The sequence below is a fragment of the Triticum urartu genome, chromosome 4A (genome assembly GCF_056163025.1).
Source record: "Triticum urartu cultivar PI428250 chromosome 4A, HENAU_Tu73, whole genome shotgun sequence".
Taxonomy (NCBI): Eukaryota; Viridiplantae; Streptophyta; class Magnoliopsida; order Poales; family Poaceae; genus Triticum; species Triticum urartu.
In genome coordinates this window covers 331,612,319-331,756,497 of record NC_141876.1, presented here as the reverse complement: position 1 = coordinate 331,756,497, position 144,179 = coordinate 331,612,319, and positions in this window count along the sequence as shown.

Here is a 144,179-nt window from a genome sequence, read left to right as displayed (position 1 = left end):
ATGGGGTTCCTAAGGTCGGGGAAGGCTCTGATTACCAACTTGTCACGCCCTCGATGCGACTATAGCTCCCACGTGTCGAGGCACGACTTAGAGACATAATCGCATTGAAGGCATATGTCGCAAGTAAGGTAATCTTTACAACAACCAATGTAATATAATAATAAAGGGGAGATAACATAGTTGGCTTACACTCGCCACGTCAAGATACATAAATAACATTACATCACCCAAACACTCATGGCCCGACTACGGCGCCAAAATAAAAGATAACCCAACATGCGACACGGTCCCAATCACCCCAAACTGGGCACCACTACTGATCATCAGGAAAGGAAACATAATAACGTTGAGAGTCCTTGTAGAACTCCCACTTGAGCTCGAGTGCGTCACCTGGGGTGGAATCGTCAGGTCCTGCATCTGCTGTAATAGTAATCTGTGAGCCACAGGGACTCAGCAATCTCGCACCCTCGCGATCAAGACTATATAAGCTTATAGGTAAGTCAAGGTAAATATAAGTGGAGCTGCAGCAAGCGACTAGCATATATGGTGGCTATACTGTTCGCAAAAGAGAGCAAGAAGAGGAGGCAAAGCGCGGGCGAGAAACTAGAGAGCAACCTGCGCAAGCATTACTCCAACACCGTGTCCACTTCCTGGACTCCGCCGAGAAGAGGCCATCACGGTAACTCACACGGCTGATTCATTTTAATTAAGTTAAGGTTCAAGTTATCTACAACCGGACATTAACAAATTCCCATCTGCCCATAACCGCGGGCACGGCTTTCGAAAGTTCAAATCCCTGCAGGGGAGTCCCAACTTAGCCCATGACAAGCTCTCATGGTCAACGAAGGAATAGACCTCCTCCCGAGACGTTCCGATCAGACTCGGTACCTCGGTTCTTCAAGACACTTCGACAGGTTAAAACAAGACCAGCAACACCGCCCGAATGTGCCGACAAATCCCGATAGGAGATGCACATATCTCGTTCTCAGGGCACACTCAGATGAGACATCCTACGAGTAAAACCAACCCTCAAGTTTCCCTGAGGTGGCCCCACAGTCTACTCGGTTCGGACCAACACTCAGAGGAGCACTGGCCCAGGGGGGGGGGTTTAAATAAGATGACCCTGGGGCTCCGGAAACCCAAGGGAAAAAGAGGCTAGGTGGAAAATGGTAAAACCAAGGTTGGGCATTGCTGGAAAAGCTTTAATCAAGGCGAACTATCAAGGGGTTCCCATTATAACCCAACCGCGTAAGGAACGCAAATCCGGGAACATAACACCGATATGACGGAAACTAGGGCGGCAAGAGTGGAACAAAACACTAGGCGAGAGGCCGAGCCTTCCACCCTTTACCAAGTATATAGATGCATTAAGATAACAAGATAATATAATGATATCCCAACAAGTAAATAAATGTTCCAACAAGGAACGGCCTCCAATCTCCACCTGCAACTAGCAACGCTATAAGAGGGGCTGAGTAAAGCAGTAACATAGCCAATCAATGGTTTTCTAGGACATGGTGGGTTAGAGGTTTGACATGGCAATTTGGGAGGCTTGAAAGAAAATGGTAGGCATCGTAGCATTGGCATAGAAAAAGAGCGAGCAATCTAGCATAGCAAAGATAGTAGTGATTTCGAGGGTATGATCATCTTGCCTGCAAAGTTGTCAGAGTTGACTAGATCCTCGAAAGCAAACTCAACGGGCTCCTCGTTAGCGAACTCGTCTCCCGGCTCTACCAAACAAGACAAACAAGCAACAAGGACACAATCAACCACGTGCAAAGCTCAAACAACATGATGCAACGATGATAGGCTATGCGGGATGCGATGCGGGTTGCATATGCGATATGTGACAATGAATGCCTGAACCTGGCCTCAACTTGGAAATCCAAGTGTGCCACTAGAAAGATGAGATGAAATCGCTTGAAAACGATATAAAGAATGTCAGAATCAGAGTTACGGTTTGGAAATGGCAAGCGATTCAAATATGACACCGGTCTGCGATTTACAGCAAGTAGTCATCTAAATGCAATGAGATGAACATGCTAGAGCACCCAAACATGGCATAAAAATACATGGCAGGGATGCATTCATAATGCTTAACAAAAGTCCCTTAGTGACCTTGAGCCAAAAGTGATCAGAGAATACAATTACAAGCATGTGAACATGGCAAAAAGATAATCACATCACAGACTTGGTGAAAACTGGAGCATGCTGAAAACAGATATCAAGTAGGCATGTTTACGAGCTCGATGCACTCACTACGGAACAAGACACGAAAAGCTAAGCATACATCTATCAAGAATACACAAAATTCAAGCTAGACATGGCAAGAACAATAGCATATCATGCACGGGTCAACTACAACATCCTCGGCAAAATTGCAAACAAGTTGACAATCTGCCCAGATTCACAAAGTAGAAAAAGTAGAGCTCGATTGACTCAAGCTAGGGTGCTCCATAATTGCAAACAAAGACATGGATGGATAGAGCACTACAATATTAACAAAACTTCCTTAGTTATCATCCTCAAAAGAGGCACGGATCTCTCGAAAACAACAAGAACATATGGCCATATGAAATAAACAGCCCAAGGACTTAGTGGAATTGCTAAGTCCCTGAAATCAGCACTACCAAGTGCCTCACTTTGCAAGCTTGCACTAGTCACCACACACATCACAAAAATACATGGGTTGCACCACTTGAAAGATGGAAAAACCCTTAACAAAACATATATAGAGCTCATGGGCATATCATGCACACAATAATCATGGCAAAAATGACAAATATGCAAATGGAGTAGCAGATCTGACAATTATCTCAAGTGGCCCTCTTCTAACAGCATTCGGGCATCAAGATGAACTCAAATGCAAATGATGCAATGGAATGAAATGATGTACTCTCTGAGACGAACAATTTGATATGTTATATGCCAAAAACGGAGCTACGGATGCGGAGATATCGCCTGATGAACAGGAGCACATGGATCTGAAAATTTAGGGACTTAGAAGAAAAAATGACCTAGGGTTTACTGTTCACCGGATCTGGATCCAGATCGGTGCATGGATTCCGAGGCACGCCGGAGCACTGTTCACCGGCGCCGGAGAAGAAGAGGACGGCGGCCAGCGTGATGGTGGCCGGAGCTCACTAAGGTGGCGCGGAAGAGGATGGTGGCGGCGTCGGCGGCCGGATGCAGCGGCGAAGGTGGGCGGTGAAGGTGGCGAGGCGGCCGGCAGCGATGGCGCAAGAAGCGACGCGGCGGAGGGGCAGCGTCGGGCGGGCGCGGGCGGCGCTGGAGGCGGGGAGGAGGCGCAGGGCGCGGCAGAGAGTACATCATTTCATTCCATTGCATCATTTTCATTTGAGCTCATCTTGATGCCCGAAATGCTGTTAGAAGAGGGCTACTTGAGATAATTGTCAGATCTGCTACTCCATTTGCATATTTATCATTTTTGCCATGATTATTGTATGCATGATATGCCCATGAGCTCTACATATGTTTTGTTAAGGGTTTTGCCATATTTCCAGAGGTGCAACCCATGTATTGTTGTGATGTGTGTGGTGACTAGTGCAAGCTTGCAAAGTGAGGTACTTGGTAGTGCTGATTTCAGGGACTTAGCAATTCCACCAAGTCCTTGGGCTGTTTATTTCATATGGCCATATGTTCTTGTTGTTTCCGAGAGATCCGTGCCTCTTTTGAGGATGATCAGTAAGGAAGTTTTGTTAATCTTGTAGTGCTCTATCCATCCATGTATTTGTTTGCAATTATGGAGCACCCTAGCTTGAGTCAATCGAGCTCTACTTTTGCTACTTTGTGAATCTGGGCAAATTGTCAACTTGTTTGCAATTTTGCCGAGGATGTTGTAGTTGACCCGTGCATGCTATGCTATTGTTCTTGCCATGTATAGCTTGCATTTTGTGCGTTCTTGATAGATGTATGCTTATATTTTCGTGTCTTGCTCCGTAGTGAGTGCATCGATCTCGTAAACATGCCTACTTGATATCTGTTTTCAGCATGCTCCAGTTTTCACACAGTCTGTGATCTGATTATGTTTTTGCCATGTTCACATGCTTGCAATTGTATTTTCTGATCCCTTTTGGCTCAAGGTCACTAAGGGACTTTTGTTAAGCTCTTTGAGTAGCTCCATGCCATGCTTTACTTTGCCATGTTCAGGTCCTTTAGCATGTAGTTTTGTTGCTCCGAAGAGAGCTACCTGATCTGAAATTCCAGACAAGTGTTAATTTCACTAAGTCTGAAATCTGTTTGCCATATGCATTTTTGCCATGCTTGTTTGAACCTGTTAATGGATGAATTGGCGGTAGCTCAGTGCTAGACTTTTGTTAAGCATCATGAATGCATCTCTGCCATGTATTTTTATGCCATGTTTGGGTGCTGTAGCATGTTCATCTCATTGCATTTAGATGACTACTTGCTGTAAATCGCAGACCGGTGTCATATTTGAATCGCTTGCCATTTCCAAACCGTAACTCCGATTCCGACGTTCTTTATATCGTTTTCAAGCGATTTCATATCATATTTCCAGTGGCACACTTGGATTTCCAAGTTGAGGCCAGGTTCACGCATTCCTTGTCACATGTCGCATATGCATCCCGCATCACATCCCGCATAGCATATCATCGTTGCATCATGTTGTTTGAGCTTTGCACGTGGTTGATTGTGTCCTTGCTGCTTGTTTGTCTTGTTTGTTAGAGCCGGGAGACGAGTTCGCTAACGAGGAGCCCGTTGAGTTTGCTTTCGAGGATCCAGTCAACTCTGACAACTGTGCAGGCAAGATGATCATACCCTCGAAATCACTACTATCTTTGCTATGCTAGATTGCTCGCTCTTTTTCTATGCCAATGCTATGATGCCTACCATTTGCTTTCAAGCCTCCCAAATTGCCATGTCAAACCTCTAACCCACCATGTCCTAGCAAACCGTTGATTGGCTATGTTACCGCTTTGCTCAGCCCCTCTTATAGCGTTGCTAGTTGCAGGTGAAGATTGGAGGCCGTTCCTTGTTGGAACATTTATTTACTTGTTGGGATATAATTATATTATCTTGTTATCTTAATGCATCTATATACTTGGTAGAGGGTGGAAGGCTCGGCCTCTCGCCTAGTGTTTTGTTCCACTCTTGCCGCCCTAGTTTCCGTCATATCGGTGTTATGTTCCCGGATTTTGCGTTCCTTACGCGGTTGGGTTATAATGGGAACCCCTTGATAGTTCGCCTTGATTAAAGCTTTTCCAGCAATGCCCAACCTTGATTTTACCATTTGCCACCTAGCTTCTTTTTCCCTTGGGTTTCCGGAGCCCGAGGGTCATCTTATTTAAACCCCCCCCCCCCCCGGGGCCAGTGCTCCTCTGAGTGTTGGTCCGAATCGAGTAGACTGCAGGGCCACCTCAGGGCAACTTGAGGGTTGGTTTTACTCGTAGGATGTCTCATCTGAGTGTGCCCTGAGAACGAGATATGTGTAGCTCCTTTTGGGATTTGTTGGCACATTCGGGCGGTGTTGCTGGTCTTGTTTTAACCTGTCGAAGTGTCTTGAAGAACCGAGGTACCGAGTCTGATCGGAACATCTCGGGAGGAGGTCTATTCCTTCGTTGACCGTGAGAGCTTGTCATGGGCTAAGTTGGGACTCCCTTCAGGGATTTGAACTTTCGAAAGCCGTGCCCGCGGTTATGGGTAGATGGGAATTTGTTAATGTTCGGTTGTAGATAACTTCAACCTTAACTTAATTAAAATGAATCAGCCGTGTGAGTTACCATGATGGCCTCTTCTCGGCGGAGTCCGGGAAGTGGACACGGTGTTGGAGTAATGCTTGCGCAGGTTGCTCTCTAGTTTCTCGCTCGCGCTTTGCCTCCTCTTCTCGCTCTCTTTTGCGAACAGTATAGCCACCATATATGCTAGTCGCTTGCTGCAGCTCCACTTATATTTACCTTGCCTTACCTATAAGCTTATATAGTCTTGATCGCGAGGGTGCGAGATTGCTGAGTCCCTGTGGCTCACAGATTACTATTACACCGGATGCAGGACCTGACGATTCCGCCCCAGGTGACGCACTCGAGCTCAAGTGGGAGTTCGACGAGGACTCTCAATGTTATTATGTTTCCTTTCCTGATGATCAGTAGTGGTGCCCAGTTGGGGGTGATTGGGACCGTGTCGCATGTTGGGTTATCTTTTATTTTGGCGCCGTAGTCGGGCCATGAGTGTTTGGGTGATGTAATGTTATTTATGTATCTTGATTGATGTGGCGAGTGTAAGCCAACTATGTTATCTCCCCTTTATTATTATATTACATTGGTTGTTGTAAAGATTACCTTACTTGCGACATATGCCTTCAATGCGATTATGTCTCTAAGTCGTGCCTCGACACGTGGGAGCTATAGTCGCATCGAGGGCGTGACAAGTTGGTAATCAGAGCCTTCCCCGACCTTAGGAGCCCCATTGCTTGATCGTTTTTAGCAGCCAAGTTGTGTCTAGAAAAATGTTTTGAGTCATTTAGGAATTATATATCGGAGAGTTTAGGAATTCTTTTTACTTCCCAGTCTCCTCATCGCTCTTGTAAGGCATCCTGATGTAGAGTTTTGACTCTTCTCTTCTCAAATTTCACTAAAAAAAATTTAGGATCACGCGGGTATCTTGGAATCGTTCCGATGGTTTTATGATGAGAACATTGTCTGGTGCCTCCTGTCAGGGGTTTTGTGGAAGTGTCCCGGGGAGTTGAGCTCTGAGGTGTTGTCGTCATAATTTTATCGTTGCAATTCTGGAATACCTGAGTTTAGTACGCCGACATCGAAAATCTCTTTTATGCAGTTCGTTGGTGAGATAACCTCGATGCCACCCAGTACTGGGGTGGGAGTTCGGGAGTATCGCCATAACTTGTATAACGGATGCTTTTCGAAGGTTGAGGTAGATGGTTTCCGAAGTTTTTTCTTGGTTATGTGTTGAAGGATGGATATAGCTAGATGTAGGATTTGCTAGAATTGGGTGAGATATTATGCTTCCCCTGTATCCCCAACACCTGATTGCATAACCGGAAAGGTTCAGGAGTTTCATAGGTGGGAATTCTAGTAGCTCTAGTTCCTCTTCCACGGATATTGGTTTGAGATTGGGATTTCTTACCGATTATTCGTTCTTGATCCGTACCGTGTTGATTTATTTCTCTACCTGAATTCTACGTGGCTTCTCAATTTATGGATATGTGACCATTTCAAGAGGAATGCATTCGTTCATTTTGTTCAGATGTGAAGACTATATGTTGCAATTTTCATTCCGTTGGATTCAGCTTCAATATTTATCTATCAATGTGCTAATGGTGGTCAACCTCTTCAGGATGGCCCTCCAACGTGCACGACTCCGAATCCTGATCCGCCACCACCTCCACCTCCTCCGGAGGCATGGCAAGCTGTGATGGCCGCAACCAATGCAAACACACAGTTGATCATGCAAATTCTCCAAGAGCGCAACCAAGGGAACCAAGGCAACAATCAGAATCACTCTGCTACACTCAACCAGTTCCTTGCTAGCGGGCCAAAGACTTTCAGCAATTGTGTTGAGGCAACCGATGCTGACGATTGGCTTGTGGATCTGTGCAAGCATTTCGAGTGCAGTAACGTCAGGCCTGAGGACTTTTTCAAGTTCGCTTCCTTCCAACTCAAAGATCAAGCTGCAGAATGGTTCCAGCAGTACAAGGATTCCAGAGGTGGACGTGTTATCACTTGGGATGAATTCCGTCAAGATTTCAGAGCTCACCATATCCCTCAGAGCATGGTTGAAAGCAAGCATGATGAATTCCGCAACCTGAAGTAAGGCTCTTTGTCTGTCTATGACTACAACAAGTTGTTTCAGAAGCTCGCCCGCTTTGCCAAGCAGGACATCCCTGATGAGAAGAGCATGATATACCAGTTTCGGGGTGGTCTCAGAGAAGAAACTAGCTAGCTCTTGTTCTCTTTGAGCCCTTGAGGTACGGTGAGTTCTACAACATGGCATTGAAGCAAGAGGCTGCTCAGTTGAGGTGTGATGCTTCCAAGAAGCGAGTCAGAGATGTTAGTCCTTCTTCCTCTACTCAAGTGGCCAAGCAGAAGAAGTATTGGCTTCCTCCTCCTCCGTTTCGTCAGCCGTATCAGCAGAAGAGCAAAGGTGGCAGTGGATCTTCCCACCCACCCAACCCTGGCTTTCAGAACAAGACTTCGTCTCGAGCTCCAAGATCGAGTGCTCCGTACCACCGTCCTCTTTCAGAGGTCACGTGCAACAAGTGCCAATAGAAGGGTCACTATGCCAACAAGTGCTTCAACCAGAGGCGTCTTCCTCCTCCTCCTCCTGTCAGATCGGCAAGTACAGCTGTGGTCAAGCATAACCCCAAGCACGCCAAGGTCAACTTGATGAATGCAGCTCAGGCAGAGGAGTCGTCAGGTGTCATTATGGGTAACCTTCCTGTTAACGATGTTCCTGCAAAAGTACCTTTTGATACTGGTGCATCGCATTGTTTTATCTCGAGGCCATTTGTTTCTAAGCATGAGTTGCCTTTACAAGATTTGCCTAGACAGTTATCTGTGGTCCCGGGTAAATTCATGAATGCAAGCGCTATCGCCCCGGATGTTACTATCACGTTGGGCGACTACAAGTTTCTCTCTTCTCCGGTGGTTCTTGGTAACTCGGATATTGATCTTATTCTCGGGATGGATTGGCTTTCTAAGCACAAGGCTCAGCTTGATTGTGCAGCCAGGCAGATTCAATTGACTCATTCGTCTGAGGATGTAATTGTCTTTGCCGCTCGGGATAATACCATCCATCTGTTTTCTCTCAATGAGAAGGGTGAACTGGATGCCATCTCGCAAATTCCAGTCGTTTGCGAATATCAAGACGTCTTTCCAGAAGAGCTTCCAGGAATGCCTCCGCACCGGCCAGTTGAATTCGTCATTGATCTTGAGCCTGGCATGGAACCGGTGTGCAAACGTCCTTACAAGCTCGGACCTGAAGAGTTGAAGGAGCTGAAGAAGCGACTCTATATTCAAGAGAAAATGGGTCTCATCCGGCCTAGTTCTTCTCCGTGGGGTTGTGGTGTTCTTTTTGTGAAGAAGAAGGATGGAACGGACCGACTTTGTGTTGATTACCGTCCATTGAACAAGAAGTCCATCAAGAACAAATACCCACTTCCCAACATCAATGAGCTGTTTGAAAAACTCAAAGGTGCCCAAGTATTCTCCAAGCTTGATCTCCGTATGGGTTAGCATCAGATTCGAATCCGTGAGCAAGATATTCCCAAGACGGCCTTCAGGACAAGCTTTGGTTCATATGAATACACTGTCATGTCTTTTGGCCTCGTCAACGCTCCTCCGACTTTCTCTTGCATGATGAACTTCATCTTCAACGCCTACACCAATGACTTCGTTTTGGTCTATCTCGACGACATTCTGGTTTTCTCGAAGAACAAGGAAGATCATGCCAAGCACTTGCGTTTGGTTCTTGATAAACTTAGGGAACATCAGTTCTACGCCAAGTTCTCAAAGTGCGAATTTTGGCTCGATGAGGTTCTTTATCTTGGTCATATCATCTCTGCCAAAGGCATTGCCGTGAATCCTGAGAAGGTGTCTGCAATTGTGAAGTGGGAACCTCCTCAGAAAGTGAAGCAACTCCGTAGCTTCCTCGGTCTCACAAGCTATTGCCGAAGATTCGTTGAAAACTTTTCTAAGATCGCGAAGCCTCTCTCTAATCTTCTCCAGAAGCACGTCAAGTACGTTTGGTCTCCGGAGTGTGACATTGCTTTCAACACTTTGAAAGAGAAATTGATCACTGCTCCAGTTCTGACTCCGCCTGATGAATCCAAACCGTATGAGGTCTTTTGTGATGCCTCTCTCCAAGGTCTTGGCACAGTGTTGATGCAAGAGAAGAAAGTTGTTTCTTATACCTCTCGCCAATTGAAGCCCAATGAGAAGAACTACCCCACTCATGATCTCGAGTTGGCAGCAGTTGTGCATGCTCTTTTGACTTGGAGACATCTTCTTTTGGGAAGAAAAGTGGACATTTTCACTGATCACAAGAGTCTCAAGTACATCTTCACTCAGCCTAATCTCAACCTCAGGCAAACTCGATGGGTCGAAATGATTCAAGAGTATAATCCGAGTATCGAGTATACTCCAGGCAAGGCCAATGTGATTGCTGACGCATTGAGCAGGAAGGCTTATTGCAACACTCTGATTCTCAAGCCTTATCAACCCGAGCTTTGTGAAGCTTTCCGCAAACTTAATCTGCAAGCTGTTCCTCAAGGTTTCCTCGCCAACCTTCAAGTCTCTCCTACCTTGGAAGACCAGATTCGCCAAGCTCAGCTTCTTGATGCTATGGTGAAAAAGGTGAAGATTGGGATTGCCAAGAGTCAACCCAAGTACAAGTGCTACCGCCTTGATGACAAGGATACTCTCTTCTTCGAGGATCGTATTGTTGTACCCAAAGGTGACCTCCGTAAAGTGATCATGAACGAGGCTCACAATTCTCTCCTCTCCATCCACCCTGGGAGCATGAAGATGTATCAGGACCTCAAGCAGGCTTATTGGTGGACTCGAATGAAGCGCGAGGTTGCTCAATTCGTGAATGAATGTGATGTTTGCAGAAGAGTGAAGGCAGAATACCAAACGCCAGCTGGTCTCCTCCAACCTCTTGCCATTCCAGAATGGAAGTTTGACCACATTGAAATGGACTTCATGACTGGGTTTCCAAAGTCCAAGCGTGGCAATGATGCTATATTCGTTGTCATCAACAAACTCACCAAAGTGGCTCACTTTCTACCTATCAAAGAGTCAATCACTGCAGCTCAATTGCCGGAACTCTATACCTCTCGGATTGTCTCTCTGCATGGTATTCCTCAAGTGATCTCTTCAGACCGTGGCAGCATCTTTACCTCCAAGTTTTGGGATTCTTTTCAGAAGGCCATGGGCACCAACATCCGCGTCAGCACAGCTTTCCATCCTCAAACTAGCGGTCAAGTCGAGCGTGTCAACCAGATTCTTGAAGATATGCTCAGGGCTTGTGTGATCTCCTTCGGCATGAACTGGGAGGATTGTCTTCCATATGCTGAATTCTCCTACAACAACAATTTTCAAGCAAGTTCTGGCAAGGCCCCTTTGGAAATTCTGTATGGCAGGAAGTGTTGTACCCCTCTCAACTGGTCTGAAACCGGTGAACGTCAGCTTCTCGGTAATGACTTAATCACAGAGGCAGAGGAAATGTGCAAAGTCATTCGTGATAACCTCAAAGCAGCCCAATCCCGCCAGAAGAGCTACTATGATAGTAAGCACCATGATTTGGCTTTCGAGATCGGAGATCATGTTTACCTCCGTGTCTCTCCTATGAAAGGTACTCGTCGCTTCGGTATCAAAGGGAAGCTTGCCCCCAGATACGTGGGACCTTTCAAGATTGTCCGCAAGAGAGGCGATCTCGCCTATCAACTCGAGCTTCCTTCAAACTTTGCAAATGTTCATGATGTGTTCCATGTCTCTCAGCTCCGAAAGTGCTTCAAGACTCTTGACCGTACCGTCAACTTCGAGGACATTGAGCTCCAAGAAGATCTCTCTTATCATGAGCACCCAGTTGCTATTCTTGAAGAGACTGAACGCAAGACTCGCAACAAGTCAATCAAATTTCTCAAAGTCAAGTGGTCACACCATTCCGACCGTGAAGCTACCTGGGAACGCGAGGATCACCTCCGTTCTGAGTACCCGGCGTTCTTTCAGTCCTAGATCTCGGGACAAGATCCTTTCGTAGTGGTGGAGTGTATTTTTCCCAATTTGTACTCCAACTCTTGCCGTTTCCGGCGTTAAGTTATTTTATTTTCTCGGGTTCGGGTTTTTGTCTCCGTGTGTTGTTGTCGTTGTCATGCATCTCATATCATGTCTTCATGTGCATTGCATTTGCATACGTGTTCATCTCATGCATTCGAGCATTTTCCCCGTTGTCCGTTTTGCATTCCAGCGCTTCGTTCTCCTCCGGTGGTCATTTCTAGCTTTCTTTCGTGTGTGGGGATTAAACATTTCCGGATTGGACCTAGACTTCCCAAGCGGCCTTGGTTTACTACCGGTAGACCGCCTGTCAAGTTTCGTATCATTTGGACTTCGTTTGATACTCCAACGGTTAACCGAGGGACGAAAAGGCCTCTTGTGTGTTGCAGCCCAACACCCCTCCACTTTGGCCCAAAACCCACCTAAACCTGCTCCATCATCTAGAGCGTTCGATCACGATCGCATGGCCGAGAACCGCACCTCATTTGGACTCTCCTAGCTCCTCCTATGCCTATTTAAAGACCCCCTCCGTTTTCTTCTTCCTCTTCTCCCCGTCCAACCCTAAAAAAAAAGAGATCTCCGCCGCCGCCGGACAACGTCCGCGCCGAGCCGTACGTGTCCGGATCCGCCGCCTGCCACATGGCATCGCCTGTCCCCGCCGCCGCCGCGGCCCGGGAGCCCGAGGCCGGCCCCCGCGGCCCGCCTCTCCGCCGCGCCCTGCGCCTCCTCCCCGCCTCCAGCGCCGCTCGCGCCCGCCCGGCGCCGCCACTCCGCCCGGCGCTGCCCCTCCGCCGCGCCGCTTCCTGCACCATCGCTGTCGGCCACCTCGCCTCCTTCGCTGCCGCATCCGGCCGCTGACGGCGCCACCATCCTCTTCTGCGCCGCCTTAGTGAGCTCCGGCCACCACCACGCCGGCCGCCGTCATCTTCTTCTCCAGCAATGATGAACAGTGCTCTGGCGTGCCTCGGAATCCGTGCGCCGATCTGGATCCAGATCCGGTGAACAGTAAACCCTAGGTCGTTTTTTCTTCTAAGTCCCTAAATATTCAGATCCATGTGCTCCTATTCATCAGGCTATATCTCCGCATCCGTAGCTCCGTTTTTGGCATATAGCATATCAAATTGTTCGCCTCAGAGAGTACATCATTTCAGTCCATTGAATCATTTTCATTTGAGCTCATCTTGATGCCCGAAATGCTGTTAGAAGAGGGCCACTTGAGATAATTGTCAGATCTACTACTCCATTTGCATATTTGTCATTTTTGCCATGATTATTGTGTGCATGATATGCCCATGAGCTCTACATATGTTTTGTTAAGGGTTTTTCCATATTTCCAGATGTGCAACCCATGTATTTTTGTTATGTGTGTGGTGACTAGTGCAAGCTTGCAAAGTGAGGCACTTGGTAGTGCTGATTTCAGGGACTTAGCAATTCCACTAAGTCCTTGGGCTGTTTATTTCATATGGCCATATGTTCTTGTTGTTTTCGAGAGATCAGTGCCTCTTTTGGGGATGATCAGTAAGGAAGTTTTGTTAATATTGTAGTGCTCTATCCATCCATGTCTTTGTTTGCAATTATGGAGCAACCTAGCTTGAGTCAATCGAGCTCTACTTTTGCTACTTTGTGAATCTGGGCGGATTCTCAACTTGTTTGCAATTTTGCCGAGGATGTTGTAGTTGACCCGTGCATGCTATGCTATTGTTCTTGCCATGTATAGCTTGCATTTTGTGTGTTCTTGATAGATGTATGCTTAGATTTTCGTGTCTTGCTCTGTAGTGAGTGCATCGAGCTCGTAAACATGCCTACTTGATATCTGTTTTCAGCATGCTCCAGTTTTCACAAAGTCTGTGATCTGATTATGTTTTTGCCATGTTCACATGGTTGCAATTGTATTTTCTGATCCCTTTTGGCTCAAGGTCACTAAGGGACTTTTGTTAAGATCTTTGAGTAGCTCCATGCCATGCTTTACTTTGCCATGTTCAGGTCCTGTAGCATGTAGTTTTGTTGCTCCGAAGAGAGCTACCTGATCTGAAATTCCAGACAAGTGTTAATTTCACTAAGTCTGAAATCTGTTTGCCATATGCATTTTTGCCATGCTTGCTTGAACCTGTTAATGGATGAATTGGCCGTAGATCAGTGCTAGACTTTTGTTAAGCATCATGAATGCATCCCTGCCATGTATTTTGTTGTCATGTTTGGGTGCTGTAGCATGTTCATCTCAATGAATTTAGATGGCTACTTGCTGTAAATCACAGACCGGTGTCATATTTGTTTTGCTTGCCATTTCCAAACCGTAACTCCGATTCCGATGTTCTTTATATCGTTTTCAAGCGATTTCATCTCATCTTTCCAGTGGCACACTTGGATTTCCAAGTTGAGGCCAGGTTCACGCATTCCGTGTCACATCTCGCATATGCATCCCGCATCGCATCCCGCATAGCATATCATCGTTGCATCATGTTGTTTGAGCTTTGCACGTGGTTGATTGTGTCCTTGTTGCTTGTTTGTCTTGTTTGGGTAGAGCCGAGAGACGAGTTCGCTAATGAGGAGCCCGTTGAGTTTGCTTTCGAGGATCCAGTCAACTCTGACAACTGTGCAGGCAAAATGATCATACCCTCGAAATCACTACTATCTTTGCTTTGCTAGATGCTCGCTCTCTTGCTATGCCAATGCTACGATGCCTACCACTTGCTTTCAAGCCGCCCTAGTTTCCGTCATATCGGTGTTATGTTCCCGGATTTTGCGTTCCTAACGCGGTTGGGTTATAATGGGAACCCCTTCATAGTTCGCCTTGATTAAAGCTTTTCCAGCAATGCCCAACCTTGGTTTTACCATTTGGCACCTAGCCTCTTTTTCCCTTGGGTTTCCGGAGCCCGAGGGTCATCTTATTTAACCCCCCCCCCCCCGGGCCAGTTCTCCTCTGAGTGTTGGTCCGAACTGAGTAGACTGCGGGGCCACCTCAGGGCAACTTGAGGGTTGGTTTTACTCGTAGGATGTCTCATCTGAGTGTGCCCTGAGAAAGAGATATGTGCACATTCGGGCGGTGTTGCTGGTCTTGTTTTAACCTGTCGAAGTGTCTTGAAGAATCGAGATACCGAGTCTGATCGGAACGTCTTGGGAGGAGGTCTATTCCTTTGTTGACCATGAGAGCTTGTCCTGGGCTAAGTTGGGACTCCCCTGCAGGGATTTGAACTTTCGAAAGCCGTGCTCGCGGTTATGGGCAGATGGGAATTTGTTAATGTCCGGTTGTAGATAACTTGAACCTTAACTTAATTAAAATGAATCAACCGTGTGAGTTACCGTGATGGCCTCTTCTCGGCGGAGTCCGGGAAGTGGACACGTTGTTGGAGTAATGCTTGCGCAGGTTGCTCTCTAGTTTCTTGCTCGTGCTTTGCCTCCTCTTCTCGCTCTCTTTTGCGAACAGTATAGCCACCATATATGCTAGTCACTTTCTGTAGCTCCACTTATATTTACCTTGCCTTACCTATAAGCTTATATAGTCTTGATCGCAAGGGTGCGAGATTGCTGAGTCCCTGTGGCTCACAGATTACTATTACACCAGATGCAGGACCTGACGATTCCGCCCCAGGTGACGCACTCGAGCTCAAGTGGGAGTTCGACGAGGACTCTCAATGTCATTATGTTTCCTTTCCTGATGATCAGTAGTGGTGCCCAGTTGGGGGTGATCGGGACCGTGTCGCATGTTGGGTTATCTTTTATTTTGGCACCGTAGTCGGGCCATGAGTGTTTGGGTGATGTGATGTTATTTATGTATCTTGATTGATGTGGCGAGTGTAAGCCAACTATGTTATCTCCCCTTTATTATTATATTACATGGGGTTTTGTAAAGATTACCTTACTTGCGACATATGCCTTCAATGCGATTATGTCTCTAAGTCGTGCCTCGACACGTGGGAGCTATAGTCGCATCGAGGGCGTGACACAGATCCTCCACATCCTCCAACTGAATAGTGGAACGGATCCAGTCGCCCTGGATCCAGCCGGGCGACAGACCAGACCTCGAGGAGGATCCCCCCCTGACTCGTCTTCTTGCCCTTTGGCTTCCCCGCCGCCATCGCCATCGTCGTCGCCTTCTTGGCGCACTCCAGAGCCACCATCCTGTCCTTCCCCATCGCCGTGGACTGCTCATGAGTGGTGCGGTGGTGTCGAGAGTGGCGGAACACAATGTGTGGAAACAAAGGAAGGAGAAGGAGAATGGGGAACATTGTGCAAACGCACCGCCCACAGAGTCTTTTATTTGCCCGTTTCTAAGTGACTGACATGCGGGCCCAAGAAATCCTGTCAAATCCCGCAACAGCCATGTGCGCGGGAATCGAGGTGCCCTTGCCTAATCCGTCCTGATTACTGCGACACACTCTGCCCCGTGCGCTTCCCAAAATTTCAAATCCTGTGAGATCCGGAGACGGTAGCACAGTCAATCACGCTAAAGATTTCATTCCACTTCAAAACTCGAGGCACCCCCGAATGAGTTCACTCGACAAATTCTGAATGGATCAAGGCGACTGAAAAATAAGTCTGAAGTTTCAAAGTGGTTGGCTTCCCAAGCAAAATGCTCCTGAATCATTAAAATTGGGTCGGAACTATCTCCAACCTTTTCTTCCTTCAGACCTCAATCCATTCGGGGGCTAATGACGATGGCATGTAACTAGGGTAGGGTAATAGGCCTGACCTAGACACCCTCCCCAAGGATACTACTCAAAGATCAATAGCAGTCAAAGCATAGTAATTCTCAGCAACTGGAATCTCCTCAGAGTGCAATTCACTCGATCAATAACTCCACTCGGATAACCCAATTCCATTCGACCAATATATCACCATTCGACAATACAAGAAACCACTCGGAAGGAAGAAGACCTAAAGTCACCCAGGATGGCAACGGTCAGGCATTCACTATGTAGTGTTAATGATGATTTATATGTCTTTATTGCTGGCATTACCAGTAACGCCCCATCTTTATGTACATTGAACTCTGTATAACTGAGGGCGATAGGGGTCCGGTGCACTCTATATAAGCCACCCCCTCCTCAGGTATAACGGTTCACACCCTCTGTAACTTCATGCATAATCCAGTCGACCGCCTCAGGGCACCGAGATGTAGGGCTATTACTTCCTCTGCGAAGGGCCTGAACTCGTAAATCTTGCGTACACAAGCTCATCGTAGCTAGGATCTTGCCTCCTCTTACGTACCCCCTAATCTACTGTCAGACTTAAAACCACGACAGTAGCCATGTAGCTCACCATTTGGAATATACTATAGAGCAATGATGAACAATAGCTATCACTACATGCATATTTGGCTGGTGGAGGCTCTAAGTTTAGCATTTGCATAAAGCTAATTTTTCCCTACAACAAAGGAATCAATTTTATTTACTACCAAGTTTATGCCATTATTGAGAAGGTTCCTCCAACTCAATCCATGAATTACCTAGTAATAATAATAACCTAACAAATTCATTAAGTAAAGTGATGAGATCAACCAATAATTCAAGTACTAGATACTCAAAATGTCCATAACCGGGGACACGACAAATCATGATTTGTTTGTACACTCTGTAGAGGTTTGCGCACTTTTCCCCACAAGACTCGACCGCATCCATGATCGGAATATCGAGACATAGCCTTTCTAAAGAGGTCCCCTTAACCGATAGATTGGCCGGTACACCTACAATTCCCCTACATCTGCTAGCCCATCATGGAAAGGTTTCCCACAACTTACTTAACTATGCCAGAGCCCATAATGGCTTGTGGCTGCACACAGAAGTTTCTAGGCATGAATAATCTTATGATCCCTTCGTGCCTGGGTGGCATTCCATAGGATGATCACACGGGTACCCCAGGATCTCCTAGGACAACACTGGATTCCCCAAGTGCCCACAACCAATCCACCCAGATGTGTATTAAAGTAGCCACCTTAAGTTTCCCATAGTTATTATCTCTCACAACATGCATGATTCTCACATACAAATACCCCATCTACGAACATGGCTAAGCAATATGAGCATAACGTATATTCCCGGGGTGATCAAAGGTATTAGGTTCCTACCTCATCAACTACATAACAATATCCACACGTTCCCAAACGTACTCATGCAATATTTGAGGGTGTAACTAATGCATAAAAACTGGGTAATAAAGGGTATGATCAAAGTGTAACTTGCCTTGTTGATGATCAGTAAACCCTAGAGATTCGTAGTAACAATCTTCGCACTCTGGAAAATCTATCGTAGACAAACAATAGCATACATAAGCACTCAATCATAAAATTCAAAGAGAAGATCTCGGAAAACTTCAAAAATAGACAAATAACTCTTGCAAACAGAAAACAATTTTCAACAGTCCTAAAATTATGTGGATTAGTTCTTAACAGAAAGTTTAGATTGAGAGCTTGAATTTGCAGAAAGAATCAACTAAATCGGAGTTACAAAACTCGAGTTATGAACAAAAGAAGTTCAAATTCAAATCTGTTTGAAACCAAAATTTAAACTTCCAAAAAAAATTAAGTTGGTTATCTTGACAAAGGGGATCATAATGAAGAAATTGGTGTTGGTTTAGTTAGATTTGGATAAGCGAGCAAAAAGTTGTGATCGTTTGAAAACCAAGGGCTAATCTGCGAAGAAAATATCCATGGATGGGTCCCTAGGGGAAAATAAAACAAAAAAAAGAAAAACCTATCAGATGAACGTCCGCTATGGGAGGCTAACGAACGAAATCATTCGCTACAGAAGCTTAACGAACGAACATTCGCTAAATAACTAACCGGTCGGGTTTTTTTATAGAAAAACCAAAAAGAAAACCGTAAACCTAAAAAAAATAAACCAGATCGGGCGGTTTACCGGTTCAGGCAGCGCACGACGGACGGCAGCTCTAGCATCGAGGCGGACGGCGACGGCGGCTTCGGGCGATTGGGTTTGGCACCAGCGGCTCCGGCATCGACGAGGCAAGGTGCGGGGTGGCGGCGAGATGCGAGGCGACGCTGGTGCGGCCTGGGAGGAGAATAGGGGGTCCGGGGCCGACATTATAAAGGGGGGGTCGAGGTGTCTTGGCGGAGGGGCAAGGCGGCGAGGCGGAGGCCGAGTCGGCTACGGCGGTCGCGGCGTTGTGCGCCGGCCGGACTCCGACGGGGAGTCGGTCAGGGCAGCGGCTCCTCCGGCTCGGCTGAACGCGGCCCAGTTCGGTCAGCCCAACCTAAATCTTTTTTTAAACAATTTTTCCAGATAGACGAAAAAATACGAAAAACATAATAAAAATATTTCAAAAAAATCTAGAAAAATTCACATAATTCCCTCCTAATAATTTGACTAATGTGAACATTTTTTTGGACCTAATGCCTAAACTAAAAACAAACGTTTTAGTACTAATAACAGATAAATAAACATGTAAATAAAATCAAAATAAAATATATTTTTATTCAAAATTTAATTTCCAATATTTTTTGTTGTTTTTTAAGATGTCATATTATCTTCTCTCATTATTTTATTTATTTAAAATTATTGGAAAAAATATTTGGAATAAATCACTTTGATCCAATTTGCCAATTTTGAAATTCAAAAATGGATTTTTGAGAAAACCTCCAACTCTCTCAATTGGTCCTTGAGTTGCTTAAGGTTTCTAGGATCAAAATTTCAAATAAAACAAATTCCAAAATGCACAAATGATGAATGCATATGAATGATCTAAATAACATCCAAATTAAAAAATTGGGTTGTTACAGAGAGCATTTCTTCAAAAATACTAAAGCACACCGTGCTCAAAAAGATATAAGTGAAGCACTAGAGCAAATCCACAGCTCATAAAATTTTAAGTGAAGTATAGAGAGCAATTCTAACAAGTCATGACATAATTTTGGCTCTCAAATCGGTGTGTCCAGCAAGGAATCAAGAGTTAAAACACAAAACAAAACAAACAAAGACTAATATCATACAGGACGCTCCAAGCAAAACACATAGTATGTGACGAGTAGAAATATAGCTTCGAGTAAAATACCGATGGTCATTAGAAGAAAGAGGGGATGCCACTCGAGGCTTCCCCAAGCTTAGTTGCTTCTCTTTGGATAATAGCAGGGGATGCCATGGGCATCCCCAAGCTTAGACTCTTCTTACTCCTTATTCCTTCATCCATCGTAAGATAACCCAATACTTAAAAACATCAATCACACAAAACTCAACAAAACCTTCGTGAGATCCGTTAGTATAAGAAAACAAATCACTACTATAAGTGCTATAGATAACCAATTCATATTTTATTATTTCATTATATCTACTGTATTCCAACTTTTATATGGCAAAAACACATCAATGGAAACCATAGAATCATCAAAACAAGCACACAACGCAAAGAAATCAGAATCTATCAAAAACAGAACAATCTCTAGCAATCTGGATATTTTGAATACTTCTGTAACTCCAAAAATTATGAAAAATGAGGAAAACCTGAGAAATTTGTATGTTAATCTTCTCCAAAGAGAAATGTTATTTTATCGCTCTTTGCTTAAAAACAAGAATTGTTTTCAGGAGCACAAAAGTTTCTGTTTTTCAGCAAGATCAAGCAACTATCACCCAAGAAGATCCTAAAAGCTTTACTTGGCGCAAACACTAATTAAAACACAAAAAAAACAATCATAAAAGTAGCATAATTTTTCTAACACTCAAGAATAGAAATCAAAAATAAAAAATAAATTTTATTCATTGGGTTGCCTCCTAACAAGCGCTATTGTTTCACGCCCTTAGCTAGGCATAAAGCAAAGATCTAAGTTTTGTCATCTTTGGTTCTAGATCCATAAGATGCCCTCATGATTGATTCATATGGTGACCTAATTCTTATTCTAGGGAAGTGTTACATACCTTTCCTTAGTGGAAATTGAAACTTAATATTGCCTTCTTTCATATCAATCACGGCACCGATTGTGCGTAAAAATGGTCTACCAAGAATAATTGGACAAGACGGATTGCAATAAATATCAAGAACAATAAAATATATGGACACTACTTCCTATTTGCAAGAATAAGAACATCATTAATTATTCCCATAGGCTTTTTAATAGTAGAATCCGCCAAGTGCAAATTTAAAGAACATTCTTCAATATAGGTAAGACCAAGCACATCACATAAAGATTTTGGAATTGTAGAAACACTAGCACCTAAGTCACATAAAGCAAAACACTCATAATTTTTAATCTTGACTTCGACAGTAGGTTCCCATTCATCATGCAATTTTCTAGGAATTGAAAATTCTAATTCCAACTTTTCTTCTAAAGCTTTCATCATAGCATCAAAAATATGTTCAGTAAAAGCTTTATTTTGTTCATAAGCATGGGGTGAATTTATCATGGATTTCAACAAAGAAATACAATCAATGAAAGAGCAACTATCATAATTAAAGTCCTTGCAATCCAAAAGAGTGGAAACATCACTAGTTAAAGTTTTGACCTCTTCAAACCCACTTTTATCAATTTTCAAAACAAGATTTTCACCCTTCGAATTATCTGGACGCCTTCTAACTAAAATTGACTCTTCTCCAGTCCCTTTTTCATCAATCTTAACTTTAGTAAACAAGGAATCAATAGAAGAAACACCAATTGTTTTAAGATCTTCATCACTTTTACGAAAGTAATCACTAGAAAACGATTCTTCTAAAAATCTCTTTTAGCTCTAAGAATAGCGATTCTTTTCTTACTTTCATCCATAGAAACATAGAGAGCTTTAATTGATTCCTCAACCTTAGGCACACAAAATTTCATCTTGAGATTTTCCACATCATAAGAAATTATATCAACACTTCTAGACAAATCATCAATCTTATTCAACTTTTCTTCTATGGTAGTTTTGAAAACTTTTTGTGTGTTGATAAATTCTTTAATATTATTCTCAAGATCAAAGGTGTTCCTATTATTATAAGAAGGATTTCCATAGGAATTACCATAATTATTAGAGGAATTACTAGGAAAAAGGCCTAGGATTAAAATTACCTCTATAAGCATTGTTATTGAAATTATTTCACGAGATAAAATTCACATCAGATCTACGGCATCAATATTTTGCTCAGCCAAAGTAGAAAAAGGCATATCATTGAAATCAATAGGAGCACTTTCACTAGCAACCAATTTCATAAAAGCATCAAATTTTTCACTCAAATAAGAAAATTCTTCAACCGAATTAACCTTTTTACTAGTAGGAGCTCGTTCGATATGCCATTGTGAATAATTTGCCATAATATTATCAAGCAATTTGGTAGCTTCACCAAAAGTAATTTCGAGAAAAGTACCACCTGCGGCAGATCTAAAAGATTACGAGACACAAAATTCAACCCTGCATAAAATTTTGTATGATCATCCAAAGATTTAACCCATGAGTTGGGCAATTCCTTAGCATCATTTTCATCCTTTCCCAAGATTGTGCAACATGCTCATGTTCAAGTTGCTTGAAATTCCTGATCTGGGTTCTAAGGGAGATAATTTTTGCGGCTAGAAAATACTCAGTGATAAATGCATCTTTGCACTTATTCCAAGAATCGATACTATTACGAGGCAAAGAAAAGAACCAATTTTTGCAGAATCATCCAAAAAAATGGAAATAATTTCATCTTCACAATATCATTGTACACATCTTTTTTCCTTTGCATATCGCACAATTCCATGAAGGTATTAAGATGGGACGCGACATCCTCATTAGGAATACCGGAAAATTGATCTTTCATAACAAGATTCAGCAAAGCAGTATTAATATCACAAGATTACGCACTAGTGAACGGTGTCGGTGTCAAAACCGGCAGATCTTGGGTAGGGGGTCCCGAACTATGCGTCTAAGGATTGAAGGTAACAGGAGACAGGGGACACGGTGTTTACCCAGGTTCGGGCCCTCTTGATGGAGGTAATACCCTACGTCCTGCTTGATTGACTTTCATGAGTATATGGGTTACAAGAGTTGATCTACCAGGAGATCATAATGGCTAAATCCTAGATGTCTAGCCTATACGATTATGATTGTGATTGCCTTTATGGACTAAACCCTCTGGTTTATATAGACACCGGAGGGGGCTAGGGTTGTACAGAGTCGGTTCATAGAGAAAGGAATCTTCATATCCGCATGCTCAGCTTGCCTTCCACGGCAAGGAGAGTCCCATCCGGACACGAGGGAAGGCCTTCTATCTTGTATCTTCATGGCACATCTATCCGGCCCACGTCATCTAGCCCGGACACCCGAGGACCCCATAATCCAGGACTCCCTCAGTAGCCCCTGAACTAGTCTTCAATGACGATGTGTCCGGCGCGCAGATTGTCTTCGGCATTGCAAGGCAGGTTCCTCCTCCGAACACTTCAAAGCGGTTGATCGTCAGTACTATATCCGGCTCTGTACAATAGTCATACCTCTGATTACAATGGCAGAATGCAGATAAGTTCTGTCTTCTGAAGATTTCAATGGTGAGACGTTACATCCGGCCAATTTATTATTTCAAACCATTTTTCGGCCTCCCGTTTCGTGTTTCGGGACGCAACCACCAACGACACGTCTTGTCAAAGCAAAGATCGTGCCCCCTTATTACGGGATTCTCACCAATACGGGTTTGGGAAACCCAACCGTGTCGTTTCGCATGACCCCTTGGAAATAGGCGAGATTTAAGGCTTGTGGGGGACGCATGATATTCATTACCTTTATAAGGGGATAAGATTCCCCCATTTTACCCCATGCCTTCCCCTTCCTCGGTCCATCCGCCCTCAAGCTCCAGTGCCCAAGCTTCAATCCTCTCCATTCCCAGAAAGTACTCCAGCCATGTCCGAATCCGGAGCACAAGGCAAGTGGATGGCTTCCTCTGTCACGGAGAAAAACATCAAGGAACTCTGGGAAGCGGGTGTCGATGTCAATACCGGCAAATCTCGGGTAGGGGTGCCGAACTGTGCGTCAGAGGTTGATGGTAATAGGAGACAGGGGACACAATGTTTACCTAGGTTCAGGCCCTCTCTATGGTGGTAATACCCTACTTCCTGCTTGATTGATCTTGATGAATATGAGTATTACAAGAGTTGATTTACCACAAGATCGTAATGGCTAAAACCCTAGAAGTCTAGCCTATGTGATTATGATTGTCTCGACAGACTAAACCGTCCGGCTTATATAGGCACCGGAGGGGACTAGGGTTGTACAAGCTTGCAACCCACGCTAAGGAGAGTCCCATCCGGACACGGGTGATAGTCTTCAGTCTTGTGTCTTCATAGCCCATCAGTCTGGTCCATGTCCAAAAGGCCGAACCCAGAGGACCCCTTAGTCCAGGATTCGCTTAGTAGCCCCTGAACCAGGATTTAATGACGAGGTGTCCGGTGCGCAGATTGTCTTTGGCATTGCAAGGCGGGTTCCTCCTCCGAATATTCCAACACAGTCTTCGAACATAGAGATCATGTATGGATCTGCAAAACAAGTACCACACACCACCGTAGAGAGTATAATATTTCACGAGTCCAATCCGCTGACAACTTTTTGCAATGTGACACTACATCACCCCCGGTCATTATTTCGAACTGTTTTTCGGCCTGCTAGTCCATATTTCGAGACGTAGCTTTATTGGCACGTCTTGTCAAGGCAGAGATCGTGTCCCCTTATTGCGGGATTCTCATGAATACGGGTATGGGTAATCCAACCGTGCCGCCCGCACGGCCCCTGGGGAATAGGAGAGTTTCATGGCGAGTGGGGAGGCGTTTGATATTCACTGCCTTTATAAGGAGATAAGTATTCATCTCTTCCACCCACACCTTCTCTCTTTCCGCCTATCTACTCTCGAGCTCCGGCGCCCAAGTTCTCATCTTTCCTACCCTAAGAAAGCACTCCAACCATGTTCGGAGTGCAGGGCAAGTGGATGGACTCCACCGTCAAGGAGAAGGATATCATCCAACTTCGGGAGGTCGGATATTTGGCCCCACTCCGGAGCCCCACGAGAGGGTCGTGTTCATCCCTCACTTCGTCCGCGGGCTGGGATTTCCTCTCCACCCATTCGTCTGCGGACTCATGTTCTACTATGGGCTGGATTTCCATGATCTAGCCCCCAATTCTTTCCTCACCATCTCGACGTTTATCGTCGTGTGCGAGGCCTTCCTCCGCATCCCGCCCCCACTTTGGACTGTGGCTGAAGACCTTCAATGTGAAGCCGAAGGTGGTGGGCAGCGAACACGCAGAATGCGGAGGCGCCATGGTGAGCAAAATGTCCAATGTCCCGTGGCCCAAAGGCACCTTCGTGGAGACCGTCAAGGGGTGGCAGAAGCTATGGTTCTACGTCACTGAGCCCTGCGACGCTGCCTGGGCTGCGGCTCCCGAATTCAAATCTGAGGCCCCAATGTGGCTTACCTCCTGGAAGGAGAAGGGCCTGGATTGGTCTTTGTCAGACGAGTTGACAGCGCTTCAGACACGCATCTGGAGGATGATGGACAAAAACGTCAAGCTCGTCCATATTTCCATTCATTGTTATAAATCTGCGTGGTCTGGGCATCTTGAGTTTGAGATAGGCGTAGTGTGGGACTGCATTGAAGCGAGCGAACACGATTCGTCCGAGCAAGGCATGGTAGCCACTACAGAAGGGGACGATATCGAAGATCAAGTCTTTGCTGCGGAAGTTGTTCGACGAACCAAAGACAACTTCCAATGTGATTGAGCCCGTGTAGTGGGCCTCTACACCGGCTATCACTCCTTTAAAGGTAGTTTGAGTGGGCATGATTGTTGGCGGATCTATACCCATCTTGCAGACTGTGTCCTGATAGAGCAGGTTAAGGCTGCTGCCGCCATCCATGAGGACTCGCGTAAGGTGGAATCCATTGATGAATGGATCAAGGACTATTGCGGCCGAACCTCCATGACGGATACTGGTAGGATGGTCCCTGCAATCGAAGGTGATCGTACAGGCCAACCATGGTTTGAATTTTGGGGTGACTGGCTCTATCGCATACAAGTCCCTTAGCGCACGCCTGCGCTTCCTCTTGGGGATATGGGTGACGTATATCATGTTCACCGTTTTGACTTCAGGGGGAAATTTCTTCTGACCCCCCATTTGCGGTGCGGGAGGTTCCTCTTTGCATCCTCACTGGGCGACCCTTTCTCCTTATGTTCGTCATTTAACTTGCCGTCCTGTTTGAAGACCCAATAGCTTTTGTTGGTGTGGTTGGCAGGCTTATCAGGAGTGCCGTGGATCTGGTAGGGTCGACCAAGTATTCAGTCCAGGCTTGATAAACCGTCTTTGTTTCGTTTGAATGGCTTCTTCCGCTGACCGGATTTGGAGCCACTGAATCCGGCATTGGTTGCCATATTCTCTGTATCATCATGGTTGCTCTGACGCTTATGTTTGTTGCATCGAGGCCTTCCGTTGCCATTTCGGGCTTCGGATGTGCTGGGGTCGCTCGTACTGTTACCGCTACGGGCTAGCCATCTATTCTCGCCCGCGCAGAAGCGGGTCATTAGTGTTGTAAGGGCTGCCATGGACTTCGGCTTTTCTTGGCCGAGGTGTCGGGCGAGCCATTCATCACGGATGTTGTGTTTGAAGGCCGCTAGGGCTTCAGCGTCCAGACAGTCAGCAATCTGGTTCTTCTTAATTAGGAACCTGGTCCAGAATTTCCTGGCCAACTCTATGGGTTGTTGGACTATATGACTGAGGTCATCGGCATCCGGAGGCCGGACATAAGTGCCTTGGAAGTTGTCTCTAAAGGTGTTTTCCAAGTCTTCCCACTTTCCAACAGATTTTTCTAGGAGGCTATTCAACCAGTGCCTAGCTGGCCCCTTAAGTTTTAGGGGAAGGTATTTGATGGCGTGTAGATCATCACCGCGATCCTTGTGAATGTGGAGAAGAAAATCTTCAATCCATACTGCGGGATTTGTTGTGCCGTCATATGATTTGATGTTCACGGGTTTAAACCCTTCAGGGAATTTGTGCTCCATTACCTCATCGGTCAAGCATAGGGGGTGTGCGGCACCTTGGTATCGGGCCATGTCACAACGCAGTTTGGATGGAGTCCGTATGCGGTTTTCAACCCGGGGTTGGTTGTGTTTATCACACCTGGCTTGATAGCCCGCCTCTCGCGCTGGAGCATGCCCCCGCGATCCGTAGATTGACCTGGTCTGACCTTCCCTATTTTCCAGGTCCTGTCATAGGTCGTATGTGTATCCCCGAGCTGTCGTTTCTCTGCTTTTACGGTGAGGTGGTGCGGGCTGGTGTTCGGCTTGAGTTGCCGCTCTGTCCCGGCCACGTGGTGATCTATCGGGTCCGTCAGCCGCATTACGCATGGGTAGTATGGGCTCCAATGCCTCATCATCGAATTGGGGTAGCAGCTTATGCTTTGGGTAACTCTTTGCTGGGCGTTCAAGGCCGTATTCTTCGGCTGCCAGGACGTTAGTCCATCTGTCGTTGAGCAGATCTTGGTCGGCTTGAAGCTTCTGCTGTTTCTTTTTTAGGCTTCTAGCCGTGGCTATTAGCTGTCGCTTGAAGCACTCTTGTTTGAGGGGTTCCTCTTGCACAATAAAATCTTCATTGTCGAAGCTGACATCGTCCTCGCAGAGTGGCAGATAGTTGTTGTCCTCTGAGTCATTGTTCCCTGTTTGTTCGTCACGGTCAACTTGCCCATCCTCCCGATCATCCTGTTCGGATGTTGGTTCGATGGGGTCTTCTTGGTCTTCGGTGTACTTCGGAGTATCATTGTCTTTGGTGCCAGTATTGCTGTTCTTACCGCGGTGCGATTTAGAGTGGCGCCACTGACATTGACATTTTGGCGGTATCTCAGGAGGTTCATCCTCGACTGGGTTTTTCTCGTCATCATCGTCGCCATTTTTAGGTCTATCCACCATGTATATGTCATATGAGGAGGTGGTTGTCCAACGTCCGGTGATCGGTTGGTTTTGCGCCTTCTCCTCTCCGGCATCGTCGTCCATATCGTCGATGTCTTCGGAGGCATAATCAAGCATGTCGGTTAGGTCCTCGAAAGTGGCTATGAAGTGGGTGGTGGGTGGGAAGTAAAATTCCTTGTTTCCAGCCCCTAGTCTGGGCTGGGCGTGATTCAGGAGCGGTTCCTCTGTGATGACGAGGGATCGCATTAAGTCCACTGCCTCGTTTAAGAGTGGGGTTTGGACGGGGTCGGAAGTTTCTGGGCCGAGCTCGCATCATACGGGCCTCCAGGGTTCGGAATTAGTGTTCGGAGAAGTGTCCGACCTTGCAATGATTGTCGGAGACGCTATTCTCTCGGTGTTGAGCTCTAAGCCCGCAGAGAGTCCGGCGAGCTCTAGACTCCCGTCTTTGGACCTGATGACGCGCTCCGGATTTAAGGCCAGAGCGGTGGTTGAGGCCGCCAAACCTTGGAAGATTAAGTCTCCTCGGATATCAGCGACATAGTTCAGATTTCCAAAACTGATCTGGTGACCAGGGGCGTAGCTGTCGATCTGCTCCAGATGGTCAACCAAGTTGGCCCACAGTGCGAAGCCGTCGAATACAAAGATCTTGCCGGGGCGAAATATCTCCTTTGCGGCAGTGTTGTTGTAGATGATTGATGGAGCCATCAAGCCTTTCGATGACGACACAGTGGAACTCTCAATGAAAGCACCAACGTAGGTGTCAAAACCGGCAGATCTCGGGTAGGGGGTCCTGAATTGTGCGTCTAAGGATCGAAGGTAACAGGAGACAGGGGACACGATTTTTGGTTGATTGATTGACTTTGATGAGTATAGGGGTTACAAGAGACAAGGAACCCTACGTCCTGCTTGATTGACTTTGATGAGTATAGGGGTTACAAGAGTTGATCTATAACGAGATCGTAATGGCTAAACCCTAGATGTCTAGCCTATATGATTATGATTGTGATTGCCTCTACGGACTAAACCCTTCGGTTTATATACACATCGGACGGGGCCAGGGTTGTACAAAGTCAGTTTACAGAGAAAGGAATCTCCATATCTGCATGCTAAGCTTGCCTTCCACGCTAAGGAGAGTCCCATCCGGACACGAGGGAAGGCCTTCTATCTTGTATGTTCACGGCCCATCTGTCCAGCCCACGTCACGTAGCTCGGACACCCGAGGACCCCATAATCCAGGACTCCCTCGGCGGGAGCAATTGGGGTGTCAATAAAATCATTGTTGTTGGTATTTGAGAAATCACACAACTTGGTGTTCTCTTGAGCCATGATGAGTACGCAACAAGATTACACTCAAACACAGATCCGACAAGAAAACGACGAACGAAAAAGAGGGCAAATAAAAAGGCAAATTTTTGTGAAGTGGGAGAGAGGAAAACAAGAGGAAAATGGCAAATAATGTAAATTGCAAGGAGATGAGATTTGTGATTAGGAACCTGGGAGATGTAGATGATTCTCCCCGGCAATGGCACCAGAAATTTCTTTTGATGCGGCTTGAAGCTACGTCGGTATTTCCCCAAAGAGGAAGGGATGACGTAGCATAGCGACGGTAGGTATTTCCGTCAGTGATGAAATCAAGGTTATCGAACCATTAGGAGAACCAAGCAACACTACGTAAACAACACCTGCGCACAAATAATAAATACTCGCAACCCGACGTGTGAAAGGGATTGTTAGTCCCTTTGGTGTAACGGTGCCACAAATTGGAAAATGGACGTGAGATAGTAGTAAATATTGATAGATTGAACGCCAAATAAAATAAATTGCAGCAAGGTATTTTTGTATTTTTCGTTTAATAAATCTGAAAATAAATGCAAAGGAAAATAGATCACAAAGGAAAATAATATCAGAAAGAGACCCGGGGGGGCGTAGGTTTCACTAGTGGCTTCTCTCGAGAAAAATAGCAAATGGTGGGTAAACAAATTACTGTTGGGCAATTGATAGAACTTCAAATCATCATGATGATATCCACTGAATGATCATTATATAGGCATCACGTCCAAGATTAGTAGACCGACTTTTGCGTGCATCTACTACTATTACTCCACACATCGACCGCTATCCAGCATGCATCTAGTGTATTAAGTTCATGGAGAATCAGAGTAATGCAATAAGAACGATGAGATGATGTAGACAAGATATATTTATGTAGAAATAGACCCCATCGTTTTATCCTTAGTAGCAACGAAACATACGTGTCGATTCCCCTTCTATCACTAGGGTCAAGCACCGTAAGATCAAACCCACTACAAAGCACATCTTCCCATTGCAAGATAAATGGATCAAGTTGGCCAAACAAAACCCAAATATAGGAGAATAAATACGAGGCTATAAGCAATCATGCATATAAGAGATCAAAGAAATTCAAATAACTTTCATGGATAAAAAGATAGATCTGATCATAAACACAAAGTTCATCCGAGCCCAACAAACACACTGCAAAAAGAGTTACATCATATGGATCTCCAAGAGACCATTGTATTCAGAATCAAACGAGAGAGAGGAAGCCATCTAGCTACTAACTATGGACCTGAAGGTCTACAAAGAACTACTCATGCATCATTAGAGAGGCAGCAATGGAAGTGGTGAACCCCTTCGTGATGGTGTCTAGATTGGATCTAGTGGTTCTGGACTCTGCGGCGGCTGGAATTGATTTTCGTCGACTCCCCTAGGGTTTGTGGAATATTGGGGTATTTATAGAGTAAAGAGGAGGTTCGGGGGGCACCTGAGGTGGGCACAACCCACCAGGGTGCGCCTGGGCCTCCAAGCGCGCCCTGGTGAGTTGTGCTCCCCTCGGAGCAGCCCCCAGGTGCTTCTTTGGCCCATTGGATGTCTTCTTGTCCAAAAAAGTCCAGAAAAAGTTTCGCTGCATTTGGGCTCCATTTGGTATTGATTTCCTGCGATATAAAAAACATGCAAAAAGCAGCAAATGGCACTTGGCACTATGTCAATAGGTTAGTACCAAAAAATGATTTAAAATGACTATAAAATGATTATAAAAATCCAAGAATGATAGTATAACAGCATGGAACAATAAAAAATTATAGATATGTTGGAGACATATCATAAACCAAGCACAAAGTCCATACTAATATCTTCCGATGGGTGATACGGAATAGGAGGTGGTATATATAGACCATGGGATTGAGCTTTAGACTTAGCTTTGCGACATGTAGAGCATCGGTTGGTGAAACGTGAGACGTCGCGGAACATCTTGGGCCAAAAGTAGTTCTTTGAGAGCATAGAAAATGTCTTGTCACGTCCAAAATGTCCCATAAGTCCTCCTCCATGAGCTTCTTGTAAAAGCAACAAATGAAGAGAAGACTCGGGAATGCAAAGTTTGTTAGCTCTCATAAGATAAGAATCTGTGATGTAATATCATTCCCAAGATGTTTGCGTCAAACATTTGGCATAAGGAATAACAAAAGTATGATCATGCGCATACAAGTCTTTTATGTGCTCAAAGCCAATAACATTCAGTTCAAGTTGGGTAACAAGCATGCATCTACGGGAAAGCGCATCCGCCACAACATTCTCTTTGCCTTTGATATACTTGATGACATAAGGGAAGAATCAATGAATTCACTGCACTTAGCATGATGCTTGTCCAACTTAGTTTGACCCTTAAGATACTTAAGTGTTTCATGATCCGTGTGAAGAATGAACTCATGAGGGCGAAGATAATGCTCCCAAACATGCAAGACTCTCACTAAAGCATATAACTCTTTGTCATAGATAGGGTATTTAAGTTGCACTCTGGAAAGTTTTTCACAAAATAAGCTATGCGGCGCTTCTCTTACATCAACACACCCCCAATGCCGTACCCGCTAGCATTGCAATGTATCTCAACGGTTTATCAAAGTTAGCTAATGCAAGCAAAGTAGCATGTGTAAGCAAATTCTTAAGTTCATTGAATGCGTTATCTTGCGATGGTCCCCCAAAAAATGGTGTGTTTTTCTTACTCAAGACATGCAAAAGTAAAGCGATGGTGCTAAAATCCTTCAGAAAACGACGACAAAATCCGGCTAAGCCAAGAAAACTACGCACTTGTTGCAAGTTTGTTGGTTGGGGCCAAGTTTGAATAGCTTCAATCTTTGTACATGAACACCCTTAGAAGACACAACGAAACCCAAGAAAATGAGCTTATCAACACCAAAAAGGCATTTTTCCATATTATCATAAAGGCACTCTTTTGCAAGAGTTTGCAAAACGGTTCTAAGATGGGTGACCTTATCTTTGAGAGATTTTCTAAATACAAGAATATCGTCAAAACAGACTGCAACAAATATGCCAATGTATGGGCGAAGAACAAAATGCATCACATGCATAAAGGTGCCGGGTGCTTCGGATAAACCCATTGGCATGACCAACCATTCATACAAGCCAAACTTAGTTTTAAAAGAGGTTTTCCATTCATCACCTTCTTGGATGCGTATTTGATAGTAGCCACTTTTAAGATCAATTCTAGAGAAAATTGTGGCTTCGCTATGCTCATCTAGCATGTCGTCTAAGTGAGGAATGGGGTAGCGATATCTAACTATGATATCATTGATAGGATGACAATTGGAACACTAGTAGAAAACAGGGCTTTGGTCCAGGCCGGGTCAGCCCATTAGTCCCGGTTCAGTCCAGAACCGGGACCAATGGGGGCATTGGTCCCGGTTCATGAGCCCAGGGGGCCGGCCGGGCCATGTGGGCCATTGGTCCTGGTTCATCTAGACCTTTTGGTCCCGGTTGGTGGGATGAACCGGGACCAATGGGCCTTGCTCCTGGCCAACCACCATTGGTCCTGGTTGGTGGCTTGAACCGGGACCAAAGGCTCCCCTTTAGTCCCGGTTCATGCCACCAACCGGGACCAATGAAATGCCTATATATACCCCCTCGCATAAGAGCAGAGCACACTGCTCTATTTTTTTCTGGCCAAGGGGGAGAGGGCTTGGTGGTGCTCTAGCTCACCTCCTATGCACACAAGGTGTTCGATGGAATGCCCGAGCCACACTACTTAAGCTTTCTCCTCTCCAAGCTCGACCTCCAAGCTCCATTTTCCACAATATTTGTCTAGGTTTAGCGGTCCGTCACACCCCGTCCCCGTCTTCACCGCCGTCGATCACCCGCGTCGAGCTCATCGTCGGCACCACCGTGGTGAGCCTCTTGTTCTTATCTTCTTTCTGGAAGGAAAAATATTCTTACTTGTATGTTTACATAGATACTTGTATTATTTTCTTACTTTTATTATTGCATCTTATATAGTGCGATGGTTTTGGTATCCGCCCCCGTAGGCCCTTGTCCTGTCTATGATTCGGATGTGATATATATATATATTATCTTTATAACTATTGGTTCATTTATTGTTTATGAAAATTATGCCGACCAACGTGACATAGATTTTATTTATGTAGGATGTATGTGAATCGAAAATGCCAACCGACCCTATTGTAGAGAGGTTAAATTTAGTTGAAGAAGAATACAATTTGTTGAAGGAAAAAATAAAAATAAATTGAGGAGGAGAAGATGATATTGGAGTTGCATGTTGCGGATGTCGTCGATGATCACAAGATCAAGATGGATGCAATGCGCTTGAAGATTAGAAAGATTAGAAAATATGCCATTCATACCGAGGCTTGGTATCATTATGCCGTTGGATCAATTGTTACCTTGGTTGCGATTATGATCGCATTTATTTTCGCATTGAAATGTTTTACATAGTTTCAATGTATGGTTTAATTAATTAGATGCTCTAGAGAGCTATATGTTGTTAGATGAGAACTATGTATGCACTTTGGTTTTAATGTGATGATGAACTTCTATTAATTTGGACACTTAATTATATATAATGCACGCAGATGAACCAGCAATGGATGTACGGTGACAGACACACCTGCGAGTACATTAAGGGCGTGCATGAGTTTCTCGATGCGGCTGAGGCAAACAAGCAGAATGGTTTTATGTGTTGTCCATGCACTGAATGTGGGAATACGAGGTCTTACTCTAACCGGAAAATCCTTCACTCCCACCTGCTTTACAAGGGTTTCATGCCACACTTAATGTTTGGACGAGGCACGGAGAAATAGGGGTTATGATGGAAGATGGCGAAGAAGAAGAGTACGATGACAACTATGTGCCCCCTGAATACGGTGATGCTGCAACGGGGAGAGCTGGTGAAGATCAAGAGGAACCAGATGATGTGCCCAATGATGCTGCAACGGGTGAAGCTGCTGAAGATCAAGAGGAACCAGACGATGTGCCCGATGATGATGATCTCCGCCGGGTCATTGTCGATGCAAGGACGCAATGCGGAAGTCAAAAGGAGAAGCTGAAGTTCGATCGCATGTTAGAGGCTCACAAAAAAGGGTTGTACCCCAATTGCGAAGATGGCAACACAAAGCTCGGTACTGTACTGGAATTGTTGCAGTGGAAGGCAGAGAATGCTGTGGCTGACCAAGGATTTGAGAAGCTACGGAAAATATTGAAGAAGAAGCTTCCAAAGGATAACGAATTGCCCGATAGTACATACACAGCAAAGAAGGTTGTATGCCCTCTAGGATTGGAGGTGGAGAAGATACATGCATGCCCTAATGACTGCATCCTCTACCGCGGTGCATACAAGGATCTGAACGCATGCCCGGTATGCGGTGCATTGCGGTATAAGATCAAACGAGATGACCCTGGTGATGTTGATGGCGAGCCCCCCAGGAAGAGGGTTCCTGCGAAGGTGATGTGGTATGCTCCTATAATACCATGGTTGAAACATCCGTTCAGAAACGAAGAGCATGCCAAGTTGATGCGATGGCACAGTGAGAACCGAAAGAAAGATGGGAAGTTGAGAGCACCCGCTGACGGGTCGCAGTGGAGAAAAATCGAGAGAAAGTACAGGGATGAGTTTGCAAAGGACCCAAGGAATGTATGGTTTGCTTTAAGCGCGGATGGCATTAATCCTTTCGGGGAGCAGAGAAGCAATCACAGCACCTGGCCCATGACTCTATGTATGTATAACCTTCCTCCTTGGATGTGCATGAAACGGAAGTTCATTATGATGCCAGTTCTCATCCAAGGCCCTAAGCAACCCGGCAACGACATTGATGTGTACCTAAGGCCATTAGTTGAAGAACTTTTACAGCTGTGGAATGGAAATGGTGTACGTACATGGGATGAGCACAGACAGGAGGAATTTAACCTTAAGGCGTTGCTGTTCGTGACCATCAACGATTGGCCCGCTCTCAGTAACCTTTCAGGACAGACAAACAAAGGATACCACGCATGCACGCACTGTTTAGATGACACTGAAAGTATATACCTGGACAAATGCAGGAAGAATGTGTACCTGGGCCATCATCGATTTCTTCCGACCAACCATCAATGTCGAAAGAAAGGCAAGCATTTCAAAGGTGAGGCAGATCACCGAAAGAAGCCCGCCATGCGTACCGGTGATCACGTACTTGCTATGGTTAATGATTTACACGTAATCTTTGGAAAGGGTCACGGTGGACTAGCTGTTCTGAATGACGCTGAGGGACACGCACCCATGTGGAAGAAGAAATCTATATTTTGGGACCTACCCTACTGGAAAGACCTAGAGGTCCGCTCTTCAATCGACGTGATGCACCTGACGAAGAACCTTTGCGTGAACCTGCTAGGCTTCTTGGGCGTGTATGGGAAGACAAAAGATACACCTGAGGCACGGGAGGACCTGCAACGTTTGCACGAAAAAGTCGGCATGCCTCCGAAGCAGTATAAAGGTCCTGCCAGCTACGCTCGTACGAAAGAAGAGAAAGAAATTTTCTTTGAATGCCTGCTCAGTATGAAGGTCACGACTGGCTTCTCGTCGAATATAAAGGGAATAATAAATATGCCAGAGAAAAAGTTTCAGAACCTAAAGTCTCATGATTGCCACGTGATTATGATGCAACTGCTTCCGGTTGCATTGAGGGGGCTTCTACCGGAAAACGTCCAATTAGCCATTGTGAAGCTATGTGCATTCCTCAATGCAATCTCTCAGAAGGTGATCGATCCAGAAATCGTACCAAGGCTAAGGACTGATGTGGCGCAATGTCTTGTCAGTTTCGAGCTAGTGTTCCCACCATCCTTCTTCAATATCATGACGCATGTCCTAGTTCATCTAGTTGACGAGATTGTCATCCTGGGGCCCGTATTTCTACACAATATGTTCCCCTTTGAGAAGTTCATGGGAGTCCTAAAGAAATATGTCCGTAACCGCGCTAGGCCAGAAGGAAGCATCTCCATGGGCCATCAAACAGAGGATGTTATCGGGTTTTGTGTTGACTTCATTCCTGGCCTTAAGAAGATAGGTCTCCCTAAATCGCGGTATGAGGGGAGACTGACTGGAAAAGGCACTCTTGGAAGTTACTCGATAATATGCAGGGACGGATATTCTTGGTCTCAAGCACACTACACAGTTCTACAGAACTCTACCTTGGTGACCCCGTATGTCAATGAACACAAGAACAGTCTGCGCTCCAAACACCCGGAGCAGTGCGACGACTGGATTACAGGTGAACACATTAGGATTTTCAGCAGTTGGTTGGAAACACGTCTCAGAGGTGACAACACTGTTTGTGATGAGTTGTACTTGTTGTCCAGGGGACCATCTTTGACTGTATTGACTTACAAAGGATACGAGATAAATGGGAATACATTTTACACGATCGCCCAAGATCAAAAGAGCACCAACCAAAACAACGGTGTCCGCTTTGATGCAGCAACCGAGAGCGAAAAGGACACATATTATGGTTACATAGTGGACATATGGGAACTTGACTACGGACCTGATTTTAAGGTCCCTTTGTTTAAGTGCAAATGGGTCAATCTGTCAGGCGGCGGGGTACAGGTAGACCCATAGTACGGAATAACAACAGTGGATCTGAAAAATCTTGGGTACACTAACGAACCGTTCGTCCTAGCCAATGATGTGGCACAGGTTATCTATGTGAAGGACATGTCTACCAAACCGAGAAAAAGGAAAGATAAGGAAGCGAATACATCATACGATGAGCCAAAGCGCCACATAGTTCTTTCAGGAAAAAGGGACATCCTGGGAGTGGACGGCAAGACAGACATGTCTGAAGATTATGAAAAGTTTCATGAAATTCCTCCCTTCAATGTCAAGGCTGACCCAAGCATCCTGATAAACGATGAAGATTATCCATGGTTACGGCGCAATAAGCAAATGACACAAGCAAAGAAAAAGTGAAGACTTTCTCCCGCAACTATTATGATGATACCATGCCAACTTTGTAACAGATGATCATTCGTCCGAAACCCTGATACTTCGAAAGAGATTGTCCGTTTTGTACACGAAGTGCATCCAGTTTTTGTCATAACCATCTCAACTTTGTTGCACATGCTATGTGGGTGAAATGATGATACCATGCCAACTTTCAACCTTTTCGGAGTTCATTTGAAATGCTTTTCAATTTCAGGATCTTATAGCTCAAAAAAATCAGTAAATGCATGAAAAATAACAAATGAAGTCAGAAAAGGTTGAAAATTTATGATGTGGCTTTGAATGGCGCATTTTGAACACAGAAAAAATATGGAGTTCAAATAAGTTCAAGAAAATGAAATCCCTTTTGTAACAGATGATCTTTCGTCCGAAACCCTGATACTTCGAAAGAGAATGTCCGTTTTGTACACGAAGTGCATCCAGTTTTTGCCGTAACCATCTCAACTTTGTTGCACATGCTATGTGGGTGAAATTATGATACCATGCCAACTTTCAACCTTTTTGGAGTTCATTTGAAATGCTTTTCAATTTCAGGGTCTTATAGCTCAAAAAAAATCAGTAAATGCATGAAAAAATACAAATGAAGTCAGAAAGGCTTTAAAATTGATGATGTGGCTTTGAATGGTGCATTTTGAACACAGAAAAAATATGGAGTTCAAATAAGTTCAAGAAAATGAAATCCCTTTGTAACAGATGATCTTTCGTCCGAAACCCTGATACTTCGAAAGAGATTGTCCGTTTTGTACACGAAGTGCATCCAGTTTTTGCCATAACCATATCAACTTTGTTGCACATGCTATGTGGTTGAAATGATGATACCATGCCAACTTTCAACCTTTTCGGAGTTCATTTGAAATGCTTTTCAATTTCAAGGTCTTATAGCTCAAAAAAATCAGTAAATGCATGAAAAATAACAAATGAAGTCAGAAAGGGTTGAAAATTGATGATGTTGCTTTGAATGGTGCATTTTGAACACAGAAAAAATATGGAGTTCAAATAAGTTCAAGAAAATGAAATCCCTTTGTAACAGATGATCTTTCGTCCGAAACCCTGATACTTCGAAAAAGATTGTCCGTTTTGTACATGAAGTGCATCCAGTTTTGCCGTAACCATCTCAACTTTTTCGCACATGCTATGTGGGTGAAATGATGATACCATGCCAACTTTCAACCTTTTCGGAGTTCATTTTAAATGCTTTTCAATTTCAGGGTCTTATAGCTCAAAAAAATCAGTAAATGCATGAAAAATAAAAAATGAAGTCAGAAAGGGTTGAAAATTGATGATGTGTCTTTGAATGGTGCATTTTGAACACAGAAAAAATATGGAGTTCAAATAAGTTCAAAAAAATGAAATCCCTTTGTAACAGGTGATCTTTCTTCCGAAACCCTGATACTTCGAAAGAGATTGTCCGTTTTGTACACGAAGCGCATCCAGTTTTTGCCGTAACCATCTCAACTTTGTTGCACATGCTATGTGGGTGAAATGATGATACCATGCCAACTTTCAACCTTTTCGGAGTTCATTTGAAATGCTTTTCAATTTCAGGGTCTTATAGCTCAAAAAGCAAAAGGAATCAACTAAAAAGTTTTTATAAACCTCTAGTATTTTTGATACTAAACTTATATAAAATTTATGCAACTTAAATTCAGAAAGTATTTTTTGTTCAACACATTAATAGCAAAAAGAATTTAATATCAAAAAATAACAAAATTTGTTTTTGATTAGAACAGATATTAAAAATAACCTAAAATTACAAAATAGAGTATAATGATAAAACACTGTAATATTAAGTAGCAGAAAAAAGAATCACTCAAAAATCTAACTTCATAGTAAAGTTATTCATAAAGTGGTGATTCACATACATTTTAAAACTCTAAGTATTTAGTACAAATAAAAAAATAAAAAGCAAAAAATAAAACAAAAGAAGAAAACAAAAAAAAATTCAAATTTTAAAACTAATGGCACTAACACAAAGTTTATAATTTTTGTGACCTAAAAGCAAAAAGAAATCACTAAAAAACTATAAGTATTTAGTACAAATAAAAAAAGCAAAAAAGAAAACAAAAAAATCAAATTTTAAAACTAATGGCACTAACAGAAAGTTTATAATTTTTATGACCTAAAGGTAAAAAGAAATCACTAAAAAACTGTAAGTATTTAGTACAAATAAAAGAATAAAAAGCAAAAAAGAAAACAAAAGAAGAAAACAAAAAAATGCCACCTACTAGGCCTCCACGGCCTGAATACGACTAGAAACCCTTACATGGGCCAGGATTCAGGCCCGCAGAAGGCCCAAGAGGCCCAACAGGCATAGCAATGCACAGATTAGGCCCGTAAGCCTGCAATAGAGAGGATCTCGAGAGGGATGTGGCAGCGAGGCTTATAAATCACTCCGAGCCCCTCTCAACTAGCGAGGTGGGACTAAACTTACGATCGCACCACGCTAGCACAGGGCGTTTGGTCCCGGTTGGTAGCACCAACCGGGACTAAAGGGTGCATTGGTCACGGTTCGTGGCACAAACCGTGACCAATGCCCCCCTTTAGTCCCAGTTGGTGCCACCAACCGGGACCAAACGCCTCTGCTTCCCGCCCTTTGGGCTGCCGAAAAGTGGCCTTTGGTCCCGGTTTGTAGCACCAACCGGGAACATAGGTGCGCATTCGTCCCGGTTCGTGCGGCTAACCGGGACCATAGGTCCTCCTATATAAGCCCACACTTGCGAAAATTTCGCCAACTACTCCATTCCCCATCGCCGACGCCGCCAGGCTACTCGTCCTCCTTGCCGCCGTCGCCGCGCCCTGCCCCATCCCCGCGTGCTTGACGTCGCCGCGCCCTGCCCCGTCGCCGTCGCCGCGCCCTGTCGCTGTCGCCGTCGCCGCACCCTGCCCCGTCACCGTCGCCGGCCGCCCTGCCCCGAGCCCGCTGCCGTCCGCCCTGCCCCGAGCCCCGCCTCCTCGTCCCCATCGCCGTGTGCCACCCCGAGCCCGCCGCCGTCCCCGTCGCCGTGTGCCACCCTGAGCCCGTCGTCCCCGTCACCGCGTGCCGCGTGCCCCGCGCATGCCGTCCCCGTCGCCGGCATCCCCGAGGCCGCCGTCCTCCTTCCCGTCGCTGGCCTCCTCTCCCCGTCGCTGCCCGCCCCTAGTGAGCTCCCCCCTTTCCCATCCCCGTTGCCGACAACGCCAGCCATTGCCGCCGCTGCTCTCTGTTTATATGCAAAAGTTACATTTTTATAAAATCATCTATACATGTTCATATATGCAAAAGTTCTATATGAATGTGGCTATATGTATGTTCATGGAAAATAATTTTGCTCGATGATCTTTTTGTTCACGATGTTCATATAATTGTTTTCATGTATGTATGAATGTCGATATGAAATGTACCTATGATGTTTTTTTATTCATAGATGAATATGTATGTGGCTATGTATGTGTATGTGGCTATGTGAATATGCAAAGAAGAGGAGATGAAGAAAATGATATATTTTCTTATTCGTGGGTGTGTCGAGAGGGTCGTCGATAACTTTAGTGCATTTTATGTTATTTTCATTTTAGGTCATTTTAGGTCGTGGGTGTGTCGAGAGGGCGGCCGAGGGGTCGAGGGTCGTCGAACATGAGAGGGGGTGTGATAGATGATGATGAGGGGGGAGGGGGATGTCGGACATTCATGACAGAGGCGGGGAAGAAGGGGAAGAAGAGGGAGAAGAAGAGGAGAGGAAGTCTTCTCCTCTATTCTTTCTCCTCCTCTATTCTTTCTTCTCTTCTTGTTTCTTCTTCTTCCTATATGTATTAGTTTTTTTTATTTAGGTTGTTAATTAGTAGATATTAATTTTTTTCATATATGTATGGATGCATGTGATATGTATGTATGTATGTATCGGGTATGTCGTTGTCGATATACCCCCTACCCGATAACTTCGACATGAGGGGGTCTAGGGTCGCCGAGGGGTCGAGGGTCGTCGAACATGAGAGGAAGAAGAGGATAAAAAAAGAAGAGGAAGAAAAAAAAGGAGACTTCTCCTCTTTTTTTCTTCTTCTTCCTCTTTTTTTATTGGGAACGAGGGTCGTCGAGGGTCGCCGAGCGGTAGAGGAAACCCTAAATAGCAAGTATCGTCGGTGTGAGATACATGTGGCCGTCGGTGTCGGACACTACATCCATGTTTTTTCTTCTTCCTATTTATTTTATCGGGAACGAGGGTCGTCGAGGGTCAGGGTCGCCGAGCGGTAGAGGAAACCCTAAATAGCAAGTATCGTCGGTGTGAGATACATGTGGCTGTCGGTGTCGGACAATACATCCACGTCCCACGAGTGATGCGGGCTTCGGCGCCCACGTCACTTGTGGGACGTGGATGTAGTGTCCGACACCGACGGCCACATGTATCTCACACCCACGATACTTGCTATTTAGGATCATTTCTTCTTCTCTTTTTTTTCTTCTTCTTCCTCTTCTTCTCTTTTTTTCTTCCTCTTCCTCTTTATTTTATCGGGAACGAGCGTCGTCGAGGGTCAGGGTCGCCGAGCGGTAGAGGAAACCCTAAATAGCAAGTATCGTCGGTGTGAGATACATGTGGCTGTCGGTGTCGGACACTACATCCACGTCCCACAAGTGATGCGGGCTTAGACGCCCACGTCACTTGTGGGACGTGGATGTAGTGTCCGACACTGACGGCCACATGTATCTCACACCCACGATACTTGCTATTTAGGGTTTCCTCTACCGCTCGGTGACCCTTGACGACCCTCGTTCCCGATAAAAAAAGAGGAAGAAGAAGAAAAAAAGAGGAGAAGAAAGAATAGAGGAGTTCTTACTCCTCTATTCTTTCTTCTCCTCTTTTTTTCTTCTTCCTCTTGTTTTTTTATCCTTGAAGCGTTGTCGAGGCCACCCCAGACCCTAGATAAGCAGCGTCGAGGCCACCCCAAACCCTAGAGAAGCAGCGTCGAGGCCACTAATTAATATTAGTTCTATGTTTGCCACTAATATATCCATCTGTCATGTTTGAATAATAATTGCCATGTTGTCAATATTTGTAGAAACTATGGACACCGCCCGAGAAGAAGTACAAGAAGAGTTCTTGGGGGACATAATCGCACGAGGAAGTGATGCCGTCGTCTCGTTGTTTCTCAACGACACCGATGGTCTGGAAGCAGCTGGCTATGATTATGATGGCTCCGGTGACCTAATGCCGGTGCAAGAAGGAGACCATGAGGACGGCTCTGGTGACCCAATGCCGGTGCAAGGAGACCGCGATGACGTCTCCGGTGACCGAACCGAGTCCGGCCAGGTATATATATTAGTTAAGCTTCTGCTGACTAGCTAATTGATGCATTCATTGTTTTGGTATGTACACATATTAATTAAGTCTTTGTTCTTTTTCTAGCCCTCCGGATCGAGCACAACTTCGGTAAAGAGACGAGGCCCTAAGAAAAAGTTGAGCTCGGATGAAAAGTTTGAGATCATAGCAATCGTGCCCGACGGCCAACCGATTGAACCCCTCCAGACAAAGAGCACATTTGTTGCTCAGTGCGGGGTTTTGGTTAGGGACAAGATCCCGATCAGCATCCAGCAATGGTTAAAGCCGGCTACAGAAGACCCTGAGGTGTCTTATGTCAATGATATGCAGAAAAATCATCTTTGGACTGAGCTGAAGTCAAATTTCACCCTACCGCCAGAGGATGATCCAGAGAAGCCAGTTAAAGAGCAATTAATCAAGTCTTTTGCTCTTAAGAGGATGGCAGAACTATTCAGGAGGTGGAAGAAAGAGCTGAATAAGTTTGTCTGAAATAAAGAGACACCAGAATTCAAGGGCAGATATGAGAAGATCAGAGATCACTGGCCCGCATTTGTGGCCCACAAGACATCAGAAAAGAGTAAGAAGATGTCGGTGACAAACAAGCAAAATGCTGCGAAGAAGAAGCATCACCATCACACGGGGTCAGGTGGCTACCTCGTAGCCCGGCCTAAGTGGGCCAAGACTGAGAATGATCTGGTTGAAAAAGGGATTGAACCAGAGAGAATTAACTGACCAGACCGTTGCCGGACTTGGTTCTTCGGGGCTGGCGGAACCTTGGACCCTGTAACAGGGAAGTGCATTTGGACGAACGATCAAATGGACATACCAGTCAGGAAGCTTCAGCAGTATATCGAAGCGGCGCAGCACGGGACGTTCTTTCCAGACAGAGAGAACGACGAGCTCACAATGGCCCTTGGGAATCCTGAGCACCTGGACGGACACGAGGCACGCCAGGCTCCATCCCGTGGAAGGTTGGGTTTTCGAATGCAGGCGGTTACAAATCCCAGGAGAGGAGGAAAAAATTGCAGCAGACCCAAATGCAGGCGCTGCAAGCAAGGGTACAAGCGATAGAGGAACGAGAAGCAAATCGCAACAAACGTACTGCCGAAGCTTCCCCCGAAGCTACCCCGCCATCTCAGCGGAGAAGCAGCGTGGCTTCCACCGAGCTGCTTCAGCCGGAGCATGCCTTGACGGCTCCTGCCAGGTATCCCGTGGATGCCATCACGGAGTCTCAAAATTGCCACCTTATGACGCAATGGATGAATTTGAAGGTCAAGGCGGCTGTTGGCTCTGTTTATCCTACTAAACCCGGCGCAACTTTTCACTGCCGGCCGATTCCAGAAGGATATTCTAGGGTGATGGTGGATGAAATAACAGAGGGATTTGAGGACCTCCAGCTTGACCATGCTACCGGTGAAGGGGAGACTAGGCTGGGGTCTACTCTGAAGACTCCATGCCTATGGCGGAAGGAGCTCATCAACCTTCCGAACTGGACGCCTCCTCCTCCTCCGGCAAGTCAGGGCACTCCGCCTCCTCCACCGGCTCCTCCTCCGGCAAGTCAGGGCACACCGCCTCCTCCACCGCCTCCTCCTCCGGCGAGTCAGGGCACTCCGCCTCCTCCTCCGGCGAGTGACGATCAGGGCACTCGACCGGCTCCTTCTCCAGCGCGTGGCGGCACTCCGCCTCCTTCTCCGCCTGCGCCGACGCGCCCGAGCAGCCAGCCTCCTCCTTCTCCGCCTCGTCAGCAAGGGCGGAAGAGACCTGCCGCCGCTCCGGCTACTCCGGCGCGTCGTAGTCCTTCTCCTCCGCCTCGTAAGCAAGTAAAGAAGACAACCGCTCCGTCTGCTCTGCCGGCGTCTAGCAGTACAGCCAGAGGCGGGAGGAAATACAGATTCGGTCCTTCTTTGAAGACTCCAGAGAAGTTACCATACGAGAGGACCCCGGAGGAGAACGCCGAGATCGCACGAGAAGAAGTGAGGAACTACTTTGAAGGGGTGAAAGCAAAGAAACATCCACCTCCAGAGGAGAAGGTAGATCCGGTGAAAGAGAAGGGCACTCTGGCTGCCCTAACAAAACCACCCAAGTCTCCACCGAAAGGAAACTATGAGTGCATTATTGGAAAGGAATTTGCCGAAGCGGAGTGGTCGGGAAGTACTGTCAGTGATCAAAGGCTGAAAGAATGACGAGCTGGGAAACAAATTGCCCAACTCGGCGAACAAGCGAAGCAATCGTGCCCCCCACTCAAGGTGCCTAGCGGCAACGTCGCTAATGATCCGAGGATAGTGCCTGGTTATAGCAATCTTGGCGATTACCTGTCCGATGATGTACATTATGATTTCATGGAGGTGTAGATACAAAGATACGAGTACGGGAAGCCTCTCGTCAAAGATGAAAGATCTCTATCAACGATGATGCGAAGATTGCATGATTGGTACTTGAAAATCTGCAGAGACTCTGGGGGGAGGAGTACTTTGTATGTGAAAGTTAAAAAGGAGCATGACCTCGTTGGAATTGAACTGTTGCCTGTTCCATTTGAGGAGTTCTTTTAGTTTTTCAATCAATTGTCCCTCGATAAAACAACGGTCACCTGCTACTGTCTGTAAGTAGTACGTCTCTCTATATAGCTCAGCTCTTTCATTGCATGCATTTATAATCATCCTCACTATATTATGCAGATTGAAGATCGCCGAATTGAAGAAAAGACAAGTCGGTGATATTTGGTTCATTAACACATATCTCATAGATGCAACTCAGGTTAAATTTCATGCCGCAGATACCGAGGCCAACTTGCTACGATCGTTGGTAATAAATGAAAACAAAGATATAATACTCTTTCCTTACAACTTCAGGTGAGTGTTACTGTCTTGTGCATATTCAGTTTCCCTTATATATTAGTCAAGGTTATAGTAATGTAATTGATGAGTTATGCATGTGTGTGAAGTTACCACTATATTCTCCTAGAGATTAAGCTTGAGCAGGGACTAGTAACCGTCTTAGACTCAAGACGAAAAGATTCCCAGGACTATGCGGACATGACTCAAATGCTTGAGAAGTAAGTTAAATCGATCATTATCCACCATATCAGCAACTTTGTTCATTTCCTGATATATCAAGTAATTGTTTTCTTTGTCTGGCAGGGTTTGGAAAAAATTCTCCAAAAAAGCTCCAGGACTCCCGAAGAAGCTGCAATTTAGACACCCGAAAGTAAGTACTATAGTAGCATGTTCCGCGCATCTCCTATTGATTCAAGCGCTAGTTTCATCAATACCATTTGGCATTCTTGCTTATCAATTTGATTGACCTCTATTTCTTGTAAAGTGGTTGTGGCAGGAACAAGGGAATGATTTCTGTGGATACTACGTTTGCGAGTCCATCCGCCACACGACCTGTGAGCGGGGCTACACTGACGAACAATATGAAGTACGTAAATAACAACATTCACAATTTTATTTTATTACCATCATTTGTGTTGAGTTTCATTCATTCATATATATATGTATTGACCCCCTTCTTCAAATTAGATGTTTCGGAAGCGGGATGAACTCCTAGCACCAGCTCGCATGCGAGCAATTCAAGAGGAATTGGCGGCATTCTTTCTTGACCACGTGATCGCTGAAGACGGAGAATACTATGTGGACCATGAGTCCGTATGATTATATTTGTAAGAGATAATTATTGTATATATGTATCCGGTAGTGTCGGATAGATATACGAGAACTTGTTGTTCGACCAATCTCTCGGAGAAGGAGAGGTGGTCGATATCACTTCTCTCTCTATGCATATATGTTCATGACGATCTTCTGTTTCCTTCGTTTGCTTACAAGCTAGCTAGCATGTCTAGTCCTCTCTATACGTATGTATAGTACGTAGCGTCGACCAAGCACGGACATAAGAGAGGACACTTCTCTCTATTAATTATAGCTAGCTAACACAATATATGAAACACCTAAATTAACCCCCCAAAACCCCCAACCCCCCCCCCTTCAAAAAAAACAAAAACCCCAGCCACAGAAATGCTGACGCGTGGATGCCTATTGGTCCCGGTTGGTGCCACCAACCGGGACCAAAGGGTCTCCTGCCTGGGCTCCGCGCACAGGCCACATGGAGGCGCATCTGTCCCGGTTCTGGATTAAACAAGGACTAAAGGGACAGGGCATTAGTACCGACCCTTTAGTCCCGGATCAGGAACCGGGACAAAAGGCCCTTACGAACCGGGACAATAGGCCCTTTTTCTACCAGTGGAACAAGGATTACCGGGATGGCACATGGGCTCAAGCTTTCTCGTACATGTCTGTTGTTGATGAGTTGTTGAACTTGTGTTGAATCTCCTTGGTTTCCTCGGGGTTGACGCGGTGCCTCGTAGTGGAGGAAGTCTCAGAGGTAGCTCATCGGGGAATACATCTTGGAATTCCTGCAATATAGAAGATAACACTAAAGGTAGATGTGAGGGGTGTTAGTTTTTGTTGCCTCGTCCTTGCACAAAAGGACATAGTGCATATCACTTGATGGGTTCTCACACACTTCTCTCATCTCACTTTTGGTGGCAAATAGCACTAAGTTTTGCTTGTCGCTCATCGTGGAGGCACTCAATTTGGGCTTGTGGCCCTCACTCTCTTTGTGGTGGTTCGCTCTCTCACTATTCTCTCCATGATGGTAGGTTGCTTGCTTGTCGGCGACACTTGGCTTGGAGACATAGGTCATAGCACGTACTCCTTTCCTTTCATCTTGAAGCTATAGTATTTTTTCGCCCGTTGTGGATGACGCCATGGTCAAATTGCCAAGGTCGTCCAAGTAGGATGTGACAAACGGACATAGGAACAAAATCAAACTCCAAAGTCTCTTCATATGCTCTGATCTTGAAGAAAACTTGCACCATGCGCTCCACTTGAATAGTTCCGGAGTCTCTTAACCATTGGACATTGCAGGGGTGCAGGTGCTTCATATTGACCAATTGTAGCTTGGAGCATAGTTCTTCACTTGCCAACTTATGGCAACTTCCGTCGTTAATGATGATCTTCATGGATCATCAATTGATGCCCGCCTCGGTGTGGAAGATATGGCATCTTTGGTCTTCGTCTTGTTGATGTTGAAGAGTCAAGACCTTGGAGACAATGAGAGCGGGGCTCGAATCTTCATGACAAAAGACTTGATCATCTTCATCTTTATTTGCTTGTCGGTGCATAGCCACATGTTCAAGGGATTCCATTTCTCCTTCACTCATGGAGTCGTATGTACCGTCGTTGTCGGATTTCGGGTTTCAGCAGACCCTTGAGGTTCGAACACTGGGGTGCGCGCGGAGATTTCGCCTCCTACCTACCTGCACCCCTCCGCCTTGCAAAGATCTAAACTAAGGAAAGAACTACACAAGAGACACAGGGTTTATACTGGTTCGGGCCACCGTTGTGGTGTAATACCCTACTCCAGTGTGTGGTGTGGTGGATTGCCTCTTGGGCTGATGATGATGAACAATACAAGGAAGAACAGCCTCGCGAGGGTCTGTTCTTAGCTGGGGCGATGAACTGCTGGGAGGAGCTCAGTCACCTTTCTCTCTCTCTCTCTCTCCCTCTCTTTCTGATCTTCTCTATCCTTCCAACCCTCCGGCTCGGCTCTCTTCTTAGCCCCGTCTCTCTTTGCCTACCCCCTTGCTCTATGGGTGGCTGGTCCTATTTATAGAGGCCCTGGTCCTCTTCCCAAATATCGAGCGGGAAGGGAGCCAACAATGGCGGGCTAATTTGAAGGGGGACAGCCAGTATCAACTATCCTGACAAAAGTAGTCTTCGCCTGCGAAAAGCTCTGGTGGTGACGCCGTCTTGGGCTCCACGGTGACCTCCGTCTCGTAGTCCTCCTGGTCTTGGTCTCGTTGCACCGAAATGGAAACCTTTGCCTGATGCCTCGGTACTCCGCGGCTGCGCTTGCCCCATTTGCACCAAAGAGGAAGGGAGGACACTGCGCGGGCTGGCACCCGCCTGGCGCCCCCGGTCATCATGGCTTGCATCACGGGCACCTCGTGAGGTACCCCGCCTTGACCTCTCCGCCTCCTCGTGAGCCAGCCTGACGAGGCCTGGCCTGAGGAAGCTCCGCGTCGTCCGCCCCGCGAGGCTTGGCCCCTCGCGAGGGTCGTGGGTTTGTGTTGGTGAAGATGGGCCGCGCTGGGCCCCCCTTTGAGCCACGCCGCAGGCAGGCAAGTCTGGGGACCCCTGTTCCCAGAACGCCGACAGTAGCCCCCGGGCCCAAGGTGCGCCCGAACTTGGCCGTGCAGGGAGGCGGAAGGGAAAGAGCAAAGCGCCGCGGGCCCTAACAGCCTACGGCCTTGGGCGCCGCATGGCGGTTGATTGGACGTGGGCGGCGCTGTTCCCCCACGCCCTCCTTATTTTGCGCCATGCTAGGCGGACCCGTAGTCGTACACAGCCGTTCCCTTGTTTGGTTGCTCGAGCGCCCTCTGTCCTTCCTCCGCTCGAACTCAATCTTGAACATTCCCCCCCTTCCCATCGCCATGGCTCCGACGAAGAAGGGAAGAGGGGAGAAACCCGTGTCTCCGCCTGGCCCGCCGCCGTTGGCGGCCCCCGCCGAGGGCTTGGGCAAGGTCAGCTTGGCTCTGGCCACCATCTTCAATGAATACGGGAGGACGACGGCTTGGCCTGCGTCCCACTTCTCCATCGGCAGGATAGCCACCGAGGTCCCGTATTTTGCCGACGCCCTGTGGGCGGGTCTGGTTACTCCCTTTTCTGATTTCTTCAATGCCGTGCTCTCCCATTATCAGATCCACATGATGCATCTGGGTCCTGAATCCATCGCTCTCCTTTCGGTCTTCGCCTTTATTCACGAGGCTATGATGGGCATCCTTCCTTCGGTTGCCTTGCTGCGCCACTTCTTCTCGCTGCGCCTTGTTGACCCTACCCAACGCTGGGCGTGTGTGAGCTTCGTTTCCGCGCCTGAGACGGCGGCCTCTGGGATTGACTTCAAGCTCCCTCCGCCCGCGGCCGGGTTCCGCGAGCGGTGGCTGTATGTGGATGCTGGGGTGCCCAGCCCCCTGCTGTCGGAGCCAACTTCGCCTGCTGTCCCCAATTCGGGCTGGGGCCAGGAGGCGCTTGAGAGCCCCTGGCTCGTCTTTGTCTGGCACCGCTTCGTGTTCTTGAGGTCGCTTGGCGCGACAGCGCCCAAGGTGGTGAGGGAGTTCCTGCTACGCCGCGTTGCTCCTCTCCAGCGCCACTACCGCCGGATGTGGGCCTTCAGCGGGCGCGATGATCGTATGAGGCTCCAGGAAGAGGACCTGACACCTGAAGTGCTGAGGACGGCGCTCTTGACCCTGACAGGGGACCCCAACTCTGGCAGTATCCAGCAAGGAGGGGCCTTGCTGTACCTCTGCCAAAGCGGGGGCGATCTTGTGAGGCAGATGCCTATATTCGATGAGTGGGGGCCGCGCCCCGCTGGTCTTCAGGGGACTCATGAGAACCCAGTGGTGGTGACTGCCCTTCCAGTTGGCCCAGGCGACTCTTCCTCAAGTGGCGGAGCAGGGAGGCTCGAGGCGCCAGAGGCCGAGGGGGCTCCCGGTGGGGTGACAGCGCCGGGCGAGGCTCGGGAGGAAGCAGTTATCGGGGCCCGTGCCGCCGAGGCTGAGGGTGACAAGCAGCTACCCTCTGCGCCCTCGACCGAGGCCACCGAGGCTCGGGCGACTGCTCTTGGCGAGGCGATTGGTGGCGCACGGCAGGCAGGCACCCCTGACGCAGATCGCCTTGATGCTCCATCTTCGTTGCAGGTTGATCCCTGCGCCCGACTCTTAGGCCGCTTCCGCGTGGACTTTCAGGACCTCCGGAAGAGAAGGGAGGCCCTGGGCGACGATTACCCTTGTCGCCTGCTGAAGCGTAGGAAGTACTTTGCCACTGATGAGTAAGCCTTCTCCTTTCCCAGCTCCCGATCCTTCTGTTGCTCTTACTGACTCTTGCTCCGCAGGCCCCTTCCAGCCGAGCTTGCGGAGACGGCTGAGGAGCCATCCCCCTTGGCTTCGCCACCTCCACCGTCCTCAAGCGCTCCAAGCAGTGGAGCCCTTGTGGTGAGGGCGACTGATGAGGCGAACCGTCCCGAGGCATATCGTGGCCCCGCGCACCTCGCAATCCTTCGCGGGCCTTCTCGTGGCATAGCCGGCCTACCGTGGGCTTCTCGCCTGGTCGTGGACTGCGATTGGCTGAGGCGCTTCCTGCGCTCTTCACCTGGGGACGGGCTGGCCCCCGGCAGGGCTTCTGACGTGGCATGCTCGGCCGTCGCCGAGGGTGCCAGCCCCCAGCCCGGAGGGGGAGTGCTGGCTCGCGGCCCCCGACGCTTGCTTGGGGAAGATGATGGTGTGGAGGACGTGCTCGAGCGTGCTCGGGAGCGTCGCGCTCTCCGCCAAGGATTCCTTCGAAGGGCGGCTGACGCGGTAAGCCTTCTTGGAGAGGAGCTTGCCGATGAAGACGCGCGCCTTGAGGATGAGGGCCTGCGCCTGGCTGCAGAGAGGCGCGAGCTGGAGGGCGCCATCGCCCTTGCGCGCCGCCAGCGCGATCTTGACGACGCAGAGGCCAAGGCGTCGCTGGGGGCCTCTCGGGAGGCCCGATCTTGGGCCGCTGAGGAGGCTCGGGAAGCTGACCGGTGGCGAACGGCGGCGGAGGAGTGGGCTCGGGAGCTCCTGGCCTACTGCCACTCACTGGAGGAGCAGGTGGAGCTGCGCGAGGCAGCTCTCGCGTCGATGAAGGTGGCTTCCGGCGACTCAGCAGAGCTCCAGAAGCGTGAGGAGGCGCTGACGCTGGAAGCCGCCGAACGCACCCGTGAGTACGAGCGTTTGGAGATGAGGGAACGCTTGGTGATGCAGGCGGAGGATGATGTTGCCGCACAGGAAGCCCGCGTCCTGGAGGAGGTCGGACATCGAGTGGCGATGGCGCATTTGAACCTCGAGCACGAGTTCGACGAGAAGCTGGGGTTGATCCGGGCCGAAGCTGAAGGCAGGACTGCTGCCTTGAGGGCCAAGCTGGAGGAGGCGACGCGGCGGGCCGACGCTTTCTGGGCTGCTCTTGAGGTGGCGCAAGGTGAGTTAACCGCTTCCCAGGCCGAGGTGCTCCTTCTCCGCCAGCGGGTGGAGGAGGCTGATGTCGTCGCGGGCCAGAACGCGGACGAGATCCGTCAGCGACGGATCCTGGAGCATGAGCACGGCCCCATGCTTGCCACGCTCCGGGAGAGAGCCAACGCAGCCTTGGGCAACATCTGCGAGGCGACTGTTGGCGAGCCGCACGCAGTCAACTATGCTGGCAATCTTCAGTTCTTCACTGACGTGGTGACGCAGCTGGAGGATCGATCGGTCAGGGCTGACAGGTTGGTAGAGGAGAGGAGCCTCGGCCTGCTTGGGTGCGCCTTTTCTCGCGTCTTCAGCCACCTCCAAAACATGGATCCCCACTTTGATTTTGATGCCGCCATCGCCCCAGTCCCCAGGCCGTCCGAGGCGACCTGGCGCACTGGGTGGAGGACAATGTGGACGTTCTTATCAGGGCCTTCGCTTCAGACAACGACGATGCGATCGTGGCGGCCGACGAGGGCGGCATGGTGAACGGCCCTGACGCCGCTGGCGGCAACGCAGACAGCGATGGCGAGTTCAGTGACGCCAACAACGGCTCGGGTGGTGCTCTTGAGAACGCATTGGGGGATTCATCCGACTGATTGTGCATCGCTCCTATTTCCTTACCATGCATGAATAGAACTCAGGTTTTGGCCTGATTGCAGTGAGAGCATTTTGGAGGGGGAGCCCCTTATGTAAAACTTGTGTTCATCGTATTAGTAGACGCTACATTGCCCATGCACCCGCGCCAAGTGGTTGGCCAAGCGATGCGCTGGTCAGCTAGTTTACCCGTGCTGGCCCTGAGGCAGCCCACGGGGGGTTGTGGTGTTTTGAGTGTTCCCTGATTGGGTTCGTAGGATCTGCAGTAAAACATCCTCCTGAGAAGTCACGTCGGCGGCAGTCTGGGTTGCACGCAAGCTAGGCCTGACCCGGCTCGTGAGGGCCTCGCGAGGGGAGGAAGCTGAGGCGATGCGGTAACCAAAACGCGAGAAATTGCTCGAACGAGACTAAGCACCCCTTCCCCGAACACACGCAAATCTCAAATTCGAATCCAACTTGAATCCAGCGGGGGAAAGCGACAACCAAAGGGAAAAGCGACGAAAGCAAACAAAAGGCCGCGTCCGGCACCTAGTCTAGTCTTGGACGTCTTCTCACCAGCGCGGAGCTAAGTGCTGCCACTGAGCGTGGGAGGGAGCCCCAGGGCCTGAGGCCGGCACCCCTGATACTCCGGGGCGTGTACAGCCCCACTCATTATTACGTGAGAGTGTCACGGGGCGGCGAGCTTCACAGGCACTGGGCCTTCTTCACAGGTACTGGCCTTGCTTCATATCGCCAGATGAGGGCCCCGCCTTGCGCCACAATCTAGTGCCATCGACGACGACCGGAAACCAGGACGCCGCCGATGGGGTAGAGCGGTCGCGAGCGGTTCCCCCGACGACCACGGGTCCTCCGCCGGGGGCAGGCCCTGAGGCACCTCCCCAGCGGAGGGCCTACCTCCTGAGAGCACCTTGCTCCGAACTCCACGGTGGTGATGTCGGATCCCGGCCCCTCTCCTGCAGCCCCCTGCGCCCTCCTCCCGAGGGGCAGGAGACTGTGGGAGCGGGCAGCTGCTCGCTGTGGCGACCTGCACCTCCTGCGATCCATGGTTAGCGTATGCCTGCTCCTGAAAAATTAGCGGTACCCAATAATCGTTGGCACCGTCGTGGCCAGTGGGACCGTCCCGGGGCTCCCGGAAAGGCTCAGCTTCTGGCGCCTCGTCCCCCAGCTTGGGCTGAGGAGCGAGCCTTGTTCGCTCTCGTGTGGGTGTCCTCGGTCCATCATGAGGGGAACGTATTCCTCCGGCGCCGTCATCCCGAATGCCACACCGTAATGCCCCGCATGCCATGCGGTCCTACCTGACACGCCCACCGTGGGGTGGCAGCGCGGCTATCCACTGGGGTCGCGGGTCACGTCGAGTCCTTCTTCTTCACGGACCGGGAGCGGGGGCAGCGCCGCCACCGGTCCGGCGCTGACAGATTCGTTGGCGTTGGAGTAGCCTTGGAGCCCGCGGGCGTGCGCAGAGCCCCCGCGCGGGCCGCCCTGGGCCTGAGATGGGAGCTGGGTGGAGAAGGGGTGAGCCCCCGAGGCGGCGAAGCCCAGGAGCTCTGCCACTCGCTCCAGCAGCACGTCGTGGCCGCCCTCTAGCAGCCTGCACTGCAGCAGCTCTCGGGCCACTGTAAGCGCGGCCCTCGAGTTCGCCTGCTCCCTGCGGGTGTACGGTGTGAGAGCTGCAGGAGCACGTCCGCGTCGCCCGCGGCCCGCAGCGCTCTGCGGGCCGCGAGCTGCCTGGGGCACGGGGTCGCCCGAGGCAAGCGGCTCTACGCGGGCGGGCCACGCCGCCCACGGATCTGGGTTGCCCGCCTGGTCGCCGGACATGGTGATGACGACGCGACGGGGCGCGAAGCGGTAGAAGGTGGATTCCGGCGCACCCCTACCTGGCGCGCCAAATGTCGGATTTCGGGTTCCGGCAGACCCTTGAGGTTCGAACACTGGGGTGCGCGCGGAGATTGCGCCTCCTACCTACCTGCACCCCTCCGCCTTGCAAAGATCTAAACTAAGGAAAGAACTACACAAGAGACACAGGGTTTATACTGGTTCGGGCCACCGTTGTGGTGTAATACCCTACTCCAGTGTGTGGTGTGGTGGATTGCCTCTTGGGCTGATGATGATGAACAATACAAGGAAGAACAGCCTCGCGAAGGTCTGTTCTTAGCTGGGGCGATGAACTGCTGGGAGGAGCTCAGTCACCTTTCTCTCTCTCTCTCTCTCTCTCTCTCTCTCTCTGATCTTCTCTATCCTTCCAACCCTCCGGCTCGGCTCTCTTCTCAGCCCCGTCTCTCTCTCTGCCTGCCCCTTGCTCTGTGGGTGGCTAGTCCTATTTATAGAGGCCCTGGTCCTCTTCCCAAATATCGAGTGGGAAGGGAGCCAACAATGGCGGGCTAATTTGAAGGGGGACAGCCAGTATCAACTATCCTGACAAAAGTAGTCTTCACCTGCGAAAAGCTCTGGTGATGACGCTGTCTTGGGCTCCACGGTGACCTCCATCTCGTAGTCCTCCTGGTCTTGGTCTCGTTGCACCGAAATGGCAATCTTTGCCTGATGCCTCGGTACTCCGCGGCTGCGCTTCCCCCCTTTGCACCAAAGAGGAAGGGAGGACACTGCGCGGGCTGGCACCCGCCTGGCGCCCCCGGTCGTCATGGCTTGCGTCACGGGCACCTCGTTAGGTACCCTGCCTTGATCTCTCCGCCTCCTTGTGAGCCAGCCTGATGAGGCTGCGCCTGAGGGAGCTCCGCGTCATCCGCCCGCGAGGCTTGGCCCCTCGCGAGGGTCTTGGGTTTGTGTTGGTGAAGATGGGCCGCGCTGGGGCTCCCTTTGAGCCACACCGCAGGCCGCAGGCAGGCAAGTCTGGGGACCCCCGTTCCCAGAACGCCGACAGTCGTTGTTGTGGATCATGGTATGCTTATGGGTTCACTCAAAGGACTTGTCGCCTCATCCGCCGCATGTGAAGCACTTGATGGAACTTGTCTTGATGGTCTCATCTGGTGGAGTTGTAGATGATGAAGCTCTTAGCTTGAAGTTGCTTGTAGTCGGAGGACGACTTGAGGTTATCGATTTTTTCTGTAATTGAACTTATCGCCGTTGCTTGGTGAAGGTTTGGTTCAGGTAGAAATTGGTTGAGTCGCTGAAGCTTGGTTGTTGGAGCCGTATGGCTTGGAAGAGAACTTGGCATTCTTGAAGTCATCTTGCACTTGTCGTTCCACCTTGGTGGCTTGATGCACTAGTTCGATGAGGTTGGAGTAAGGTTGGTAGTCGGCTATCTTCTTCCATGACATTAGCTCGCATCATGGCGATCTCCATTTCCTTGTAGTATTCTTCAACGCTCTTTGTTCCTTGCTTGAGGAGTTGTAGTCACTTGAAGAGGTCGTGGTTATAGTATGTTGGCACAAAGCATTCTCTCATAACATCATTCATTTGATCCCATGTTGTGATTGGTGGTTCCCCTCTTGCTTCTCGACGCTCAATGACTTGTTCCCACCAAATGAGGACATAGTCTTGGAACTCAAGGGATGCCATGGCGATCTTCTTCTCTTCCTCATAGTTGTGCAAACGAAAGATCTTGTCAACCTTCAATGCCCATGAAAGATACTCTTCGAGATCATTGCTTCTCGAAAACCTGGGCATGGTGAACTTGACTTTTCTGTAATGTTGCTCTTCATTGTGTTGGGGTCGAGGATGATGTCTCCCTTGATGTGGAGGGTTGTCAACCTCATGTTGCTCTTGGCATGGATGATTCCCATTGTCTTGTTGCTCTAGGTGAGCTTGTGGTTCTTGTCGAGCTGGTAGAGGAGCTTGTCTAGCTTGTGTAGGAGCTTGAGGAACTACTCGGTGTAATCGTTCTTGATAGATCATCTCTTGAACATCGTCGCATAGTGCTTCTTCTTTCTCACACTTATGTTGATTGTGTGTGGCGATGTTGCATCTTGTGTCTTGGAGTGCACATTGCGCCTCAAGTTCTTGACCTTCTCGCCGTTGTTGTTGTTGATGTTGTGCCTCGGCATCATGTTCATCTCAGTGTTAGTGCGCTCGCTCTTCCTCTTGTTGACATAGGCGTTGTCGTTCTTGTGCTTGCGCAAAGGTAGCTTGATTTTGACGATGTTGATTTTCTTGCGCTAGGAGTTGTTCTTGATGATCGGTGTCGTGTAGAGCATTGCTCTTTTCTTAATGGTCTTGGCGCACAGCTCGTCGAAGAGTGTTCGATGTCGGTGTACTTGAGCCAGAGATGGAGTCGGAATGACGACCTGAGTGGCTCCGCCTTGAGTAGGACGAAGTGGTAGAAGAGCAATTGACCAACAAGCACAAATCTCGTCCATTCTTGCGTTGTTCTCCTGCTTTTGTTTGTCGAGCTTGTTGTTGAAGTAGTCTTTTGTATGTTGCTCGGAGAGACGCAAGTCGGCGGCGAGGTTGTCGATACGGTCGCTCAATGCTTGTTGTTCTTGATGCAATGCTCTTTATGCGCCGAAGAGGTGGTTCTTGATGCAATGTTCGGGTCCTCATCTTGCTCGATGAAGAGTGGGTTGGTAGAAGTAGTTGGCTTATCCATCATGTCAAGTAAATGTGTGAGTGGGAGAAAGGAAGAACAGTACCAAATGTACCTTGACCGATGTTGAGAATGGATCAAAGATCACTCAATGATGTAACAAGGAAATAGCACAATTGGTACCATACCTCGTTAATCTCACACACCTACACAAAGAAAGCATATGTGGAGCTCGGTTAGGATGGTGGCACAAAATTTATGTAACTGTTAGTTAGACTCAATAATGTTGAAAAGATTGGCGAATTTGCAAATGTAACAAGTAGACAAATAGCAAAAAGTGTTACACGGAAACACACACATGAAAAGATAAATGGGGTCGTGCAACCAAGTATTGAGCTAAAATGTGGAATCCACAAAAAAGCTCTTGTTGCAGAACGCTAGAGAGACGCTAGCTCAATTGCACAACAGGCAGATATGAGACTTGTGCACAACCTACTAAGCAAAATGCAACAACTTCTATCCCAAGTATGCTATATGTATGGTGTACCAGTGATATGATCCAAGATGATCGAGTATGACAATCTTAATGCAGTATGACACTATGGTTATTGCTTAACGCGGCCAGACTCCAATGATTTTATGCCTAGTGCCGAACTCTGCGTTTGTCTCCTTCCTCCTGTTATTAACATTATTTTTTCTCTCTCTCTTTTCGTTTTTATCTTTTTTCGTTTTTTTCTTTAGCCCTATGGCTTTAGTACGGCTAGACCGTCCTCCCCTGATGCATACATCTCCACATATGTATGTTCATTATACCTGGGGGCTTCTCGTACAGAAGTTTGCTATTATCCTTTGAGCATCAAGCTCACCACATATGCATTTTTTCATATGTACCTTTTCTTTGCCATTATATGCATCGATATGACTTAATTTTTGGCCAAGCTGGGTTGCCTGGCTCATGTGCTTATGCCCTACGTTCTCGTTAGTTTGGCTAGGTCATAAACGGAGCACCTCTGCGATTGTTACTGCCGGGTCATCCAGATGTGTACTTCAGACTGGGTGGAGCTGAAAGCTAGCATTCTTTAGGGAATATTCGGTCGGCGAATTAAAGATGTTTCCTCATTCACTCCATTGTGAAACCTCAGAAGTTACTTCCCTACGTTTTTTCAATCAAAGTTCGGACATGCACATTAAACGCATGCACACCCAGGGAAATGAACACTTAACGGAACTATTCTCTCTGGAAGATGTTTCTTAAATAATTTAATATAACATAACTAGCCGGATACACATTGTCTGTTCAAGAAACTATGACCCCTACGCCTAGTTCCCATGCATACCCCGGTATATTCTACCGCTAGGGTATTCGAAAACACTCCGCACCTTCGGGTCCAGAGGTCGAAGCGAAAAGGTCGGCCTTGACAATTGTTTTTATTATCCAGCTAGAAGGAAAGTACATAGTCACTTAGGACTCAAAAACTTCCTCCTCTATACCGTCCAATAGGCGGTCTAATTTACAATATTGTTGGGAGTATGTAGCAGCCACCTCTACTTGGCCATATACTAAACTAATGGGAATTTCTTTCCCATTTGACCCTAGTGGTCCGACCTGGGCCATGTGATTCAGATCCATCTTGGTATATCGTGTTTTTACCATGGCCCAGGCCTCTCGCACACCCTCTCGGCAGGCCGATATCTTCCATAGTCGGATACGCCGCTGCGCTCCCTTGAACAGCTCTACAAGCTTCTCCATACTCCCTGGAGGGGAGTCGGATGGCCATAAGGCCTTGGCTACTCTCCGCATTGCCAGCCGAGCTTGCTCGTGCAACTGTGACAGCCCTTGCAGAAGATCACTTGATGATCCGGACACCTCCTCTTTGGGACGGCCTGTCAATATACCTGCAATCACAGCTATATCAGCTACTTTTACTTCCAAACTATTATAAGGTAAATACAGCCACATATTGAATATGCCACCTCGCATTTTTTTGTTCTCCTTCACTGAGTCGGCTAGCTGGGCCCACACATCCTTTAGCTCTTCGCCCAGCTGGGTGTTTGCATCTTGGAGTTTGTTTTTCTCCTGTCTGACACGGGTCAAAACCCGCTCGCCTGCAGCATGCAGTCTTTTCAACTCTTTTTCCTCCAATTGATCTGATGATCCTATTATGAGATAAAGCCATGGTGTTAACCTGGTCGCTATGCAATAACTATTTCTCGATGGAGGGAAATATAACCGGAAGACACCGCTTTGGATTTTTCTAGTTCGGCGGTCGCTGCGTTCAACTACGTCTGGCACTTTTCTAGCTCTTGGGCTAGCACGACGTTCTTCTCCGACAGAACATGGTCATGTAGTGATCCTTAAATCAGTTGTCTCGACTACTTTAAGTCTCGGGGGCTACTGGCATATGGTTATCATAGTCAGACAAAGTAAACTTACCTGCACATCTTTTAAATGCTGCTTTGTGGCTCTGTTAAGCCCATCTCGAGCAGCTCAGATATATGCATCAGCCAAGCTGAAGGCTTTAAATGCGTCTTCTGAAAATCCAGGGGTCTTGTAAAACGGCCCTGCGGCGCCGATGATTCATGGTGCTCTCCACTTCCGGGTTGGTGACGGATACGTTATTCGAATCCTCGGCTGGAGGATAGTCCGACATCAGCCCCGCATCAGCCCCCGTCTTCACGATAGGATCTGGATCCTGGCTGCAGGAAGTATGGCCGGCCGGACCCCCGGATATAGTCCGGCACACCTTTTTCCTGATACTGGATAAACGAAAAGGTCACAGTTGTATGTGATTGCCAAGGTGCATATTTGCAAATTCATACCTCTTTCATGAAGGCTCGGCCGTATCTTCATTTGCCTTCCTCTTCGAAGGCTTGCCTAGTGTGGGGGACGCTCTCTTCGGAGATGCCCCCGGGGCAGCATGGTGCGCCGAGCGCCTCCCCTTTTGAGCACAGGACAGTGCAGTGGGTAAGGAGGAATGAGAAAACTCTCTTGGACAAGGTATCTCCGGATTACTTACATGTGAAGTAGGAAGGAGGCCGGGGTAATCGGCGATGATGGGTACATATGTACCGTCATAGCTCATCTGATAGAATATTCCATCCTGGAGCTCCACAAATATGTCTGGATCTTCCTCATATCCGGGGTCAAGATCTTGGTTGCGATTCTCTGGCTAAGGGGCAGGGTTGATCCCCTCGACAGCCTTTCGCCATTCCTGTTATAAACAGATAAGATACTGCCTATCAAGAATGATTCAGGGACAGGAGTAAAATAGTGGAGCTGAAGCTTACCCAGCTGGGAGCATTATACATGGAAAATCCATCTCGATGTTGGAGACGGGTGAACTCCTCTTTCTCCCCTTTATACAGCTTGGCCAGTATTTTGGCTAGGGTGGCGGGGGTCTTCGGGCCCTTCCAACCATAGCGTGAGGCGTCATCCTCCCTGTTATAATGCCACATGGGTAGCCCTCTGTATTGGAGTGGCTGGACCCCTCATGCTATAGAGGTCGCCATTACCTCAACTATTGACAATCCGGACAAGGCAAGCGTCTTAATCTTGCCCAGTAGCAGGCTGATCTCTACACTATCCTCTTCCTCGAGGCTCCGATGACGCTAGCAATGGCATTTCTTCAGCAGAGCACTTGAAAACTCAGGGAGGCCCATACAGACGGGGTTGGGTAGAGCGACGTCGTCGATGCATAACCATTCGGAAGGCACTCTTCGGAAGCTTTCTTCGGCGTGCCGGACAAGTATCCGGTCCCGGTGATGCGCCACACTTCGGCGCCTCCCACTTCAAAAATTGACCCACCTTGATTACGAGGGACGAGGCAGAACAATCTTCTCCATAAATCGAAATGGGCCTCGCAGCCCAGGAATAGCTCGCATAAAGCGACATAACCCGCAATATGAAGGATAGAGGCGGGAGTGAGACTGTATAGTTGGAGGCCGTAATACTCCAGCAGACCTTGGAGGAAGGGATGGATCGGAAATCCGACACCTCTTAACAAGAAGGGGACGAAGCATACTTGCTCTTCCCTGGATGGATTGGGGAAGTTCTCCGTTTGAGCCCCGCCCTTGAAGTACGTCATCCCTGCTCGTACGGGAACCAGGTCCGGGGGGAAGAAAGCCCTGTGTTTGCAGCTTCCCCAGCTGACTGTGGGATACAGGACATCTCTCCCAATCACCCTTCTTGGAGCTGTGGGGACGAGAGGAAGATCCGGGAGCGCTCGCCATGTTGGGGTGGTTTTTCTTAGCAAGCTCTGAGGATTTTTCGCGGGGTGTGGAATGGATCTGAGATATATTCTCTTTAAATAGGCACCTTTGTGGTACGGTCAGGGTGGTATATGCAAAAATACCCTGACCTCTTGCATTCGCTCGATGCATGGAAACTGAAGTTGTTGATGCACAGAAGTCGAGGAGTACAACATTAAATGGAACGCCGAACACACTACTCGGAAGTCATCGGTGGAGGAACCCGCCTTGCAACGCCGAAGATAATCTATGTGTCGAACACCTCGTCATTGAAGACTGGTTCGGGTGCTATTGAGGGAGTCCTGGACTAAGGGGTCCTCGGGCGTCCAGCCTGTTAGCCATGGGCCGGACTGATGGGTTGTGAAGACACGAAGACCGAGGACTGCACCCGTGTCCGGATGCGACTCTCCTTGGCGTGGTAGGCAAGCTTGGTGACCAAATATGTAGATTCCTTTCTTTGTAACCGACCTTGTGTAAACCTAGATCCTCCTGGTGTCTATATAAACCGGAGGACTTAGTCCGGAGGGGAGAGACTCATTACCATAGCCATACAAGCTAAACCTCTAGGGTTAGGCACTACGATCTTGAGGTAGGTCAACTCTTCTAATACTCGTATTCATAAATATCAATCAAGTAGTATGTAGGGCATTACCTCCATAGAGAGGGCCCGAACCTGGGTAAACATCATGTTCCCTGTCTCCTGTTACCATTGACCTTAGACGCACAGTTCGGGACCCCTACCCGAGATCCGCCAGTTTTGATACCGACACCTGCTAAGAGGCTTCGAGGTTTGTACTATAATGTTTTCGATTGTGTTTTATTCACAGAATGCTCCTGTGTATAGATAGTAGCCCCTGAGACTCTGATTGGCTTCCCAAGGGAGGCAATCAGAGGATCAAAAAAGATATGCCCAGGAAATAATCTGACTAATTGGAACACAGGCTGTTACCTCCCTGGCTACTGCCCGAACCACAGAGGTTGCAGATCTGCACCGAAAGATTGATGAGGTGGATGACGACCTCTCACTTATCAATAGGCGGCTTGACGAGGCGTAAGGTATGTTTCTCGGGCAGTCAGTATATGTATGTATGATAACATGAGCACGGAGCTAGAATTGTATACTGAGACACGCATAATTGCAGATGGTGCTGCCGCAGTGGAGGTCCTTCGGGCTGAACTTGCCCTTGCCAAGGAACAAGCCTGGATGAGTAATTTCGCTGCCAATAAGGCAGTTGACCAGTTGAAAACCGAACAGTCTGCTCGGCGCCAGTGTGAGGAGAGAATTTCTATCATGGCACGCGAGCTAGAGAAAACCATTGTCCAGTGCAAATTCCTCGAGATGGATAACAAAGCCAAAGCGGCTGATCTCGACAAGGCCTTACAAGTGGCGAGAGAAGCATGGTCTGAGTCTAGAGCGGCTTGGGAAGAGATCCGGCAAGCTGGGGAGATAGTGGCTGGTAAGCCTTTCTTATTACAGACTAAATTCGGTGATCCGAAGTATTCCGCGCTTAATCAAATGTGGAGCTCTCCAGACGCATTGTTGGACCTGCCGAAGAGCGCCTCCAATGCGGCACAATTGTACCAAGTGCAGGAAGGGTGTGCAACGGAGAAACTTTTTTTGTCACAATTTGGTGTGCCAAAGCGTCCGCTGTTATTGAACGAACAAATGGCCCAGTGGGCCGAGCTGCACAGGATATCCGGTTCTGCCATGAAGGACGTCATAGTCCGGCTGTGGCCTACTGAGCCAATTCCGAATAGTTCTTTCGGTTTGGTGCAGCGACTTGTTGACATGGTGCTGCGTATCGACACCATTAAGCGTTCAACGTGCATTGAAGGTGCACGGATGTCCTTTGCCCACGTCAAGACATACTGGGCGAAGATGAAGGCCACCGACGTTGCGGCGAAGAGTCCACCCAAGGGCAAGGACCATCACGCACCAGAGCATTATTTCGAGGATGTCTTAGAGGGTGCCTGCTTGATAGAGGGTAAGTGCTCAAAATGCATGATAGTTGAATGAAATGTGTTGAAATTGTAAAAGACAATATTGTGCGGCCGTTTTTGTATAATCTGAAAGTTTTCTAGTCGTCGGCTTCAGCCCCCTCGTAGAAAATACGGTGGTGTTCGGAAAAGCACTTGATCACTCTTAACCCAACGTCTTGGTCCATGAAGGAGGGGTCAATGTGGCGAACTAGGCAATCGGACAATAGGGCATTAACACTTTCACTTAGCGATAGGAGTTTTATGGTGGGTCTACGATATAGACCCTGGTATGTACGCGGTTACCCCCATATGGTGCGTTAAATGTATGACCTGAAGAAAGGTCCTTCATGTAATACGGAGGGAATCGTGAAAGATTCCGATAAGTCATCGAGTGTTTGACCAGCTCTCGCTGCATCATGACACTCAGTTTTCGGCTATATCTATTGAGGTGTTTGACCGAATGAACTGGAAACACAATCGTAGTAGTTCTCCCTTTGCTACCCTAGCCGATAGAGCAGAACGTAAGGTAGTAAGCACAGGAGCCGGGCAACCCAACTATTGACCCAAGACATGATTCGAAGCTAATGAATATAAGGCCAAACTCGCGATGCCGAATTATGCTATAAAGCTGTTCGTACTAGTTGGCAACTCTTTTTGTTCCCATCCCGTGCCCCTGGCAAGTTATGTTGGGGTGCGTGTGTGAAATAATCAGAGGAGCAAAATTCAGTTCTGTAGAGGAAGGTGAATACTGGATACCGGTTATGTTCACTAGAACCTGAGTGATATGCCAATCGTAGTTTTGTATATAATAACGCCACAACCCCGGCTATTTGACATGCCAGGGGTCGATGGCTGAGGAAGAAGTCACTTTACAGGCTCGCAAAATAGAGAGTGTGGTCTACAAAAATTTGTTTTGTACCTCCTGTCGCACGTCTGCACCGCCTTTCCTCGATGAAGGGGCTCCTTAAAAGGAGTAGCCTTTGTGTGAATATGCAAACCTGAGCTCCGATAGATTCTGTGAGATGACCAGCCTGTGAGTCACTGATGACCCACAAGTATAGGGGATCTATCGTAGTCCTTTAGATAAGTAAGAGTGCCGAACCCAATGAGGAGCAGAAGGAAATGATAAGCGGTTTCCAGCAAGGTATTCTCTGCACGTACTTAAATAAGTGGTAACAGATAGTTTTGTGATAGCATAATTTGTAATGAGCAACAAGTAACAAAAGTAAATAAAGTGCAGCAAGGTGGCCCAATCCTTTTTGTAGCAAAGGACAAGCCATGAGAAACTCTTATATAGAGAAAAGCACTCCCGAGGACACATGGGAATATCGTCAAGCTAGTTTTCATCACGTTCATATGATTCGCGTTCGGTACTTTGATAATTTGGTATGTGGGTGAACCGGTGCTTGGGTACTGTCCTTACTTAGACAAGAATCCCACTTATGATTAACCTCTATTGCAAGCATACGCAACTACAAAAAAAGTAGTAAGGTAAACGTAACCATAGCATGAAACATACGGATCCAAATTAGCCCCTTACGAAGCAACGCATAAACTAGGGTTTAAGCTTGTGTCACTCTAGCAACCCATCATCTACTTATTACTTCCCAATGCCTTCCTCTAGGCCCAAATAATGGTGAAGTGTTATGTAGTCGACGTTCACATAACACCACTAGAGGAGAGACAACATACATCTCATCAAAATATCGAACGAATACCAAATTCACATGACTACTAATAGCAAGACTTCTCCCATGTCCTCAGGAACAAACGTAACTACTCGCAACGCATATTCATGTTCATAATCAGAGGGGTATTAATATGTATATAGGATCTGAACATATGATCTTCCACCAAATAAACCAACTAGCATCAACTACAAGGAGTAATTAACACTACTAGCAACCTACTAGTACCAATCCCGGACTTGGAGACAAGAATTGGATACAAGAGATGAACTAGGGTTTTGAGAGGAGATGGTGCTGGTGAAGATGTTGATGGAGATTGCTCTCTCCCGATGAGAGGAGCGTTGGTGATGACGATGGTGATCATTTCCCCCTCCCGGAGGGAAGTTTCCCCGGCAGAATAGCTCCGCCGGAGCCCTAGATTGTTTCCGCCAAGGTTCCACCTCGTGGCGGTGGAGTTTCGTCCGAGGAGATGGCTTATCATTTTTTCCTCATCGAAAGACTCCATATAGCAGAAGATGGCCATCAGAGGGCCACTAGGGGGCCCACAAGGTAGGGGGCCATGCCGAGGGGGGTAGGGCGCGCCCCCGACCCACATGGGCAGGGTGTGGCCCCCTGGTGAACTTCTTGCGCTTACTATTTTTTATATATTCTGAAAACATCTTTCGTGAAGTTTCAGGACTTTTGGAGCTGTGCAGAATAGGTCTCTAATATTTGCTCCTTTTCCAGCCCAAAATTCCAGCTGCCGGCATTCTCCCTCGTTATGTAAACCTTATAAAATAAGAGAGAATAGGCATAAGTATTGTGACATAATGTGCAATAACAGCCCATAATGCAATAAATATCAATATAAAAGCATGATGCAAAATGGACGTATCAACTCCCCCAAGCATAGAACTCGCTTGTCCTCAAGCGAAAGCCGAAATCGAAAAATATGTCCACATGTTTGGAGATAGAGGTGTCGATAAAAGTAAAATACGGACATGAGGGCATCATGATCATTCTTAGAACAACAACTTATATAATTCTGGTCATATGATTTCTTATGCTAGAGTAATAATTCAATCACAATTTCGAGTATGAATCGTAAAGTTCATTGAGAACTAACAAACTATAATCTCAGTCATTGGAGCAATTGCAATTTATCATAACATAGGAAAGAGTCAATATATAAGAGCTTTTCAGAAAGTCAACATACTCAACTATCATATAGTCTTTCACAATTGCTGACACTCACGCAATACGTATGGGTATGGAGTTTTAATCGGGCACGGAGAAAGATAGGGGCTTATAGTTTTGCCTCCCACCATTTTATCTCAAGGGTAATGTCAACAATAATAGTTCATGAAAACTCACATCCAATTGCCATATATACCAGGATCTTTCCAACATACTGTGCTTGCCAAAGGATAAAATGTAAAAAGGAAGGGTCAAGATCACCATGACTCTTATGCAAGGTAGGAGATAAAACAAAAAGATAGGCCCTTCGCAGAGGGAAGCAGAGGTTGTCATGCACTTTTATGGTTGGATGCACAAAATCTTAATGCGAAAGAACATCACTTTATATTGCCACTTGTGATATGGACCTTTATTATGCAGTATGTCGCTTTTATTTCTTCCATATCACACGATCGTATAAAGCTTATTTTCTCCCACACTAATAAGTCATACATATTTAGAGAGCAATTTTTATTGCTTGCACCGATGACAACTTACTTGGAGGATCTTACTCAATCCATAGGTAGGTATGGTGGACTCTCATGGCAAAACTGGTTTAAGGGTATTTGGAAGCACACATAGTATCTCTACTTGGTGCGATGAATTTGGCTAGCATGAGGGGGCAAGGCAAGCTCAACCATGTTGGATGATCCATGACAATATAATTTATCTCAGATGTAAGAAAACATAATCCATTACGGTGTCTTCCTTGTCCAACGTCAACTCTTTAGCATGTCATATTTTAATGAGTGCTCACAATCATAAAAGATGTCCAAGATAGTATATTTATATGTGAAGACCTCTCTTTCTTTATTACTTCCTATTAATTGCAACGATGACCACAACTATGTTTGTCAACTCTCAACAACTTTTATTCATCATACTTTTTCTATGTGAGCTCATTACTCTCCATAAGATCCATATGATCTCTTTGTTTCCTTTTTTATTCTTTCTCTTTTCTTTTATTCACTTAGGATCATGGCAAAATAATCAAGCCCTTGACTCAACACTAATCTTTATTGTATATAGCTCACGGACTCGATTACATAGAAGGTTCATAAAGCAAAACTCAAAACTAGATGATACTAAAACATTATTCTACTAGATCAAGATATTATCAAAACGATCAAACTAAGAAAACGGTAAAGATAAAAGTGATGGTGATACGATGCCGGGGCACTCCCCCAAGCTTGGCAGTTGCCAAGGGGAGTGCCCATACCTATGTGATTATGTCTCCTTTGTTGGTGAATAAGGTGGAGTTGTTGATGATGGATAGTCGCACATTGAGCGTAGGAGGTCTTCTAACTTGCGGATAAAGCCTTTGAGTGCGATGATATGCTCCTTCAACAAAATATTTGCACGTGTGAGATACTTATTTTGTATACGAGCTAACTCGATCATCTTGAAAGCTTCGATCTCAGTTGGGGTAAGAAGATTGTGATCAAGTTGAAGGATGTCTTTTGTTGCCGGAGCTTGGTCCTCTGTGGCCTTCTTGATCCCTTCATCATTGTTGGTCTCCATTGGTTCTTCTCTCTTCAGCTCTATCTTCATTAGCCAAGCATTGTTGGCCTCATTGTTGGAGGAGGAGGGAGACGACGTGATGCCTAGCTTTGACAACCCTGGCAGAAAACAGCTTGAAACAAGAACAAGAGATTTTTGCGTGATACGGTGGTCAAAACCTTCGGGAGATTATATAATGAATTTTTATCGACCAAAATATGTGTCGTGTACGAAAATGGAGTCCGGGGAGCGCACGAGGTGCCCATGAGGTAGGGGGGTGCGCCCAGTAGGGTAGGGCGCGCCCTCCACCCTCGTGGAGGCCTCGTGTCCTTCCCGGACTGCTTCTTATTTTTCTATTTTTCTAAATATTCCAAAACGGAGAAATATTGCCTTAAAACTGTTTTGGAGTCGGTTTACTTACCGTACCACATACTTATTCCTTTTCGGAGTCTGAAACATTCCAGAAAGTGTCCCTTATGTATTCCTCCAGGATTACGGTTTCAATAACATTGGTTTCAACATTTATGGGATAACCTGAGATATAATGTTTGATTCTTTGACCGTTCACCACCTTCAGATTTGTGCCTTCGAAGTTGTTGATTTTTATGGCACCGGAATGATAGACCTCCTCGATAATGTAAGGACCTTCCCACTTAGAGAGAAGTTTTCCTGCAAAAAATCTTAAACAAGAGTTGTATAGCAATACATAATCACCTACATTAAACTCGCGCTTTTGTATCCTTTTATCATGCCATCTTTTAACTTTTCTTTAAACAACTTGCCATTTTTGTAGGCTTGGGTTCTCCATTCATCGAGTGAGCTAATATCAAATAACCTCTTCTCACCGGCAAGTTTAAAATCATAATTGAGCTCTTTAATAGCCCAATATGCCTTGTGTTCTAGTTTGAGACGTAAGTGACATGCTTTTCCATAAACCATTTTATACGGAGACATACCCATAGGATATTTATATGCAGTTATATAGGCCCATAATGCATCATCAAGTTTCTTGGACCAATTCTTTCGAGACCTATTGACAGTCTTTTGCAAAGTTAATTTGAGCTCTCTATTACTCAATTCTACTTGACCACTAGACTGAGGGTGATAAGGGGATGCAATTCTATGATTAACATCATACTTAGCAAGCATTTTACGGAAAGCACCATGAATAAAATGTGAACCACCATCAGTCATTAAATATCTAGGGACTCCAAATCTTGGAAAAATAACTTCTTTAAGCATTTTAATAGAAGTGTTTTGATCAACACTACTAGTTGGAATAGCTTCTACCCACTTAGTAACGTAATCAACAGCAACTAAAATATGTGTATATCCATTAGAGGCAGGAAAAGGTCCCATATAGTCAAAGCCCCAAACATCAAATGGTTCAATAACAAGTGAATAGTTCATAGGCATTTCTTGACGTCTACTAATATTACCAATTCTTTGACATTCATCACAAGATAAGACAAACTTACGGGCATCCTTGAAGAGAGTAGGCCAATAAAAACCAGATTGCAATACCTTATGTGCAGTCCTATCTCCAGCATGGTGTCCTCCATATGCTTCGGAGTGACACTTGCGTAGGATCTGTCACTGTTCATGCTCAGGTACACAATGCCTAATAACACCATCTACTCCTTCTTTATAAAGATGTGGGTCATCCCAAAAGTAATGCCTCAAATCATAGAAGAACTTTTTCTTTTGCTGATATGTGAAACTAGGTGGTATAAACTTAGCAACAATGTAATTAGCATAATCAGCATACCATGGAGAAGTATAAGAAGCATTTATGACATTTAATTGCTCATCAGGAAAGCTATCATCAATAGGTAGTGGATCATCAAGCACATTTTCTAACCTAGACAAGTTGTCTGCAACGGGGTTCTCAGCTCCCTTTCTATCAACAATATGTAAGTCCAATTCTTGTAGCAAGAGAACCCATCTAATAAGTCTAGGTTTAGCATCTTTCTTTTCCATAAGATATTTAATAGCAGCATGATCAGTGTGAATATTTACTTTAGAATCAACAATATAAGGTCTGAACTTATCACAAGAAATACAACTGCTAAGAATTCTTTTTCAGTAGTAGCATAATTTATTTGAGCATTGTCTAGGGTTTTACTAGCATATTGAATACCGTTTAATTTCTTATCAACTCTTCGCCCTAGAACAGCACCTACATCATAATCACTATCATCACACATAATTTCAAAGGGTAAATTCCAATCAGGTGGCTGAACAATAGGTGCAGAGATCAATGCTTTCTTAAGTATTTCAAATTCTTCTACACAATCATCATCAAAGACAAATGGTATATCTTTTTGTAATAAATTAGTCAGAGGCCGAGAAATTTTTGAGAAGTCCTTAATGAACCTCCTATAAAATCCGGCGTGACCAAGGAAATTTCTTATACCTTTGATGTCCTTGGGGCATGACATCTTTTCAATAGCATCAACCTTGGGTTTATCAACTTCAATACCTCTTTCAGAAACTTTATGCCCCAGGACAATATCTTCATTAACCATAAAGTGGCAGTTTTCCCAATTCAAGACAAGATTAGTTTCTTCACATCTCTGCAAAACTCGATCAAGGTTGCTCAAGAAATCATCAAAAGAAGATCCATACACGGAGAAATCGTCCATGAAAACCTCACAAATCTTTTCACAGAAGTCAGAGAATATAGCCATCATGGATCTTTGAAAGGTAGCAGGTGCATTACATAAACCAAAAGGCATACTCTATAAGCAAAAGTACCAAAAGGGCATGTAAAAGTAGTCTTTGATTGATCCTTGGCTGACACAGGTATTTGAGAGAAACCAGAATAACCATCTAGAAAGAAAAAATGCGTATGTTTGGATAATCTTTCTAGCATTTGATCGATAAAAGGTACGGGGTAATTGTCGTTTTTAGTGGCCTTATTTAATTTGTGGAAATCAATTACCATCCTATAACCTATAATAATTCTTTGAGGAATCAATTCATCTTTATCATTAGGAACGAAAGTAATACCTCCCTTCTTAGGGACACAATGGACAGGACTTACCCACTGACTATCAGCAACGGGATAGATTATACCTGCCTCAAGGAGCTTTAGTATTTCCTTTCTTATCACTTCTTTCATTTTAGGATTCAGCCGTCGTTGATGATCATGAACTGGTTTAGCATCTTCTTCCAAATTTATTTTATGTTGACATAGAGTGGGACTAATGCCCTTAAGATCATCAAGAGTATACCCAATAGCAGCACGGTGCTTCTTCAGAGTTTTCAATAATCTCTCTTCCTCATGCTCTGAAAGGTTAGCACTAATAATAACTGGATATATGTTTTTCTCATCAAGATAAGCATATTTAAGAGTATCAAGCAACAGTTTAAGCTCAAACACAGGATCACCCTTGGGTGGAGGAGGATCCCCTAGGATTTCAACAAGCAAATTGTGTTTCAGAATGGGTTCCTTTTTAAAGAATACTTCATCTATTTCCCTTCTTTCATTCATAAACATATCATTTTCATGGTCTAGCAAATATTGTTCTAAAGGATCACTAGGAGGTATGGCAATAGAAGCAAGACCAATAATTTCATCCTTACTAGGTAATTCTTCTTCACGGTGTTGTCTACTAAATTTAGAGAAATTAAGTTCATGATACATATCATCTAAACCGATAGTAACAACATCCTTTTTGCAATCTATCTTAGCATTAACAGTGTTCAAGAAGGTTCTACCAAATATAATGGGACAAAAGCTATCTTGTGGGGAACCAAGAACAAGAAAATCAGCAGGATATTTAGTTTTCCCACACAAGACTTAAACATCTCTAACAATTCCAATTGGTGAAATAGTATCTCTATTGGCAAGTTTAATTGTGACATCAATATCTTCTATCTCAGCAGGTCAATATCATGCATAATTTCTTTGTATACGTTGTAAGGTATTGCACTATCACTAGCACCCATATCACATAAGCCATGATAACAATGATCTCCTATCTTAACAGAAATAACAGGCATGCCTACCACAAGTCTGTTTTTATCTTTTGCACAAGGTTTAGCAATTCTAGCAGTCTCATCAAGGAAATGAATAATATGCCCATCAATATTATCATACAAGAGATCTTTAACAATAGAAATATCAGGTTCAACTTTAATTTGCTCAGGAGGTGTATAAGTTTTAATATTGCTTTTACGAACCACAGTTGAAGCTTTAGCATGATCCTTTATCCTGACAGGGAAAGGTGGTTTCTCAACATAAGAAGTAGGAACAATAGGATCATTATAAGTGATAGTCTTTTGTTCAACTTTAATAGGTGCATCTACTTTTACTTCCACGGGAGGATGATATTTAAACCACTTCTCCTTGGGGAGATCAACATACGTAGCAAAAGATTCACAAAAAGAAGCTACTATTTCACAGTCAAGTCCATATTTAGTGCTAAATTTACGAAAAACATCGGTATCCATAAAAGATTTAACACAATCAAACTTAGGTGTCATACCTGACTCCTTACCTTCGTCGAGGTCCCAGTCTTCAAAGTTGCATTTAATTCTTTCCAATAAATCCCATTTGAATTCAATAGTCTTCATCATAAAAGAGCCAGCACAAGAAGTATCAAGCATGGTGCGATTGCTATCAGAAAGCCGAGCGTATAGATTTTGAATAATTATTTCTCTTGAGAGCTCATGATTGGGGCATGAATATAACATTGATTTAAGCCTCCCCCAAGCTTGAGCGATACTTTCTCCTTTGCGAGGCCAAAAATTATATATATAATTGCGATCACGATGAACAAGATGCATAGGATAAAACTTCTGATGAAATTCCAATTTCAATCGTTTGTAGTTCCATGACCCTGTATCATCAGATAGCCTATACCATGTCAATGCATCTTCCTTCAAAGATAAAGGGAAGACCTTATTCTTAACAACATCTCCGGGCACACTTGCAAGCTTAAATAACCCAGAAACTTCATCCACATATATTAGGTGCTCATCAGGATGCTTTGTTCCATCTCCTGCAAAAGGATTAGCTAGTAGTTTTTCTATCATACCTGAAGGAATTTCAAAGCAGACATTTTCATTTTCAGTAGGTTCAGTAGGATGAGGAGCAACTCTTTGCTCTACTGGTCGGGGTGAAGATACCCCGAACAAGCCCCTCAGAGGATCACTTTCCATAGTAACAAGTGACAGTATATTTTAGCACACTATATAAATTTTCCATACCAAATTCCACCTACCAAAGGCGCTTCACTCCCCGGCAATGGCGCCAGGAAAGAGTCTTGATGACCCAAAAGTATAGGGGATCTATCGTAGTCCTTTTTATAAGTAAGAGTGTCCAACCCACAGAGGAGCAGAAGGAAATGATAAGCGGTTCCCAGCAAGGTATTCTCTGCAAGTACTGAAATAAGTGGTAACAAATAGTTTTGTGATAGGATAATTTGTAACGAGCAACAAGTAACAAAAGTAAATAAAGTGCAGCAAGGTGGCCCAATCCTTTTTGTAGCAAAGGACAAGCCTGGACAAACTCTTATATAGATAAAAGCGCTCCCAAGGACACATGGGAATATCGTCAAGCTAGTTTTCATCACGTTCATATGATTCGCGTTCGGTACTTTGATAATTTGGTATGTGGGTGGACCGGTGCTTGGGTACCGTCCTTACTTGGACAAGCATCCCACTTATGATTAACCTCTATTGCAAGCATCCGCAACTACAACAAAAGTATTAAGGTAAACCTAACCATAGCATGAAACATATAGATCCAAATCAGCCCCTCACGAAGCAATGCATAAACTAGGGTTTAAGCTTGTGTCACTCTAGCAACCCATCATCTACTTATTACTTCCCAATGCCTTCCTCTAGGCCCAAATAATGGTGAAGTGTTATGTAGTCGACGTTCACATAACACCACTAGAGGAGAGACAACATACATCTCATCAAAATATTGAACGAATACCAAATTCACATGAATACTAATAGCAAGACTTCTCCCATGTCCTCAGGAACAAACGTAACTACTCACAAAGCATATTCATGTTCACAATCAGAGAGGTATTAATATGCATATAGGGTCTGAACATATGATATTCCACCAAATAAACCAACTAGCATCAACTACAAGGAGTAATTAACACTACTAGCAACCTACTAGTACCAATCCTGGATTTGGAGACAAGAATTGGATACAAGAGATGAACTAGGCTTTTGAGAGGAGATGGTGCTGGTGAAGATTTTGATGGAGCTTGCTCTGTCCCGATGAGAGGAGCATTGGTGATGACAATGGTGATGATTTCCCCCTCCCGGAGGGAAGTTTCCCTGGCAGAACAGCTCCGCTGGAGCCCTAGATTAGTTCCGCCAAGGTTCCGCCTTGTGGCGGCGGAGTTTCGTCCGAGGAGATGGCTTATCATTTTTTCCTCATCGAAATACTCCATATAGCGGAAGATGGCCATCGGAGGGCCACCAGGGGGCCCACGAGGTAGGGGGCGCGTGTAGGGGGTACGGCGCGCCCCCCACCCTCGTGGGCAGGGTGTGGCCCCCCTAGTGAACTTCTTGCACTTAGTATTTTTTATATATTGTGAAAACGTCTTCCGTGATGTTTCATGACTTTTGGAGCTGTGCAGAATAGGTCTCTAATATTTGCTCCTTTTGCAGCCCAGAATCCCAGCTGCCGGCATTCTCCCTCTTTATGTAAACCTTGTAAAATAAGAGAGAATAGGCATAAGTATTATGAAATAATGTGTAATAACAGCCCATAATGCAATAAATATCGATATAAAAGCATGATGCAAAATGGACGTATCAGTCACCTGTGGTAAAGGATAATGAAAAAGAAAGAGTAGTTAGAAGAGAAAAAAAGAAGAAGGTTTCAGAGTACTTGTAAGCCCATCCGTATTGTGCTTCCACCGATGCCCATGGTATTTTAAGTGCATAGTTGTGTATGGGCGGTACAGATTTCGCAGGTGTATGAGGCGGGTGGCGGAAGCCGAACTGCTATTCCCGCTCCAAAATTGGTCGGTCCTGCTGAATGGAGACCAGCAGCTTAATGGCCGACAAGGCATGTGGTTTAATAAGACCGCATTGTAGTTTGTCTGAATAAACCGTATTATGATCCTCAGTCCGGAGGGAGTGCTTCTCATGCTCCCATGTAGAGGTGTGTGTCACGTATACCATGTTCACTGTTTTTACTTCGGCGGGAAATTGCTTCTGACCCCCGGTATTTGGTTGGTGAGTCTCTTCGGCATCGCTATCACCGGGTGGCCTCTTCCCCTTGTGTTCGGCATTGACCTTGCCGGCCTACTTGAAGACCCAACAACTTATGTTGGTGTGATTAGCTGGTTTATCGGGGTTGCCATGAATCTGCCAGGGCCGATCCAATATCTTGTCGAAATTGGATGGTCCGTCTCTATTTGCTTTGAATGACTTTTTTCGTTGACCGGGTTTGGGGCCGCTGAATCCGGCGTTGACCGCTGTGTCACGCGTTCTCTCATTATCATTACGACGTTTGTGTTTGCTGCATCGTGGTTTCCATTGCCATCTTGTACTTAGGAAGTGCCCGGATTGCTGGCGCTATTGCTTCTACGAGCGAGCCAGCTGTCTTCTCCCGCGGAAAAGCTGGTCATCAGAGTGGTAAGGGCTGACACGGATTTTGGTTTTCCTTGACCGATGTGGCAGGCGAGCCACTCGTCCTAGACAATGTGTTTGAAGGCTGCTAGGGCTTCCGTGCCCGGACAGTTGACGATTTGGTTCTTTTTAACTAAGAACCTAGTCCAGAGCTTCCTGGCTGACTCTCCGGGCTGTTGAACTATATGTCTTAAGTCATCGACGTCTGGTGGCCGGACATATGTACCTTGGAAGTTGTCACGGAAGGCGTCTTCCAAATCCTCCCAGCTGCCAATAGAGTTTTCGGGCAGACTGTTTAACCAGTGCCGAGATGGACCTTTGAGTTTTAGTGGGAGGTATTTTATGGCATGAAGGTCATCTCCGCGGGCCATGTGGATATGGAGAAGGAAATCCTCGATCCATACCACAGGGTCAGTTGTTCCATCATATGATTCGATATCCACGAGTTTAAACCCTTCTGGGAATTCTTGCTCCATTACTTCGTCTGTGAAGCAAAGAGGGTGTGCGGCGCCTCTATGTTGGGCCACATTGCGACGTAGCTCTGATGGAGTCTGTCTGCGGTTTTTGGTCTGGGTGAGACTAGGCTTGTCTTTGCTACGGCGCGCCGGTGTTGTTGTCTTTGCTGCGGCGTGATTTAGAGTGGCGCCGCTGACGCCGGTGCTTTGGTTATGTATTAGGAGATTCATCCTCAACTGGATTCTCTTTGTCATTGCCGCTATTTTATTTTGGTGCATCCACCATGTATACGTCATATGAGGAGGTGGTCATCCATCATCCGGTGAACAACGGGTTTTGGGCCTCCTCTTCTCCTGCATCATCATTCATACCGTCGATCTCTTCGGAGTCATAATCAAGCATGTCGGTTAGGTCCTCGATAGTGGCTATGAAGTGGGCGGTGGCTGGAAAATGAAATTCTCCGTCATCAGTCTCCAGTTCGAACCGGATATAATTCGGCTGAGTGTCCCCCACCAGGGATAGTTTTTTTAGTGAGTTTAGCATGTCGCCCAAACGCGAGTGTCAGAAGACGTCCGTGGAGCTGAATTCGACGAGCGATGACCGATCAAGCTCGACGTACGCGGACGCATAAGGTTCGGAACATGTAGCTGGAGACGAGTCCATGGTTCCTGTGACGCAGATGTTACTTGAAGTTAGGTCTGTGTGCGGCTCCAACGCCACTGAGTCTGCGGCTTCCGCGGCGGGATTGAGCTTCCCATCTTCGGATGGCGTGATCTGCTCCGGATCTAGGGCCAGAGCAGCTACATGTACTATCTCCTGGGTATGGTCCGATGACAGATTTATGTCATGTTCATCGTGCTGGCAGGGAGCGGCTGCTGTGGTCTCGAATCCGTCGAAGATCAAGTCTCCTCGGATATCCGCGACGTAGTTCAAGCTTCCAAATCTGACCTGATGGCTAGCGGCGTAGCTTTCGATCTGCTCCAGATGGCCAAGTGAGTTGGCCCGCAATGCGAAGCTGTCCAATACAAAGATCTGTCCAGGGAGGAAGGTTTCCCCTTGGGAAGCATTGTGGTAGATGATTGAAGGAGCCATCAAGCCTTTCGATGACATCATAGTGGAACTCTCAATGAAAGCACCAATGTCGGTGTGAAAACCGGCGGATCTCGGGTAGGGGGTCCCGAACTGTGCGTCTAAGGTCGATGGAAACAGGAGACAGGGGACACAATGTTTACCCGGGTGTATGGAGATAATACCCTACTTCCTACTTGATTGATCTTGATGAATATGACTATTACAAGAGTTGATCTACCACGAGATCATAATGGCTAAACCCTAAAAGTCTAGCCTGTCTGACTATGATTATGAGGATATCTGTCTACGGACCTAGCACTCTGGTTTATATAGACACCGGAGGGATCTAGGATTATATAAGGTCGGTTACAGAAAAAGGAATCTTCATATTCGGACGCCAAGATTGCCTTCCACGTTAGGGAGAGTCCCATCTGGACACGGATAGAGTCTTCACAGCTCATCAGTCTGTCCCATGTCCAATAGGTCGGAGGCCCAGGACCCCTTAGTGCAGGACTACCTCACATACCCAAAGGAATTTCAAAGTAAACATTTTCAGTAGGTTCAGTAGGTTGAGGAGCAGCTCTTTGCTCTACTGGTCGGGGTGAAGATACCCCAGACAAGCCCCTCAAAGGATTACTTTCCATAGTAACAAGTGACAGTAAATTTCAGCACACTATATAAATCTTTCCTTACCAACTTCCACTTATCAAAGGCGCTTCACTCCCCGACAACGGCGCCAGAAAAGAGTCTTGATGACCCACAATTATAGGGGATCTATCTTAGTCCTTTCGATAAGTAAGAGTGTCGAACCCAACTAGGAGCAGAAGGAAATGATAAGCAGTTTTCAGTAAGGTATTCTCTACAAGCACAGAAATTATCGGTAACAAATAGTTTTGTGTTAAGGTAATTTGTAACGGGTGTCGGTGTCAAAATCGGTGGATCTTGAGTAGGGGGTCCCGAACTTTGCGTCTGAGGTTGATGGTAACAGGTGACAGGGAACACATTGTTTACCCAGGTTCGGTGTAACACCCTGGATGTAACTTTCCTATTTGTAACTCTGACTCTTGCCTTTTCCAGAGATGCGATATGATATTCCCTTCGTGGTTGGGTTTTTGTCTTTCTTTTGCTTTTTTTTCACGTCATGCATTTCATATCATGTCATCATGTGCATCGCATTTGCATTCATGTTTGTCTCTTGCATCCGGTCATTTTCCCTGTTGTCCGTTTCGCAATCCGACAGTCCCACATGCACCCGCCGCACCCCTCTTGTCTCTTTTCGTGAGCAGGAGTTAAGCATTCTCGGAATGGGCCGAGATTTGCCAAGTGGCCATGGTACATCATCAGTAGACCGCCTGCCAAATTTCGTTCCATTTGGAGTCCGTTTGATACCCCAACGGTTTACCGGGTAACCGCAAAAGCCTCTTTTGTGTTGCAGCCCAACACCCCTCCAAAACAGCCCAATAACCCATCCAAACCATCTCCATGTTCTCCGCCGTCGGCTCACGATCGTGTGGGCGAAAACCGCACCTCATTTGGACATTCATACCTCCCTCTACCTATAAATTAGTCCCCTCCCCCGAATTTTCGTGGATGAAACCCTAGCGTCTTCCTACTCGCGCCGCCGGACATGTCCGCCGGATACGTCCCCTCAACCAATCAGATCGTGCCACCTCACCCTAGTGCCAGCCCCGGGCCAACCAGAGTGCGCCACGTCGCCCCCATCGGCTCCTCCCACCGCCACGGGCCGCCGAACCCGAATCGGGCCTACGGGGCCCATCTGTCCGCCGCCGAACCCCGCGTCGCTCCCAGGCTCCGCCGCCCCGCACCCCTCGCCTTCGCGCGCCATTGCCGCCTACCCGCGTGCCTCCCCGGCCACCGGCGGCACCGTCGTCCTGCAAGCGCCCCACCGCCTCCTTCCATCGCCGAGCTCACCGGAGCTCCGCCGCCTCGCCTCCTCCCGCCGGTGACCGAACCTCACCGGCGCCGGATCCGGACGGGTGGGATGATATCCACCCGTCCCCAAACCAAACACCTCCCTACTGTCCCGAATCTCTCCGTCCCTAAACGTCCCTATACCGTTGACTTTCCGAAGGTGAAATTTCCACTAAGTCCCTGAATCTACATTATTTGTATGCCTTGTTCCACATGCCATATCTTGGTGACCGTAGCTCCAAATCATGCATATGATATGTCGAAATTTTCGTCTCGTTGACCTCTTCATGTTAGCAGTATATCCATTATGACACCATTTTCATTGTTGCCAGAGTGCTATAAAATGTTAACTGCTGGTTCTTAACAGAACATGGTGATTTGTCATTTTTGTTGCATTTGATGTGTGCATTCTATGAGCATGAGGTCTACATGTGTTTTGAACTACAACGTGCCATCTTTACAGAGGTGCAATCCTTGTATATTTGGGATCTATGTGGTGACTAAAACAAGCAAGAAAACTGGGCTCCTTGATGTTGCTGTTTCCAGGGAATTAGGTTTTTGCCAAGTCCTTTTCCTGCTGCTATTTTGATGCCATGTAAACTTGATGCTACCATGATATCCATGCTTATTTTGAGATACTTCATTAAGTATGTTTTGAACATGTGGTTATGCTCTATCCGTTCGTGCCCCTGTTTGCAATTATGGAGGGCTCTAGCATGTCATTTTATTGCTCTACTTTTGCTATAAAATGTTCCTGGCAGATTGTTATCATGTTAATCAATATTGCCATGGTTGTTGCTGGTGATCCATGCACCCTATGAACTTTCTATTATCATGGTTAGCTTCAAGAACATGTCATTTTGCTATTGATATGCTTATGTTGTCATTTAATGCTTTGTGGTAAGTGGCATGAGCTTGCAAAGTTGCTATCATAAATCTGTTTATGCCATGCTCTGTTTTTCACAAAGTCTAGAACTGTTAATAAAACTTGCTATGTTTACATGGGTGCCATCATATCTTTTGTGCCTTTTCGGCTCATGTTCAGTAAGGTACTTTTGTTCTAAGCATTTAGTAGAATAATGCCATGCCTTTGTTTGTTATGATATGTTCCCGTAGCATGTTGTTTGCTAGCTCTAAACAGTGTTTTCTGATGTTGATTTAGACATGTTAGTATTTTCACTAAGACTGTGAAGCTGATAGTTTTTGTTGCATTCTAAGTGCTATCATGCTATTAATCGTAGTTTTGCGTCATTCTTGTGTTGCTTGTCATTTGCAAACTGTGCATCCATTTCCGGTGATCCTTATATTGATTTCAACTGAAATCATCAAATATTTCCAGCGGCATACTTGGTTTTCCAAGTTGATGCCTCGATCATTCTTTCCCTTCCGGAGCACGCATATGCATTGCATATCATATCTTGCATATAATGCGATGTCTTGGATCATGTTGTTTGTACATTGCACCATGATTGATCTTTGTTCCATTGCTTGTGTTCTTGCCTTGGGTAGAGCCGGTAAACGAGTACGTCAACGAGGAACCTGTTGAGTACATTTTCGAGGAGCAAGCTTTCGACAACTCTGAGAACTTTGCAGGCAAGATGACCATACCCTAAAAATCAATTCTATCTTTGCTTGCTAGTTGTTCGTTCTATCGCGATGTCGCGCTTCCTACCACTTGTTATATCATGCCTCCCATATTGCCATGTCAAGCCTCTAACCCACCTTCCTAGCAAACCGTTGTTTGGCTAAGTTACCGCTTTTGCTCAGCCCCTCTTATAGCATTGCTAGTTGCAGGTGAAGCTGAAGTTTGTTCCATATTGGAACATGGATATGTTGGGATATCACAATATCTATTATTTTAATTAATGCATCTATATACTTGGTAATGGGTGGAAGGCTCGGCCTTATGCCTGGTGTTTTGTTCCACTCTTGCTGCCCTAGTTTCCGTCATACCGGTGTTATGTTCCTTGATTTTGCATTCCTTACGCGGTTAGGTGTTATGGGAACCCCTTGACAGTTCACTTTGAATAAAACTCCTCTAGCACGGCCCAACCTTTGTTTTACATTTGCCTAACAACCTATAATTTTCCCTTGGGAGTCACGCTCCCGAGGGTCATCTATATTTTAACCCCCTGGGCTAGTGCTTCTCTAAGTGTTGGTCCAAACCGAGCTGCCTGCGGGCCCACCTCAGGGAAACTTGAGGGTTGGTTTTACTCGTAGCTAGTCTCATCCAGTGTTGCCCTGAAAACGAGATACGTGCGACTCCTATCAGGATTGTCGGCACATCGGGCGGCTTTGCTGGTCTTGTTTTACCATTGTCGAAATGTCTTGTAACTGGGATTCCGAGACTGATCGGGTCTTCCCAGGAGAAGGAATATCCTTCGTTGACTGTGAGAGCTTATGATGGGCTAAGTTGGGACACCCCTGTAGGGTATAAACTTTCAAGAGTCATGCCACAGTTATGTGGCAGATGGGAATTCGTTAATATCCGGTTGTAGAGAACTTGACACTTAACTTAATTAAAATGCATCAACCGCGTGTCTAGCCGTGATGGTATCTTTTCGGCAGAGTCTGGGAAGTGAACACGATTCCTGTGTTATGGTTGTGCATAAGTAGTTTCAGGATCACTTCTTGATCACTTCTAGCTTCACAACCGTGGTGTTGCTTCTCTTCTCGCTCTTATTTGCATATGTTAGCCACCATATTTGCTTAGTACTTGCTGCAGCTCCACCTCATTACCCTATCCTATCCGTAAGCCTAAAGAGTCTTGATCTCGCGGGTGTGAGTTTGCTGAGTCCTCGTGACTCACAGATACTTCCAAACAGTTGCAGGTGCCGATGATACCAGTGTAGGTGGTGCAACCGAGCTCAAGTGGGAGCTTGATGAAGATCTTGGTCATTGTTTTGTGTCTTTTCCGAATGATCAGTAGTGGAGCCCAGTTGGGACGATCGGGGATCTAGCATTTGGGGTTTTCTTCTTTTATTTTGGTTCCGTAGTCAGACCTTGATTTTATTCTGGTTGATGTATGTTTAACTTGTATTTGTGTGAAGTGGCGATTGTAAGCCAACTCTTTATTCCTTTCTTATTCAATACATGGGATTGTGTGAAGATTACCCCTCTTGCGACAAAACTACCATGCGGCTATGCCTCTAAGTCGTGCCCCGACACGTGGGAGATATAGCCGCATTGTGGGTGTTACAAGTTGGTAATCAGAACCATCCCCGACTTAGGAGCCCCCTGCTTGATCGAATCGCTGACATTTTTGAGTCTAGAACAAAACGTTTTGATTCTTAGGATTATATATATCGGAGAGTAGGATTCTTTTTACTCCTCAGTCCCTTTGTCACTCTGGTGAGGCCTCCTGATGTAGAAGTTCTGACTTTTCTCTCCTCAAATTTCATGAAAAAAATTAGGATCACGCGGGTATCTTGGAATCGTTCCGATAGTCTTGTGATGAGAACATTGTTCTTGGTGCCTCCTGACATTTAGGGGTTGTGGCAGTGTCCCGGGGAGTTGAGCTCTGAGGTGTTGTCATCACAATTTTATCATTGCAGTTCTGGAATACCTGAGTTCACCGACATCGAAAATCTCTTTTATGCAGTTGTTGGTGAGATAACCTCGACGCCACCCTGTACTGGGGCGGGAGTTTGGGAGTATTGTCATAACTCGTCTAACAGATGCTTTCTGAAGGTTGAGGTACACGATTTCTAAAGGTTTCTTGGTTATGTGTTGAAGGATGGATACAGCTGGATGTAGGTATTGTTAGTTTGGGTGAGATATTATGCTTCCCCTGTATCCCAACACCTGATTGCATAACAAGAAAGTTTCGGGAGTTTATAAGTGGGAATTCAAGTAACTCCTAGAATATCTTTTCAACAGACACATGATACGATATGGGCTCTATCATATGTTTGTTCCGGCTTATTTCCTAAGCCAATCCTTTGTTTTTGTTTTGAGTTTGCGGTATTCGAGTTGCTTCGAAGTCAAAATGTGGATTCCATACCTTTTCCAAGCGGTGTTCTCATATTTCTATGGGAATACTAATCCTGCTTGATCATCGAATTTTTCATCTCAATTTCCTGTCAACCGGTGTGCTTCTCTTCAAGTTGATCCGATCATTTCAACATTCAGAAGATCACCTCTCAGTTTTTTCCCAACGTTGCTCATTTCATCCATCCCCAAGTTGCCTTTGTTTTCCCGCCCTTCCACCCCTTGTTTCTTCAAGGACTCAGATTTCTTAATCAAGTATCTATTTTATGAATGTGTAGTCACTCCAATCTTTTCCATCAATGTTCTTATCCAGTGATTCTCAAGAAGATACTAAAGGAGTTTCAGGTTTATTATTCTTCGTTATTTTTCTTCTTTGGTGGATTCAATTCAAGCCTTGTCAATCATATATTTTCCTCCTTTCAAATGTTTTCTCATGCCGGTGCACCTCTTAATCATCCACTTCTCGCTATTCAATTGTTCTAGAGTGCTGAAGTTATCTCAGAAGATTCAAGTTTCCATTCTCAATTGGCTCAAGTTCTTTTGAGGATGTTATCTCATTCAAGTCTTTTAATTCAACCGGCGCATTCTCTCTTTTAAATCGATCAACAGTGTATCTTTTGAGTGGGCCATAACCCACAGGTCTTTTTCCAGGAACTTACCTAACTCTTCTTTTTCTGGAGCTACTCTAAAATTCTTTTCCATGTTTGACGTAAGAATGAATTACCATCAGTGAAATGCCTTCTCCAAGATTGTTTTTCAAATTATTTTCATCGTTGGTTCAACCTTTCTATTTTTCATTCTGGAATGCCTCAACAATTTATGGTGGTGTTTCTCATCATCATTCTCTACATTTGAAGACCGAAGAAGAGTTTCTCCTCCAAATCTTACCCATTTTTCCAAAGATGTGTAGTTCAAGCTTGATGACATCCTCTCATAATTGTTTTTTATTGTGAGAATTCTTTTCACCCATACGGAGCAATTGATGAGTCTTTTCACTTTGATTCTCCGAAGGCCATCATTTCGGGTTTATTCATTCTTAGCTTTCAGCTCTCGTTCTCCAATCTTACCGGTGCATCGTTCAAGTATTCTCTAGTCCTCTCGTGATATCTTCGTTCTCATGTATCCAAATCCCCTCAAGTATCTTCATTCGTTCTCTAGTTCTTCCCGGTGATTTGTGTCTTTGCTACTTTCATTTTCAATTCTTACGGTGGTTCATTCAAGAGTTCTCTCGCTTGGTTATCATATCAATTCATTCGTTCTTTCCAATCCTGCCGACGGTTCGTTGAAGTCTTTTCTCAAGTTTGTGCTATATCTCTCTTAATCCTTTCTACGAGAATAAGTGATATGCCAAATCTGTTGCTTGTCATCAATTTAAATTGGTGAAGGATACGCATAACATAATTCTTATTCTTGCTTCATCCAAGTGATGGATTCATTCTTCTGAAATGTGTTCACGATGAGTAAATTCTTGGTTCAAGTGCTTCATACTTTCCCGGAGTTCCAAGATCTCTCAATTATATCATCGCGAAGCTCCATCTAATCATTGCAAGGCTTCAATCTTGTTTGCTTCAAACCTTCAGTTCTTTTATGTTATCATTTCCTATCCGGAGTTCTTCTTGGAGGCTCTACATGGTGGTTCATCAAGGATTCCTTTCATTCCTCAATTGTTCTTCAAGTTTTCTCTTGAAGCTAAGATCTGCCAAGCTATACTTTAAAATAAACATGGTGTTCAACACATGTCTTGTTTTGAGGTGTTTAAGCATTCTTCAATTTGCAACTGAAGTGCAATTCTTTCATATCTCATCTTTTGAGGTGGTGTTATGTCATTCTTGATAATTTCCCTTCGTGTTTCATGATTCACAAGTTTTCAAGAGTGAGATATCTAAATCCATGATTTTCTCTTTGCTCAAGACATCTTTTCAATCCATCAATCTCTTCATTGGAGTTATATTGGGTTATATTTCCCCTGAAGCTTTCCCTAAGGATTGTTGCTATTTATGGTGCTCATAAATTGTAACGCCCCGAATGTAATTTGCCATATTTGTACTCCAACTCCTGCCATTTTCGGCTCTAAGTTATGAGTTTCGCGGTTGGGTTCCTGTCTTTGTTTTGCATTTTGCTCATGTCATGCATATCATATCATGTCATCATGTGCATCGCATTTGCATACGTGTTCGTCTCATGCATCCGAGCATTTTCCCCATTGTCCGTTTTGCAATCCCGCACTCCTACGATCCCGACGGCGCCTCCTTTTGTATTTTTTCGTGAGCGGGTGTTTAGCGTTCTCGTATTCGACCGAGACTTTCCAAGCGGCCTTGGTACACCACCGGTAGACCGCCTGTCAAGTTTCGTGCCATTTGGAGTCCATTTGATACTCCAACGGTTAACTGAGGAACCGTAAAGGCCTCGTGTGTGTTGCAGCCCAACACCCCCCAAAGTGGCCCAATAACCCATCCAAACACCCTCCATCCTCTCGGCTATTCGATCACAATCGCGTGGCCGAAAACCGCACCTCATTTGGCCTCTCCAAGCTCCCTCTACCTATATATATGTGATCCCCTCCTTTTCTCGCGCAGTCCAAACCCTAAAATTCCCCTCCGCGCCGCCGGACACGTCCGGGCGATGCCGGACGAATCACGCCCCCGCCTGCGGCCAACCACGTGACGCCATGTGGCAACGCCACCGCCCCCGCGCCGCCGGCCCGCCAGGCTCGCGGCCAGCCCCCAGAGCCCGGCTCCGCCCGCACGCCTCGCCGCCCTTCCTCCGCCCGGCTCGCGCCTGCCCGCGCCGTCGCCGGCCTCCACTGTCGCCCCTGCCTCGCCGGACCACTACGGCGCCCGCCGTGTTCGACGCCTGCCGCACCTCGTCGCCCAATGCCGCCATGTCCCCGCGGCCCTGCCGCCGCTCGTCGTCTCGTCGCCGGCCGGCCACCGCCCGGATCTCGCCAGGACCGACCCGGCCACGCCATCCCCGACCCCGCTGGTGCCTCCCCGAGCTTCTTCGGCCGCTTCCCTCCTCAACTCCGGCGATCCTCGTAAACTGCGCCGCCCGGATTTGGATCAGAAAAAAAACCCTAGGGTTGACCTCTCTTTTTCCTCTAAGTCTTTTTCTGCAGTATTTTGAGCCCCTATTCATCATATAATAACTCTGTCATCATAGCTCCGTATCTTGCGCATAATATATCAAATTGTTCATATGGATGCGCTCTTCATTTTGTTCCATTGGGACCTGCTTGTTTGAGTCCATCCTGATGCCCAAATTGTTGATGCAAGAGTGCTATAAAATGTTAGTTCCTGTTACTTAGCAGATCTTGAGCATTTGTCATTTTGGCCATGATTATTGTGTGCTGCATATGGGCATGAGCTCTACATGTGTTTTGGGCTATGCCATGCCATATTTACAGGCGTGTATGCCATGTAATTTTGTTATCAATGGGGTGACTAGCACAAGCATGCATAGTAGCTCTCGTGATATTGCTGATTTCAGAGACTTAGAATTTCACTAAGTCTTTTGCTCTGCTGTTATTTTTATGCTATGTATTCATGTTGATACAGAGAGCTCCATGCTTCTTTTGAGTATGTTCAGTAAGGATAATTTGGACATATGGTTGTGATCTATCCATCCATGCCCCTGTGTGCATTTATGGAGTGCCCTAGCATGACTCAATCTTGCTCTACTTTTGCTGTAAAATGTTCCAGGCAGATTGTTTACGTCTTAATCAAGTTTGCCAAGGTTGTTGTAGTTGATCCATGCATGCTATGAGTTTTTTCTTGCTTTGGTTAGCTTCATGAGCATGTCTTCTTGCTGGTAGTATGCTTATCTTGTCATGCAATGCCTTGTGTTGAGTGAATCAAGCTCGCAAAGAGGCCTTCATAATTCTGTTTTTGCCATGTCCAGTTTTCGGCTAAGTCTGAATCTGTTAATGAAAATTGCTATGTTTACATGGGTGCCACATATCTTCTGATCATTTTTGGCTTATGGTTAGTAAGGAACTTTTTTTATATGCTTTGAGAAAATTCATGCCATGCCTTTGTTTGCTATGTTCTGTTCCTGTAGCATGTTGTTATCTTGCTCTAAACATTGCTTCCTGATTTCAATTTCTGGCATGTTAGTATTTTCACTAAGTCTGTGAAGCTGATAACTTTTTTTGCACTTTTTCCATGCTTGTTTGAACCTTCTCTTGTGTGTTTTAGTCGTATCTCAGTGTTCTTATTTTGTCAAGCATCTTGAGTAGATCAGTGCCATGTGCTTTGTTGCTATATTGGAGTGCAGTAGATTAGTTTCTTGTTGCATTGTGGATGGCATCGTGCTGTTAATCATAGAATTGTGCCATTCTTGTTTTGCTTGCCATTTTCAAACCGTGCATCCGATTCCGGTGATCTTTATATCGATTTCGACTGAAATCAATTCATCTTTCCAGCGGCGCACTTGGTTTGCCAAGTTGAGGCCTGGTTCAATCTTTTCCTTCCGGAGCACGCATATGCATTGCATATCACATCCAGCATATCATGTCATGTTTTGCATCATGTTGCTTGGGCATTGCACCGTGGTTGATTTTGCTTCCTTTGCTTGTGTTCTTGCTTTGGGTAGAGCCGGGAGACGATTACGTGATCGAGGAACCCATTGAGTATGCTTATGATGATCAGGCTTTTGTCAACTCGGAGAACTTTGTAGGCAAGATGACCATACCCTTGAAATCACTTCTATCTTTGCTTGCTAGTTGCTCACTCTATTGCTGTGCCGCGATACCTACCACTTGCTATATCATGCCTCCCATATTGCCATGTTAAGCCTCTAACCCACCTTGTCCTAGCAAACCGTTGTTTGGCTATGTTACCGCTTTGCTCAGCCCCTCTTATAGCGTTGCTAGTTGCAGGTGAAGTTGGAGTTTGTTCCTTGTTGGAACATGTTTATTGTTGGGATATCATTATTATATCTTGTTTACTTTAATGCATCTATATACTGGGTAAAGGGTGGAAGGCTCGGCCTTATGCTTGGTGTTTTGTTCCACTCTTGCCACCCTAGTTTCCGTCATACCGGTGTCATGTTCCTTGATTTTGCGTTCCTTACACGGTTGGGTTATAATGGGAACCCCTTGACAGTTCGCCTTGAATAAAACTCCTCCAGCAAGGCCCAACCTTGGTTTTACGATTTGCCACCTAAGCCTTTTTCCCTTGGGTTCCGCGGACTCAAGGGCCATCTTTATTTTAAACCCCCGGGCCAGTGCTCCTCTGAGTGTTGGTCCAAACTAGAGTCCTTTGCAGCGACCCCTCGGGGAAACTCGAGGTTTGGTTTTAGTTGTACGGAGCACTCATCTGGTGTGCCCTGAGAACGAGATACATGCGACTCCGATCGGGATTTGTCGGCACATCGGGCGGCTTTGCTGGTCTTGTTTTACCATTGTCGAAATGTATTGTAACCGGGATTTCGAGACTGATCGGGTCTTCCCGGGAGAAGGAATATCCTTCGTTGGCCGTGAGAGCTTCTGATGGGCTAAGTTGGGACACCCTTGCAGGGTTTTGAACTTTCTAAAGCCGTGCCCGCAGTTATGGACAGATGGGAGTTTGTTAATGTCCGGTTGTAGAGAACTTGAAACTCAACTTAATTAAGATGACTCAACAGCGTGTGTAGCCGTGATGGTCTCTTTTCGGCGGAGTCCGGGAAGAGAACACGGTCTCGTGTTATGCTTGAACGTAAGAAGTTTCAGGATCACTTCTTAATCTTTATAGCTTCTCGACCATTGTTTGCTTCTCTTCTCTCTCTCATTTGCGTATGTTAGCCACCATATATGCTAGTGCTTGCTGCAGCTCCTCCTCACTACCCCTTCCTACCCATAAGCTTAAATAGTCTTGATCGCGAGGGTGTGAGATTGCTGAGTCCCCGTGACTCACAGATTACTTCCAAAACCAGATGCAGGTGCCGATGATGCCAGTGCAGGGGACGCTACCGAACTCAAGTGGGAGTTCGACGAGGATTCAGGACATTACTATGTCTACTTTCCAGACGATCAGTAGTGGAGCCTAGTTGGGGCGACCGGGGATCTATTGCATTAGGGGTTGTCTTTATTTATGTTGGCACCGTAGTCGGACCTTGATTGTATTCTGGATGATGTAATTCTATATTTATGTATTGTGTGAAGTGGCGATTGTAAGCCAACTCTTTATCTCTTTCTTATTCAGTACATGGGATGTGTAAAGATTACCCCTCTTGCGACATGCCTACTATGGGGTTATGTCTCTAAGTCATGCTCCGACACGTGGGAGATATAGCCGCATCGTGGGTGTTACAAGTTGGTAATCAGAGCCTTCCCCGACTTAGGATCCCCCTGCTTGATCGAAACGCTGGCGTTGTTGATTCTAGAAAAAATGTTTTGAGTCTTATAGGATTATATATATATCGTAGAGTAGGATTCTTTTTACACCTCGGTCCCTTCGTCGCTCTGGTGAGGCCTCCTGACTTAGAGTTTTGACTCTTCTATTCTCAATTTTCGCGAATTTTTTTAGGATCACGCGGTTATCTTGGAATCGTTCCGATGGTTTTGTGACGAGAACATTGTTCTTGGTGCCTCCTGACATTTAGGGGTTGTGGCAGTGTTCCAGGGAGTTGAGCTCCGAGGTGTTGTCGTCACAATTTTATTATTGCAGTTTGATACGTCTCCAACGTATCTATAATTTTTGATTGCTCCATGCTATATTATTTACTGTTTTGAATGTTTATGGGCTTTATTATACACTTTTATATCATTTTTTGGGACTAACCTATTAACCCAGAGCCCAATGCCAGTTTCTGTTTTTACCCTGTTTTAGGGTTTCAAAGAAAAGGAAAACCAAACGGAGTCCAATTGACTTGAACTTCACGAAACTCATTTTTGGAAGGAAAGAAGCCCAGAAGACTTAGAGTGCACATCGGGGGATCTGCGAGGAGGTCACGAGGCAGGGGGGCGCGCCCACCCCCCTGGGCGCGCCCTCCACCCTCATGAGCCCCTCATGGCCCCCCTGACGTACTTCTTCCGCCTATATATCTCCATATACCCTAAAAACATCCGTGAGCACATAGATCGGGAGTTCCGCCGCCAGAAGCCTCCTTAGCCACCAAAAACCAATCTAGACCCGTTCTGGCACCCTGCCGGACGGGGCAATCCTTCTCCATTGTCCATCTTCATCATCCCGGTGCTCTCCATGACGAGGAGGGAGTAGTTCTCCCTCGGGGCTGAGGGTATGTATCAGTAGCTATCTATTTGATCTCTCTCTCTCTCTCGTGTTCTTGAGATGATACGATCTTTATGTATCGCGAGCTTTGCTATTATATTTGGATCCTATGATGTTTCTTCCCCCCTCTACTCTCTTGTAATGAATTGAGTTTCCCCTTTGAAGTTATCTTATCGGATTTGAGTCTTTAAAGATTTGAGAACACTTGATGTATGTCTTGCCGTGGATATCTGTGCTGACAAGACGATATCACGTGATTAACTTGATGTATGTTTTGGTGATCAACTTGTGGGTTTCGCCCATGAACCTATGCATAGGGGTTGGCACACGTTTTCGTCGTGATTCTCCGGTAGAAACTTTGGGGCAGTCTTTGAGGTTCTATGTGTTGGTTGAATAGATGAATCTGAGATTGTGTGATGCATATCGTATAATCATACCCATGGATACTTGAGGTGACGTTGGAGTATCTAGGTGACATTAGGGTTTTGGTTGATTTTTGTCTTAAGGTGTTATTCTAGTACGAACTCTAGGGTTGTTTGTGACACTTATAGGAATAGCCCAACGGATTGATTGGAAAGAATAACTTTGAGGTGGTTTCATACCCTACCATAATCTCTTCGTTCGTTCTCCGCTATTAGTTACTTTGGAGTGACTCTTTGTTGCATGTTGAGGGATAGTTATGTGATCCAATTATGTTAGTATTGTTGAGGGAACTTACACTAGCGAAAGTATGAACCCTAGGCCTTATTTCCACGCATTGCAATACCATTTACGCTCACTTTTATCATTAGTTACCTTGCTGTTTTTATAATTTTAGATTACAAATACCTTTATCTACTATCCATATACCACTTGTATCACCATCTCTTTGCCGAACTAGTGCACCTATACAATTTACCATTGTACTCGGTGTGTTGGGGACACAAGAGACTCTTTGTTATTTGGTTGCAGGGTTGCTTGAGAGAGACCATCTTCATCCTACGCCTCCTATGGATTGATAAACCTTAGGTCATCCACTTGAGGGAAATTTGCTACTGTCCTACAAACCTCTACACTTGTAGGCCCAACAATGTCTACAAGATGAATATTATGTAGTAGACATCAATCTCTTTTCTAGCGCCGTTGCCGAGGAGGTGAGTGCTTGAAGGTATATCTTTAGATCTTGCAATCGAATCTTTTAGTTTCTTGTTTTATCACTAGTTTAGTTTATAAAATAAAACTATGAAAAATGGAATTGAGTTTGTCTCATACGCTTCATATTTTTAGTATCTTTCGTGAGTATGATGGAAAGGAAAATTGTGCCGAAGTGTTAGAAGAAGAATGCATTAGAATGTTTGGCACTAAATATTTGAATGATGAGCATGATTGCAATGTTGTTAGTATGAATTCCTTGAATATGAATGATGCTTATGATATGCAAAGCCACAAGCTTGGGGAAGCTATGTTTGATGAAGATGATATTTTTTGTCCCCCAAGTTTTGATGAGCAAATTTATTATGATGAAAGCATGCCTCCTATCTATGATGATTATTGTGATGACACGTATGCTTTAAAGAATAATGATAACAATGAAACTTTTCATCTTGATTTCAATTTTCAATCCCATGATAGTTACCTTGTTGAGTTTGCTCCCACTATTATTCATGAGAAGAATTTTTCTTATGTGGAGAGTAGTAAATTTTCTATGCTTGTAGATCATGAAAGGAATGCTTTAGATGCTGGTTATATTGTTGAATTCATTCATGATGCTACTGAAAATTATTATGAGGGAGGAACATATGCTTGTAGGAATTGCAATAATATCAAGTTTCCTCTCTATGTGCTTAAAATTTTGAAGTTATGCTTGTTTTGCTCTCCTACGCTAGTTGATTATTGTTCCCATAAGTTGTTTGCTCACAAAATCCCTATGCATAGGAAGTATGTTAGACTTAAATGTGCTAGTCATATTCTTCATGATGCTCTGTTTATGTTACAATTCTTATCTTTTATGTGAGCATCATTGAAACCATCATGCCTAGCTAGGGGTGTTAAACGATAGCGCTTGTTGGGAGGCAACCCAATTTTATTTTTGTTCCTTGTTTTTTGCTCCTGTTTAGTAATAAATAATTCATCTATAATCTGTTTAGATTTGTTTTTATGCTTTTAATTAGTGTTTGTGCCAAGTAGAACCTTTGGGAAGACTCGGGGAAAGTCTTGTTGATCATGCTGTAAAAAACAGAAACTTTAGCGCTCACGAGAATTGCTTCCATTTTTATTTGGAAAGTGATATTTAGTTAATTATTTTTTAAGATGATTAATAGATAAATTCCTCAGGTCCAGCAACTTATTTGAGAATTTTATGAATTCCAGAAGTATACGTTCGATCCAGATTACTACAGACTGTTCTGTTTTTGACAGATTCTGTTTTTCATGTGTTGTTTACATATTTTGATGAATCTATGGCTAGTAAAATAGTTTATAAACCATAGAGAAGTTGGAATACAGTAGGTTTCACACCAATATAAATAAAGAATGAGTTCATTACAGTACCTTGAAGTGGTGATTTATTTTCTTATACTAACGGCGCTTACGAGTTTTCTGTTAAGTTTTGTGTTGTGAAGTTTTCAAGTTTTGGGTAAGGATTCGATGGACTATGGAATAAGTAGTGGAAAGAGCTTAAGCTTGGGGATGCCCAAGGCACCCCAAGGTAATATTCAAGGATATCCAAGAGCCTAAGCTTGGGGATGCCCCGGAAGGCATCCCCTCTTTCGTCTTCGTTCATCGGTAACTTTACTTGGAGCTATATTTTTATTTACCAAATGATATGTGTTTTGCTTGGAGCGTCAATTTATTTTGTTTTGCTTTCTGTTTGAATAAAATACCAAGATCTGAAATTCTTAAATTTTAGATAGTCTTCACATAGTTGCATAATTATTCAACTACCCATTGATCCTCACTTATATCTTTCGGAGTAGTTTGTCATTTGCTCTAGTGCTTCACTTATATCTTTTTAGAGCACAGTGGTGGTTTTATTTTGTATAAATAGACGAACTCTCATGCTTCACTTAGATTATTTTGAGAGTCTTAAATAGCATGGTAATTTGCTTAAAATCCTAATATGCTAGGTATTCAAGAATAATAAAATTCTCTTATGAGTGTGTTGAATACTAAGAGAAGTTTGATACTTGATAATTGTTTTGAGATATGAAGATGGTGATATTAAAGTCATGCTATTTGAGTAGTTGTGAATTTGAGAGATACTTGTGTTGAAGTTTGTGATTCCCGTAGCATGCACATATGGTGAACTGTTATGTGATGAAGTCGGAGCATGATTTATTTATTGATTGTCTTCCTTATGAGTGGCGGTCGGGGATGAGCGATGGTTTTTTCCTACTAATCTATCCCCCTAGGAGCATGCGCGCAGTACTTTGTTTCGATAACTAATAGATTTTTGCAATAAGTATGTGAGTTCTTTATGACTAATGTTGAGTCCATGGATTATACGCACTCTCACCTTCCACCATTGCTAGCCTCTCTAGTACCGCGCAACTTTTGCCGGTACCATAAACCCACCATTTACCTTCCTCAAAACAGCCACCATACCTACCTATTATGGCATTTCCATAGCCATTCCGAGATATATTGCCATGCAACTTTCCACCATTCCTTTTATTATGACATGCTTCACCATTGTCATATTGCTTGCATGATCATGTAGTTGACATCGTATTTTTGGCAAAGCCACCGTTCATAATTCTTTCATACATGTCACTCATGAGTCATTGCACATCCCGGTACACCGCCGGAGGCATTCATATAGAGTCATATCTTGTCCTAAGTATCGAGTTGTAATTGTTGAGTTGTAAGAAAAATAAAAGTGTGATGATCATCATTATTAGAGCATTGTCCCAGTGAGGAAAGGATGATGGAGACTATGATTCCCCCACAAGTCGGGATGAGACTCCGGACGAAAAAAAGAGGCCAAAGAAGTCCAAATAAAAAAAGAGGCCATAAAAAAAGAGAAGGCCCAAATAAAAAAATAAAAAAGAGAGAGAAAAAGAGAGAAGGGGCAATGCTACTATCCTTTTACCACACTTGTGCTTCAAAGTAGCACCATGATCTTCATGATAGAGAGTCTCCTATGTTGTCACTTTCATATACTAGTGGGAATCTTTCATTATAGAACTTGGCTTGTATATTCCAATGATGGGCTTCCTCAAAATGCCCTAGGTCTTCGTGAGCAAGCAAGTTGGATGCACACCCACTAGTTTCTTTTGTTGAGCTTTCATATACTTATAGCTCTAGTGCATCCGTTGCATGGCAATCCCTACTCACTCACATTGATATCTATTGATGGGCATCTCCATAGCCCGTTGATACGACTAGTTGATGTGAGACCATCCTCCCCTTTTTTTGTCTTCTCCACAACCACCATTCTATTCCATCAATACTGCTATGTCCATGGCTCATGCTCATGTATTGCGTAAAGATTGAAAAAGTTTGAGAACATCAAAAGTATGAAACAATTTCTTGGCTTGTCATCGGGGTTGTGCATGATTTAAATATTTTGTGTGGTGAAGATGGAGCATAGCTAGACTATATGATTTTGTAGGGATAGCTTTCTTTGGCCATGTTATTTTGAGAAGACATAATTGCTTAGTTAGTATGCTTGAAGTATTATGATTTCTATGTCAATATGAACTTTTATCATGAATCTTATGGATCTGAATATTCATGCCAAAATTAAGAAGATTTACATTGAAATTATGCCAAGTAGCACTCCGCATCAAAAATTTTGTTTTTATCATTTACCTACTCGAGGACGAGCAGGAATTAAGCTTGGGGATGCTGATACATCTCCAACGTATCTATAATTTTTGATTGATCTATGCTATATTATTTACTGTTTTGAATGTTTATGGGCTTTATTATACACTTTTATATCATTTTCTGGGACTAACCTATTAACCCAGAGCCCGGTGCAAGTTTTTGTTTTTTACCCTGTTTTAGGTTTCGAAGAAAAGGAAAACCAAACGGAGCCCAATTGACCTGAAACTTCACAGAACTCATTTTTGGAAGAAGAAGCCCAGAAGACTTGGAGTGCACGTCGGGGGATCTGCGGGGAGGTCACAAGGAAGGGGGGCGCGCCCACCCCCTGGGCGCGCCCTCCACCCTCGTGAGCCCCTCGTGGGCCCCCTGACGTACTTCTTCTACCTATATATCTCCATATACCTTAAAAACATCCGGGAGCACAATAGATCGGGAGTTCCACCGCCAGAAGCCTCTGTAGCCACCAAAAATCAATCTAGACTCGTTCCGGCACCTTGCCGGAGGGGGCAATCCTTCTTCGGTGGCCATCTTCATCATCCCGGTGCTCTCCATGACGAGGAGGGAGTAGTTCTCCCTCGGGGCTGAGGGTATGTACCAGTAGCTATGTGTTTGATCTCTCTCTCTCTCTCTCTCGTGTACTTGAGATGATACGATCTTTATGTATCGCGAGCTTTGCTATTATATTTGGATCCTATGATGTTTCTTCCCCCCTCTACTCTCTTGTAATGAATTGAGTTTCCCCTTTGAAGTTATCTTATCGGATTGAGTCTTTAAAGATTTGACAACACTTGATGTATGTCTTGCCGTGGATATCTGTGGTGACAATGGGATACCACGTGATTCACTTGATGTATGTTTTGGTGATCAAATTGCGGGTTCCACCCATGAACCTATGCATAGGCGTTGGCACACATTTTCGTCGTGATTCTCCGGTAGAAACTTTGGGGCACTCTTTGAGGTTCTATGTGTTGGTTGAATAGATGAATCTGAGATTGTGTGATGCATATCGTATAATCATACCCACGGATACTTGAGGTGACGTTGGAGTATCTAGGTGACATTAGGGTTTTGGTTGATTTGTGTCTTAAGGTGTTATTCTAGTACGAACTCTAGGGCTGTTTATGACACTTATAGGAATAGCCCAACGGATTGATTGGAAAGAATAACTTTGAGGTGGTTTTGTACCCTACCATAATCTCTTCGTTCGTTCTCCGCTATTAGTAACTTTGGAGTGACTCTTTGTTGCATGTTGAGGGATAGTTATGTGATCCAATTATGTTAGTATTGTTGAGGGAACTTACACTAGCGAAAGTATGAACCCTAGGCCTTATTTCCACGCATTGCAATACCATTTACGCTCACTTTTATCATTAGTTACCTTGCTGTTTTTATAATTTTAGATTACAAATACCTTTATCTACTATCCATATACCACTTGTATCACCATCTCTTCGCTGAACTAGTGCACCTATACAATTTACCATTGTACTGGGTGTGTTGGGGACACAAGAGACTCTTTGTTATTTGGTTGCAGGGTTGCTTGAGAGAGACCATCTTCATCCTACGCCTCCTATGGATTGATAAACCTTAGGTCATCCACTTGAGGGAAATTTGCTACTGTCCTACAAACCTCTACACTTGTAGGCCCAACAATGTCTACAAGATGAATATTATGTAGTAGACATCAATCTCTTTTCTAGCGCCGTTGCCGGGGAGGTGAGTGCTTGAAGGTATATCTTTAGATCTTGCAATCGAATCTTTTAGTTTCTTGTTTTATCACTAGTTTAGTTTATAAAATAAAACTATGAAAAATGGAATTGAGTTTGTCTCATACGCTTCATATTTTTAGTATCTTTCGTGAGTATGATGGAAAGGAAAATTGTGCCGAAGTGTTAGAAGAAGAATGCATTAGAATGTTTGGCACTAAATATTTGAATGATGAGCATGATTGCAATGTTGTTAGTATGAATTCCTTGAATATGAATGATGCTTATGATATGCAAAGCCACAAGCTTGGGGAAGCTATGTTTGATGAAGATGATATTTTTTGTCCCCCAAGTTTTGATGAGCAAATTTATTATGATGAAAGCATGCCTCCTATCTATGATGATTATTGTGATGACACGTATGCTTTAAAGAATAATGATAACAATGAAACTTGTCATATTGATTTCAATTTTCAATCCCATGATAGTTACCTTGTTGAGTTTGCTCCCACTATTATTCATGAGAAGAATTTTGCTTATGTGGAGAGTAGTAAATTTTCTAAATTAGGTTTTTCCAAAAACCCCTAAATTGAGACTTGAACTACAAGTACTTAATTAAGGGTGTGAAAAATCTTTCAAAAAGTATATTTGAAACCTATTAGGTATAGGGCTCCCATAAACCACAAAAATATAATTTTAAAAGTTATTTTCCTATTTTATTTAAAGGCTTTTTCTTAAGGGCAGAAATGATCTTTAATAGGTTAAAATTATTTTAATGTTTCAAAAATATTTGAGAAATTTTAGGGAAGCTCAGTGGACATATATTGTCCATATATAAGAGTTTCAACACATGGTCATGTTCAAATTATTGGTCAAATCCCTCAAAACCTATTTCTGGACATTTCAAGCTTTTGAAATGTTTGCAAAAAAAATATTCTCCATTAAATACAGGAAAATTCTATAATATACAAAATGACCTACTTGAGGATCCTACAAAGTCTCATGTCATGGAGAACAATATAGCCCCACCAAACCCTCTCAAAACCATTTATGTCCTTTTTCAAGTTTGAACAACCTTGCACTGCCAAACATGTCCAAATGCTCTAAAACTTGGTGCACATGCTCAAATGGTGTAATAATGCATCTAGACCAAATGGCACAAGTTGGAGAGAAGGATACCATGATCAAAGTGTTCCAAGACCCTTTCTGTCCAGAACCAAAATTGAACAACTCTACATTGCCAAGTGTGTCCTTGTGATCTGAATTTTTGTAGACATGTTCAAGTCCTCAAATGATGACACTACACCAAGTGGTGCATCAAGGAGAATAGATTTGCATGACTAAATCTTGGTAAAGCCATTTCTGCTGATTTCTAGGGTTTACCAAAGTTACATTGGCTACTTTACCCAAATGAACTCAATCTTGGTGGAACCTCTTATTTTCTTAGTCCATTTGACCCTGTCAAGACTCATGACAAGGGAAGTCCATTTGTTTGCCCAAACCTACATCAAACACCTTCTGATAGAAACTTAAAATGCATGTTTTGGCCATTTCAACTAATCTCCATGAGCTGAACTTCTTCCCACAACCTCTCCTAGTCCCCCTCTACCACTGGTGTGCTTCCCTGCCCGAGAGGCAATGATGAAGGGGGGAAGGGATCCACTTTTCTTCTCTGGACAACATCATTTTCACTCTCTCTCTACCCCTCCTCTCTTCTACTGGCTTCCCAAGGCATCCAATGCCATTTCCACTTTGTTTACTCCCCTGCAGCCACTAGACACAAAAGGACGCGTGAGTGCGCGCGGAAAAGCCGCGCATGCTCCCGACCGTTGAAACGGCGCTCCCGTCCACCTCGAGCCTCCCCCCTCGTGCCAGTCGATGCACCTCAGCGTCCGCATCATGCCAACAGGTCTTCCACTTGCTCCTGCGCCCTCCTCTCGCCCCTGCGGCGCGTGCCCGAGCGCCGCCCGCATGCGCCAATCGCCGCCCGCGTCCCTGGCCTGCCTTGCGCTCGCTGCTCTCTCTTTCCCTAGTCGTAGACCACGCCCAGGAAGACCCCCGACTCGAAGCCAAGACCTCCCGTGCCCTCCAGCGACGGCTACGGCCCCGCTGTGCACCTCGCCCCCTTCTATTTAAGGCCACCCCCGAGCCCCCTCTCTACTCCTTTGGCTCTCTCTCCCTCCCGTGCATCCCCTGGACCAACCCACTCCCCTCCTCGCGCCCTCCAACCTCTTCCATGGTTGGAGCCGAGCCGCCGACCACCGCCTAAATTCTCGTTGTCCGGGCCCCCTCCTCCCCACCTATGGGTTACTTTGCATCTCTACTGCCCCCGCGGAGCTCCCCCGCACTCCGGTTACTCCTCCCGACGGCCGGAGGCACGCGCGGGAGGTTGAAGGCGACCTGCTGCTGGGCCCCGCGCGTCAGCGACCCAGCGGGTGGGCCCGACCGTTTAAGTGGAAACGGCTTCGGCCGGATCCGCCTCCCCTGTGCGAACGCGCACCCCCGTGAAGCCGCCTTCGACATCACCACCTCTCCCCGCGTAGCCGAGCTGCTGGGCCAGCCCACGGTCTATCTGTCGCCCCGTGCGCAGGATAAGATTAAAGCCTTATTTCCTTTTTCTTTTTCCAGTCAACTTCAAAAATCCATAAATAATTCAACAGAGCTCCAAATTTGATGATTCAGATTTGCAGTAGTTCATAAATTCATGATCTATGACATGGTGCTATTTGCACATTTTTCCAGGAAACTTTTCTTCACACATATTTTGAAAAACCCTATTTTCCTATTTCTGTGAACTTTAGAAAATCACAGAGAGCTCAAAATTGATCCAAATGCCATGATTCAAATTCCTAGATGCTTCTAAGTTCATAACTTAGTTTACGAACATTTTTCTTAATACTTTCTGTACCACACAAAATAATGAGCCATTTCTTCATATTTGTCAATTTGGCAAATTCATAGGAAAATCATTTGAACTCCAAATCCAGTGAAACCAACTCCTAGATACTTCTAAAATCATGGTTTGTTAAATGGGTGCCTTTGCTCATTTTTTAAAAATATATTTCTGTACACTTCTTGCAAATCCACAAATCCCTTGATTCAATCCTATTGAAATGTTCAGGAATATCCACTGGCCCAATCCCAATGAAACCACTCTGGTTATTTTTCATATAACCAGAGATGTCCTAGAAAAGTCAAATTAATATTTTTAGAGTACTTTTATTTTCTACCTAGTTGTGTTGCTTACTATGATTGTTTCCGACATTAGTTGACGAAGTAGACGAAATACTCGGAGATGGACCAGAAGATTTGAAGACTCTGATGAACCAGGCAAGAAGCCCTTTGACCATGTTGAACCCTTTTATATCACGAGAACATTTTCACTGTTTCATCGAGTGCATGATGGTTCTTGAATGGCAACCTTGTTGGGCTTGCCTCTGTTGCATACCCGTTGATACTTGCATTGTTCATGACTCTATCCTTGTTTAGAGTTGTGTTGATGGATTATAGAAATATGCTATAGTAGTTGACTACGCAAAAGGTGTCAGGGCTATGCATGGAAAGAAACAAGTGTGGTTTGACATACTTGCAAATAGCCCTTGTGGGTGCCACTGATGCCCCTGGGAGATGATGATGAACTAGGTCACTAGTTGTTGGAGAATTAGTGTACCGAGGCTTGATAAAAGTGTTGTTTACAAAGACGGATTAGATTTAAGATTTGTCGACCGTACAAACCTTACATGCGCAACCACTCTACCCTTATATGGGAAAGGGCATTATTGATTACCTAGGCTGGTACTAGCTTGGAGCCTACATTACTAGTGAAGGGAGAGTTGTTGTTGCACTCCCTCGGGACAGGATCGTGCTAGGTAGGGCAGCCAAGAAAAATTTTATGGGGCACCGGACACACCGTTCGTACCCCGTGCCAGTGGTATGTGACAAACATGGGAGCAAGGCTCCACAATTTTAAGTTGTGAAATGTTGGGCACGGGGGTTACTACCAATCGACTGGACTCTATGTTAGTGTCGTCTAGGGAAAGATAGTGATTGGGTGCTTACCCCGGGTACTTGAGGTACCGCGGGTCATGGATGACACGAAAGTTCCCTGGATCTTGTGGGTAAAGTGTGCAACCTCTACAGAGTGTAAAACTATTCGAATAGTCGTGTCCATGGTCAAGGACAGTTGGGTGGTGCTGCTTAGACTACGTCCATAAGTTTCTGGAAAACAACACGGTTTGGTAAATCTGTTGATGTGATTCGTGAGAAAGTCACGGTGAGCTTGAGCATGAGTTGTTCATAACTCTTTCTCGATGTTGATGTCTATAACCTCCTGATACTTGTTGCAGACACATTCATGTCCTTGATAAATGATGATCATACTTGCATGAGAAAAACTAGCTTTCCGCAAAAATGCCAAATTAGCAGTAGAGCATTGCATAATTATTATGTTATCACCCTTGGGTTTCTTGCGAGTACATTCAAAGTACTCATTGGCTTGCCACTGGTTATTTTATTGGCCAAGCATGAAAGAACAGGATATGCTGAAGAATACTTCGGTGACGAACATGCGAGCTAGGACGCTTCCCAGTCAGAATGCCTGTAGGGTTAAGGCAGATGGCATGGGTCCAAGTTATCGACACAGATTTCCGCTGCGAAGTTATACTCAAGACTCGACCATAATGGTCTTAATTTATGTAAGACGGTATGTATGGATGTAAGACTCTTGTTATTCAGCTTCTGTGTGTTCAGTGAGCATTGATCTCTGGGATCACTGTACACGTGCATTAGGTGATCACGACTTATGAGTCGAGGTCCCCGTAGAGCTGGTATCAGAGCGATCCTGACTGTAGGAAGCCTTAGTTAGCATGGTCGTTAGTTAGGTCAAAACTATTTTCAAAACTATTACTAATTTTCAAAAACTATCTACATTTCTCTTCCCTTCCGAGTTTTTCAAAAACTAAGATATATTTTCCATATTGATCTCTTCCCCTTCAAAACTTTAGCAAATGGACGCTAGTACCTTTAAGCCCCTGACCATTGGATTCCCTGTAATCCTCGTGGGTAATCGAGAAGAAGACGCCTTGCCAGACATTCACCCACATCTTCTGAACACAAGATTGGCGACACCACAACAAGACGATACCAACAAAAGATACCTCGAGGAATGAGGACATCAAGACCCAGAAGATGGTGAAACCCTTGACACCACCCCAAGATTACGCAACCTTGTCTTGCGATGAACAGGTCATGAGATATGCAAGGTCATGATACACATCGCTAATAGAGCAATCATGTCCTTACCGTCGTTGTATCGGCAACCACCGGTGGATGAGAACCTCGCCATTTGGTCCGCCTCACTATAGTGAGCAGGAAAACGGTTCTCCTCACCCCCCGCTCTTGGTGTCGATATTGCCATCAACTTAACCGACATGTTGGACCTCTACTACGCCTTGTTAATGTCATTGCATAAAGGATTACCTACTTGGTACCATCGATGCCTTATAAGACAAAAAGGGATCATCATGATTAAGAAGACAACAGAAGACTGAGTCAATGCCTGCTACGAGGAGTCACCTTCACCCCATCACTTCAACAGGCGAGAAGTTGTTGAAGAATCTTCAGGCTCAACCTGGATTGTTTCATCGAACAACTACAAGAGACGTAGCAACACCTGAAGAAAACCCAGAAGACTACATGAGGCACGGAGCACGGAGCAAAGCACGACTACTGAATCCGAGAACCCCTAGGGTAGGATGAGTCGTGTACCCCCTATGCGCAGTCGAGTTCGTAAGATGGTTTGAATAGAACCATGATTGTGTGTTGCTTGTTTTTATTTGTTTGTGTTTTTGATATAGGCCGCATTCTTGCCCTAGGCAACAAGTACTTGACTATATCACCTGCCTTATTTTTTTGTTTGTGTTTGGCCCTTTCGTCACTTGTTTGTTTGCACTTGCACTATCGAACCCCCTTTAGGCATCCCCCCTCTATGTTACTTTTCCCTCTCATCTCTCTCCTCAACTAAAGACAAGCAAGACAAGATGCACCAAGGATTCCACTTCGGCAACCAACTAGCACTGAAGAACTTTTCTACAGCCTCCTCGACCAAGTGAAACCCCGTAGAGTTATGTTTAACCCTCCAGACTAGAAACCCATTCCTAGACCCTTCAAGACTTCATGAGATACCCCAGCTCGAGTCCTTAACCACGTGCTTAACCCCACAGAATTGCAAGAGAACCAGTTAAGCCTCTGTAAACCTTGCACAACACTAGGTTCATTATGGAACTATTGGACATACTGAACAAGCACATTATCATCCTAATATAGCACCAGAACTGACGATGCCATAGGGAAGACCGGTTTGAGGATATAGGAATAGAGTACAAATGACTTGATGAGTTTATATCAATGACTTTGAGGAATTATCTGAGACTCTTTGGTGGATTATAAGGCTTTCATGTTGGTAGATGAACTTGGAGGGATCATGATTATAGATTACCATAGCTTTCATTACCCCTGAGTAAATTGGATTTGGTAGGACCATCATGGTCGCAAGCTGAAATTCTTGGAAGCATAAGGATTAGACCTAGCCAAGGGACATTGATAGGAGATAGCTGACATTACGATAATAACTTGAGGGAAACATGTAGGAATTCTCGTTGAACATGATATCTGGATTTAAATAGGTGATCCTAGTGGAGTATAGATGCTGAAGTGAGTCTACATGGTTCGGAGTAAATTGGATTTAGACTGATGATCTCAATCGTGATACCATATTTCTTGGAGGACAATAAACTAGGAGAATGGGTTAATTGTCGGTGTTGATTTAGGGATATATATAAGCTTGACCTTGGAGTTTACTTGACCATGATACTGGGAATTGGTGGACTAACTACAGTAAGGTATCCCTTTCAAGTATTTGGGGATTATAGGGACTTTAGAAGATTGTGTGGAATACCATAGGCATTGGATTTGTACAATTAATGGATTATGTAGTGATTGATGGAAGTTAATTGGTTGTTGGAGTTGATTCATAGGAAGGAAACAAGATTTTGGAGTGGCTTACGACGTGTTTCCTTAGGGTAGAGATACTTTATCTTAGACCTTGGGAGAATAGGATGAGCACTTGAATTGTCATGTTCAACTCAAGCTTAGCAGCTTGAATGCCCTACCCATGGATTCTTAGGGGTAGCCATACATATGCTTTTTGCGGACCATAGACATGTATAATTTTGTTAAACCTCCTCTTGGGAGTCACAAGAATATGGATCATAGGAGTGATGATTGGATTTGGCCTATACAAGATGAGCTTTCGGTGGTATAAGTGATTTGTTTAGAGGACTAGATAGAACTATTGGCATCTCAAAAACTGTGCTTAAGGACTAGATGATAAACGTTCACCCACATGCTAGAATCCTTGAAACTCTTAAGCCCTACCAAGCCACAACATGGTCGGATCATGACAATGGGTTTTGGCTCTAGGACAAGGAAACCTTGGCCAATACTCAACTCTGACAACCATCAATGCCCCATCCTACTTTGTGTACCCCATGAACGAGTCTTCATGGAGTACTTGGACAAGTTGGTTGTCACCTTTATTTGGTGACCTACTTGCCTACCCGAAGACGGAAGAAGAACCGTTCAGCTGGTTAGGGAACATCTGAAGACCGCCAGTCAAGGAGGAAGAACTATACCAACCACCATCGTCAAGAAGTGAACTTACTCGTCGAAGACCGTGTGTATCTGCAAACCACTCCTCTCGAAGGAACCAAGCATTTCCATGTGAAAAGGAAGCTCACACCAAGATTTAACAACCCCGCCGAGATTGCTACGAGACGAAAGAGAAGATAGTTGCCAGCTGGAGTTACCACCTGAGTTACCCACTATGCACAACGTTTTTACACACAACACAACCTCGGGAGTGTTTCCAACTTCCTAACTAGCCCGACCTCAACCAGGACATTGGTCACTGAGCCATCGACCCCCGGTCCAACCTGACTTACGCAAGAGACCCCTTAGCAACCTGGATCAAGCAGAATGTCATACAGAAAGCCACATCATCAAGTACTTCGAGGGTCAATGGAGCACCACTCGGAAGTAGAAGAAGTATGAGGATGTGAAGACTACCCCACATCTAAGTTTTTGTATTCCTTTCCGCGCCTAGTTTGGGAATCTCGGGGACGAGATTCTTGTAAGGTGGTAGGTTTGTCACACCCTGATTTTCATGCCACAACACTTAAGCTAATCAATCATGATAAAATGTGGTCTGACAAAAACTTTTGAGTGTTTTGGTATTTGTTTGACTTGATTTTTGTGTGTTGGTTGCAAGTGCTCTAAAAATCAAATAAATCCTCCAACTCTTATACTCCTTCTCTTTGATCCAAAACCTTGCCCAATGATCATGCCATGTGTGTAGGACATAAAAATAATTTCTTTCAAAAATATTTTGGCCAAAAAGTATTTTCTAAATTAGGTTTTTCCAAAAACCCCTGAATTGAGACTTGAACTACAAGTACTTAATTAAGAGAGTGAAAAATCTTTCAAAAAGTATATTTTAAACCTATTAGGTATAGGGCTCCCATAAAAAACAAAAATATAATTTTAAAAGTTATTTTCCTATTTTATTTAAAGGCTTTTTCTTAAGGCCAGAAATGGTCTTTAATAGGTTAAAATTATTTTAATCTGTCAAAAATATTTGAGAAAATTTAGGGAAGCTCAGTGGACAAATATTGTCCATATATAAGAGTTTCAACACATGGTCATGTTCAAATTATTGGTCAAATCCCTCAAGAACTATTTCTGGACATTTCAAGCTTTTGAAATGTTTACGAAGAAAATATTCTCCATTAAATACATGAAAATTCTATAATATCCAAAATGACCTACTTGAGGATCCTACAAAGTCTAATGTCATAGAGAACAATATAGCCCCACCAAACCCTCTCAAAACCATTTATGTCCTTTTTCAAGTTTGAACAACCTTGCACTGCCAAACATGTCCAAATGCTCTCAAACTTCATGCACATGCTCAAATGGTGTAATAATGCATCTAGACCAAATGGCACAAGTTGGAGAGAAGGATACCATGATCAAAGTGTTCCAAAACCCTTTCTGTCCAGAACCAAAATTGAACAACTCTACATTGCCAAGTGTGTCCTTGTGATCTGAATTTTTGTGGACATGTTGAAGTCCTCAAATGATGACACTACACCAAGTGGTGCATGAAGAAGAATAGATTTGCATGACTAAATCTTGGTAAAGCCATTTCTGCTAATTTCTATGGTTTACCAAAGTTACATTGGCTACTTTGCCCAAATGAACTCAATCTTGGTGGAACCTCTTATTTTCTTAGTCCATTCGCCCCTGTCAAGCCTCATGACAAGGGAAGTCCATTTGCTTGCCCAAACCTACATCAAACACCTTCTGGCAGAAACTTAAAATGCATGTTTTGGCCATTTCCACTAATCTCCATGAGCTGAACTTCTTCCCACAACCTCTCCTAGTCCCCCTCTACCTCTGGTGTGCTTCCCTGCCCGAGAGGCAATGATGAAGGGGGGTAGGGATCCACTTTTCTTCTCTGGACAACAGCATTTTCACTCTCTCTCTCTACCCCTCCTCTCTTCTACTGGCTCCCCAAGGCATCCAATGCCATTTCCACTTTGTTTACTCCCCCTGCAGCCACTAGACACAAGAGGACGCGTGAGTGCGCCCGGAAAAGCCGCGCATGCCGGCCAAAGACGTGCTCTGGAGCACGCTGTCGTGCTCCCGACCATTGACATAGCGCTCCCGTCCACCTCGAGCCTCCCCCTCGTGCCAATCGATGCGCCTCGGCGTCTGCATCACGCCAGCAGGTCTCCCACTTGCTCCTGCGCCCTCCTCTCGCCCCTACGGCGCGTGCCCGAGCGCCGCCCGCATCCGCCAATCGCCGCCCACGTCCCTGGCCCACCTTGCGCTCGCTCCTCTCTCCCTCTCTCTTTCCCTAGTCGTATACCACGCCCAGGAAGACCCCCGACTCGAAACCAAGCCCTCCAGTGCCCTCCAGCGAAGGCTACGGCCTCGCTGGCGCAGGGCCCCGCTGTGCACCTCGCCCCCTTCTATTTAAGGCCACCCCCGAGCCCCCTCTCTACTCCTTTGGCTCTCTCTCCCTCCCGTGCATCCCCTCAACCAACCCAATCCCCTCCTCGCGCCCTCCAACCTCATCCATGGCCTGAGCCGAGCCGCCGACCACTGCCTAAAGTCTCATCGTCCGGGCCCCCTCCTCCCCACATATGGGTTACTTTGCATCTCTACTGCCCCCGCGGAGCTCCCCCGCACTCCGGTTACTCCTCCCAACGGCCGGAGCGCCGTGCCCACCATCGCCGTCGGCCATGTCCGCCACGGACGGTGCTCTCCTTGACCAGGTCCTCCCCAGCATGCGTGTGACCAGTGGCTGGAAGCACCTCTCTACGCTGGTCACGCCGTTGGGAAAAAGGTCGCGGGGGGCGCTCTGTAGCCCCGGCAATCACCGACGGGAGCCGGTCCTCCCCATGGCCGGAGCGCGTGCGGGAGGTTGAAGACGGCCTGCTGCTGGGCCCCGCGCGTCAGCAACCCAGCGGGCGGGCCCGACCGTTTAAGGGGAAACGGCTTCGGTCGGATCTGCCTCCCCTGCGCGAAGGCGCACCCCCGTGAAGCCGCCTTCGACATCACCACCTCTGTCCGCGCAGCCGAGCCGCTGGGCCGGCCCACGGTCTATCTGTCGCCCCGTGCAGGATAAGGTTAAAGCCTTATTTCCCTTTTCTTTTTCCAATCAACTTCAAAAATCCATAAATAATTCAACAGAGCTCCAAATTTGATGATTCAAATTTCTAGTAGTTCATAAATTCATGATCTATCACATGGTGATGTTTGCACATTTTTCCAGGAAACTTTTCTTCACACATATTTCGAAAAACCCTATTTTCTAATTTTTGTGATGAACTTTAGAAAATCACAGAGAGCTAAAAATTGATCCAAATGCCATGATTCAAATTCCTAGATGCTTCTAAGTTCATAACTTAGTTTACGAACATTTTTGTTAATACTTTCTGTACCACACAAAATAATGAGCCATTTCTTCATATTTTTCAATTTTGCAAATTCATAGGAAAATCATTTGAACTCCAAATCCAGTGAAACCAACTCTAAAATCATGGTTTGTTAAATGGGTGCCTTTGCTCATTTTTCAAAAATATATTTCTGTACACTTCTTGCAAATCCACAAATCCCTTGATGCCATCATATTGAAATGTTTAGGAATATACACTGACCCAATCCCAACGAAACCACTCTGGTTATTTTTCATATAACAAGAGATGTCCTAGAAAAGTCAAATTGATATTTTTAGAGCACTTTTATTTTCTGCCTTGTTGTGTTGCTTACTATGATTGTTTCCGGCATTAGTTGACGAAGTAGACGAAATACTCGGAGATGGACCAGAAGATTTGAAGACTCTGATGAACCAGACAAGCAGCCCTTTGACCATGTTGAACTCTTTTATATCACGGGAACATTTGCACTGTTTCATCGAGTGCATGATGGTTCTTGAATGGCAACCTTGCTGGGCTTGCCTCTGTTGCATACCCGTTGATACTTGCATTGTTCATGACTCTATCCTTGTTTAGAGTTGTGTTGATGGATTATAGAAATATGCTATAGTAGTTGACTACGCAAAAGGTGTCAGGGCTATGCATGGAAAGAGACAAGTGTGGTTTGACATACTTGCAAACAGCCCTATTGGGTGCCACTGATGCCCCCGGGAGATGACGATGAACTAGGTCACTACTTATTGGAGAAGTAGTGTACCGAGGCTTGATAAAAGTGTTGTTTACAGAGACGGATTAGATTTAAGATTTGTCGACCGTCCCAACCTTACATGTGCAACCACTCTACCCTTATATGGGAAAGGGCATTATTGATTACCTAGGCCGACACTAGCTTGGAGCCTGCATTACTAGTGTCAGGAGAGTTGTTGTTGCGCTCTCCCGGGACGAGTTCGTGCCAGGTAGGGCGTCCAAGAACATTTTTATGGGGCACGGGACACACCGTTCGTACCCCGTGCCAGTGGTATGTGACAAACATGGGAGCGAGGCTCCACAATTTTAAGTTGTGAAATGTTGGGCATGGGGGTTACTACCAATCGAGTGGACTCTATGTTAGTGTCGTCTAGGGAAAGATAGTGATCGGGTGCTTACCCCGGGTACTTGAGGTACCACGGGTCGTGGATGACACGAAAGTTCCCCGGATCTTTTGGGTAAAGTGTGCAACCTCTGCAGAGTGTAAAACTATTCGAATAGCCATGTCCACGGTCAAGGACAGTTGGGTGGTGCTGCTTAGACTATGTCCATAAGTTTCTGGAAAAGAACATGATTTGGTAAATCTGTTGATGTGATTCGTGAGAAAGTCACGGTGAGGTTGAGCATGAGTTGTTCATAACTCTTTCTCGATGTTGATGTCTTTAACCTCCTGATACTTGTTGCAGACACATTCATGTCCTTGATAAATCATGATCATACTTGCATGAGAAAAACTAGCTTTCCGCAAAAATGCCAAATTAGCAGTAGAGCCTTGCATAATTATTATGTTATCACCCTTGGGTTGCTTGCGAGTACATTCAAAGTACTCATTGGCTTGCCACTGGTTATTTTATTGGCCAGGCATGAAAGAACAGGATATGATGAAGAATACTTCGGTGACGAACATGCGAGCTAGGATGCTTCCCAGTCAGAATGCCTGTAGGGTTAAGGCAGATGGCATGGGTCCAAGTTATCGACGAAGATTTCCGCTGCGAAGTTATACTCAAGACTCGACCATAATGGTCTTAATTTATGTAAGACGGTATGTATGGATGTCAGACTCTTGTTATTCAGCTTCTGTGTGTTTAGTGAGCATTGATCTCTGGGATCACTATACACGTGCATTAGGTGATCACGACTTATGAGTCGGGGTCCCCAATATTTGAATGTTAAGGCTATATGTTGCATTTTCGATCCATTGATTCAGCTTGAATATATGTCTTTCAAGATGCTAACGGATGTCAACCTCTTCAGGATGGCTCCTCCAACGCGTCAGAATCCGGAACCTCCGCCACCACCTCCACCTCCGGAGGCATGGCAAGCTGTCATGGACGCCACCAACGCCAACACGCAGATGCTTTTGCAACTCTTGCAAGAGCGCAACCAAGGAAATCAAGGCCAAGGCAACAATCAAGCTCAGTTTGGTACCCTCAACCAATTCCTCGCAAACCAGCCGAAGTCCTTCAGTAACTGTGTCGAGGCCACAGACGCTGACGATTGGCTCATGGATATCTGCAAACATTTTGAGTGCTGCAACGTCAGGCCTGAGGGCTTTGTCAAGTTTGCTTTGTTCCAACTCAAAGACCAAGCTGCTGTGTGGTATCAACAATACAAAGATTCCAGAGGAGGTCGTGTGATTACCTGGGATTATTTCCGCAGGGACTTCAAAGCTCGCCACATTCCTCAAAGTGTTGATGAGAGTAAGCGCGAGGAGTTCCACAATCTGAAGCAAGGCAACATGTCTGTTTACAAATACAACATCCTGTTTTAGAGGCTCGCTCGCTTCGCCAAACAAGACGTCCCTGATGAGAAGAGCATGATTTATCAATTCAGAGGTGGCCTCAGAGAAGATCTGCAATTAGCTCTTATGCTTTTTGAGCCAACAAAGTATGATGAATTCTACAACATGGCACTAAAGCAAGAAGCTGCTTAGCTCAAGTGTGATGCTTCTAAGAAGAGAGTCAGGGATGCAACTCCATCGTCTTCTTCAACTCAAGTGGCAGCTAAGCAGCAAAAGTTCTGGTTGCCTCCTCCTCTTCCGTTCCGTCAGCCTTATCAGCAGAAGAGTAAAGGTGGCAATGGATCTTCCCACCCACCCAACCCAAGCTATCAGAGCAAAGCTCCATCTTATGCTCCAAGGTCAAATGCTCCATATCACCATCCGCTCTCAGAGGTTACGTGCAACAAGTGTCAGCAGAAAGGGCACTATGCGAACAAATTCTTCAACCAAAGGTGCCTTTCGCCTCCTCCTCCTGTGAGATCTACGTGTCAAGCATAATCCCAAGCATGTCAAGGTTAACATGATGAACACAGCTCAGGCAGAGGACTCTTCAGAAGTGATCATGAGTAACCTTCTAGTTAACTCTATTCCTGCCAAAGTTCTCTTTGATACTGGTGCATTGCATTGTTTCATTTCAAAATCTTTTGCATCAAAGTATGAGTGTGATTATCAATAATTGCCTAGAACTTTATCTATTGTGTCCCCGGGCAAGCAAATGTCAGCTAATATCTGCGTCCCGGATGTTTCTATCGTGATGGGCGACTACAAATTTCTGGCTTCTCCAATTGTTCTGGGTGACTCGGATATTGATCTAATTCTCGGCATGGACTGGCTTTCTAAGCACATGGCTCAGCTTGATTGTGCTGCCAGGCAGATTCAATTGACACACTCATCTGAGGATGTGATCATCTTTGCCGCTCGTGATGATACCATTCGACTGTTTTCTCTCAATGAGAAGGGCAAGTTGAATGCCATCTCTCAGATTCCAGTCGTTTGTGAATATCAAGATGTCTTTCCAGAAGAGCTTCTAGGAATGCCTCCTCACCGGCCAGTTGAATTCATCATCGATCTTGAGCCTGGCACGGAACCTATTTGCAAATGTCCTTACAAGAATGGACCAAAAGAGTTGAAGGAGCTGAAGAAACAACTCTATGTACAAGAGCGCATGGGTCTGATCCGACCGAGTTCTTCTCCATGGGGTTGTGGTGTTCTTTTTGTCAAGAAGAAGGATGGCACGGACCGACTTTGTGTTGACTACCGCCCATTGAACAAGAAGACCATAAAGAACAAGTACCCACTTCCCAACATCAATGAGCTATTCGAACAACTCAAAGGTGCTCAAGTATTCTCCAAGCTTGACCTCTGCATGGACTATCATCAGATTCGCATTCGTGAACAAGATATCCCCAAGACAACATTCAGAACAAGCTATGGTTCCTATGAATACACTGTCATGTCTTTCAGCCTTGTCAATGCTCCTCCAATGTTCTCTCGCATGATGAACTTCATCTTCAACCCTTACACAAATGATTTCGTCTTGGTGTATCTCGATGACATCTTGGTCTTTTCCAAGAACAAGGAGGATCATGCCAAGCACTTGAGATTGGTGCTGGACAAACTCAAAGAACATCAGTTCTATGCGAAGTTTTCAAAGTGCGAGTTTTGGCTCGATGAGGTTCTCTACCTTTGGCATATCATCTCCTCCAAGGGCATTGCTGTTAATCCTAAGAAGGTGTGTGCAATTTTGAATTGGGAACCGCCTCAGAATGTGAAGCAGCTCCGCAACTTTCTTGGGCTTGCAAGCTATTGTCGAAGATTCGTTGAGAATTTCTCTAAGATTGCAAAGCCTCTTTCCAACCTCCTCCAGAAGCATGTGAAGTATGTCTGGACGCCTGAATGTGACATTGCTTTCAACACCCTCAAAGAGAAGTTAGTCACAGCTCCAGCTATGACTCCTCCTGATGAATCCAAACCATTCGAAGTTTTCTGTGATGCCTCCCTGCAAGGTCTCGGTGCTGTGTTAATGCAAGTGAAGAAAGTTGTGGTCTATACCTCTCGCCAGTTGAAGCCCAACGAAATAAACTACCCCACTCATGACCTCGAGTTGGCGGCAGTTGTCCATGCTCTTTTAACATGGAGAAATCTCTTGTTGGGAAGGAAAGTGGACATCTTCACCGATCATAAGAACCTCAAGTACATCTTCACTCAACCCAGCCTCAACCTCAGGCAGACTCGTTGGGTCGAGATGATTCAAGAGTATAATCAGAGTATTGAATACAATCCAGGCAAGGCCAATGTCATTGCTGACGCTTTGACCAGAAAGGCTTACTGCAACAGTTTGATTCTCAAGCCCTTCCAACCGGATCTTTGTGAAGCTTTCAGCAAACTTAATCTCCAAGTTGTTCCTCAAGGATTTATTGCCAACCTCCAAGTCTCTCCTACTTTGGAAGATCATATTCGTAAGGCTCAACTTCTTGATGCAATGGTGAAGAAGGTGAAGAATGGGATTGCCAAGAGCCAACCCAAGTACAAGTGCTCTCGCCTTGATGACAAAGATACTCTTTTCTTCGAGGATCTAATTGTGGTTCCTAAGGGTGATCTACGTAAAGTCATTATGAATGAGGCTCACAATTCACTCCTATCTATTCATCCTAGAAGTGCAAAGATGTACCATGACCTCAAGCAGTCGTATTGGTGGACTCGAATGAAGCAAGAAATTGCTCAGTTCGTGAATGAATGTGATGTCTGCAGAAGAGTGAAAGTAGAACACCAACGGCCAGCTGGTCTCCTTCAACCTCTTGCCATTCCAGAATGGAAGTTTGACCACATTGAGATGGACTTCGTGACTGGATTTCCCTAGCCCAAGCGTGGAAATGATGCTATATTTGTTGTCATGGACAAGCTTACTAAAGTGGCTCATTTTATCCTATCAAAGAATCTATCACAGCAGCTCAGTTGGCAGAACTATTTACCTCCAGGATTGTCTCCTTACATGGCATTCCGCAGTTGATATCTTGAGATCGTGGAAGCATTTTTACTTCTAAGTTCTGGGATTCCTTCCAGAAGGCCATGGGCACCAACATTCGCTTCAGCACAACCTTCCATCCTCAAACTAGTGGACAAGTCGAGCGAGTAAATCAAATTCTTGAAGATATGCTCAGGGCTTGTGTCATTTCCTTCGGTATGACGTGGGAATATTGTCTTCCATATGCCGAGTTCTCCTACAACAACAGTTTCCAAGCAAGTTCGGGCAAGGCCCCATTCAAGATTCTCTATGACAAAAAGTGTTGTACTCCTCTTAATTGGTCAGAGACTGGTGAACGCCAACTTCTTGGCAATGACTTAATCACAGAGGCTGAAGAAATGTGCAAAGTCATCCGTGAAATTCTCAAAGCCACGCAATCGCGCCAGAAGAGTTACTATGATGACTTGGCTTTCGAGATAGGAGACCATGTCAACCTCCGCGTTTCTCCAGTGAAAGGCACTCGTCGCTTCGGTATCAAAGGGAAGCTTGCCCCTAGATACGTGGGTCCTTTCAAGATCATTGGCAAAAGAGGCGACCTCTCCTATCAACTTAAGCTTCCATCCAACTTTGCAATGTGCACGATGTGTTTCACGTGTCATAGCTTCGCAAGTGCTTCAAGACACCTGAGCGCACCATCAATTTCGAAGATATTGATCTCCAAGAAGACATACCTTATCATGAGCATCCCGTTGCTATTCTTGAAGAAACTGAGCGCAAGACTCACAACAAGTCTATCAAATTCATGAAAGTGAAGTGGTCACACCATTCCGACCGAGAAGCCACCTGGGAACGCGAGGACCACCTCCATTCCGAATATCCGGAGTTCTTTCAGTCCTAGATCTCGAGACGAGATCCTTTCGTAGTGGTGGAGTGTTGTAATGCCCTGAATGTAATTTGCCATATTTGTACTCCAACTCTTGCCATTTTCGGCTCTAAGTTATGAGTTTCGTGGTTGGGTTCTTGTCTTTGTTTTGCATTTTGCTCATGTCATGCATATCATATCATGTCATCATGTGCATCACATTTGCATACGTGTTCGTCTCATGCATCCGAGCATTTTCCCCGTTGTCCGTTTTGCAATCCTGCACTCCTACGACCCCGCCAGCGCCTCCTTTTGTCTTTTTTCGTGAGCGGGTGTTAAACGTTCTCGGATTAGACCGAGACTTGCGAAGCGGCCTTGGTACACCACCGGTAGACTGCCTGTCAAGTTTCGTGCCATTTGGAGTCCGTTTGATACACCAACGGTTAACCGAGGAACCGTAAAGGCCTCATGTGTGTTGCAGCCCAACACCCCCCCAAAGTGGCCCAATAACCCATCCAAAACCCCTCTGACGGAGTCCTGGATTAGGGGGTGTCCGGATGGCCAGACTATACCTTCGGCCGGACTCCTGGACTATGAAGATACAAGATTGAAGACTTCGTCCCGTGTCCGGAAGGGACTTTCCTTGGCGTGGAAGGCAAGCTTGGCGATACGGATATGTAGATCTCCTACCATTGTAACCGACTCTGTGTAACCCTAGCCCTCTCCAGTGTCTATATAAACCAAAGAGTTTTAGTCTGTAGGACGAAAAAACAATCATACCATAGGCTAGCTTCTAGAGTTTAGCCTCTCTGATCTCGTGGTAGATCTACTCTTGTACTACCCATATCATCAATATTAATCAAGCAGGACGTTGGGTTTTACCTCCATCGAGAGGGCCCGAACCTGGGTAAAACATCGTGTCCCCTGCCTCCTGTTACCATCCGACCTAGACGCACAGTTCGGGACCCCCTACCCGAGATCCGCCGGTTTTGACACCGACATTGGTGCTTTCATTAAGAGTTCCTCTGTGTCGTCGCTTTTAGGCCCGATGGCTTCTCCGATCATCAACAGCGATGTGATCCAGGGTGAGACTTTTCTCCCCGGACAGATCTTCGTATTCGGCGGCTTTGCACTGTGGGCCAATTCGCTTGGTCATCTGGAGCAGATCGAAAGCTACGCCCCTGGCCATCAGGTCAAATTTGGAAGTTTAAACTACACGGCCGACATCCGCGGAGACCTGATCTTCGACGGATTCGAGCCACAGCCGAGCATGCCGCACTGTCATGATGGGCATGATTTAGCTCTGTCGCCGAACAGTGCCCTGGAGGCCGCACCTGTGTCCGCTCCGACCCCTGGCTCGGAGCCGATCACACCAACCGAGGATGGGTGGTTAGACACCGCCTCGAGGGCTGTAATTTCTACGACGATCGAGCCGAACACCAACCCTGTTCTCTGCGATGCCCGTGACTCCAAGGAGCCGGACTCCTCTCCAGACTCCGAGCCCTCCGCACCCCGATCGATCGAACCCAATTGGGCGCCGATCATGGAGTTCACCGCCGCGGACATCTTTCAGCACTCGCCCTTCGGCGATATTCTGAAGTCACTAAAGTCTCTCTCTCTTTGTCAGGAGAAGTCATCAAGGTTGGGATGCGGATGATGAAGAAATTCAAAGCCCACCCACCACCCACTTCGTAGCCACTGTCGATGATTTAATCGACATGCTCAACTTCGACTCCGAAGACATCGACGGTATGGACGCCGATGCAGGAGACGATCAAGAACCAGCACCTATAGGGCACTAGAAAGCCACCTCGTCGTATGATATATACAAGGTGGACACCCCAAAAGAAGGCAATGGCGATGGAACGGTGGAGGATGACCCCTCCAAGAAGCAGCCTAAGTGCCGGCGTCAGCAGCGCCGCTCTAAATCCCGCCAAAACAAAAACAGTGATTCCGGCACGGGGGATAATAACACCCCGGACAGTGCCGAAGACAACCACCTCCAGCAAGATTCAGCACAGGAGGATAGAGATGCCAGCCCTCATGAGAGAGCGGCAGACAGAGAGGTCGAGGACAGTAATTACATGCCTCCCTCCGAAGACGAGGCAAGCCTCGACGACAACGAATTTGTCGTGCCGGAGGATCCCGTCGAACAAGATCGTTTCAAACGCAGGCTTATGGCCACGGCGAGCAGCCTCAAGAAAAAACAGTAACAACTTAGAGCTGATCAAGATTTGCTAGCCGACAGATGGACTGAAGTCCTTGCGGTCGAAGAGTATGAACTCGAACGCCCCTCCAAGAGCTACCCAAAGCGTAGGTTGCTACCCCAATTAGAGGAGGAAGCACTTAAACCTACATCACCAGTGCATGATGCGGCCGACCGGCCACCCCATGGCCGCGACAGAGAGGCCTCTCGGCCCTCCACTCATGTCGCACCCCGGTGCCGCTCCAAAAATACCAAGGCATGGGAAAACGCGCTAGACCTGCGAGACATATTGGAGGACAAGGCAAGGCAAACAAGAACGATCTACGGATCACGTGGGCGCCCCACGGTACGAGACGGTACTCGTCACGCCGGATATAGTAAATCCAGCCGGGCCGAACATAGTAGACAAAGCTCGTTTGAGCTACGTCGTGATATAGCCCAGTACAGAGGCGCCGCACACCCACTATGCTTCACAGATGAAGTAATGGATCATCAAATCCCCGAGGGTTTCAAACCCGTGAACATCGAATCATATGATGGCACAACAGATCCTGCGGTATGGATCGAGGACTATCTCCTTCATATCCACATGGCCCGTGGTGATGACTTACACGCCATCAAATACCTCCCACTCAAGCTTAAAGGACCAGATCGGCATTGGCTTAACAGCTTGCTAGCAGAATCAATTGGTTGTTGGGAGGACCTAGAAGCCGCATTCCTCGACAATTTCTAGGGCACTTATGTGCGACCACCAGACGCCGATGACCTAAGCCACATAATTCAGCAGCCAGAGGAAGCAGCCAGACAATTCTGGACACGGGTCCAAACCAAGAAAAATCAAATCGTCGACTGTTCGGACGCATAGGCCCTAGCAGCCTTCAAGCATAACACCCGCGACGAGTGGCTTGCACGGCACCTAGGCCAGGAAAAGCCGAAATCTATGGCAGCCCTCATGACACTTATGACCCGCTTTTGCGCGGGAGAAGACAGCTGGCTAGCTCGCAGCAATAACATGACCAAGAGACCTGGTAATTCGATCAAGGACAGCAGTGGCAGGTTGCGTCGCAACAAGCAAAAGCGCCGCATTAACGGCGACAATGCTGAGGATACGGCAGTTAATGCCGGATTCAGAGGCTCTAAACCTGGTCAGCGGAAAAAGCCATTCAAAAGAAATACTCCGGGCCCGTCCAGTTTGGACCGAATACTCGACCGCTCATGCCAGATACATGGCACCCCCGAAAAACCAGCCAATCACACCAACAGGGATTGTTGGGTGTTCAAGCAGGCATGCAAGTTAAATGCCAAAAGCAGAGACAAGGGGCTGCATAGCGATAACGAGGAGGAGCCCCGGCCGCCGAACAATAGTGGATAGAAAGGTTTTCCCCCACAAGTGCGAACGGTGAACATGATATACGCAACCCATGTCCCCAAGAGGGAGCGGAAGCATGTGCTAAGGGACGTATACGCGATGGAGCCAGTCGCCCCAAAGTTCAACCCATGGTCTTCCTGCCCAATCACTTTTGATCGAAGGGACCACCCCACTAGCATCCATCATGGCGGATTCGTCGCATTGGTTCTAGACCCAATTATTGACGGATTTAACCTCACTAGAGTCCTTATGGACGGCGGCAGTGGCCTGAACCTTAGGATACAGTGCGGAAAATGGGCATCCATCCCTCGTGGATTAAACCCACCAGAACGACCTTTAAAGGCGTCATACCAGGTGTAGAAGCCAACTGTACAGGCTCAGTTACACTTGAAGTGGTCTTCGGATCTCCGGATAATTTTCGAAGCAAGGAGTTAATCTTCGACATAGTCCCGTTCCGCAGTGGCTATCACGCACTGCTCAGGCGAACCACATTTGCCAAGTTCAATGCGGTGCCGCACTACGCATACCTCAAGCTCAAGATGCCAGGCCCTCGAGGCGTCATCATGGTCAATGGAAACACCGAATGCTCTCTCCGAACGGAGGAGCATACGGCGGCTATCGCAGCGGAAGTACAAAGCAGCCTCTCAAAGCAATTCTCCAGTCCGGCCATTAAACGTCCGGACACCATCAAGCGCGCCCGGAGTAACCTACAACAAGACCGCCTGGCACATTTCGAGCAAGCGTAGCAATGTGGCCCCAACCCCAGCCCTTGCGAACTTGCGAAACTAGTGCCGTGCGTACATAACTACGCTCTAGAAATACCATGGGCACAGGGGGAGGAGCACCATCACGGCAAGCCCGAAATGCGGCTTAAACCGCACTAGGGGTTGCCGATTTCTTAAATTTTCTCTTATTTTCAGGACTCCATTCTTCGGAAGGCTTGTCCGGTAGTACAATTGCCGCACAAATGATACAAACAGGGAAGCAGAAAGCTACGCCGCACTACGGAACTCTAAGGTGGTCTCTATAACGAGCAGTATACCTGTTTCACATAACATTCCGCAGCTCGCCCGTGGAAAGGACATATTTGATAGTCCCATCTTTTGCTTATCGCACTATTTGTATCGTTTTGCTTTGATCGCAGCTTTTTTAAATAAACAATGCATAGCTTACGTCTATTACCGCATTACCTCTTTTTTACGAATATATTTTCATTAATGACATGTTCCACCCGTACACTTTGGTACGGCCAATACGCCAGGGGCTTAAGTACCCCACAACATGGTGTGAGAAGTCCGAACACTTTTACAAGTGCGGCACCCCGAACTTATAGCATTATATGCATCGGCTCCGAATCATGTCTTGGGTCAATAGTTGGGTTTGCCCGGCTCCTATGTTTTGGTACCTTATGTTCCCTTATATCGGCTAAGGTAGCACTAGGAGAACTACTGCGATTGTGCCCCAGTTGAGCTGGGCTAAGCACCTCAGTAGAGAAAGCTAAAACTGACCGTCATGATGAGGCGAGAGCTGGTCGCTGTTCGAGAGGTTTTCGAGTCCCTAAACACTTATGCCGCTTAGAGCGAGGAGTCGGCTTTGTCCGGCCTAGGCATGGATAGCGCCCCAAACTTAGTCTTCCGAACACTAGGGGCTTCGCTGAAATTTAAAATTATAGTCCGATTGCCTTGTTCGTTGTGTTGAGCCCCTCCCTCGAAGGACCCAAGAATGGGAAAAAGAGCGCTCATGTTTATCCCGAACACCCCAGCACTCGTGGCATGGGGGCAGAAGCCGACGACTCACCATCTCTCAAATTTGATAAACGGCCGCACAGAAGGTAATATTTCAAATTCAAAAGCGTTGCTTAGCGCATATGAATAAGTTTTCAGCGTACAGGATCACAAATGCGAGTTTACTCAAAAATTACATGTTTGGAGCATTCATCCGCTATAAGGCGGGCACCCTTCAGGACGCCCTCATAATACGCTTCTGGGACGCGATGCTCCTTGCCCGGCGGCGGCCCGTCCTTCACCAGCTTCTCCGCATCCATCTTGCCCCAGTGCACCTTAGCACGGGCAAGCGCCCTATGGGCACCTTCGATGCAAACGGAGCGCTTGATTACTTCAAGCCGTGGACAAGCATCCACCAGCCGGCTCACGAGCCCGAAGTAGCTCCCAGGCAGAGCCTCTCCAGGCCACAACCGAACTATGAGGCCCTTTACGGCCTGTTCGGCAACCTTGTGGAGCTCGACCATCTGCTTCAGCTGGTCGCTCAAAGGCACCAGGTGTCCGGCCTCAGCATACTGAGACTAGAACACCTTCTCCATTGAGCTTCCCACCTCTACTCGGTAGTAGGCAGCGGCATCAGACGCACTACGGGGCAAATCTGCGAATGTTCCTGGAGAGCTCCGGACTCGGGTAAGTAACAAATAATTCACTTTCACGTGCTTGCTTTGCATAATAAATGCCTTACCCGCTGCTATCTTCTTCATCGCGTAAATTTCTTTGAGGGCTTTCTGGGCTTTGGCCTTGGCAGACATCGCGCTTTTGAGGGCTGCCGCAAGCTCGGACGCTTGCATCTTTGAGTCAAGCTCCAAACTCTCATGTTTTTTCATGAGAGCCTGGAGCTCTTTCTGCACCTCCTCCACCCGCGCCTCCTGCTTCTCTCTCTCCGTGCGCTCCGCGGCCGCCCTGTTTTCAGCCTTGGACAGCGCTTGCTTAAGGGTTGCCACCTCGGCCGTGGCCCCTATAATAACACATTGATCCTGTCATTTTTTGCAACCACATCTTCTCTATATAATTGCGCAAGGTATTACTTACCTTCCTTCTCCTCGAGTTGCATCTTTGCATGGCTGAGCTCGTTCTCAGACCGCACGAGGTTCTGCTTCAGCGTATCCACCTCCGCAGTCAGTGCGGCGGAGGCCAGCAGCGAAGCCTGCATACGCATATTGACTTGATTATGTTAGACTCCTGCGATTATTAGATCCTCTATTCGGCTTTTCTTTCTGAACGCCGAACAGAGCATCAGGAGCTACTGTCTATGCGGTAATATTTTTACATATTCTTTACCTACCTCAAAGCATGTTAGAAGGCTGGCACAGGCTTTAGTCAGTCCGCTCTTGACGGACTGAACCTTATGGATCACCGCACTCATAATAGTGCGGTGCTCCTCGTCAATGGAGGCGCCGTTAAGTGTCTCCAGCAAATTGTCCGGTGCCTCCGGTTGGACGGAGGTCACCGGCTCGGTAGGCTTGCTCCTCTTGGAAGGAGGCTGCCTACCGGAGTCCGGAACCGTTGAAGGTTCCGATGCGGTGTCCGGCTCAAGGCCGGACTTGGAGCCCTTGGGGGTTCTATCCCCTTTACGCCAGGAGTCCGGGAGGTTGCCTCGCGGCGCCTCTAGGACCACCTCCTCCTGGCTTGGAACATGTTGGGACGCCACCTCGGCGCCGTCCGTAGGGTGGGGGGAGGAAGCCGTCGGAAGCGAATTCACATCCGACGAGTCCAGGGAGCCGCTCGACGACTCGTCGAGCCCGGCCTTGGGCGGACTACACAATCATGTTCAACGTAAGGAAAAGTTGTGCAATGGGGGAATACTATGAATCACTCTGGTATCCGGATACTTACGATTTCGCCAGGGGCTTGGCCCTGTGCGGCCACTCCTATTCGCCGTCGTCGACATTGCTGGAGTAGTCCGGAGGAGGGGTCTTCCCCCTCTTGGACCCTTCGGCCTCCCCGGTTGGGGCGGCCTTCCATTTCTTCCCTCCCCCCGCTGGGGGGGGAGAGGTCTCTTCTTCCTCCTCCTCGTCTTCAGGGGAGGAGCACGCCTTGGAGTCGTCGGATGGTGAATCCGACACCTCCTGGCGCCGGGCACTCTTTCAAGTGCCCGTGGCCTTCTTCTTGGCCTTCTTCTCCGGCACCACGTAAGGTTCCGGAACCAGCAGCTTCGCCAAGCGAGCGTCCGCTGGGCCTTCGGGCAAAGGAGCCGGACAGTTGATCTGTCCGGACGTCTCCTGCCAATCCTGTCAAAGTTAAGGGAACTTAGATCCCGCATGGATTCAAACTATGAAAAACTAATACCCTGTAAAAGGTGAAAACAGCTTACCACACGAGCGTGACGCTGCGTGCTGAATCCGCGATCCTCGGTAGCGGATGCGGGGGCCTCGGCGCCCTTGAAAAGCACCTTCCAGGCATCTTCGTACGTCGTGTCGAAGAGCCTACTCAGAGTTTGGTGCCGCATGTTTGGAGTCCGGTCAGCTCTCCTTTTTTACCCCACGACGGGCCCGTCTCTTTCCAGGAGGCGAGCCGCGTATGGGGTCCGGATCGGAACTCGGGGGCTGTGACCCATTCAGGATCGCGCGGCTCGGTGATGTAAAACCACCCCGATTGCCACCCCTTTAGGGACTCCACGAAGGATCCCTCGAACCATAGGACGTTGGGCATCTTGCCCACCATGGCGCCTCCGCACTCCCCTTGGGTGCCGTGCACCACCTTCGGCTTGACATTGAAAGTCTTGAGCCATAGGCCGAAATGGGGGCGGATGCGGAAGAAAGCCTCGCACACGACGATAAACGCCGAGATGTTGAGGACAAAATTCGGGGCCAGATCATGGAAATCCAGGCCATAGTAGAACATGAGCCCCCGGACAAATGGGTGGAGAGGGAAGCCCAGTCCATGGAGGAAATGGGGGAGGAACACCACCCTCTCATGGGGCCTAGGGGTGGGGATGATCTGCCCCTATTCGGGAAGCCGGTGCGCAATGTCGTTAGACAAGTATCCGGCCTTCCTCAGTCTTTTGCTGTGTCCATCCGTGATGGAGGAGACCATCCACTTGCCTCCCGCTCCGGACATGACTGGAGAAGGTTGAGGTGGGGTGTGCGGACTTGGGCACTGGAGCTCGAGTGTGCGGAAATGGATAGGCGAAGGAGGAAGAAGGCGTGGATGAAAAGGTGGATCCTTATCCCCTTATATGGGTAGACGCGACTATGCGTCCCCACCAGCCTGGTAAAACTCGCTTATCTCCCAAGCGCCATAGTCAATGGCGTGGTTGGGTTACCCACACCCGTATTGATGAGAATCCCGGAATAAGGGGACACGATCTCTGCTTTAACAAGACGTGCCAAGGAAGCCACCTCTCTAAACGCGCCGATGTGGGACAATAAAACGATTCAAATAAAGACTTGGCCGTGGTGTGATGTCACGCTACGGAATATGTCAGCAGATTAGATTTGTGTAAATATTATTCTCTCTATGGCAATATGTGGAAACTTATTTTCCAGAGTTGGACACTACCTTTGTGTTCAAAAACTTCTATGAAGTACTTGGAGGAGGAACCCGCCTTGCAATGCCGAAGACAATCTGCGCGCCGGACTCGTCGTCATTGAAGCCTGGTTCACGGGCTACTGAGGGAGTCCTAGATTAGGGGGTGTCCGGATGGCCGGACTATACCTTCGGCCGGACTCCTGGACTATGAAGATACAAGATTGAAGACTTCGTCCCATGTCCGGAAGGGACTTTCCTTGGCGTGAAAGGCAAGCTTGGCAATACGGATATGTAGATCTCCTACCATTGTAACCGACTCTGTGTAACCCTAGCCCTCTCTGGTGTTTATATAAACCGGAGAGTTTTAGTCCGTAGGATGAAAAAACAATCATACCATAGGCTAGCTTCTAGGGTTTAGCCTCTCTGATCTCATCGTAGATCTACTCTTGTACTACCCATATCATCAATATTAATCAAGCAGGACATAGGGTTTTACCTCCATCGAGAGGGCCCGAATCTGGGTAAAACATCGTGTCCCCGGCCTCTTGTTACCATCCGACCTAGATGCACAGTTCGGGACCCCCTACCCGAGATCCGCCGGTTTTGACACCGACACCCTCCATTCTCTCGGCCGTTCGATCACGATCGCGCGGCCGAAAACCGCACCTCATTTGGACTCTCCTAGCTCCCTCTACCTATATATATGTGATCCCCTCCTTTTCTCGCGCAGTCTAAACCCTATAATTCCCCTCCGCACCGACGGACACGTCCGGGCGACGCCGAACGGATCACGCCCCCGCCCGCGGCCAACCGCGTGACGCCACGTGGCAGCGACACCCCCGCGCCGTCGGCCTGCCAGGCCCGCGGCCGGCCCACGGAGCCCGGCTCCGCCCGCGCGCCACGCCGCCCATCCTCCGCCCGGCTCGCGCCTGCCTCGTCGGACCACCGCGGCGCCCGCCGCGCTCGACGCCGGCCGCACCTCGTCGCCCGACGCCGCCACATCCCCATGGCCCCGCCGCCGCTCGTCGTCTCGGCGCTGGCTGGCCACCGCCTGGATCCGGTCAGGACTGACCCGGCCCCGCCGTCCCCGACCCCGCCGACGCCTCCCCAAGCTTCTCCGGCCGCTTCCCTCGTCAACTCCGGTGATCCTCATAAACCACGCCGCCCGGATCTGGATCTGAAAAAAAACTAGGGTTGACCTCTCATTTTCCTCTAAGTCTTTTTCTGCAGTATTTTGAGCCCCTGTTCATCGCATCATAACATTGTCATCATAGCTCCGTTTCTTGCGCATAATATATCAAATTGTTCATCTGGATGTGCTCTTAATTTTTTTTCCATTGTGACCTGCTTGTTTGAGTCCATCTTGATGCCCAAATTGTTGATGCAAGAGTGCTATAAAATGTTAGTTCCTATTACTTAGCAGATCTTGAGCATTTGTCATTTTTGCCATGATTATTGTGTGCTGCATATGGGCATGAACTCTACATGTGTTTTGGGCTATGCCATGCCATCTTTATAGGGGTGTATGCCATGTATTTTTGTGATCAATGTGGTGACTATCACAAGCATGCAAAGTAGCTCTCGTGATATTGCTAATTTCAGAGACTTAGAATTTCACTAAGTCTTTGCTCTACTGTTATTTTTATGCTGTGTATTCATGTTGCTACAGAGAGATCCATGCTTCTTCTGAGTATGTTCACTAAGGATAATTTGGACATATGGTTCTGATCTATCCATCCATTCCCCTGTTTGCATTTATGGAGTGCCCTAGCATGACTAAATCTTGCTCTACTTTTCCAATAAAATGTTCCTGGCAGATTGTTTACGTGTTAATCAATTTTGCCAAGGTTGGTGTAGTTGATCCATGCATGCTATGAGATTGTTCTTGCCATGTTTAGCTTCTTGATCATGTCTCCTTGCTGGGTGTATGCTTAGTTTGTCATTAAATGCCTTGTGTTGAGTGAATGAAGCTCGTAAACATGCCTTCATAATTCTGTTTATGCCATGTCCAGTTTTCTGCTAAGTCTGAATCTGTAATGAAACTTGCTATGTTTACATGGGTGCCATCATATCTTCTGATCGTTTTTGGCTTATGGTCAGTAAGGGACTTTCGTTATATGCTTTGAGTAGATTCATGCCATGCCTTTGTTTGCTATGTTCTGTTCCTGTAGCATGTTGTTATCTTGCTCTAAACATTGCTTCCTCATGTTAATTTCTGGCATGTTAGTATTTTCACTAAGTCTGTGAAGCTGATATCGTTTGCACTTTTGCCATGCTTGTTTGAACCTGATCTTGTGTGTTTTATCCGTAGCTCAGTGTTCATATTCTGTCAAGCATCTTGAGTAGATCACTGTCATGTGCTTTGTTGCTATGTTGGAGTGTAGTACCTTAGTTTCTTGTTGCATTCTAGATGGCATCGTGTTGTTAATCACATAATTGTGCCATTCTTGTTTTGCTTGCTATTTGCAAACCGTGCATCTGATTCAAGTGATCTATATATCGATTTCGACTGAAATCAACTCATCTTTCCAGCGGTGCACTTGGTTTGCCAAGTTGAGGCCTGGTTCGATCTTTTCCTTCCGGAGCACGCATATGCATTGCAGATCACATCCCGCATATCATGTCATGTTTTGCATCATGTTGCTTGCGCATTGCACCGTGGTTGACTTTTCTTCCTTTGCTTGTGTTCTTGCTTTGGGTAGAGCCGGCAGACGATTACGTGATCGAGGAACCTTTTGAGTACGCTTACAAGGATCAGGCTTTCGTCAACTCGGAGAACTTTGCAGGCAAGATGACCATACCCTTGAAATCACTTCTATCTTTGCATGCTTGTTGCTCGCTCTATTGCTGTGCCGCGATACCTACCACTTGCTATATCATGCCTCCCATATTGCCATGCCAAGCCTCTAACACACCTTGTCCTAGCAAACTGTTGTTTGGCTATGTTACCGCTTTGCTCAGCCCCTCTTATAGCGTTGCTACTTGCAGGTGAAGATGGAGTTTGTTACTTGTTGGAACATGTTTATTGTTGGGATATCATTATTATATCTTGTTTACTTTAATGCATCTATATACTTGGTAAAGGGTGGAAGGCTCGGCCTTATGCCTAGTGTTTTGTTCCACTCTTGCCACCCTAGTTTCCGTCATACCGGTGTTATGTTCCTTGATTTTGCGTTCCTTATGCGGTTGGGTTATAATGGGAACCCCTTGACAGTTCGCATTGAATAAAACTCCTCCAGCAAGGCCCAACCTTGGTTTTACCATTTGCCACCTAAGGCTTTTTCCCTTGGGTTCCGCGGACTCAAGGCTCATTTTTATTTTAAACCCCCGGGCCAGTGCTCCTCTGAGTGTTGGTCCAAACTAGAGTCCTTTGCAGCGCCTCCTCGGGGAAACTCGAGGTTTGGTTTTAGTTGTACGGAGCGCTCATCCGGTGTGCCCTGAGAACGAGATACGTGCGACTCCTATAGGGATTTTTCGGCACATCAGGCGGCTTTGCTGGTCTTGTTTTACCATTGTCGAAATGTCTTGTAACCGGGATTCCGAGTCTAATCTGGTCTTCCTGGGAGAAGGAATATCCTTCATTGACCATGAGAGCTTGTGATGGCTAAGTTGGTACACCCCTGTAGGGTTTTGAACTTTCGAAAGTCGTGCCCGTGGTTATGGAAAGATGGGAATTTGTTAATGACTGGTTGTAGAGAACATGAAACTCAACTTAATTAAAATGAATCAATAGCGTGTGTAGCCGTGATGGTCTCTTTTCGGTGGAGTCCGGGAAGAGAACACGATCTCGTGTTATGCTTGAACGTAAGTAGTTTAAGGATCACTTCTTGATCTTTATAGCTTCTCGATCGTGTTTTGCTTCTCTTCTTGCTCTCATTTGTGTATGTTAGAGACCATATATGCTAGTGCTTGCTGCAGCTCCTCCTCACTACCCCTTCCTACCCATTAGCTTAAATAGTCTTGATCGCGAGGGTGTGAGATTGCTGAGTCCCCGTGACTCACAGATTACTTCCAAAACCATATGCTGGTGACGATGATGCCAGTGCAGGGGACGCTACCGAACTCAAGTGGGAGTTCAACGAGCATTCAGGACGTTACTATGTTTCCATTTCGGACGATCAGTAGTGGAGCCCAGTTGGGGCGATCAGGGATCTATTGCATTAGGGGTTGTCTTTATTTATGTTGGCACCGTCGTCGGACCTTGATTGTATTCTGGATGATGTAATGCTATATTTATGTATTGTGTGAAGTGGCGATTGTAAGCAAACTCTTTATCTCTTTCTTATTCAGTACATGGGATGTGTAAAGATTACCCATCTTGCGACATGCCTACTATGCGGTTAAGCCTCTAAGTCGTGCTCCGACACGTGGGAGATATAGCCGCATCGTGGGTGTTACATAAATGACCCAAGTTCTTCATTTATCCTCCCGGTTGTGACGTCTGGATAATTAAGCTACAGTAATTCCCTCCTAATGATGCCACGTTATCATTGTTACTGTTTATAAACTCGTGTCACTTAGAAGCCCAGTTCAAATTTTAAATTTAAGTCAAACAAATAAAGTTTTCAAATGTCAAAACAAAAATGTTGGTTCGGTGGAAAATATTCACTAGCTAATTATCATGTGGCAACCAACATCATTTGGCTCTCCCTTTAATCCCTAAGAAAATATAAGTGGCCCAATGACATATTAATTGTCTTATTCGATTTCCAAAAAAATGCTTGAACAATTCCTTTGGCTCTGAAACTTTCTATGCAACCCTACAATGTTGAGCCTGAATTATGTGTTAAGTTTAACATTCAACTAAATTCAGTTGGCCACTCAAATAAATGCAAATCAGTAGTTAAACTAAATACAGAAAAAATAAGAAAAAATAAGCAATATAAAAGGGCTACCCCTCACTGCCATGGGCCTTAGGCACAGTGGCAGGTCCAGCAGCCCAGCCCACTTCCCCCCTCGCGATCGTCTTCCCCTGTTCGACCGACCGAGGTGCTCGCCCCCGCCGGACCGCCTCGACGACGACTCCCCGGAGGGGATAAGGTGCCCACCCGCGCCTCCTTGGACTCCTCCCATCCTCCTCTACCACTCCACTCACTCTCCATTCCTCTCTCCCTCTTGCTCCGCCTCCCCTCCTCCAGATCCCCCTTCTCCCGAGTGTGTCCATGGCCATGCCGCCGGAGTAGCTGCGGCCACCAGCCATTCCTCATCGCGGCAAGACATCCAGGAGCTTCACCGTCGTCGTCTCCTTTGACTACATCCATCAGTTCGAGCCGGGGCTTCGTCAAGCTTCGGGATGAGCCTTCTCCCCGTCGGACACCGTCGCCATCTCGCCACTGTCCGACAAGCTCCGGTCCACCTCCCGCCTCCCCGACCTCACCTACGTGCTCGCAGTAAGAACCTCGTTCGACCCCCCCCCATTCTCCCCTTCGATTCATGGTCGTAGGACCATGCCCGCCCGTGGCCACCCCCCCCCCCCCCCGCTCGCGCCCCGCGCCCTGCGCCCCGCGTATGCCCCTGCCCTGCTCCCGCGCATTCTGGCCGCCCTAGCCACGCCCGATATCGCCTGCACCTCGCCCGACCCCATGCATCCCCGCCCGCCCCTGCTCCACGCTACTGCGGCGGCTCTGCTACTTGCTACGCGGCTACTGCCGCTGCTAGCACCCCTCCGTGCCGCCACAGCCGCGTGCTCGCCTCCCGCTGGCCGCTTTCCCCGCGGCTCCCCGTGTCGCCGAAGGTCGCCGCACCCGGCTCACCGGCCGGCGCCCGCACCCCGCTGCCGCTTGCTGAACAGCTGCTGCTGCAGCACGACCATCGCCGCGCCAGTTGGGTAACGTAGTAATTTCAAAAAAATTCCTACGCACACGGAAGATCATGGTGATGCATATCAACGAGAGGGGAGAGTGTTGACCACGTACCCTTGTAGACCGAAAGCGGAAGCATTAGCACAATGCGGTTGATTGTAGTCGTACGTCTTCACGATCCGACCGATCAAGTACCGAACGCACAGCACCTCCGAGTTCTGCACACGTTCAACTCGTGAAGTCCCTCGAACTCCGATCTAGCCAAGCTTTGAGGGAGAGTTCCGTCAGCACGATGGCGTGGTGACGATGATGATGCTCTACCGACGCAGGGCTTCGCCTAAGCACCGCTACGATATGACCGAGGTGGATTATGGTGGAGAGGGGCACCGCACACGGCTAAGAGATCAAGAGATCAATTGTTGTGTCTTTGGGGTGCCCCCTTCCCCCGTATATAAAGGAGTGGAGGAGGGGGAGGGACGGCCCTCTCTATGGTGCGCCCTAGGGGAGTCCTACTCCCACCGGGAGTAGGATTCCCCCTTTCCTAGTAGAACTAGGAGCCCTTCCAAGTAGTAGGACTATGAGGGAAGGAAAGGGAAGGGAAAAGGAGAAGGAAGGAAGGGGGCGCCCCCCTCCCTAGTCCAATTCGGACCAGCCCATGGGGAGGGGTGCAGCCACACTTTGAGGCCTTTCTCTCCTTTCCCCTATGGCCCATTAAGGCCCAATACGAGTTCCCGTAACTCTTACGGTACTCCCGAAAATACCCGAATCACTCGGAACCTTTCCGATGTCCGAATATAGTCGTCCAATATATCAATCTTTACGCCTCGACCATTTCGAGACTCCTCGTCATGTCCCCGATCTCATCCGGGACTCCGAACTCCTTTGGTACATCAAAAAACATAAACTCATAATATAACCGTCATCGAACTTTAAGCGTGCGGACCCTACGGGTTCGAGAACTATGTAGACATGACCGAGACATGTCTCCGGTCAATAACCAATAGAGGAACCTGGATGCTCATATTGGCTCCCACATATTCTACGAAGATCTTTATCGGTCAAACCGCATAACAACATATGTTGTTCCCTTTTTCATCGGTATGTTATTTGCCCGAGATTCGATCGTCGGTATCTCAATACCTAGTTCAATCTCGTTACCGGCAGGTCTCTTTACTCGTTCCGTAATACATCAACCCGCAACTAACTCATTAGTTGCAATGCTTGAGATACCTCTCCGACAATCAGAGTGACAAATCCTAATCTCGAAATACGCCAACCCAACAAGTACCTTCGAAGACACCTGTAGCGCACCTTTATAATCACCCAGTTACATTGTGATGTTTGGTAGCACACTAAGTGTTCCTCCGGTAAACGGGAGTTGCATAATCTCATAGTCATAGGAACATGTATAAGTCATGAAGAAAGCAATAGCAACAAACTAAACGATCAAGTGCTAAGCTAACGGAATGGGTCAAGTCAATCACATCATTCTCCTAATGATGTGATCCCATTAATCAAATGACAACTCATGTCTATGGTTAGGAAACATAACCATCTTTGATCAACGAGCTAGTCAAGTAGAGGCATACTAGTGACACTTTGTTTGTCTATGTATTCACACATGTATTATGTTTCCGGTTAATACAATTCTAGCATGAATAATAAACATTTATCATGATATAAGGAAATAAATAATAACTTTATTATTGCCTCTAGGGCATATTTCCTTCAGTCTCCCACTTGCACTAGAGTCAATAATCTAGTTCACATCGCCATGTGATTTAACATCAATAGTTCACAATACCATGTGATTAACACCTATAGTTCACATCATCATGTGACCAACACCCAAAGGGTTTACTACAGTCAATAATCTAGTTCACATCGCTATGTGATTAATACCCAAAGAGTACTAAGGTGTGATCATGTTTTGCTTGTGTGGGAAGTTTAGTCAACGGGTCTGCCACATTCAAATCCATATGTATTTTGCAAATTTCTATGTCAACAATGCTCTGCATGGAGCTACTCTAGCTAATTGATCCCACTTTCAATATATATACAGATTGAGACTTTGAGTCATCTGGATCAGTGTCAAAACTTGCATCGACGTAACCCTTTACAACAAACCTTTTGTCACCTCCATAACCGAGAAACATATCCTTATTCCACTAAGGATAATTTTGACCAATGTCCAGTGATCTACTCCTAGATCACTATTGTACTCCCTTACCAAACACAGGGCAAGGTATACAATAGGTCTGGTACACGGCATGGCATACTTTATAGAACCTATGGCAGAGGCATAGGGAATGACTTTCATTCTCTCTCTATCTTCTGCCGTGGTCGGGTTTTGAGTCTTACTCAACTTCACACCTTGTAACAAAGGCAAGAACTCCTTCTTTGACTGTTCCATTTTGAACTACTTCAAAATCTTGTCAAGGTATGTACTCATTGAAAAACTTATTAAGCGTCTTGATCTATCTCTATAGATCTTGATGCTCAATATGTAAGCAGCTTCATCGAGGTGTTTCTTTGAAAAACTCCTTTCAAACATTCCTTTATGCTTTGCAGAATAATTCTACATTATCTCCGATCAACAATATGTCATTCACATATGCTTATCAGAAATGTTGTAGTGCTCCCACTCACTTTCTTGTAAATACAGGCTTCACCACAAGTCTGTATAAAACTATATGCTTTGATCAACTTATCAAAGCGTATATTCCAACTCCGAGATGCTTGCACCAGTCCATAGATGGATCGCTGGAGCTTGCATATTTTGTTAGTACCTTTAGGATTGACAAAACCTTCTGGTTGCATCATATATGACTCTTCTTTAATAAATCTATTAAGGAATGCAGTTTTTTATCCATTTGCCAGATTTCACAAAATGCGGCAATTTCTAACATGATTCGGATAGACTTAAGCATAGATACGAGTGGGAAACTCTCATCGTAGTCAACACCTTGAACTTGTCGAAAACCTTTTTGCGACAATTCTAGCTATGTAGATAGTAACACTAGTATCAGTGTTCGTCTTCCTCTTGAAGATCCATTTAATCTCAATGGCTCGTCGATCAATGGGCAAGTCAATCAAAGTCCATACTTTGTTCTCATACATGGATCTCATCTCAGATTTCATGGCCTCAAGCCATTTTGCGGAATGTGGGCTCATCATCGCTTCCTCATAGTTCGTAGGCTCATCATGGTCAAGTATCATGACATCCAGAACAGGATTATCGTACCACTCTGGTGCGGATCTCACTCTGGTTTACCTACAAGGTTTCGGTAGTAACTTGATCTGAAGTTACATGATCTTCATCATTAGCTTCCTCACTAATTGGTGTAGTAGTCACAGGAACAGATTTCTGTGATGAACAACTTTCCAATAAGGGAACAGGTACATTTACCTCATCAAGTTCTACTTTCCTCCCACTCACTTCTTTCGAGAGAAACTCCTTCTCTAGAAAGGATCCATTCTTAGCAATGAATATCTTGCCTTCGGATCTATGATAGAAGGTGTACCCAACATTCTCTTTTGGGTATCCTATGAAGACGCACTTCTCCGATTTGGGTTTGAGCTTATCAGGTTGAAACTTTTTCACATAAGCATTGCAACCTCAAACTTTAAGAAATGACAGCTTAGGTTTCTTGCCAAACCATAGTACATACGGTGTTGTATCAACGGATTTAGATGGTGCCCTATTTAATGTGAATGCAGCTGTCTCTAATGCATAACCCCAAAACTATAGTGATTAATCGGTAAGAAACATCATAGATTGCACTATATCCAATAATAGTACGGTTATGACGTTCGGACACACCATTATGCTGTGGTGTTCCAGGTGGCATGATTTTGTGAAACTATTCCACATTGTTTTAATTGAAGACCAAACTCGTAACTCAAATATTTGTCTCCGCGATCAGATCGTAGAAACTTTATTTTCTTGTCATGATGATTTTCCACTTCACTCTGAAGTTCTTTGAACTTTTCAAATGTTTCAGACTTATGTTTCATCAAGTAGATATACCCATATTTGATCAAATCATCTGTGAAGGTCAGAAAATAATGATACCCGCCGCGAGCCTCAACACTCATCGGACTGCATACATCAGTATGTATTATTTCCAATATGTCAGTTGCTCGCTCCATTGTTCCGGAGAACGGAGTCTTAGTCATCTTGCCCATGAGGCATGGTTCGCAAGCATCAAAATGATTCATAATCAAGTGATTCCGAAAGCCCATCAGCATGGAGTTTCTTCATGCGCTTTACACCAATATGACCTAAACGGCAGTGCCACAAATAAGTTGCACTATCATTATTAACTTTGCATCTTTTGGCATCAATATTATGAATATGTGTATCACTACGATCGAGATCCAACGAACCATTTTCATTGGGTGTATGACCATAGAAGGTTTTATTCATGTAAATAGAACAACAATTATTCTCTAACTTAAATGAATAACCGTTTTGCAATAAACATGATCAAATCATATTCATGCTCAACGCAAAACCAAATGACACTTATTTAGGTTCAACACTAATCCCGAAAGTATAGGGAGTGTGCGATGATGATCATATCAATCTTGGAACCACTTCCAACACACATCGTCACTTCACCCTTAACTAGTCTCTGTTCATTCTGCAACTCCCGTTTCGAGTTACTACTCTTAGCAACTGAACCAGTATCAAATACCGAGGGGTTGCTACGAACACTAGTAAAATACACATCAATAATCTGTATATCAAATATACCTTTGTTCACTTTGCCATCCTTCTTATCCGCCAAATACTTGGGGCAGTTCCGCTTCCAGTGACTAGTCCCTTTGCAGTAGAAGCACTTAGTCTCAGGCTTAGGACCAAACTTGGGCTTCTTCACTTGAGTAGCAACTTGCTTGCCGTTCTTCTTGAAGTTCCCTTTCTTTCCCTTTGCCCTTTTCTTGAAACTAGTGGTCTTGTTAATCATCAACACTTGATGCTCTGTCTTGATTTCTACCTTCATCGATTTCATCATCATGAAAAGCTCGGGAATCGTTTTCATCATCCCTTGCATACTATAGTTCATCACGATGTTCTACTAACTTGGTGATGGTGACTAGAGAATTCTGTCAATCACTATTTTATCTGGAAGATTAACTCCCACTTGATTCAAGCGATTGTAGTACCCAGACAATCTGAACACATGCTCACTGCTTGAGCTATTCTCCTCCTTCTTTTAGCTATAGAACTTGTTGGAGACTTCATATCTCTCAACTCGGGTATTTGCTTGAAATATTAACTTCAACTCCTGGAACATCCATATGATCCATGACGTTCAAAGCGTCTTTGAAGTCCCGATTCTAAGCTATTAAGCATGGTGCACTAAACTATCAAGTAGTCATCATATTGAGCTAGCCAAATGTTCATGATGTCTGCATCTGCTCCTGCAATAGGTCTGTCACCTAGCGGTGCATTAAGGACATAATTCTTCTGTGCAGCAATGAGGATAAATCTCAGATCACGGATCCAATCCGCATCATTGCTACTAACATCTTTCAACTTAGTTTTCTCTAGGAACATATCAAAAATAAAACAGGGGAGCTCAATGCGAGCTATTGATCTACAACATAGATATGCTAATACTACCAGGACTAAGTTCATGATAAATTTAAGTTCAATTAATCATATTACTTAAGAACTCCCACTTAGAAAGACATCCCTCTAATCTTCTAAGTGATCACGTGATCCAAATCAACTAAATCATAACCGATCATCATGTGAAATGGAGTAGTTTTCACTGGTGAACATCACTATGTTGATCATATCTACTATATGATTCATGCTCGACCTTTCGGTCTCAGTGTTCCGAGGCCATATCTGCATATGCTAGGCTCGTCAAGTTTAACCCGAGTATTCTACGTGTGCAAAACTGGCTTGCACCCATTGTAGATGGACGTAGAGCTTATCACACCCGATCATCATGTGGTGTCTGGGCACGACGAACTTTGGCAACGGTGCATACTCAGGGAGAACACTTTTATCTTGAAATTTAGTGAGAGATCATCTTATAATGCTACTGTCAACCAAAGCAAGATAAGATGCATAAAAGATAAACATCACATGCAATCAAAATATGTGACATGATATGGCCATCATCATCTTGTGCCTTTGATCTCCATCTCCAAAACATCGTCATGATTTCCATCGTCACCGACATGACACCATGATCTCCATCATCTTGATCTATATAAATGTGTCGTCACATGGTCGTCTTGCCAACTATTGCTCTTGCAACTATTGCTATCGCTTAGCGATAAAGTAAAGCAATTATTTGGCGCTTGCATCTTATGCAATAAAGAGACAACCATAAGGCTTCTGCCAGTTGCCGATAACTTCAACAAAACATGATCATCTTATACAACAACTTATATCTCATCATGTCTTGACCATATCACATCACAACATGCCCTGCAAAAACAAGTTAGACGTCCTCTACTTTGTTGTTGCAAGTTTTTACGTGGCTGCTACGGGCTTAGCAAGAACGATTCTTAACTACGCATCAAAACCACAACGATAGTTTGTCAAGTTGGTGTTGTTTTAACGTTCGCAAGGACCGGGCGTAGCTACACTCGGTTCAACTAAAGTTGGAGAAACAAACACCCGCTAGTCACCTGTGTGCGTAGCACGACGGTAAAACCAGTCTCGCGTAAGCGTACGCGTAATGTCGGTCTGGGCCGCTTCATCCAACAATACCGCCGAACCAAAGTGTGACATGCTAGTAAGCAGTATGACTTATATCGCCCACAACTCACTTGTGTTCTACTCGTGCATATTACATCAACGCATAAAACCTGGCTCGGATGCCACTGTTGAGTAACGTAGTAATTTCAAAAAATTTCCTACGCACACGCAAGATCATGGTGATGCATAGCAACGAGAGGGGAGAGTGTTGTCCACATACCCTTGTAGACCGAAAGCGGAAGCGTTAGCACAACGCGGTTGATGTAGTCGTACGTCTTCACGATCCGACCGATCAAGTACCGAACGCACGGCACCTCCGAGTTCTGCACACGTTCAACTCGATGACGTCCCTCGAACTCCGATCCAGCCGAGCTTTGAGGGAGAGTTTCGTCAGCACGACGCCGTGGTGACGATGATGATGTTCTACCGACGCAGGGCTTCGCCTAAGCACCACTACGATATGACTGAGGTGGATTATGGTGGAGAGGGGCACCGCACACGGCAAAGAGATCAAGAGATCAATTGTTGTGTCTTTGGGGTGCCCCCTGCCCCTGTATATAAAGGAGTGGAGGAGGGGGAGGGCCGGCCCTCTCTATGGCGTGCCCTAGGGGAGTCCTACTCCCACCGGGAGTAGGATTCCCCCTTTCCTAGTAGAACTAGGAGCCCTTCCAAGTAGTAGGAGTATGAGGGAAGGAAAGGGAAGGGAAAAGGAGAAGGAAGGAAGGGGGCGCCCCCCTCCCTAGTCCAATTCGGACTAGCCCATGGGGAGGGGTGCGGCCACACTTTGAGGCATTTCTCTCCTTTCCCGTATGGCCCATTAAGGCCCAATACGAATTCCCGTAACTCCCCGGTACTCCCAAAAATACCCGAATCACTCGGAACCTTTCCGTTGTCCGAATATAGTCGTCCAATATATCAATCTTTACGTCTCGACCATTTCGAGACTCCTCGTCATGTCCCTGATCTCATCTGGGACTCCGAACTCCTTCGGTACATCAAAACACATAAACTCATAATATAACCGTCATCGAACTTTAAGCGTGCGGACCCTACGGGTTCGAGAACTATGTAGACATGACCAAGACACGTCTCCGGTCAAAAACCAATAGCGGAACCTGGATGCTCATATTGACTCCCACATATTCTACGAAGATCTTTATCGGTCAAACCACATAACAACATACATTGTTCCCTTTGTCATCGGTATGTTACTTGCCCGAGATTCGTTCGTCGGTATCTCAATACATAGTTCAATCTCGTTACCGGCAGGTCTCTTTACTCATTCCGTAATACATCAACCCACAGCTAACTCATTATTTGCAATGCTTGCAAGGCTTAAGTGATGTGCATTACCGAGTGGGCCCAGAGATACCTCTCCGACAATCGGAGTGACAAATCCTAATCTCGAAATACACCAACCCAACAAGTACCTTCGGAGACACCTGTAGCGCACCTTTATAATCACCCAGTTACGTTGTGACGTTTGGTAGCACACAAAGTGTTCCTCCGGTAAACGGGAGTTGCATAATCTCATAGTCATAGGAACATGTATAAGTCATGAAGAAAGCAATAACAACAAACTAAATGATCAAGTGCTAAGCTAACGGAATGGGTCAAGTCAATCACATCATTCTTCTAATGATGTGATCCCGTTAATCAAATGACAACTCGTGCCTATGGTTAGGAAACATAACCATCTTTGATCAACGAGCTAGTCAAGTAGAGGCATACTAGTGACACTTTGTTTGTCTATGTATTCACACATGTATTATGTTTCCGGTTAATACAATTCTAGCATGAATAATAAAAAATTATCATGATATAAGGAAATAAATAATAAATTTATTATTGCCTCTAGGGCATATTTCCTTCAGCGCCCGCCGGCGTGCCCCCCGTAGCTGCACCACCCGCACGTGCCACAGCCGGTGCCTGGCCGAGCCTGCCACGCTGCCGACCGGCGCAGCTTCCTACTGCACCACTGCACATCGCCGGCGCCCCGCGCTATGCGTGCGTGCGTGCAAGCAAATCCCCTCCTAGGGCCGGCCTAATTAGATTAGGGATTTAATTAGCCTAATGTGCCACTAACAGTAGACTCCACCTAGCTAATTAGATTAACTCAAAATCTGTTTACAACTCTCAATCAATGACAAATGGGTCCCGCTGGACCCAGTTGACCAGTCAATGCTGACTTGGTTTGTAACTGCCAATGACATGTGGCCCCCCGTGACCTTGTTGACTAGTCAAACTGGACTAGTTGACTGCTGACTCAGCACCCTCATGTCCCCACCTGTCTTACTCTGAGGCTAGCTGCTGCCAAATATAAAATTATTTCATTTTGTTTTCGAATTAAATAAATTCCAATGTTTTCATGATATGTTTAAAACTTTCAAAATTCGTAGAAAATAAACCGTAACTCGGATGAAAAAGTTCTATACATGAAAGTTGCTCAGAACGACAAGACGAATCGGAATACGCTCTCCGTTCATCTGTCACATGCCCCTAGCATAGCAAGCATTGAACCTTTCCCCTCCAGTTCATCTGTCCGAAAATGCAAACTTCGGGAAAACTTTCTCGGATGTTACCCCCCTTCGACGGTAGCGTGTAGTGCCGCGTTAGAACACCGCTAACACCGCTTTTGTTTTGTGATGCATAGTATTGCACTTGTTTGCTCTGTATTTACTGTTTCTTCCCCCTCTTCTTTCCGGTAGACCCCAAGACCACTGCTAAGGCCCCAGTAACCAACTACGTCATCGACGACCCGTCCTTCTCGTCTGAGCAACCAGGCAAGCAAACCCACCTTGAGCAATCCGATATCGCCCATTTCTTTCCCTCTCATGCATGCATTAGAACTGCTACTGCTTTATGTCTAATCCTACTCTGATGCATAGCCTGTTTTTGTTACCTGCTTTCATACCTTACCTGCTTATCCTAAACTTCTTAGTATAGGTTGGTTAGAGATCCATTAGTGACCCCCACCTTGTCCCAGTTGCCTCGCTTTATGTTCGATGACTCGATCAACGTGATCGACGTCCAAGCCCCGACACCGCACATCACCCCCCCTAGTTGTACGACTATGCAGAGTTACCATCGAGTGCCGAGGGTGGAACCTCTTACATCACTCCTGATGAGATCTCCATAGTGCAGCTATACGATCGAGGTCATCGAGGGTGATTTCCTCCTTAACCACTTCCGTTACGGTTCTGTCGTGCAACCCATCGAACGTGAACCTCGGTGGTGGATCCTCTTACGTTCACCTTGATGACAAAATTGAGTGGAATTCATCGGGGGTGATTCCTCGGGTTTTCCCTTTGGTGTTAGACACACAGTTACTATGGTTACTATGACTTTACATTGAGCCATGTTACTAAACACGGGTCGGCCCTGAGGGGTACCCGCGCGCGCTTAATAGCGAGTGATGTGGAGTCGGGTTGACCTGGAAGGTGCCCGCGAGATACTTACGAGGCGTGGCCGGGCATTCTTAGCCCTTGCCGCAAGTACTCGAGACGGGGCGACGGGGTCACATCGATCGTGAGTCTCTGCTCGTTACCGCGTGCTCCTAATCCACTACGGTTTGGATATTTGATCCGAGGGGCCTCTGGCCTGATAGCACTAACCATCACGTGGGCATAGTATGGGAGTTCTGCGTCGTATACATCAGCTGAAGCTTAATAGACGCCAGCGACTGAGCGGCGCACGCCGGGTTGGACTGCGTAAGCTCCTGTCTTGTTGAAGGAGGTAGCTAGGTCTGCTCACCGGCCGCGTACACAACGTGCAGGAGTTCCCGGGGAGATGGCCCATGACCCCTGGGGCATAGGCTTAGTCCGGCGTGCTGACCTCTCTATTAATCCTAGGTCGGGTTGCGGCGTATTGTTTGGTCGAGGCCGGACATGACCTAGGAAAGTGTGTCTGGCTGGAGTTAATCGAGTGTGGTGGGTAAGTTGGTGCACCCCTACAGGGAAGAAAACATCTATCGATAGCCTGTCCTACGGTAACGGACACTTGGAGTTGTATCCCGATCGACACAACTAGAACTGGATACTTGTGATGAGAAATGAATGGTGATGAGAAATGGATAGTATAGCTCTGGGATTGCTTTCTCGCAGGGAGTCAAGAAAGGATCTCTGGCCGAGGTTGATAACACTACTACTACTTTACATTGTGTTGATCTGTACTCTTCTATATGCTACAAGATGCTTGAAGATGCTAGTCTTCGATAGGCTAGGATTTCCCCTTTCTCTTATGCATTCTGCAGTTTAGCCCACAGATACAACCATTTGTTTGATACAGATGCATACTTAGTTTAGATCAGATGTATGTCTTGCGAGTACTTTGGATAAGTACTCATGGTTGCTTTGATACCTCTTTTATCCCATACCTGATTGTTGCGACCAGATGACGGATCCCAGGAGCCAGACGACACCACTGATGACTATGGCTACCCCGAGGGTGCCTACTACTACATGACGGCCGTTGACGATCTGGAGTAGTTAGGAGGCTCCTAGGCAGGAGGCCTTGCCTTTTTGATCAATGTTGCTTTTGTGCAAGCCTTCTTAAGGAAAACTTGTTTAACTTATGTCTGTACTCAGATATTGTTGCTTCTGATGACTCTTGTGTATTCGAGTGAGGGAGTCCTGGATTAGGGGGTACCCGGACAGCCGGACATTATCCTTTGGCCGTACTGTTGGACTATGAAGATACAAGATTGAAGACTTCATCCCGTGTCTGGATGGGACTCTCCTTGGCGTGGAAGGCAAGCTTGGCAGTACGGATATGTAGATCTCCTTCCTTGTAACCGACTCTGTGTAACCCTAGCCCCCTCTGGTGTCTATATAAACTGGAGGGTTTAGTCCGTAGGACCAAGAACAACAATCATACCATAGGCTAGCTTCTAGGGTTTAGCCTCTATGATCTCGTGGTAGATCAACTCTTGTACTACTCATATTATCAAGAACAATCAAGCAGGACGTAGGGTATTACCTCCATCAAGAGGACCCGAACCTAGGTAAACATCGTGTCCCCTGCCTCCTGTTACCATCCGCCTAGACGCACAGTTCGGGACCCCCTACCCGAGATCCGCCGGTTTTGACACCAACATTGGTGCTTTCATTGAGAGTTCCACTGTGCCATCGCCATAAGGAAGGATGCATCATCTCGTTGTTAAAAACAACATTACCGCCGGGGGAGCCCTGGCTGTCGGCCAAACTCCCCGGCTAGGCAGTTTCATCATGACCGCCCGTTCGGCTGCTGCACCGACGATGACTTCTCAGGTCATTGAAAACAGCCTCCACGTCGGCTCGGAATTTGCCGAGCAGATGGATCCAATGGACCTCTTATCCCTAAATGAGCTCTTGGATCGCATCGCCGCCTTGGGAGTCGCTATGGACTATGATCGGATTGGGCTTAAACCCGATCAAAGGGAGATTAACTCTCCACCGGTCACCCATCATATTGCGGTGGTGGAGGAACAATGCGGCGATTCTTCCTCTATCTTGAGGACTAACTATGTCCAGATTCCTGAGCTCTCCAAGCCGGATACCCGTTTACGGGAGGACATCACCCAGGCCCTGAACCTAGAGTCAGGCGGCGGGTCGGACTTATCGGGCAACATCCCAGAACCCGAACTTCCAAGATTGGAAACTCCTCAGCCCCTGGGTCTCAGATCGAGTAAGGGTTCAGACTCAAATTCACCCACCCACCCAAACATAAACGATCTTTCCCACATCAGGCAAGCGCTCCAGGAAACAGTACATCATTATTGGGCCAGATTCCACCTTGTGATGAACAAGGTTAAGGACTGTCGCGAGGAAGACGCAGTCTCATTTTTCCGCAATAATTGCACGGACAAGGGAATCCTTAACGCCATAAGTCGTTGTGACATATCACGCTTCGCTGCCTTGGCATCCATAGTACGAAAGTACTGTGCGATGGAAAGCGCCTAGAACACCGAAACGAAATTTTGGGATAATCCGGCTCCAAAGATACACCCAGTCCGAAGTAAAAGGGTGCACTATCATAAGACACCCGAGTTAATTACAAAGAAGCAAAAACCCTCTACAGGGCGTGGAACCGTATTGGAGGGATGGCTCAACGGACCCTGCAAAATTCATAGTACAACGGACTCTACAGGGCGTGGAACCGTATTGGAGGGATGCCTTAGAGCATGTTGGGTACCCCGGCAGGTGGCCAAAAGTGGTGAGGATCTTCTCATCCCAGATGCCAGAGAGTACCATCCCGGGGATAACAATACGGTATTACTAGTCTTTGAAACCTCCGCATCAAATAATAGGCGCAAGAAAACACTCCACAGCCTTGCCGAAATCTGCCATGTGGCAGCAATAAATCCATGGAGTGACATTGCTATTACCTTCAATGCCAGTGACGAACCTAAATTCCGAACAGCCCAAATACCAGCTGCATTGGTCCTCAGTCCAATTGTGGACGACTTTCGACTCACCAAAGTACTCATGGACGGCGGAATTGGATTAAACCTAATCTATGAGGAAACTCTTCAAAAAATGGAAATAGACTGGAACCGCATTGAGAAAAGCAGCACAACCTTCAATGGAATCATCCCCAGTCGGGAAGCATGCTGTGCTGGGAAAATCACACTAGATGTGGTATTCGGCACGCGGAGAACTATAGGTCCGAAGAAATTACATTCCAAGTGGCCCCGTTCAGTAGCGGATACCACGCCCTTTTAGGGCGGGAGGCATTCACGATTTTCCAAGCCATACCCCATTACGGGTACATGAAGCTCAAAATGCCCGGGCCCAATAGAATCATCACTCTCGCTAGTGATCCGGACACAGGGCTCCATGCCGAAAACAAAACAGCCGCATTGGCCCTCGAGGCATTATCCGAAGCCCTTTCGGCCGAGGAATTTACTGCGCTACGCTCCACAGTGGACAGGGACGACATGATACTTGACAAGAGATCCAAGTCCACCTCTTTTAAACCAGCGGATGTAATAGTCAAATTACAAGTCCACCCAACGGACCCTACAAAAACAGCCTCCATCGGGGCATAGTTAAACCCCGCCGTGGACGCCACACTACGAGAGTTCCTGCGCAAGAATTGGGACATATTCGCCTGGCACCCCTCAGACATGCCAAGAATCCCACGCAGGCTGGCCGAGCACAGCCTTAATATTCTAAAGGGATTCAAGCCGGTCAAGCAGACTCTTCGGCGTTTCTCTGAACCTAGGAGACAAGTTATGGGAGAGGAACTAGCCAAGTTATTGGAGGCCGGATTCATTAGATAAATAAAACACCCGGACTGGCTAGCAAACCTGGTGATGTTACCAAAGAAGGACAAATCCTGGCGCCTATGTGTCGATTTCAAGGACCTCAACAAGGCTTGCCCGAAGGATCCCTTCCGCCTCCCCCGCATCGATCAAATTATCGATGCTACCGCAGGACACGATTCATTGTGTTTCCTCGACGCATACTCCGGCTACCACCAAATCAAGATGGCGGAGTCCGACCAAGCCGCAACGGCATTTATCACACCATACGGCCCGTTCTGTTTCAACACAATGCCTTTTGGGCTCAAAAACGCCGGCGCAACATATCAGCGCATGATTCAGACATGTCTGGAGAAACAGATCGACAAAACAGTAGAGGCATACGTAGATGTTGTGGTCGTCAAAACCAAACACGTCGACTCTCTAATAGACAACTTGAGGCTCACATTCGACAACCTCCTGTGACGCCCCGAGACCGTTGCGCCAGGTGCCTTCCAGTTATTTGCTGTCCTTGCCATGTTATTCGCTTGCGTGTTGCATCTTTGTCATGTCATCATGTGCATTGCATCATCATGTTTTCAAAACTTGCATTCGTTCGGGTTCCCCCAGTCCGTCTGTTGTCCGTTCTGAGCCCAGACACACTTGCACGCGCCCGCGACATGTCCGAAATAGTATTTTATAAGTGGCCGGAAAATGTCCTCGGAATGGGTTGAATGTTGGCGTGCGGTCTTATTATAGTGTAGATAGACCGCTTGTCAAGTTTCATCGCGTTCGGAGTCCGTTTGACGCCCCAACGGATAACTATAGCGGCAGTATAGCCGGTCTAATGTCGGACGTTTTCGGTCTCCGAAAATTGTTGCCGGGATTTCCCTCTCTTTCCTCTCAGACCGTCTACACAGCCCACTACCTACCGTCAGGTCCAACCTAACCCGGACCCAACCCGGACTGTCGCCACCGTTGTGTCCGGATCATCCCCAAACATCTACAAAACATCTCCTTTTTCCTATTTGGTCTTCCTATCCCCAAACATCTACAAAACATCCTCCCGCGTCCACCCCACGCCCCGTTCGTCCCTGGGCACTCCTGCTACGCCAGGTCCACCAGCTCCGTCGCTGCAGGGGCCGAGGAGCACGCCGCCCTGAGGCATGGACCCCAGCGCCAAGTCCCATGCCGCCGCCGTCCGAAGCCTCGCTGCCATTTTTCTTCAGATACGAGCAGACCAGCGCCACACCACTGCTTCCTCTCCGTTCCCCTTGTCCATCCACTCGTCGCCGAAGACCCCAGGCTAGCCGCCGCCGCGCTACGGTACTTGCTCCACGACGGACTCGGCTTCCTCATCGCCCTCCAGCAACGGCCAGAGCGCCAAGTCCCTCCGCCTCGCCCCGCTTGCCCGCGCCAGTCGCCGCCGGCGGCCATCTCCAGGACCTCCTCGCTGACCCGCCGCTTCCCAGCGCCGGCGACCTCCACCTCCATGCTTCCTTGCAGTCGCCGCGGCTCTGCTCCCTGTTGAGCAGAGGACGAGCGCCTTAGTCGCCACTAGGGCCAGATCCGCGCGTGGCCTCAGCGCAAGTCACAGCCAGATCCGGCCTGTCCAGCCTTCTTCCCCCATCGACCGGGCCAGGCCCAGCTCGTGCCGGCCCAGTGGCCACGCTGGTGAGAAAACCCCATCCCTCCTGTGCACTGTTGGCCCAGCCAGATGCGGCTCGTGTTATTTTTTTTCCTATGCTGCGATTTTAGCTATTATCCAGAGCTATGCCTATGTTGTGATACCTACCACTTGCTTATCATCGCTCCCATATTGTTGAACCAAGCCTCTAACCCACCTTGTCCTAGCAAACCGTTGTTTGGCTATGTTACCGCTTTGCTCAGCCCCTCTTATAGCGTTGTTAGTTGCAGGTGAAGATTGGAGTTTGTTCCATGTTGGAACATGGATATTTTGTTGGGATATCATAATATATCTTATTTAATTAATGCATCTATATACTTGGTAAAGGGTGGAAGGCTCGGCCTTATGCCTGGTGTTTTGTTCCACTCTTGCCGCCCTAGTTTCTGTCATATCGGTGTTATGTTCCCGGATTTTGCGTTCCTTACGCGGTTGGGCTATAATGGGAACCCCTTGACAGTTCGCCTTGAATAAAACTCCTCCAGCAATGCCCAACCTTGGTTTTACCATTTGCACTAACAACCTACCACCTTCCCTTGGGTTCTGCAGACTCAAGGGTCATCTTTATTCTAACCCCCCCGGGCCAGTGCTCCTCTGAGTGTTGGTCCGACCAAGGAGACTGCGGGGCCACCTCGGGGCAACTTGATGTTTGGTTTTACTCGGAGGATGTCTCATCTGAGTGTGCCCTGAGAACGAGATATGTGCAGCTCCTATCGGGATTTGTCGGCACATTCGGGCGGTGTTGCT